The sequence below is a fragment of the Anoplopoma fimbria genome, chromosome 6, assembly GCF_027596085.1.
Source record: "Anoplopoma fimbria isolate UVic2021 breed Golden Eagle Sablefish chromosome 6, Afim_UVic_2022, whole genome shotgun sequence".
In the NCBI taxonomy this organism is placed as follows: domain Eukaryota; kingdom Metazoa; phylum Chordata; class Actinopteri; order Perciformes; family Anoplopomatidae; genus Anoplopoma; species Anoplopoma fimbria.
The window spans coordinates 22,917,973-23,059,441 of NC_072454.1; the positions used below are offsets into that span (position 1 = coordinate 22,917,973).

A 141,469-nucleotide genomic window follows, 5' to 3' on the forward strand; every position below is an offset into this window, starting at 1 on the left:
TAGCCTGCGCTGGTTCCAAACGGTAGGTCTGTCCCTCCCCTAGGAGACTACGGAGCTGCAACTGCTCTCCTCCCGGCGAACTAGTCTCCTTCGCAGGGAGTGAAACAGAGCAACCGCGAGTTGCACTGGCTAGCTAGTCATTGTCTCATTTGAGGTCTGATGAACTGTAAATTCATCAAATTCAGTGGTAGAAAACGTGCAAATAGACTGGTGTCGAATCGTGTTCACACCAGAAAAGAACCGCTCCAGAATTAACTTGACAGCCGTCCAAGACTACCCCTCCAAGGCGGACTAGAGAGCGGTTAATTGGTCCGCACCAGAGTTCGAGTCCAGCGTTCACACCAACCCAAGGGGGTGACCGCTTGGTTCAACAAAGGCTGGTGTGTACCTGAACACTTGATACCAGTTGCTCCCCCTTGCTCATATCACACACACACACACACACACACACACACACACACACACACACACACACACACACACACACACTAACACAGACAGTCTTGTGATGCTCAGGCGTAACCAGAGCGACACGCCTGGGTGCTCTGACATCACGGTGACGCAGACGCCCATACACAATAAGATCTGCTCATTAATCCCAGGTGTACATACTGCATATTTTTTCGTGTGTGGGGTGACACTCGGTCCAGTGAATAGAGAGTTTATTTTGCCCGTCGTCATTCTCAGAGGCTTTACAGCAGGCCGCTTCCTCTATTAATCTGTCTACTTTTACCAGAGCTGTCAAGGCCCTGGCATATGAGTGTGCATGTTCATAAGCATGTGTAGTGTACCACACAATGTGTTCATGGTGCCCCTTGTTGCCAGTGTTTGTGTGTATGCGTGCATGTGCGAGCACACCATGTAATACTTCACTCTTTACCCACAGGGATTAGACCATTCATCTCCCGAAGCCCCTGTGTAGGTGTCACACAGCGCTAATGAGGAGAGGATGGAACAAGGGAGAGCCGGCGAGCGAGGAGGGGAAAAGTAAAAATAGATTTTCTTTTTCTCTGGGCGGCAGAAAAGAGGCCACAGTGATCAATAAATTCCTACGCTGAAATCAAAGTATTGATGAATGGGGGATTTTATTGCCGGAAGCGACGGGAGCGTGGGCGATTGTGGAGTTCTAAGACAAGACAGAGAAGGCAGGGATTTGTGCTTGTAGCCCTGCAGGGAGGGAGAGGGTTAAGAAATGGGGATTGGGGGGGTTGCTGAGAGCAAAGGCAGTGACTCTTCCCATAACACAAATCAATTTACACCATCCTGAGACATTGATTATAGCTGGCTCATACCTCACATGGTAAACAGTAGACATCAAACAGACACTGTCAAGCCTGTAAAACCACACAACGGGTGCATTATCTGCCTCTCACTGTGTGTGTGTGTGTGTGTGTGTGTGTGTGTTGTTCAGCAGACCAGATATCGCTCCGCTTCCCCAGTTACTCAAACAAGGGGATGGCTGCTAGGCAACCAAGCCACATCACATCACATCAGGCGAGCCGGAGGAGAGCGAGAGACACAGAGAGATAGAGGAGGAGAGAGAGAGAGATAAGAGGGGGAGGAGGAGGAGGAGGAGGCAGAAAACTGTGCTGGCAGTATTACATAAGCCGGCAGCCTGGTCCCACTGCTCACATTAATGTGGTTAGGCACTCGGAAGTGATGTCCATTAGTCACAAGTGACAAGGCAGGTGAAGACGCGGCATTCAGCAGTGATTTTCAAAAGCCTTTGTTGTTTTATAATGGAGAGCATTACAAACAGATGAGTAAAAGAAAAAGAAAAAAACAACAAGAAAAACAACACACGTTATGAGCGGTTGAGTCGCCTACTGTACCGTACAGACAGAACAAACAGAACAGCGTCCGATAACACCCCAGAGGGACGGTTTTGAAAACAAACGTTGCATGCTTGCATGAAGATACATAATATAAAGACAAACTGCATTGAAACACATATCCTTGCACACACACATAGTAAAGACATATGGAATGATACGCGAAAATGGATGAGCTCTCATGAGCTCTCATTTGAGGATGACAGGGTGGGGGGTGGTGGTGGTGGTGGTGGTGGGGGGGGGGTTTGTGTGTACATGAAAAGCTGCGTCAATCAACGTGATCATCAAAAATACATCAAAGGCTACGATGAAGATGAGCTGCTGGTGTTCCTGACAGCCTGTACTCAACAACATACATTCTATCTTAAAGATGTAACCGGCACACCTTCGCGGTTTATGGACCATTAAATAAACACCCAATGATTCAGATTATTAAGAATGTTACTCACTTGTCACTAATTGCAAAAGAGCTATGACTTCTGTACATATAACTCCATAGGAGATGTACATTGTTACAAAAAACTACATTATAACGTTATTCTCTCTGTATATACTGCTCTGTTGTGTTGCAAACATTTGAAACGACTCTGTTGTTGTGTTTTCTTCACATGAACAGCATTGATATCTGATATTAACGTAAATGTTTTCATGTAATAATGCATTTTTTTAGCTGATAACTTATAAAGAACATAGGAATGTTCATATTTCAAGGGCAATTAGCTTAATATTTGAGAGGTTGAAAATGAAAGTCATTTGGACTATTTAGGGGAATACTTTGGATTTTGGGAAATACATTTACAGCTTTAGATTTCTTGCTGGACGTTTGATAAGAAGATAAATACCGCAATCATATTTGCTAGTTAGATATAAAGCTACATCCTGGAGTTAGCTGGTTTAGCCTAGCATATAAAGGGAAAACAGGGAGAAACAGCTAGCCTCGCTCTGTCCAAGGGTTGCAAAATATCTGCTTACTGAAACCTAATTTACTTCACTAATCACATTGTTATTTGATTAATTGGTTCACGGTAAAAAAATGTGGGTTGTGGTTTTATAGGGGTTTATGCAAAGCTAACTGTCTCCTGGCTGTAGTTTCATATTCAACTGACAGACATGTGTGTCATCAATCTTCTCATCAAGCAAACAGGCCTATTTTCTAAAAGAATTGTTACTTTTCATTTAAGGAACATGTTTTCCACCCAGCACGGCTTCTTCACTGTATCTGCATCACAGTATATTATAACCCAAACCTCCAACCCCAGCCCAGGCCCCCTTAAAGTTCCCTGGAGATGATCGTGAAGGGCCGGATTGGGCAGGAGGCCTCCAGCTCCAGGGCTGTCAGGAAGCAGTCGGGGGCCTGGCTGGAGCCCCGAGACTGCAGGGCCTCTCCCAGACCACTCCACGCCTCGTGAGAGGTGCTGTGGACCTGGACTGCATCACGCAGGACCTTCTCCCCTAGGTGGGTGCGCTCAGTTTTCACCAGCAGACGGCCCTGGATGGACAGATGGTTAAAAGAGAGGAGACATTTAGGTTTGCATATAGAATCAATAGGTCATGAAAAGTATTCATAAAGAAAAGTTTTTTGTAGTTCTTCAAAAGTAATAACACAGAGAGAGGTTTAAATGGAACAAAGTGTTATTTAATTGTTTCTTAAAAGAAATTCACTTGTAGGGTAAGTGGCATGCTCTCATTCTCACAACATAGAACGGGGAAATTACATGTAACCTCACGGCTCGTCCCTCAATTTTCTCCCTAAATATCTAACATTAAATCATTTGTCATGACATGATAAGATAAGTAAGCAGATGGTGGCTTTTTACAACCAAAACAAAATCCAAATCTTGGATTATAATGCCTGCTGTCCCGTGGACTGGTTAAGAAAAAAAAGAAAAGAGAAATAAAGAACAGCAACAACAACAAATTGTACTACACTTTACTGGAGTCAACTGGGGTTGTGCAACTGAAGCAGCAGTCATCTGCAGAAAAATGATGCAGTATGTTGGGAGTCGCACACACAGTAATGAAAGTTGATGCTGTGTTTAACCTGCTCGGGTCGGAGGTGAGACTATTGGTTAAATGGGCTACATTAGTGCAATCAAGTTGTTCCTACCTTCTTTTGTCAAAGTTACTTTATTGTTGCACTGTAATATTGTTGGGCAATACAAATTCGAGACCCAGCTGAAAAAAAAGCAATGCATTTACGAGCTATGGTACCAGGAAATCCAACCCGGAAGACAAGTAAGCAATCATGGACCTCCTGGGAAAGACATGTAGCTTCCTGCAGTTTGGGTGGTTATTATACTGTTGATCTTCAATTTGGGGTTCCATAGAAATTTTGCTAAAACGGAGGATTCTTTTTTTAATCTTTATGATTGTTTGACTGTTCAGGCTTGCTGCTCTGTTGGATCTATTTTTTAAGCAATGTTGGCGTGTTCCCAGATCTCAGCATTTACCTTGGTGAGTACAATGTTATCAAAACGGATTGACCTCATGCTTAAAAAAAAAAAGCAAAGGTTAACATTAAAACACATTTCCCATAAAATTTAGGAGAAGAAAGTGACTAAAACCAGTTTTGGGCCAGCTACTTGAAAGATTAATCAATTGCTTATAGATAGGGTTGATAATCTGCTTCAAAAATAATTGTTTTATATTGTTAAAATTCTCAATGATTACTAACAATAGCCATGTTTGTTGTTTACATTCATTATAAAATGAAGAATGAGAATTTTGGGGGAGTGGCTTTGGAGGTCGGCCTAAAGGGATGGGCTGTCTTTGTAGCCAGCTTGGCGAGTCTTTTGCTTGATTTAGCAACTCTTTGAGCTAATGCTGCTAGCTACATTCATTTGAGAAGAGTAGGCAACACACGGCTGGCTTTTTCATTTGAATAATTTTTTTAAAGCATACTCCCGCTAGTTTCTCAAGAATACCAACCTTCGCTTTAATAATTAAAAAGTAACACCAAAGGTGCCTTTTCAGCAACTCTAAAGCCTCTACACACACTTGTCACATATTGTGTGTTAAAAAATTGAAAACACAACTTTGTGTTGTAACAAGCAGCCAGCCGATTTGATGACCATCAGCAGTTAGCTTAACATTAGCCACAAAGCCCTCTAGAAGTCTAAGCTAATGTTAGCAAGCTAGCTAAGACAACATCTAAATAAAGCAACTTTGGAGTCACATTTCTCCTCTATAGTAGAGGCTAGCTGCCCACCCCCAAACTCCAGATGCTGCACCAGGCTAACAAGTAGCTAACTGACATCTGTCCAACGCACAAAGACCAAACAAATTTTACTGGTTCATAAAACCAGTAGTGAGCAGGCTGATGCCCAGATTGTTACTTGGATTACTATATGTAAAGTAATTATTGAATTTCAAATGGTAATCCCTAACACAAATTATTTGTTACGGAAAAAGGTATCCATCTCGGGCAAGTTTCAAAACTCTGAAAAAGCATTTTCTTACATACTGAAAATAAATTAGCCCTATTGGAAGCAGAAAAACCTACAAAAAAGATGATTGGTAGCCTACTAACAAGTTTACCCGGTTTGTGAAAAATTGCCCCAAACATTCAAAGACATTGGTATGTTCCTTTACAGAACATGTTAGTCCAAAGTCCTCATTTGCAGTGGCGTGCTGGATGGCTACTGCCCAGGGCTCTGCCAGGAAGAGTGGTGGGAAAGCATGCAATCTCTACACTCACTGGCTTCACACTGTATGAACGTATATATACTGTAGATGTATGTGTCTGTGTGTGGAATAAAAAGCTGAGGGGAAAAGGAACGAGAAGTGTGTAACCGGCATTTCATAAAAACTGTATAAATTGAATAAATGGTCATTTGAGCTGATGTGTGGGGGAAAATGAGTGCACACTGTCAGGCTGCGATTTTTTGCAAAAAGTAGGCTATGTATGGAGACGGAGAAGGATATTATGGATGATATCTGTCGTCACCATGTTAAAGGGCAGGCAGAACTCTGTATGAGCGTGTGTGTGTGTCTCTTTTTCGGAGGTCAGCTCAGTTGGGGGTACGGTGCGTTCGAGAGCCCAGGCAGAAAGGGCTGTCATGCAACTGACCAACAGCATGGAGTCAAATACTGTATGTCTCATACCCAAATACACACACACACAAGCCACAGTGTCACATGCACACTCAAGGTGACAACAGGCAGCCTCTCTCGCACAATATCATCCTCTCCCTTACTTTGACTATCTGTTACAGACACACACACACACACACACACACACACACACACACACACACACACACACACACACACACACACACACACACACACACACACACACACGTCGAGTTGGCCTGAGGTCAGACAGACGAGTCTTGTTATGCAGTCTCTGCTCACAAGCTCCAGATTAATTGGGCTGAAATTCACATAGCTGTCTAGGGGCTCTGATGCAACTTTCAATAAAAGCACACACACATACACACACTCTTCCTCCCTTCCTCCCTTCTGACACAGAGGAAGATCGAAAACTCTTGGGTACGGAGAAAACCTGTCACAGGATGTGCAAACGGGGCTTGTGTGTGTGTGTGTGTGTGTGTGTGTGTGTGTGTGTGTGTGTGCATGTGTGTCTTTATGAGTGTGTGCATGCATGCATGTGAGTGTGTGGGAGTGTATGCTTGAGGTGTATGATGTATTCCTTGCCGCTAGTTTGGCCACAAGCATCCACATCTTACTGTCTGTGCTCTTGTCTCCTGACTCACAGTGGTTACATTGTTCCAACGTTTCTAGCATAAACAAGTCGGCTTACCGGGATAACACACACACACACACACACTTACACACACACACACCAACAATCACACCCTTCCATCCGTGCCACGTGTCAGTTATGCTGGTAACCATGGAACTTGTTGATCCTTCTATGGCCAGCTGCTCAATCAATTGAACACTAGCCCGCTGTTTATGCTGTGGCCTGATACAAACAAGGGATAGGCCGAACAGGACGAGCTGACAGGAAAGAACACACACCACAATACACACAAGCTTGCCAATGGTTGACTAAACTTACTGGAAAGAAAAAGGTCAGTTTTTTTCTTTTTTAAGAGCGAGGGAAGAACAATAGCAATTTGACGTGTGACCATTGAGCACAGATGGTTACGGGACTTGGTCAGCATAGCTTAGCACGGGGAAACTGCTAGCCTGCCTCTTAACTACGCAATGTTATTTTGTTTGTTTCATCTTTACATGAATATAGCTTAGACATTAGTGATTTAGGGGGACTTATGTGTTGAAGCTATTTCTTGCCAAACACTTTATCCATCTGCCCAAAAGACTGATCTTGTGCAGTGGTCCTGGCTATAGTGTGTTGCCATTCAGTATTTTTTTCAGTATGTACGTTGAGGAAGATGAGGTTTTGGTGTAAGTCTCTGTGGGCTTGATGGTACCAAACCTAACAACCCATAAGGCCCGGTCACACCAGCATTTACAACGGCTACAATTTGCATCAACATAATTCCAATGGAACCGAGCACTGTAGTGTCCAAAATGAAGGAAGCTATCGTATCTTACTAGCTGAGTTGCAACCATCCAGTTTTATTTAACCTCCTTTGTCATATACTTCACAAAAGAGAACAGACAGTTACCCAACAGGTGTTGATGGTACAAATATGTCTTTTGACCAAACTGTGTTAACTTAATGTCCCTGTAGAGATTGAGCTAATGAGCAAGCAGTTAGCATGTTAGCAGATAGCTCACCTGCTAAAATAGTTCAACAACTAGCACTGCGAGTGGTTACTATGTTGCCAAGCTTCCAGATCCACATAAATAATGACTTAGTATCTCAAAATCCCAAGAAAATCTTTTTCAGATACCAAGTCATTCTTTTGAGATACTACAGATATACAAAATCATTATGCTCAGCTAGGCTAACAGCATCCTTATTTATGCTTGGCACCTAGTCCACTAACATGAGCTAGACATCAATCTTCTTGTCTCAATCCAAAGGCCATATTTGCCAAAAAAGTTAAACAAGACAGTAGGCTAATATGAGAAATATTTTCAATTGATATGAGAACAGAGAATTAGTAACAGTAACACAATACTGAGCAAAATGTATAAAGGAGTAGAAGAGTGAGCAGAAAGGAAAGGACTGATAGCTCACGAACATTTAGTTTGGATCAGAGGTTTTCCGGCATTACACTGATAAAACGGGTATCTGTTGGTTTCTCTTGAATTACTCCAAGCCATCTTTCTCCAGTTTTACCTCAGCTGATCCCATAGTGCTTTGCAGTGCAGATTTGTTTCTTGTCGGGCCATTAAAGCACAACTGAACTGAGCCAAGCCAAACCGAGTTTCATCCATCTTTCAAGCTAAATTCAAGCAAACTTTTCTGATACGCCTCAAACAGTACACAACGTTTAATTAAGCGTATTTCCATCAGCTAGATTGAAGAGGATGAGAGAAGCTAAATGTCACAAACAAACACACCCAACAGAGATTTGATTGTGGAATTGATTTGGGGAAATTAGTTTTTGTTCTTCAGTGTCAGCTGATGTTATTCACATTTCAGACTGTGCAACGACAAAAAGACTGCTTTGTAATATTCTAACGTACCAACTACAGCCAAGCAGTCACCACTGAGATGTATTTATGTGATTAATATTTATTGGATAACTTCTTTATTACCAAAAACTTTTTCCCCCTCAAGTGAAGCATAGTTTGCATATAAATACTAGAATGCAAATCCATCCTAGTGTGTAAAGCCACACTCTGATTTAAGCTACTGTATAGACCTTAAACAACTAACCAGACTGCCAGTTATTTTAACCAGAAATCAATCAGTGACAAAATGCTCTTATGGATCAGATCCCAGAAATGAATGTCTTCTAGACAGTGTAGAGACAGCTGAACTCTAAATTTAGACTTGCAATCTGCTGTTGTCAGCCATGCTGCCTACAGAGCTGAAGAGCTGCAAGTGACCATCCATCCATCTTCCATAACCGCTTATCCAGTTAAGGGTCGCGGGGGTGCTGGAGCCGATCCCAGCTGTCAATGGGCGAAGTGACCAGACAAACCATAAATAAGAATAAAGTTGTAAATAGTTACATTTGAATTGTTTTAGTACAAAGGTCGTTAAGTGTGTGCATGGCAAGCATGGTTTGGATCCATAAGGTCGGTAAACATGCAATATGGCAGCTAAAGGGCGTGTTGCGTCATCCATGAGCCGTCTGTTGAACCCCTGTAGACTAACATCTACTGCCCAATGCCCCACCACTGAACCAGGAAGAGAGCATTTACCTGAACCTTTAATCCCATCAGTGGTAAGTCTGAGCTGGCTGGCAGAGGTGAGTCAAGGCTGCTGTATTTACTTTGGCCATATTGGCTTGAACTTTTCGTACCTATTAACCCCTTATAATGCATTTCCCCTTTTTAATTTCCCCTTTAAAATAATAGTTTGACATTTTAGGAAGTATGCTTATTACCGTCGTTGCCAAGATATAAGAAGATTGACACCACTGACATGTGTTTGGGTAAAGTATCTACAGTCAGCAGCTAATTAGCTTAGCTTAGCATAAAAACTGGAAACGGGGGAACCAGATGGTCCGGCACAAGATAGAAGGTGATGATTTGAGATCTTTAGAGGTGAGCTGGACAAAGTCAAGCTAGCTCTCCCCCCCTTACTTTCTGGTCTTAATGCTAAGCTAATCTAGCTGTCTCCCGGCTGTAGTTTTACATTCATCTCAGCTAGCACTCTGTAAGAAAGAGATGGAGCAAATTCTACCAAATGTCAAATTATTGTTGTCTGTTTTAACTTAACCCAACTCTTCATTGGAGCTACATGGATGTCTAAACTGATCAAAGCATTCAAACCCCAGACTCTTTTTCATAGCCGCATTGTTCCATCAAATGGAAATATTGTGGATGCCCTGTGCGTTTATAACATACCCCTTGAAATTGAGCCTGACATATTTAGAAAACTCCATGAAAACTCAAAATTAAGTCGTCCAGGTTAGAACAATGTTTGTCTGCACATCATGAGAGTGTGATGACAGACGCTCATGTCATGGTGAGAATTAAGGAGGTCAAACCTCTTAGCACTTTCCCTGAGCCAACTGTGTACTACATTATGTTTTGTTTTTGTCAGCACAATATATTGACCACGCTGACCTTTACATGTTGAGCATCTCCAGCGCTGTAGTGCACCTAGATAGAATGGCAAAGAAACCTACCGCGTATAGTGTGTATCTACAATAAATTCCTGCATTGCAAAGATAATTCTCACCTCTCTGCAGATTAAAGCAGATATATTAATTCATAACAATATAAAGTCAGCGTGGCACACACACACAAGCACTTGCATGTGCACACTGGGAATACGGCAACAGGAGAGGGAGAAGGAATGGAAGAAAGGGGTGATACAGGAACCACAGAGGAAATTGGAAAAGGAAAAAGAGCAAGGAAGGAAGGAGGGAGAGAGTGTGAGCGAGCGAGCGAGAAAGAGCTAAACTGGGAACAATGAATAGAGAGAGAAAGAGGGGGATGGAGAGAGCGAAAAAAAGAGAGAGGTGTCAAAGAAAACGGAAAAAATAAGTGAGCCCAGATGAGCCATACATAGCAACGGAGGCACCAGCCAACTCCCAATCGTCTCTCTGTTTGCCTGCCCGATTTTATTCTTCCTCTCTCTCTCACATACACACACACACACACACACACACACACACACACACACACACACTCTCTCTCTCTCTCTCCTCTCTCTGTGGTTATCAGAGGTCTTGCTCAATAGAATATATTTCCCTGGTTGCTAGGCAATCCCATAAAGCGGCGCAAACGTGCAAAGTGTTATAAATAATGTATTTGCATTATCTAATCAGCTGACAACCACCCCCATCCACAGAGAGAGAGAGAGAGAGATGGGGGGCATTTGATAATTGGAACGCGATTAATTCAATGAGCACCAATCCTCGTCCTTGAGAGTATACGTGCATATGTGAAGCAGTGTATGAATATTCTCTCGGAGAGGAGGAAAACGTAAAGAGTGTGTGTGTTAACTGTGTGTGTGTGTGTGTGTGTGTGTGTCCGTGTGTGTGGCTGACTCAGAGCAGGCTCCGCTTCCGAACAGGAGGGATGAGATGTGGAGGATGTTGGGAGTGGGTCAGATTCATTTCATACCACCGCCGGAAGCAAGGCTGGGCCGCGTTTCAGGATAAGCCACCCAACGGAACACACACACACACACACATGCACCACATGCCACACATACACACACGTCAACCAAACACTTACCATAATGAGGTGAACAGCACAGACAGACAAATGTGTAAAGGCTGACACTGCTAATGCCGTGATAGATGAAGGAAATAGTCGCTCGGATTTTAGCCTGTGGACTGTAACAGCCGAGGCAATAAACTATAAATCTGTAGCTAACCGTTAGTACACATAGATGCTTACACACACGCAGCATGCCAAAGTACTACAGTGTACTGGTTTCCCTCACTACCACACCCTCCTCCATCCAAAAATACTCTGAAACCAGCAGCTGACCAGAGCTGTGAGTCACTGTCTGATCACTGCTTCCCTTATACACACACACCCACACCCACACACACACACACACACACACACACACACACACACACACACACACACACACACATACACTCAGAAACCATGTGGACACTGTTGAAGCTAATAAGTAGAGGTGGAGTGAGTAAAGTGTAGGCGATGTAAAAGGGAAGATGGTGGCGCACAGCAGGGGCTGCTGGGCCTCTGTACTGTACGGCATCTCGTTATGGGTTTCCCTAACTCACATTTCCCTTTCCTCATCGGTTGCGGCTGCTGTGGAGAGAATTACTACTTCACTCCACTCCAGTTGGCTTGGGCGAAGCTATGCAATGCTGTCTTGAACCTCGAAAAATTGCCTGTTCTGCTTTTATAAGAGTAAATTAAATTGTCAATGTCAGTCAAAATGCTCAAAAGTCTACAAGAAAGGAAGTATTAACACAGTATTAAAAGATTGAAGCTAGCGCCAGCAGGAGATGACGTTAGCTTAGCATGAATGGGAGCAAGGGAAAAAAGCTAGCATGGTCATTTTCAAAGTTCAAAACCCCACCTGCTAACACCTCATAGGCTCACACATTTTTTATCATTTTATTTTGTTGGTTTGATAAGTGTACAAATGTTAAAACGATAGAGCCCCGTGGTCTGTCTATTGCTCAAATGACACTTTAATCTCCAAGAACTTCTTTGAAGAACTTCTTTGCAGCTTGGTAGATGGTGGCCTTGCATGGTAGCCTGTCATCAGTGTGTGAATGGGTGAATGATATGTAATATACTACTCGCGGCTGTTGTTTGCCAATATTTAGTTACAATACAACAAACTGCCCCGCCAGCTGTTTCCCACTACTTTCAAGCTAAGCTCAGCGGCTCCCGTCGCTAGTTTAGTGCACGGACATGCGTGGCATGGATCTTTTCTTCCAACTCTTAGCTAGTGAGCTAATAGGCATGTTTCCCCAAAAATGTCAAACTATTCCTTTAAGAGAAAATTCAAATTTTCAAGTGGAAATTATCTCATGCAAAGAAGGCTTTTTTTTAAAAAAAATCAGTGTTGTAACGATGTGCTTTAATGGACAGGCACCTCTGACTTATTTAGCTAAATGTAATGCCTTTACAATGGCTTAAAAAATAGAGAAAGAGAAAGAAAAACTTTGATAGAAAAGTAAGAGTACAAAAATTTAGCATAATGCGTTTGAGTTGATAATCGTTGCATTCAGATTCCTGTAAAAATTGCAGTGGCGTAGTGGTTAAGACTCATACCAAATGACCGCAATGACCTTAATTTTATTCTCCCTACACAATAAACTGTCCAATAAAGGCAAAATGTCTCCATATCATAATGGTACTATTTGTCGATAACAAAATAAAAAGATCTGCCTCCATTCCATTGTGGAGCCACAGTTGGAGTACATCTTCTTTTATGTGTAGCCCTAACAACTTCAAATAAAGATCTTAGGGACATTCATGGAAAGTACAGTATGTACTTTTGCAGAATAATAGCTCAAGTGCAAGACTATCAACTAAGAATATCATCAGAATTCCCCCTGAAGGCATAGCTCAATAAATGGGCCACTGGCACACAAAGTGTACGACAGATACAGTGCAAAAATAAATGCATGAATCCAGAGAGCCACAGAGTAGCAGCAACTGTAGGTTGTATTCTTGCAGGCTGATGCACGCCAGAAACATGGGTAGCGCTCCATATAAAATGTCCCACACACTGTCCCACTTAGGCTCGATCACAATGCAAAGATGCAAGTGTTTTACCACAACCCCCCATTAGCACGTCTTATATATAATTCACCACATATAGTGCTCCAGAGAGCAGCGTTTTGGGGATTTGGGTCTATTAGTGCCTACTACAACATGTGCCTTTAATCCATGTACATGCGAACACACAAAAATTGGTACAAATAGTACACATGTGCGCCAAATCCATGGAGGAAGGCACAAACAAAAACACATGCACACACACGCTCACACTTTCAGACTGGGAACACATCTGCCCTGTAAGAGACCCAGAGTAGGACACTGCCAGCTGGCTTTGTTTCAGCTTTACACCCCCTGGGATTGGTTCTCCCACAGGCCAAATATGGAAGAGACAGTACCTCTGTCTACTCCAATGGGACTGCACTGCTACACACACACATATACCCCTCTATACACACATATTCACATATACACACATACACACACACACACACACACACACACACACACACACACACACACACACACACACACCAACACTAATGTGCACAGTAGGAGCAAAAGCCTTATGTGGTCACAAGGTAGCCAGTATTTAAGTCAAAAGCGATATCAACCAGCACATCATTAGTCACTATGGAGACCACGGACATATTGTGTGTGTAGGTGTGTGTGTATGTGTGTGTGTGTGTTTGTGTGCGTGTGTGGGTAGGTGTGTATGTGAGCGCGTGTCTGGCAGTGCGAGTCTTGGATTCAGGAATATCCCTTTCTGGTCCTTTCACCATGACAACAGAGAAAGTTCAAAGGTCAGAGCAGCCGTGGTTAATCCAGTGGATCATCTGGAACCAGGAAGCTTGTAGAGAGACTGAGCGAGGGAGTGGGTGGAAGTGGGCGAGAGAGGATCTTTCTACTGCGCGAGTGAGAGGGAGAGATAGAAAGGATCGGCTCAGATGAAAGAAATGTGGGGGAGTGATCAGGAGAGAGGGAGCGAGTCTTTGAGCAGTATTTGTCATTTGTTGGTTATGGACCAAAGTTTTGTTTGTTTCTATTTTCTGAAATAGATTTGTTTGCCCTGCAACAAATCAACACATCTCAGTATATGACTAAGCCATTATGTGACAATTAACCATAATGACCACGATTGTGACAGTGACACAGTACAACACTGCACAGGGGAGGAAAAAAGACTAATGAAAATAAGAAGCTGCCATTGCTACCGCCAACTAATATTAGAAGCTAATAGCAAGCTAGCCTTATCATTTCTGCTGAATTAAATATTTTTTTAGCTAACGTTTCTGTTTCTTCTCAAAGTGGAACCACACTTAGCCTTCTACATTAGTATCTGTATAGATAGTCAAGTTGAATACAGGAGGCTAAAATTGTCTTTTCTTTAGCCTTTTGAAAAAAAACGTAGGAGAGTTGTTACGTTCCAAAAGAGTGATGTATTCAGCTGCTATTGCCACTGCCAGGAAGCGAGCTAATATTAGCAGCTAATAGCAAGCTAGTCTAATAATTTCTGCTGAATTACATATTTCATTAGCTAACATTTGTTTTTCTTCTCAGAGATAACTAAACTTAGCCTTCTACATTAGTATCTGTATAGATAGCATGTTGTATGTAAGGCTAAAATTGCCTTTTCTCTAGCCTTTTAAAAACACAATAGAGCATTGTTAAGTACCAAAATAGTTTTATATTTAACTGCTATTGTTACTGCCAGGTAGGGAACTAATATTAGTAGCTAATAGCCACCACGCCTCAGAATATCTGTTCAATTACACAACAAAAACACAAAGCTCATCAGCTAACGTTCTCGGAACTTACATACAACTTCATACAGGATAGTTGAATTATGAGGCAAACCTAGTGCACAGGCTCTACCAGCACACCTGATTTAGCCTAATGAGCTATTGATTAGAAATTGATTAAACATGCTAGGATTACATAAATGCTGTGATAAAGAAACAAAGATATTCCACCTGATATTGATTGTTGAATCCTTTAAAAGCACAGACATTGTTATCTGCATGATTTATTCATGAACTTGTTTAGTTTGTATTACTCCATTGAAAATGGGACGAGTATTTTGGTATTCTCAAGAACTGCAAATTAATATTCTGACAGAATATTTGTTATTCAAATTAGTAAACTAAACTCAGATGAAACCCTCTTTCTTTCTCTTCCCTCTAAAGGAAAACTAGTGCAGTAGACCAATTGTGTTTTTCTGTAATTGTGCAACTTTATAGATGTTATTACCAGTGGGAGGTCATCGATTTCTTATAACGCCAGAATTTGAACCTGTTGAAATGCAATAACTTCACATGAAAAGACAAAGATGAATAATTACATGTTCTTATCCAACTGGATGTGTGTGTGTACTCTTTGTGTAGTTGTTACTGTGTACGGTTACAGAGAGCAGACAACATTAGATTTTTTTTCTAATTTAGTGAATTTAAGAAAAACATTTAAATTTGTTTGTGACTGCTTGCCTCTGCCAAGGTTGATTCTGAAATTCTTGTGTCACATAAAGTGTAATGTAACTCAGTGAACTCAAGCAAAGCATTTAGAATGTGTGAATGGAGATGTGTGTGTCGTACGCTAGGGTGCATACGTGTGTGTGGGTGCACATGCTCATCTTGCATCTGATTTAATAAGTAAAAGGAATAAAAATGTATTAGTGTTTCCACGCATGTTCCGCGTGTGTGTCTGCCTACTGACCACTGAACAGTACATCACATTAATTCCAATTTAGCAGCCTCTTAAGCTTTCGCTGACGCTCACCATGTGCACCAGTGTGCCCTCTCCTGTGGGATGGATGGCCAGGGCCTCGTCGTACAGGCCCTTGGCGTCGTCCAGTTGGCACCGGAGCTCGGCCAGGCGGCCACGCTGCAGCAGCACCGAGTACGAGTTGGGGGAGAGCGCGCTGGCCTCGGCTATGCAGAACTGGGCCTCCTTCAGCCGGCCGTCCGCCATGAACAACTCCCCTGAGGAGGGAGATGGAGAAAGAGGTAGAAGGGTGAGGAAGGTGATACAAGAGGAGGAGGGTGGTGGGAGTTATAACAGAGGAAAAGATAGTAAAAGAGATGGAGGAAAGATTAAGAAAGGATAATCAGAGAGAGAGAAAGGAGAGGAATTTATTAATCCCATGTGAGAGTGACAGAGATGACTTAACTTTGAGTTCAGCAGCATTACGTCAAAATGTAAACTATCAAATACAAACACAAAACACTGCTCTTGGATGGACCCCCCACCCCCAACCAAAAACACACACACATAAACACACACACACACACACACACGCGCACACACAAAGACCATGAAAGTGAGAGTGGGAGCAACAAAGTGCCTGGGAAGTCATGAAAGTCTTGCCTAAATATGGCCATAGCAAACTAAAGCTGCCTGCCTCCTTTCTTTGCTGCTGCTGGGAAGATGAGGACAAACCCCAGACACACACACACACACGCACACACACACAGCATCACGCCTACAAGCACGTCATTGTCCTATAAGACTTGGACACAGAGCTGACCAGAGGACCCGCCCCTGGGACCGGAGAGGACCAATATCTGAACGGGATCCTGATGCAGCGTTGCTGTCAATCACTCTCATGAGTGGACACCGGGTCAACACCCAGAGCAACCCCTGAGAAAGAAACTCTTCAGCTCCAAACGCTGACCGCACCGTGCCCGTTACGGGAAAAGTGAGAGAGGGAGTATGTGGTACACACCGTCTGCTCCTGAGCGCCGGGTGAACCCATGTGTGTGTTTGGTAGCGGATGTTTTGTTTTGTTTACCTGTGTCTCATAGATGCACAGATGGGAAATACTTAGTGCATGCATGCTGCCTCTGCGAGATGAAAAAGAGTAATTTCCCAGCCTCCGGGTTTCTTTTTTTTTTTTTTTATGGCTTCACTTCGGGGAAAAAACGGATTCAGTGAATGCTCTCTGGTTATGTAAGGCTTTTTCCTGCTCCTCACCTGAGCTCTTGGCAAAATAAATAAATAAATCACATCAGCATACGTATACGCATGTATACAGTCCTTTTATATGTTTGCAGGTATGCATGTGTGTTTATGTCCAGCTAACTGTGCCCTCTGTGTTAATTTTTTTGTGCCGACGAGGATGTGAGATTGAGACAGGAAGTGACCGATAAGGAGAGGAATGCTGGGAAGGAGAGAGGGGGATCATTGGGTGCAACATGGCTCAGCCTTGAGCTAAAAGACACACCCCTACACTCACACACACACTTTCCGACGGAAATTCTATTTTGCCCGTTGTCAGCAGAGGAATATCAGAGGTCAAAGGTCAGACATAGAAAATAACCTTCCAATTACAGTAGGCCACAGGGGACGCGACCCCACGGCCCCTCCACCACATCCCATCCCGAACTGTAACGCACTGGTATGCCGGTTGCATCACTTGCTTCGCTTGGCCGCTGTATGGATTAACATTCCCGTTCTCATGCCTCATCCACTCCAGCTGAGAGGACGCATGGAGTGTTGTTTGTGCGAGGCATCTCCGCACTCCTCTCCCTTCATTTCCTGCTAATGCTCCGCTCTCCTGTGAACTTTCCACGGGCAGACTGCGGCTAAAGGGGTGGAAGTAATAGCGGCATGCATCACTGCCGTTCTGCCCTTAATAGAACAGTGGCCACATGTATGCAGGTACAGAGCGCACTCGCATAAGATATGCAGTCTGTTAAATTGTTAAAATGTCCACTTATACTGTTGTTTCTAGAAAATGGCTGCAGTAATCACATTAGATGATGTCATTTTATGGTAACAAGGTTACAAACATGTTGTCTCCGGAGGAAATTATTTTGTTTTATATCTACATCCCTTGTGTTATCACACAGGGTTTTCCAGCACATATAGAATAGAATTTCTGTGACTGCAATGTGCTCACGTTGTACCGAGTGCATAAACGATATCTCACTCCCCAGAGAGTTTGAAATTCAACCGAGCTTGTAAGCAGGTCAGTACGCTGCGTAATAAGACAGCACAGCTTTCACAGCAGCATCTACACAGCACACAGTGTCTGTGTTGAGAAGATTCTCACTTAAAAGCTGCCATCTGATATTCTAAATTATATTATAGTTTCATATAAATTAGTTTAAAGGTGCAAAATTCAGAGCGTTATTGTACCCTAAAACACAACTATTTGCTATTTTAAGATATAGTATAGTAATGGCTTCCTGAGCAGAGAATAAAGACGCTCTTTCTCTGTGTTTTGTAATCCGAACTTCTCTGTGATTTGTTCTGCAAATAAGTGTTTGTGAGTGTCTGTGCCCCAATGACTAGCTAATCGCCACCGCTATGCACTGCACTGATACAGTGCTTACAGTTGATAACGCCATCCCCACCCACGGAAGCGTAGCGTTCACCCTATGGGTCCCCCTCAGACTTTGAGCTCTGCCAGAACTGTTGCCGTAGTTTGCAATGCTCATACTGTTAGCAACGTTAACTGCTGGCTGCTGGCTCAGTCGTCAACGAGTTGAGTGTTATGTGGAGGCAATGTGTCAATCACAGGTATGCTCTGAATTTAGAATTTATAACCTTTATTGAGATCATTCCTAACACGGAGGATCGATCTATCCATCTTGCTTAACCATAAGTGGTCTCAGAATTGATCCATGAGGTACACCACAGTTTCCTCTCTAGTTGATGAGATGAAGTCACAGCTTTCCTGTTTGTCAAAGGTCAGACTAGACTCTTAGCCACTGTTTAGCTCACGCAGCTCACGCGATTAGCATTAATTCGTCGTTTTTGATGTGAGCCTGATTTGTGCTATCAAGTCAACGCGCAGTGATGGAGTTCATAGGACTTTTCGGTACGGACCAAGCCATCATTTGGCCATCAGCCGGCCGTCGTGTTCAACCCTGACGACCGAGAGACTGGTAAAAGCTTCAGTCAGGACTCAGAACTCTTTACGAGGGTACCGCACTTTTATGTTATTGCTCTTTGGGTGAAACGGACAACTCATATGGAACTTCTACGCTCCTAAGCGTCACATCAGGATTTGCAACAATGGTTTTCTTTGTTTTATACCGGCTTATGTGTATGTGTGTGCCTGATGCGTGTGGGTCCACTGAGTTCAACCTGATAAAAAGGTGATCATTGTGATTCTATCTGAAAGGAATTATTGTTGCAACTCACCCTAATAAAAGAGAATGATACATTTTTTGTTATTTTAAAAGTCTCAGAGTAAATAATTGATATCCATTATTTCTATGACTTGATTACAGTGTGAAGTTTGGTTATATCCTTTGATAGAGGTCATTTAGGGTTAAAGTATTCAAAGTAGATAATTGTTGAGGAAAAACTGTGTTTTTAAAGTCTCTTTAGCCTATTTGGAATAAAGTAGTACAGATTTGACTAGTCCAAGTATAGTGTTTTTTGAGCTGGACCTGATCCAGTGTGACCTAGATCTGAAAAAACGTAAACCTCCCCTTTGTAGCATTTTCACAAATAGAATAAAGCTTTTACAAATCTGAAACTGAGTCTTAAAGAGTCTCTGGCTTCTCTGGGACAATAGCAGTAAAGCCTCAAGACTTTACTTAGAGGGTCTAAGAGGCGCAAAAAGCGGTAGATCTTTCGCTCGAAGATTGATGTTCACTATCCCTTAACTTTCCCAATAAATGATGAATCAGAAGCTGTGTAGTAGAAGTAACAGTAGCTGCGTTGTGAGTATGGCTGCAAACTCTTGAGTCTTGGAGAACTAGAAAGCTTTAATTGCCTGAAATCAATGTCCATTTTGCCTTTGCAGATAGGATTATTATTCATAAAGCTTAATAACACTGAGAAACACAAAACCATGGAATCTGATTACCGTCAATCACAACTTTTCAAAACAAACCTTCCTTCACAGTCAGCTTTTTGCATGGTGTCTGGCTGACATGAACCCCAAACGAGAAAAAATAAACTCCAACCCCACAATTTGGAACATTGCTTGGCATAGTAGCGTGCGCTGTTGACATACCAGCCTGCAGCCAAATGCGTTCGAGGGTGTTCCAGATGTAAGTGGGTCCTTGGCGACGCACGGAGCTGAGGTCCGACACCTCAGAGAGCGCCGCCTCCAGACGAGACACTGCAACCGACGAAGGGCTCAGCGAACCTGTGAAGAGTTAAGAAATGATAAGCGTTAGAGCTGTTTAAGTGTCAGTAACCCTGGTGTGCAAATGAAGTACACTTTAACACCATGAATGTTACAAGTAAAAAAAATGCTTAAAAAACTCAATCATACTCAATTGAAACCATTCAATACCATTCAATATGACAGAAGAGCCATTCTAAGAAAAACAAATATTCATTCCACGTTCATTTCCTGAACATCGATTGATTTCCTGTGACCACATGGCCCTGACCCCTGACCCTGCTAGAAACACAGGTGTGGAGGAAGTAATTTCATTCATATTTAACGTTTCAGGCAAACATAGGTTTCATCAAGGTCAAATGCCAGGAGATTGGGACTGACCCACACGTTCACCTTTCTCCTGAGTATTTACCCAACAACAGAGAAAAAGGTGGAAGTGTTTAAAGAAAAAAAAATCAACCAGAGAAAGAGAGAGAGAGAGAGAGAGAGAGCAGACCAGTGGAGGCGTCCTGGAAGTCGGGCAGGGTGAGGTGGATGGAGGGTTTCCTGGGTCCAGGGCTGACCTCCGCCCGCTCGGCCATCGGTATGCTGCTGCTGTCATCTGTCTCACTGCAACGTGTAAAAGCACAGTACAAACATAATGAGCAATCGCAACGGAGACATGCACTACGTGTTCTGACATTTAGAGTTAAATGGTTCTGTAAATACTTCACGTGAAACGATTCATTGACAAGTTATTACCTTTAGTTTTAGACTTCAATTGCCATATAAATTGAAAAAAAGTTATTTCCTCTATTCTGTGAGTTTAAAGAGGAATAGCAATTTAAATTAAATCCCAATTTAGTCATTCATTTATATATATTTTTTCAAGTGTACATATTCACATTCTTGATGGTGTATTATGTTAATACTGATGTTTTTACCTCAATAAGCATCTTTTTCTGCCTAAAACCATCTTGTATGCATCACCATAGAGGCTTATAGAGACAAATTGATTCTGAATACTTCAGTGGTGCGATGCTAACTCTCCCACCATGCTGCTAACTGGGTTTGTGTCTGCGATGCTGGTAACTTGTAGATTTCAGCAATCGTACAATGTTGATAGTGACTAAATAGTAGAAGCACATTTTGTGCATAAAAGAAGAACATTAGACAGAAGAACAATGTTGAATATGAAGTGAAAGAGACAGAATCTGCAGAAACTGACATGGAAGCATTTCTATAATCTGTTGCATTGTTTCTAATTTGATTGATAAAATCTTTTTCCGAGTATAAATTCCAAAACAGTCTGATTGTGTGCCCACACATATACTGTATATATAAAATACCACTCCAGTGATTAATACATTGATTTAGTGTATTGTGACAAAAAAGAGTGTAAACAGTCTGCACTTTTGAAAAAAATTAATTTAAAAGATGGAACCTGATCATTCACGTCACGATATTGTAGCTGTTTTCTGCAAAGCGTCTGCTCTAGAAACAATGTACATGTTATAGGATGTTGATATTATATATTTAGAGTACATTTAGGGTTCCCTATGTGATGACGAACAATAAATAATTTTACTCCATATCATTTTGACTGTCTAAGATGTGACAACTTTGATGCTCAATATCTCAAAACCACTCAGATTGCAGACGGAACCTCACATAGTCATGACATATCGGAAATGCTTGAGTTCATGAATACACACACACACACACACACACACACACACACACACACACACACACACACACACACACACACACACACACACATTATGGGTAATCAATACTGCAGCGGAAAACAACCCCCTTTCCAGCTTCATCATGCATAGCAGTAAAAAAAAAAAATGGCACCACATTCATGCAATACACAAGCTCAAAACGCTAATCCGGCATGCGCACACTCACGTGGAGCGGCTGACGTCGTAGCGGCTCAGCCACTGTTGCAGCATCTCTTCACAGGTCTGCAGGGCTGCGGCCGGGCCAAAGAGGGCCTCTTCCAGCTTCACCTTTGTGAACAGCAGGCTGGACCAAAATGAAAAAAACCCACACACACATTACTCATCTCTGTTTAATCTTATGCCGCTTGTTCACGTTTTTATTACCACATCACAAACTTGTTTTTGCACCCGTACGTATATTAAACTGTAAACCAGTTAGCCCTTATGAGGGCCCAAACCTATTCTTATTATTACTGATCACATTGGCGACAGTGTGAACACACAACATGGTATTCAGTGAAAAGAAGAATTGTACCGCAGGTTTACAATTAACTTTTAATACTTGTCAATGTCTACAACTAAAAACTCCAATGACCTTCCTCGCAGTTGTTCGCTTCAGTTTCAGTTTACATCCATGTCTGCGTAAAATGTCATCCGTTCATAATCTTATCTTATAAGACATTTGTGTGAAATCATCATAATCAGCAAATCAGTCCGACTTTTTATGTTTAAACTGGACTGTCTTACATCTTTTGTTCGTTTTTTCCTTGTTTCATGTTTTTCTTGCTTTTATTTTGAAGCTCACTCCTCAGGTGTCTTGTCTTGTTTGACTTCCTGCCTTTGTGATCGTCTGTCCCGCCTTCATTATTTTCACCTTTCTCTCGTCAGCCCTGTAGTTCCTGTTTAGTCCTTATCTATACCTTTGTTCTTCGTCGGTTTCTCTCCTGTTATGTTGGGAGTTCTGTTCCACTCTGCCTTACTCCTTGCCTGTTGTTTCCTGTCTGATATGTTCGACTGGAGTTTGTCAGTTTATTTGAATTAAATCATTGAATAGTTTCTGCTGCCTCCTCATCCTTGTCTGCATTTTGCCCCCCCTTGTTGCCTACTCTCCAACCCTAACAAATCTTGAGTTTTGCCATGTGAGGTCACAGCGACCTTGACCTTTGACCACCAACTTCTAGCTGTTCATCCTTGAGTCCAGGGGGACGTTTGAGCCAAATTCTCTCAAGGCATATTCCCGAGATATTACGAGAATGGCACTGACGTGAAGTTATTTCATCGTTGCGTTCAAGTTGACCTTTGTGACAAATTTGAAGAAATACCCCTCCAGGCGTTTCTAAGATTTTACACAAATGGGACGAACGTGAAGTCAGAGTAACCTTGACCCTTGATCTTTGACCACCAAACTCTGCTCAGTTTATCCAAGAGTCCAGGTGGACACCTGTAGCATATTTGAAATAATTCCCTCCAGGCGATCCTGAGATATTGCATCCACAGGAACGGGCTGGATGGACAGACGGACAACCCAAAAACATAATGCCTCGGGTCACGGCTGTTGCCGGCCTGCTGCACCTGGAAACAGGCCGATATTATCCCTTGTTGCTGATTTGATTGAAAAAGCGAAGGAAGCATATACATGTGCATTTAAATGTACACAGTCATGTCCACATGTATGTGTTTGAGCTTCTCCAGTAGCTCCAGTAGCTGTGTTAAGTGCTCAGGACCCGTCAACATCATACTGAGGCACACGTGGATCAATACAAACATGTGAGTGGGTAAAGATAGTTATCAACAACGAGCTCTAAGAGTCCATGTACACGTGTGTGTGTGTGTGTGTGTGTGTGTGTGTGTGTGTGTGTGTGTGTGTGTGTGTGTGTGTGTGTGTGTGTGTGTGTGTGAGTGTGTGTGTGTTGAGAGGTTGATGAGGAGAGGACATAGAGTGTTTCCGCTCGGAACCTTTTTAGTTGAAGACAACTGGTTAAGTGATATGGGAGTCTCTGATGTGAGTGTGTGTGTGTGTGTGTATGTATGTTTGTGTGTGTAGTAATTGCCAGAAGGGGCTCTCGGAGGATGCAGCCTGTCATGGGCATCACTCATCCATGAGAGAGAGGCAGAGAGATCACGGTGTCGGCCACATCTGAGGCCCACCTGACTCGCTGTGCTGTCCACTGCCTCCCTGTTGATGAAGGCTCCTCCGCTTCCAGGAGGAATATAAGGAAGGACGGGGGGGGGGGGGGAGAAATGAATGTGGGGCTGTGGGTGGAAGGAAAGGGTGAGGATCAATAGCGAAGCGAGATGAGCTTTTGTCAGAGGGGGGAAAACTTGGTGGCCGGTTGGGGGGGAAGGGTGTATATGCGTGTGTGGAGGGTGTGAGGAGAAGATGGAGGGGTGTTGGAAGAGGAACAATTTGAAAATGTACCTGTGTGTGTGTGGGAGGATGGGGGTGGGGTTTTCTGACGCGCAAATGACAAGCGTCGCCGAGGGACGCTGTGTTAAGGATACGCCTGCCAGTAGGGGTCCACCCGAGTGTGTGATTGTGTGCGTCTCCAGGCTACCCATTACCAGTGTAGCGGAGCATTTAGAAGCAGTGCGATGGTGTAAACCCATCCCAGTGTTGAAATGTGACAAGGTGTGTGCGTGTGTGTGTGTGGGTGGGTGTATATCATGCGTGACTTCCATTACTGTGTATCCAGGATGTAAAACATAAAGACCCACATTAATTTAGTTAACTTTAAACTCCGATATACAAACAAATATTATTTTTTACACAAATAGTGGTCTCATTCACAAATTAATTCTAATCGAATCAGTTTTCTTTGATAAAAAAGTAGAAGGTACAAGCTTGTGTACATAGAAAATTTGGGGAAGAAGTTAACTACGACTCACATGGTGCATTTTGGCAAGAGATATCCAAGCTAAAGAGTATGCTGTTGAGAAAACTCAGTGATCAGCTGAAATTGGTTCAGTTATAATATACTAGATTGGTTTTCACAGCAACAGCTCATGGGTAATATAGTATCTAGAGCCAGAAATAGCTGAAACACCTAACATAAGCCCATATGATTATAGGAGAAAGTCTTGTGTTTCTATGTTAAAGGTACAGTGTGTAGCATTTAGGGGGATCTATTGGCAGACATGGAATTTTATATTAATAACTATGTTTTCTTTAGTGTATAATTACCTGAAAATAAGAGTCATTGTGTTTTAGTAAGCTTAGATTTAGCAGTTTATATCTTAATACGGAGCCTTCTGCCGTGTTACTACAGTGGCCCAAACTGGACAAACTAAACACTGGCTCAAGAGAGGGACAATCACGTTTTTTTGTGTTTTTGCTTCGGCCTCTGTAGGGAGAAGCTTCAGTGAAATCTGAAACCTTACAACTAGAAGCCCCAAATCCTACATGCTTTACCTCTTAATGTAACATTCAGGATTTTGTTGAAGGAAAAAAATCTAAATTGTAATAGATGAAACATGGAGGAAATGAACAGTATTCTCAGGTGGCAAATCAGAAAACGGAGTAAGTTTTTCTAACATAGATATGATGATATTTCTATAAAACTGTCAAAATCTCAATAGAAGCAATAAAACTCTAATAGTAATTTAAAGCTGTTTCAACTAAAGCCCATTTTCTCAGCGCAACTGAGGCCACTATTTGAGAATTAAATCACATATTCATACCACAGTCTTTACAAATTGGTTTCACTCTGTACATTATAGTATGCAATATCAAACTGATCTAGCTCATCCAAGTACTGAATGTTTTCCACCTTGTTATTCAGCGCACACAGTCAGTGTTTCCCCTCGCAGCTTCACAAACGCTGGATTTCATCAAGATTACAGCACTCCAAAACTACACGTCAGATCACAAAAAGATGTCATTTCCAGGCTACTGTGGAGTGAGCCTGGTGTGTGTGTGTGTGTGTGTGTGTGCACAGTGCTTATGGTGTTTAAGGAGCAGAGTAAAACGCACGGCAGTGGCCAGCTAAGAGCGACGAGCGAGTGCCAGAGTAAAGTCCATGTAAAAATAGCTAATAATGTTCCCTTGAAAAAGTGCTACATCTACAGTACTACTCATCCTGCACTCCCACGGAGCAGAGTGTGGATTCTCTCAGGGCAAACACACACACACACACACACACACACACACACATCATGCTAGAGTTTATTTATATATATGTATATAACTCTCTCTCTTTCTCTCTCTCTCTCTCTTTATATATATATATAGTATATATACGTACAGTTTACACAGTGCATGCATAGAGATTAAAACACACAAGCCTGTGCACACATGCTTGCTTTGTGTAGCAGGGTATAAGCCAGGCATGCATGTGCACGCTAATACTCACACTCGCACAGATGCTCACGCGTGTACGTGCACAAACGCACTGGCTCATGCTGCAACATCCCGTTAGATGAATGCAGAATCAAAGGCCGGGATTAATCATTCTCTTTAGTACAAACTGTTAGACCAAGATCCCTCTCTCTCTCTCTCTCTCTCTCTCTCTCTTTTACACACACGCACACACACATACACAACCCTCCCCTCTCTCTCTCTCTCTCTCTCTCTCTCTCTCTCTCTCTCAATCTGTAGCAGAATCCCATTTCACATTGAAATGCATGCCTGTTTACTGGGTGATTAAAATTTCAAAGAAAAGGGAGAAACGGAGACGGAGAGATACAAAAGATGAGAAGCAAGAGGAGAAAGAGAGGGCGAGAAAGAAAGAGAGTGAGAGGGAAGGAGATGGAGAAGGAGGAGGGAGAGAGAGAGAGAGAGAGAGAGAGAGAGAGAGAGACAGGAGCCGGGGGTAGAGGATGTGGGAGAAAAGGAGGAAGGAGAAATACAGTGAGCTGACAGTTTGCTGTGGTGCAGAGACGCAGCGGCTAACAAGAATCACACACATGCATGCACACACACACACACACACAACCGTGATACACAAACATGTATGTGCCAGATTACAATCTGGCACACACGTACATCCATATCCCCCCTTCTCCACAACACACAAATACACACACACACACACACACACACACACACGAGTATCGCGGCATGCCCAGCACCATGCACGATGCAAGCTTTGATCTGCGATGCTCGCTCACACATCCAGAGCAAATGATATTCAGTGAGCTTGTTACTGAGAAAACCTACTTTCACTACCTCTCTCTCTCGCTGTCCATCTCTCTGTCTTGATCTCTTATGTTTCGACTCTGCAACTAGGCCTTAGCCCGACTATTCCTGAGGGAATTGATATATTCAGGCCGAGTTTGGATTCATATTCACATGCATGTTGTGGGTTTTGGTTGGATAAAGGGCTAAAATATTGTTTGTAATAAAATATTATAATCAAGTAGGCTACTTCTTGTCTTTTTCTCACTGCACTTAAACTGCATTTGCATTTAAAAGTAAGTTTTAAACTTGCCTCCCAACAGGAAGTTGGATCAACCAATGAGGGCCGTACAATATGGCGTAGATAGTTGGGAGATGTGAACATTGGCTTGTACTGGAGCCACCGCAATGTGGTTATTGATCTCTGCTGAGATGAATCCTTGTAACAAAATAGTTCCCACTTTACACAAACACATCACTTTGTGTGAAACCAACGGGTCACAACTTGCTAGCTAGCTAACATTGCGGACTGTGTGTCGTGGAGGGCAGAAAGATTTTTTTTTTATCGACTCCCAACTGAAAAAAGCCAGATATTATACAATATTTGACCTACTTTTGTTCAGTACTACTTTTGTACAGTGTTCTTTTTGCCTCAAGGGAAAGTCACATTTCTGTTTGGCCTTATAAAAGCTGCATTAATTGCTAATGGCTAATGTGTAAGCAAACATTTGCCCATTAACACAAGCAGCAGACCTGTCGCAAGCTACATTAACACTAATTAGAGTTTTGCTTCTTGTCACCTAAGGGATGTAAGTCAAATATTTACTCCACTTATTGCTATGTTTTGGTCTCCACCAACTCCTGAGGGAATATCTAGCTCTTTAGCTGATAAATGCTCCTCTGTACTCGCTAACTAGTTGCTAACTTTGTCCGTTTGGTTCTTGGTGCTGGGCACGTGGTCAAAAATGGGTTAATTCCCGTCTGCTCCACCTCTAAACGTGGCTGATGAGACTGAACAAAGATATTTAGGTAAAAGATAAGATAAGAGGAAAACTGCGAAGTCCAATTATTATTTTGTGTCGGTTTGTCACTCCAAGTGTCACCTTTCATATTACAGTCATTTAATCCATTGTTAATATAAAAAAGTATTTTTTAGTGTAGTCGTTATGATTGACTTCTGGGTATACTTACAAATGTATCTGTGAGGAGAGATGTTAATGAGAGCCGATTGATATTAACTACTACAATATGACGTTTCCAGTAATATTCACAGTTAGTTGCTCACTCATTATGGGCAGATTGTCAAAGCAGTAGACTAGACTGCGTTTCACTCAAACCAGTACTTTGAGAGAGAGATGAGGCGGTATGAAAAAGTGTGTTAGCTGTCGGTCCCAGGCCAGTTGGCCCCAAATGAATTGGGCCAGGTCAGGCTAAGGCTAACATTTCAGGCCTGTGCAGAACTCCCATGTGTGCCTCTCTTCAGCTTTCACTTGGCTCAGGTCAGATATGTTTTACTGGCATGACAGAGCAGTAAATTTAGAAACAAAGATCAATGAAGCTTAGAGGTAATACAGTTAATGGACATTCAGTTCAGAATTCATTTGAATTAAGCTGTTCCCGCTCAGTGAACAACCGGTTTACAGATCTGTATCTCTCTCTCTTTCTCTCTGACTCAATGTCTCTCAACCGCACCATAACAACAGTTTGGGAACAACAACTGATGCTGCCTGCTCTACCCATATGACCTCATGGTTACCGGGGCGATGGGGGATTCCTGGCGCAGAGAACGACGTGATTGGCCGAGCCCAGAAAAGTGCTCTTAAATGGGTCAAAGCAGTCAAGTGTCTCCATGGAGGAGGTGTGTGTGTGTGTGTGTCTAAGTGTGTGATTTGAACAGAGACAGCACAAATTTCATCTTCCAATTTTCATTACAGCGCTGATCAGCAAAGCTTGTGTAATTATAAAGCCATTGTCTTCTTTCCTGTACCCACCCAATCTGTCTCTGTGTTTTCTTCTCCTTCCTGTCGGCTCTTACATTCTTCCTTCCCTTCGTTGTTTCATCACTGTTCTTGTTTTTCTGCATTTCCTCTCTCTTCCTCTCCCTCCTGATGTATGGATGCAACCCCATCTGTCTGCACTGGGACCGTGGAGGCCAACACTGACCCCAAATGGCTGTGTTATGAAATGCCTTGCTGGGCTTTGAGAGAAAATACATCAGAGAGATGATGCAACACGCTTCCATATTATGGTGAGCGTGAAATAATTGGCCTGGATAGACACCGTTAACCATGTACTAACCATGTACGATACAACCAAGCTTCCTCCACAGCTGATGAATGTTTGTTTGTTCAGAATGAACATCCTGTAAACTTCTTTGAGTCTTTTCAGCTGAGATGAGAATAAAATTTTGGGGAAAAAAATACAATATTTTTTGTTGAGAAATTAAATAAAATTGGTCTATAATAAAACAAACAAAAAAAAAAATGTTAATGTAGATATTTGGTTCAAAAGCATTTTGTAAATTAAAAAACACATGTATATATACTCATGTATATGTACATACATATGTACATACATATAATTAAATCTTTTTTTTAGTCATTCTTATATACTTATGTGAAAGAAATTTCCATTTTAAGTATATTTATATTGAAGCATAACACACTATGAAAATGTTGGTGAAAATGGTGGATGCATGGTAAGAGAACCCAGTACCCCTGCCCAAAACTGCATCCCTATCTGCCTTAAATGAATTTGAGTGCAAATGTCCAGGTCAGTTTTCTTCTGTCTTAGTGCAGCAGACCGGTGGGTTTATGTGTCGGGACAACTCTGTTTTGTCAGGAAAGCAGCACTCAGGCTCGGGGTCGGGTCAGAGCTGCCGTGTTCAAAGGGCAACGGTGTACGAGGGGCATAGGTACCGCAATGCAGGCCTCCTCTAAATAAGGCGTTGAGTGTGTGCTTGTGTGCCCGGCCTCCAGCACACTCAGGCTGAGACACCCTATCCCAACGGAGCAGGCTAGTGATAGGACATGGTGCTACTCCTACACATACACAAGCATAAAAAAACAAAAAAAAACACAAAGTCTAAAAAGAAATCAGCGACCGATTCGATCCTCAATTCACCAACACTGCCACCAACATTTTCTGTTGCCTGCGTGAGTGGGACGGTACAGTGGGGTTTTTACTTGAAGTTGCCGGGGTGCTGGCTGAGGGCCAAGCCCAGGGTATCCAGGGCGTGACGGTGGTGTTTCTGGGCGCTCAGCAGCAGAGTCAGCAGGTGGAGGGAGTGCAAGTCGTCCCCACGGAGAGATAAAGCCTCCTGCAGAGGCTCTATGGCTGCCGATACCTGCCAGACACATAGCCATCCTCAGGTATGACTTACAATCTGCATTGGTTTCTGATAGCTAATGTCTGTTGTTTAATGCATATAATAAATACCTGGCGTACAAGTGCCAGCTGCAGAGCCAGATACATAGCAATCTGAGCATCCTGGGGGTCTAATGAATGAGCCCTGAGGAGGAGAGAGAGAGAGAGAGAGAGTGAAAAAACCCTGAATAGTTCACAATGTGTTAGCAGTGTATTTTTTTAAATTGGCATATGAAACAAACCTATCTTAGTGGGGTAAGATTAACCACAAAACTACAACAGCTGATGAACAAGCGAAAGACATGTGATGGAGAATAGAAGAACAGGAACCTACTTGCTCAAAGCTCGCAGTGCTTTTTTGTTGAATTCATCACGATCAGCTTTTAGAGTCGCTGTAGAGAGAGGGCAGAACTACAAGTTTACTTGGCACAGTTTCAGCTTTGCTTTAATTCAGCAGTAAAAGCATATGTGATATGAAATATGTGAAATGCAAGCAAAGTGGGCTCAACTAGTCCTCACACCTAAACAGAAAAAGTGTGTTTGTCATGCCCTCACAGAATGATTTTGTCTAACTATCTGCAAGAAACCAAAATAATATTTCCCAAAATATCGAACATTTCCCTTAAAGGTGCATTATACGAGATTGGGAGTTTTTCTATTGCCTCTCAACGGCTCTCAACATGGCGACCACTGAGCCAGTTGCTCGCAGCTTCAATGCTAACAGTGCAAACTGCGGCAACAGTGCTGACAGCGCGAACAGCGTTTATCTGAGGGGGAAGCCGAGGATGGATCTGCATCTGTAATCGCCATATGAGTGCAGTGCAGAGCAGTGCAGGGCAGAGCAGTGCAGAACGGCGGTGAGCTAGCTCAAGGGGCACGCTCACATACACAAATAACCTGTGTACTGCACCTTTAAGGTCTGGTTAATTTTAGCCTATTGCAATAAGGTTAACATCAGGGAAAGATTGTGATCACAACATGTTGACTGGTAGAGGAGTCAGGATGTGAACACATGGTGAAACCAAGAGGTTGGGTGTACACTAATCATCAGAAAAACACCTGTTGTTTCATGAACCCATGAACAATACTGTTGTTTCCCTGGAGAACAAAGTATACTTGTCTAATTGTTGGCTTGTGTGTGTGTCCTTACCATCAGAGGCCTGTAAACTGCAGCAGAGTCCCAGGGACAGGTAGGCCCTAGGTAGAAGTTCTCCGGCTCCTTCCCCCAGAGACACCACACTCTGTGACAGAGCCTCAGCCTCCTCGAACTGCACACACAAACATGCACTCAATCAGCCACTGAAGAATGCTGGTTTCACTGTGTAAACTTCAACTGCGCAGGTGAAACACAGAATTATTCCGCTCACGGAAACCAATAACCTATAAGACTAAACATGCAAATGTGGCTGAGTAGCAAGCAGGGAAGTATTGATGGCTGAGCCTTGGTGTGATTTTAGAGTGAGGACGGTCCAGAGCAGACTCAAGGACGACGCAGAGTTTGCTGAAGGACACACACACACACCTACACTCTGGCCCACACACGCAGCAGCAGACTGCAGGCGGTGCGTGGCTGAGCCGAGATGAGGGGAAAAGTGTGTCACACTGTGTGAGGTAATGCGGGCGGGTCAGGTGGGCGTGGGGGGTAATGCCTTTGAACGGCACGCCAGCGCAACAGCGAGCTAACTGCTCTTACTCCCTCCCCCTCCCTGCTCCTCCTCTTTTTCTTCTTCCTCCCTTCATCCTCTTCCTCTTTCTCTCTTTCTCTGAATCCGGCCCTCGCAAGTTCAAAGCCCGTACACAATAGCACATAGTCATTCAAACACACAGCCCGTCCATGCACGTCTTAGGAGGATTAAGTTGTTGGGTTTTTTTCTCTCTCTCTTTCTCCCCTGAAAGAAGAACATGTCGCTGTTGTCGGGTGAAAACCTTGCATCTGCAGAACTGCTCTTCAGGAATTTTTACTTTTTTGAGTGCTCTGGAATAACTGAAAAAAGAGTGAAGGAATTGTAGTTTTGGTCTTGTCCGTGGGCCACAAAAAAAATAAAATAAAACTGTTCCTGGCTAGATAATAGTCCAGACTAGTTCAGTGGAGCTGATGGTGGATAATGGTGGCCCATTTATGTAATGCCCCACTGCACTATGGCCACAGTGTCCCATTGTGATTAAGGCTGTAAGCTCCTTAGTGTCTCCGGCCCGCCATGATCTCCAGCCCCCGACAGATGTGCTCTCTCCATTCGCCCCTGTTAGCTCCTCTCTTCTAATCTCTGACCCCTTTCTCTCTCTCTCTCTCTCTCTCTCTTTCTCTCTCTCTTTCTCTCCCACCCTCAACACCACTGTAAATGTTGACTTTCTCACTCCTGCCTAGATCATGAAACAGCAGGTCGATATCCAACCTGGCCGGGCTTTACAGCAACGGGTATCTGCCTGAGTGACCCCAGCGTAAACCCCGAAAAACATAAGCGCTGCTGTGTTACGGCTCTGTACATACATACCGAACATTCAGTATGGGCATCTGTCCGTGTGGCGCACAATTCCATGACCCATCCTCACCTTTCACCTTATCATCTCATGAGTGTCCGGCAGCTCATTGGTTACAGATGCAGAATGAATCCTTGCTGCTCCGTCTGTAATCCTGTGCATTTTGAGCCTTTACATATATTTCTTTGGCTTTGTTACAGATCAACAAGCGTTGTGACTTCTTAAAAGGACAGTTCAACCCCGAAATCAAAAATATGCCTTTATCTTCTTACCTTTTCTGCTATTTATCAATCTTGATTGTGTTATTGGTGTGAGTTGCTTAGTTTTGGCAGTAGAGATGTCTGCCAAAAATAATACATTTGGAAAACTCAACTGCAAAGTCTCTTTTCAGAAATCATGCTAGCAGCTCTGTGAGACTGTACATTAGCACAGCAGTGCTTTGAGCTTAGCGCTAATGCCAACACACTAACATGCTCGCGATGACAATGCGAACACGCTGATGTTTAGCAGGCTTAATGTTGAAATCTTAGTTTAGCATGCTAGCATGCTAATATTTGCTAATTAGCATGAAACACAGTGTACAGCTGAAGCTGATGGGAATGTCATTAGTTCTGCGGGTATTAGGTCATTACATTTTGGCCTGATGATTGCACTTGATGAAAAGTGAAAGGATGAATGGTGCATCAAATTCCATTATAATTGTTTGAGATATTTCAGTCTGGGTCCAACATTGCCATCCATAGAGCCCTACAGTATGGTTAAGAAATAACCAAATACGAAATAAAAAATAAACATAACATTTTCTGTCATAGAATTTTGTTTGGCACCACAGTCATCATCTCATGAGCTCTTGTTGGGATCCTGATCCCCGGGTTTGGAACCACTGCTTCAAGGGTTGATGACTTGTGAGCAGTTTAAACTGTTTTTTTTAAGAGGGATGAAGAGTTGAAAGATACAAGATTTCACAAGTGAAAAAATGATCATGTCGGATATATATATATTTTGCAATAATTATTTTCAGTTTTATCATTTTGATCATCTCATGACCCACTCAGAATGATCCAGGGTCCCCCTTTATGGCATTATGGAATTTGAATTTATTGACAATTTCAAATATATCATTGCAACATCATCTCTGGGAAATGTAGAGCAAAAACATCAAAGCCAGAGCAAGAGGTCATCATCTCAATCTTAATGTCTGTAGAAGGCTCAGGCTGACGAACCTGACTCAACTGCATGTGTGTGTATTTGAGTCCAAGCATGTGTAAGGTGTGTGTGTGTGTGTGTGTGTGTGTGTGTGTGTGTGTGTGTGTGTGTGTGTGTGTGTGTGTGTGTGTGTGTGTGTGTGCAATGTGTGTGTCCTGCATACAAGTGTATGTGAATGTTTTGTGCGTATTCACCCAGTGCAGTTGACCAATGCAGACTTTAGCAGCCAATAGGGGCAATGAGGGGTCCTCCGGTCTCATCCTGGCACACTCCTTTAATACAGACACAGCACCAACCCACTGGAAGGAACACACACACACACACACACACACACACACACACACACACACACACACACACACACACACACACACACACACACACACAAATGTCAGTGACAAATCATGATTCATGTGCACGCAGCAGCAAGTTTATCATGCAGCCACAGATGACATGGATCGCTTTTAAACGAGCGCATCAAACGCACATCAACCTTCCTTACACAGTCCTAATAGACCCATTTAGACACACAGTCACTTAATACATGTAGGTCAATCATTAATGAACCACGCGCACATGTGTTCGCACGCACGCGCACACACACACGCACGTGCACGTGCACCCCGGCTGGCCCTAAATAGAAGCGGATCTGACGACACTGAGGCAGGCCCCTTCTCCTTCTAGGGAGCAGCCTATTTCTAGAGCTCTCCATTGATCTGCAGTGTCACTTCATCCTGCAACCTAGATCAATTTTTTTTATGTCACACACATGGCAGCGCGCACACACGCTGAAGTAGGAGGAAAGAGAGAAAGGGTTGTAAGCTATTCCAGCTCCTTTAGAGGAATCCCATTTGAAGAATGTCCTTTTTAAGCATTTCAACAATTATTAAGCAGCAAATAGATCCAATAGTATTTCCTAAATCTTTTTTTTTGTGCAAAAGCAGGTGGTGGTTGCCATAAAGGACGATGCATTCTGTAACAGATGGTTTAGACTAATAAGGTAGTTGAATGCCCACTAGTGTACTTTGTTTCGCAATTAATCTACTTGGCAATTGTCAAACCCATCTGCATCTCCGAGCAGACTGCTCCGTGAGTGCTATTTGTTGCACACGAGGGCGAGGAAGGAGCGCAGCAGTGTACAGGACAGAGGTATGGCAGGAGATGGATGTCGCCTTCGGGTGTGGCGTGGCGCGGCGTGTGGGAAGGGGGCTGTCGCTGGTGTATAAGGAGCAATGAGCTCACCTTCCCGGCCGCCATGAGTGACAGGCCCAGCTGGTGCCAGAGGTGGAACTCGTTGAATGAAAACTTCATGGCTCGCTCCAGACACTGCGAGGAGAAATGCAGACACACAAGCACCTCTTAGTGGTTTAATTCATGAAAAATGGACATGCACATGCAGAGGCTTAAGGAGTCTGGCCAGGTTAATCCAGACGGAGCCAAAGAGTAAAGCCAAGGTTAAGAACTTAAAATGTATTCCCTCATTATTTACATAACTCTAAACTGAATGGCCCCTCTTCTTGACCACATTTCTAGCTTGGAATGACTGTCAGTCACCACTCGCCACCCACTCAGCGCTGTTTCAGCACATAATGATGTGATTGATGTGTGTGTGGAATAGTAGAGCATGGCGTGGAGCACCGCTCAGTCAGGTGTTGTCAGTCATGCAGAACCAGGAAAAAAGGTCTGGCTAATATTCTGATTAAATAATGTGCACTTATTAAAAAGGCAGCTGAGCGTTTAACATGCATCCAAACATAGCTGTATAAAGCTCAGCGTGGCTAATTGTTTCACTGAAAATACTGTAGGAATTTCTTCAACGATACAATGAACGAACCAAGCTGAAGATCAGTTAAACATGCAGGAATACTTGTATAGTGAGGTCAAGTCAAGGGACTGTCATTGCTGCTACTACATATGTAATGGTGCTGACCCTTGTTAACCCCGCTAAATCAGGCCCCACCACATAACAAATCCCAATTTAGCCCTGTTTAGGGGGTTAATAGGTAGAGGTATAGCTAGGGTTCGGACAAATTAGGATGCAGGAAACAGAAAACTGTCAAAGCACATGGGCGGATTATGAGACATGCAAAAGGCCCAACTCACCTATGAGCAAGATACACAGACTTTTTAGTTGTTTAGCCTCTTTAAGTTGTTCTTTTGTGTCTCTTTGTGTCTTTTTGTAGTCATTTTGTGGTCATTTTGTGTCTCTTTGAAGTTTTGCATCACGTTGTAATTGTTTTGGTGTTTTTGCAGTCATCTGTCTTGGAAGTTGTTTTGTGTCTCTTTGTGGTCCATTTTCTATCTTTTTAGTCATTTTGATTGTCTTTGTAGTTGTTTTGTTTCACTTTGTAGTCATTTTGAATGTCTTCATGGCTGTTTTGTGTCTCTTTGTAGTTTTGAGTCACTTTCTAATTGCAGTTGTAATGCAGTTATATTGTGTACCTTTGTATTCATTTGGTCTCTTTTTAGTCATTCCGAGCGTCTCTGTAGTTGATTTGTGTCTATTTGTAGTCATGTTGAGTCTCTTGATAGCTACTTTGTCTATTTGTAGTCATTCTGTGTCTGTCTGAGGTTATTTTGCCCCTTTTATAAGAAAGGTCGAGTCTCTTTGTGGTCTCTTGCACCTGTTTTGCATCTCTTTGTAGTTGTCTTGGCCTCTTTTAGTCATTCTGGGTCGCTTTGTGGTTGTTTTGTGTCTCTTTGTAGTGCTTTTGAGTCTCTTCATAGTTGCTTTTGTCTATTTGTAGTCATTCTGTGTCTCTGGTTATTTTGCCCCTTTTTATAGTCTTTTTCAGTCTCTTTGTTGTCTCTTTGCAGGTGTTTTGCATATCTTTCTAGTTGTCTTGGTGTCTTTGTAGTCTTTTGTGTCTCTATGTAGGCATTACATGTTTCTTTGTGGTCATTTTGAGTCTCTTCCTAGTTGGCACTTGTCTCCTTATAGGACATTTTGTAGGTGTGGGAAACATGAATGTGTGTACCAAATTTCATGGCAATCCATCCAATAATTGTCAAGATATTTTTACGCTATGGCTAAATCCAACTTCAAGGTGGCGCTTGATGAAAAGTCAGGGATCATCAAAGTCATTAGGCGTCAGTCAGTCACTGGGGACCTTGAATGTCATCAACAAATTTTATGGCAATCCATCCAATGGACCAAAGTGCCGGACATACCGAATGACGCTGCGATCCCTGGAGCCTTGCTGCCAGCATTGCTTACACATTAATGCAACCGTAATATGAATCCAAATTTCAACAGATATAATAATACATGTCTCTGAAAGTAGGAATAGAATTTACTTTTATTAAAATATATTTTTTTAAACGAGACTTTTACTCGTAACTAAATATCTTTGCTTTCACTTCATTGCAGGGTTTAAATACTTCTTTCTTATTGCCATTAGTAAATATAATTCTGCAAATATGCCAAATCACTGATTTTTTTCATCTGCATTATCCAACATAATAATACTGCCTTTGTGTCCTCCAACTGAATTGATTTTAGAACCAGACCTTGCTGCAGACACCTCATGGATTGATTGATGCTTTCAGTAAGTCTGTAATCAATCACATTCATCCCATCAGAGATGGATGGCACTGACCGGCTGACATCTGATTCTTAATAAATGGCCCATACTGGCCTCATATATCAGCAAACTGATCCACTGGTCTAAGTGGAACTACCTCATTGTGTATGAATGTGTGTGTGGGCCTTCTTGTAAGATGACTGATGCTATCTATGAATCAGTCAGACAGGTGCACAAACCTAATTTTAGCAGACCCCTCTAGCCTCCGCCTCCCTAACTTCCTACATCTGGGTAGAGGTCGCATTTGGGGAGGGGGGGGGGGGTGAACAAATGGAGGTGGAATTAGGAGTGAGATACTGGAAGAAAAAAAATGGAGCAAGAAGCAGAAAAAGACATCTAATCCCATTGCTCAAAGTGTTAAGGACATTCATTAAAAAGTTTGGCAAAGGCAAAGCTCTCGCTAACACGTCTCATCTCTGGCGCTTTTTCTCTCCTTCCCCTCAGACCTCCTGCATGGAGTGTGTGTGTGTCTCTGTTTTTCTGTTGTGTGTGTGTGTGTGTGTGTGTGTGTGTGTGTGTGTGTGTGTGTGTGTGTGTGTGTGTGTCAGCTCACCTCAGAAAGCATGCCGTACTGCCCCCTCCTGGCCATGCCGATGGTGAGCAGGTCATAGACAGAGGTGGCATCCTGCAGGCTGGCCTTGCGAGCCTCGGCCTGGTCTGGAAGACGACTGATCACCGCCTCGCCGCTGGCCTGGGTGGACAGAGAAGCCCAGTGAGGAAGAGTAGGAGGAAGGGGTAGTAGGCGAAGGGAAACTAAGGTAAAGAAGCAGGTGATACTGGTGCTCTTAAGAGTGTGGAGGGTAAGGGAAATGCTAGAGAAGGCAGATGGAGTGTATGTGTGTGTCTCACCATGGACTCTGTGATGAGCAGCAGTAACACAGCCTCCTCCACCACGTCCTGAGGACAGAAGCAACTGCCAGGACACAAGAAACAGGAAATAGAACCAATAACAGGAAGTCTATCCCACACACACACACACACACACACACACACACACACACACACACACACACACACACACACACACACACACACACACACACACACACACACACACACACACACACACGGCTTGTCCACAGGTAGATTTCCAGATTGCTGGGAGTGTCCAGTTTCTGTCTCACTTGTGGTGCTGTAACACTACACGGACCACACTGGGTGTATCGCTACACAGCATTATCTCAGATGTCACACACACACACACACACACACACACACACACACACACACACACACACACACACACACACACACACACACACACACACACATGAACACACACAGGCTCCTTCATTTCTTCCATCTCTACCTCTCCCACCCCTCTCACTCATCACTTTCGTTGCTTCTGCTCCCTCTCTGGGCGGCTCTGTGTCCTATTAAAGGACACATTTACCAGACACTGGTGTGGCCTTTTAAAAAGAGGAAACTGATGACAAAAGCCATGAACAATGCTCAAGTACAGCCATTCCTCAGGGTGAAGTCTCCTGTTCCTCCTCTCCACCTAATCTCAGACATGGATTTAGATCTTCACTTATGATAGTGTGGGCAGGATTAGTCATGTGGCGGTGACTAAGTATGGCTCGCAGGGCCTGAGCAACCAGCGCAGGATCCCTGCAAAGAGGGAAATGCAGAAACGAGGCAACAAAACATTGATACAATTTAGTGTGCCGATGAAGATAACCAGTTTGTCATGTCAGGACTGTGCCATGCCTTTTTTGCCCTTCATGTCATGTTATGTTACAGTATGTCACTTTAATATCTTGGTACGATATTTTTTGTTATGTTGTCGTGTCATATCGAATTGTGCTACATATAGCATATGCGTATGTATGTATGTATGTATGTATGTATGTATGTATGTATGTATGTATGTATGTATGTATGTATGTATGTATGCTGTTGCGTTATTTAATGTTTTGTTAAGTTATGCTGGCATATTAAGTCATGTTACATCTTGTCAATTAATCTTAACTTGTTATGTTATGTCATGTTATCTTCTTATGTCATGTTAATTTGTAATGTCATGTTATATCGTCATGTCATGTTATCTCATTATGTCATGTTATCTTGTCATGTAATGTTATCCTGCTATGTTATCTTGTCATGTCATGTTATCCTGTAATGTTATGTTATCTTATTATGTCACGTTATATTGTCATGTCATGTTATCTTATTATGTTATGTTATATTGTCATGTCACGTTATATTGTCATGTTATGTTATATTGTCATGTTATGTTATATTGTCAAGTCATGTTATCTTGTTGTGTGTTTCTGTTTTCCAAGTTGTTTCCAACTGCTGCGGAAATAATTTAAGAAAACCACAAAAAAAAATCAGTGCATGTTTCATCATTCTTAGTCTAGTTGCACAAAAACATTTTTTGCAGTCAATAAGTTTTTCTAATTTAGTATAGTGCATGGTGTTCTTGTCGAAGTGGCACTTTAAGTAAATATGAAAGATATGCTATGATAATATCAGGTCATGTTCAACCCAAATACATATTTTTCTTTTTCTCTACCATATTTGTCATTGTCAATAACTGTACTTGTAAGTGCACTGTGTATTTGTTATAATAATCTAAAACTGAACCGTAATGAATCGGATTTCATTGCCCTGTGCATATTCACAGGTATAATAGGTGTGAGGCATTTGTTTTATTCAGCTCTAAACTACACTGATAAGAGGAGGAGAGGTGTGTGAGCTAATTTGGGTGAGCTGGGATTCCTCACCTTGAATAACCCAGCGTAAACTGGTAGCCTGTGAGCACCCTCCGGGAAACTCTCTTACCTGACTTTCCACGTGAAAGGGCGTACTTTTACTTTGTGGAGACGTGACTCAAATTCACGCCTCCCTGATGATGACTCATAGTCTTTAGTAAAATAAATCACTTGGACAAAGAGAATTGGCGGCGAACTGCCAAGTGCTACAGTTGTTGGGAGGATAGCATCTCGGACAAAACTGATACCACATTACCTGAAAGTGCAACATCGACAAAAGGAACTTGACTCCTAGAGATAACAGCTGTGGGCACAATGGTGAGTTGACACAAAGGAGTAACAAAACACAATCCCAGGAGGCATCACCCTTCTTAAATTTAGAGCTTGGGTAAAGCAGTTGCACTTAGTATACTGACAGTTGGATCTCATGGATAATTAAGAGGATAAAGACTGGTAGAATGAAACACAAGAGCAAAAAAACCCAACAGGTTGTGACAAAGAAATGAAACAAACAAACAAACCAGTCACTGCTGTAACGTTGTGGTGGTTTAACAGTGGGGTAGACGGCGTCTTTGGAGGCAGCGGCCCCCTCTCTGTGGAGCCAGGCTGAGGGTGGGGGGCCCAGCGGGGGCCAGTAGCTGTCGTCACTCACGGAACTCAGCAGCACCTCTGCTAGCTTCCTCGCTGCAGACTAAGAGGAAACCACAATGTATTAATACTGTACATCCTGGTGATGCGCGTACAGACGACCGTACTAATTAAAGGTGCTCAATTAAAAAATTAAAACAGTGTTAATACAGCAGCAAGCTATAATTTGCTGTGTAAAAATATATTGGGGTAATGTCTCCCTGAGCAGGGAATGAGAACATTCTCCCTCTTGCATGCATACATGTTAATGCAGTGTTGCAGTTGTTTGCACTTTCGCACTGTTAGCACCGTTAGCTTCTAGCACCGTTAGCTTCTAGCCACCCGCTTAGCAGTCCCCACACTGAGAGCCGTTTGGAGGCAATCCCTCAATCAGCGATATGCTCTGACTTTCGAAATGAGCAACTTTAAATTATAATATTTTCTTTCTCAGTGTTCAAAGCTGTGTATTTGTTTCCCAGCATAGTTTTCGTGGATTTTTTAAAATATGCTGTATTGAATTTCCTGCTGGCTTAGCTTGTCTAATGTGTTAGCATATAGCTACGGATCTGCAAGTGAATGTGCTGATACACTATCGAATAATGAATGCTTGGCAGCTAGCAATGCAAACTGAAGCAGCTATTTGTGTGTGTGTGTGTGTGTGTGTGTGTGTGTGTGTGTGTGTGTGTGTGTGTGTGTGTGTGTGTGTGTGTGTGTGTTTGTTTGTGTGTGAGAGACACTCACCTTCCTGAAGCTCTGAGACCCTCGTGACTCCACCACCCTGAGCACCCTACGCAGCTGGTGAGCACCCTGCGCCAGATGACTAACACAAAACACACACACGCACACACACACACACACACACACACACACACACACACACACACACACACACACACACACACACACACACAGTAGGCGTACATCCGTGTGATGTATAGGTTGTGAAGGTGCAACATTGAGGCTGTGAGCAATAGCTCTGACATTCTGACTGGAAACAGCTTCAGGGCCTCAGCTTGCAAGAGAACTTCTACAACGACTGGAGCAATATACCAAGTTGCTAGTGTTTCCAAAGTTTTGTCCACCCTATTTATGTCAGTGATGGTAGAAGTATTTTAAAAACCAGCAGTTACAACAGTTTCAAGAAAAACTGATCATTACAACCTTTATTCAGGACTGTTGTATCACACTGCATTAGTTTTAGCTGTGTGTACCTAGCAATCTGGAAACTGACTACCACGCTATTTAGTATGCCAGAAAAAGATGAAGTGTGTCCCAAATATAGGTCCCAATACATAGTATGTCAAATGCATCATGCCAAAAATGTTCATTGTTCCTCATCATCCTGTCACAATTTGAAGTATGCAAGCCAGCATGCTTTTCTGTCTATTCTGACCCAGTCCTTTTGCACAAAAGATATATGAGAAATAGGGTAAACATTTAAAGCACAATGCTATGTAAGAAAGTAAGTAATGTATATGTTTGTCCCAGTTGAATTCATTCTGCATGCATCATACCTCCTTTGTAAGAGAAGCTGCAGTATGAAATTAAAGTAAGAAAGAAAAACTATGCCATTTTGTGTATGACAGGCCAGGCTTTGCTTTTTGGAGTCCTGGAGCAACACTGACACCTGCTGGTTGCCAGTTACAATGCATCCGTGCTGCACTGAGGTCAAGTGGTGCTTAAAGGCTATTCTCTGACTTCTTCTACCCCTCTCTTTTCTTTCTAAAACAAGGTTTCCTCCATTACAGTCAAGGTGGAATAAGCTAAGACTGCAGCTATTAATCATAGCACAACACTGGTGATGTAATGTAAACACAGGCAGATAAATTATGACTTCCATTTGGTAATTATATAAGGCCAACAACCTACTATAAAACAAAATTCTATTTGAAGAGATGTTTTCTTTTACTGCCCTTTACCCATATTAAAGACGTATACTTTGTTAGACCTTTCACTTGGTATTTAATCATCAAGTGGTTGTATGGTGGGTGGACTCACCCCCTCTGCAGCAGACAAAGGTAAGCACTCTGTAAGGAAGCCTGCAGGAAGTAGCCCAGGTCCACATCAGCGGGTGGAGGAAGCAGACTGGCTTTGGCTGTCTTGGTGTGAGGTGTTGTTACTGTCTGTAAATACACACACAGAAAAGTTTTTATTCACTATCTCTTAAACTTAAGGTAGATTTAAATGTTTGTAATTAGTTTTATCCTGTTTTTAATCTTTTATGTGTGTGCGTGTGTGCGTGTGTGCGTGTATGCGCTTGCACATGCATGTCTGTGTGTGTACATAAGTATTTGCAGCAAAAAGTATAGACGCATAATGCATACAAAGATACACATTATGCAAAATTATTACACAAGTGGATTATTATTGTTATGCTTTAAAATGTAAGCAGTACTCTCGTGTTTATCTTGGTTGAGGTGGAGCTAATAAGTACTTGTATAGTATAAAGTTGCCTAAAGTGGGAAATAGTAAAGTTCAAGTACCTTTAATGTACTAAGTTACTTTACACCACTGACATACAGAACCACTAAATATTACTGTCGGAAAAATGTTAAAGATCTCAAATAAACCAAACTATAAACTAAAATAAAGATATGCTTAACTAACCAGTGCAGTGATTAGAAATGTTAAACTAAAAATAACAAAGGATAAATAAAAGTTGAACAAAGACAATCTCCTCTGACAAAAGCCTGTACATCATTAACGTGGACACGATAACACATTTCTATCGTCAGTGTCACATAAACATAAACATATCTGTCGTGCATGCTCTTAATGTTTGCTAACCCACCTTATCGAGCTCCTGTAGGTAGGACAGAGAAGCGTCACAGGCCCTGAGGTAGCAGGACAGACTCTCCTCCTCCCTCTCTGACAGACGGACACGGGACACGGTAGAGACTGTCTGGTGGTCCAGAGACAGACCTGAGACACAAGGACAGACGGTGGGTCATTACACCACTCAACCAAAAAACGTGGAACAGCTCCCAAGAAGATAATGCATGATATACAGAACATTATATATAAAAACTATTATAGTTAGTCGAAGTTTATGTGAGTGTAAATGTTTCTTATATGTGACAATGTTAGGCTTAAATGACAATGTGATTTGCAAACAGAAAATGTGAAAGAGATCATTTGGTCTTAAATAATTTAACATCTTAAGTAATTTAAAAAAATATTTAAACTTTCATTATTTGTTATTATTTTAGGGGGTGTTTTTTTCCATATTTGCCTGGGCTATGACTCTCTACCTTTGTTTTGGAAATCTGTTATTGATATTTTATCCTTGTATCCTCCTAAGTGATAAATATATATCTCAGTAATTGCATTGCTACTCACTGGAGATCCACTAGCAAAAGATCAGCTCCAAATATTCGGTGAAATATGGTGGTTTTATTTACTTTATTTTATTTAACCTTTTTGTTTTTCCAGTGAGATTTAGAATCTTTTTTAATATGAGGGTCCTGGCCAAGATGGGAATGTAAAAGTTTCACACAAGCACAACAAATAAAAGATTTTGAAAAAACAACAAAAAGTTAAATACAACATATTAACTAAAATAAATCCCTTTTAAGAGATGACAAAAAAAAGAAAAAATTTGCAGCAAAAGAAAACAGCATTTGTTTCTATAGTAGACATCTACAGTTGTTTGGTAATACACTTGAGATGTCTGTTTTCTAAGAAAAAAAACAAGGTTTTGATAAGTGACACTGCCTGTAGTGAAATTATTATATGAATTTAAGTTTCTAAATGATTTTTATTTTAAAATCCCTTCACATGTTTTTATACCAATTGACAGTGGGGAGGGCACTCCTGGTCCAGATGCCGGGTCTGATGTCCTTAAGTGGACTCATTGGCACAAATAAACAGAGCAAGCAGGAAAGTTTCTAGACCGCAGGAGGCCTGTGACGGACAGCAGGTCTCGGGACCAGACGCCAGGCCTAATCAAATAAGCAGAGAGCTGCCGATGGACAGGACATCATCGTCCAAATATTCACATCGGACTTCATTCCCACCATAATACGCACACACACACACACACACACACACACACACACACACACACACACACACACACACACACACACACACACACACACACACACACACACACACACACACACACACACACACACAAATAAAAAAAAAACCTGGGAAGGAGCTAAGCAACCCCCAAAGGATCTGATCTGTTTTCTCTTGCATCATGTGAGAGTCAAACACGATCCACTGTCAATATCATTTAGTGGCTTTCAACAACAATGACAGGAAATCAAAATCTCACAGTTACCATCATGAAATTCTACTCAGTTTTTAAGAGAATGAGGTCACGTCCGCTCATCAGGAAACAGGGAGTATAATGACATGATGATGATGAGGAACGTAACGAGATTACCCCGAGCTCAAAGGGCCACAGACAGTGTAATGTTGTGTGGATGTGACGTTTAATAATGCTGCTATTCAATGTGTCAAAATAGGCTTAAATACTTAGGATTTATATCTGACGGGGGAAAAAAACACATTCTTAAAGTGACCCCAAAATAATCTGCTTTAACCAGACTACATTTTTGGACTTCAGACAGCTTGTGTGCATGTGTGACTGTGAGTAACAGTGAATGTTTCCTCAACGCATGACTCACAATCATCAGGTTTTTAAAGTAGCATCCGTACTGAAATCTGCCAGTTGCATTCACGTTGTTACTTTGCTCTTAATATGTACCATTTTTTAGACGTTAGGTATTATTGTACTTAAAGGCACAATGACTAGAACATTCCTAAAAAACTATATACAGACTCAAACAATCATAATCCCTCTCAATCTGTGGTGGTGTTATATTTTTTTGTGTGTTTTGGACGTTTCTGGGCGTCAACCTCTACTAAAAACTTAGCATCCAGGTGCCAGATTCATTCTCAGGCACCTGAGAGGAAGCTACATTAAATTGGCGGACACGAGGCCGAAAAGACGCAAACATATTGAGGCCAAACGGCAAGCGGACAAAGCTCTTTCCAAAATGAGACTTAACCAGTGGTGGCATTTCGCCTGCTGAGGTTACGACTAAATAACGGTTTGCTGGGGGTTAATGACATCTGTCCATTCAAGCTGACGTTTTCCAGCCTTGTTACATTCATTTCCTCAGATTGGATTTCATCAGTCCGTCCTCCTCCATCTCCACTTCCATTTCCAGACCCCATACAAGGTCATTGTGGTTTTAGGGCTGTGATAACTTGTAGGATTAGGAATGGGATCATCGAGGAAATGCATGTAGGGAGCTGTTCGGTCTTGCCTGTGGTGTTTTTCAGGGAAACATGCCGGTCCTCAGCTGACTTGGAGCTCAGGCTGACAGGTAGGAGATCTGCTGTAAATGGAAACTGTGCAGTACTATAGTGGATGTCCAAATAGTCTGAAACCCCAGTGACAGGTAACACAAGGCTCCAGCTTATTATTATATTCAGTGTTTCTCATAAGAATGCATTTCTTATGCCCAACAAACATTATCCTCCTCGAAAAAAAATGAGCAAAGCCGATGTTTGAAATCTGCATTGCATTGATGCTGTTGTTAATTCTAGTATTAAAACCCTATTTCTGATTAAAACCCCATTTCCGATGATATGGAGTTTTAATTAATGATTTTTGAGACAATGATCTGCTGTTTCCTGTCATATGTACTTTGCCCCCTTTCTTTTCCTGGCATTGGTGGATGTCAAACGTCTGAGCCCAGTTTCTCCTGGAGAAAAACACCCTCTTATATGTTGTAAAAAACGTTCATTTAAAGTAATAGTGACGTAGCAGGTAGTTGAAATGATTCATGCTTCTTCAGACCTGTATTTACAGATTTTTTTGGGTCAGTTGGGGCAAGTGATAACAAGCTGTAAACACAACACTGACACTGATCACTTTCATTATGTTACACAATCGAGCACAATGACGTAACTCTAGTATTAATATTCATTTAATTTCATTCATGTTCCTCCACACCAGAGAGTGATAAGTTCAATATTCACTCATCTTTTAGCTCTGTTTTTGGTCTCCTCCAATTCCTGATGGAAATATCTGGCTTTTAAGTTGCTAAATGCTCCACTATGTTCACCAGCTAGTCTCTCACTCTGTCTGTCTGCTGTCTGGTGCTGAACAGCTAGCATACGGTCTATTTTCTTTGGTTTGGTCATTCCTGTGGGTTCGAAGTTTAAAAATACAGATTAGAGCAGCTTTAAAGCTCTCTAGGGTTTTTTGCCCCGTCTGACTTGTTTTTGTGACCATGTTTGCAGATCTCGGCAACTACCTGAGGAGTACAATGTCTTTATTATCAATTATAATAATGAAAAAATGGCTATGAAAATACAACCCAAGTAGGAAAAGAAATGGAATTTCTCTTAAACTCTCCAGAGGAGTCAGGTACCTTTAATGACAAACGCCTCGGCCAGCAGTCGGAGGTGGTAGGTCGGCTGCTCATCCCGCGTCAGCTCCTCCAGTCCCACCCTGGCACACATTCCCTGGGCGTCCCGGTAGCGACCCTGCACATAGTGCACTTTGGCCATCAGCAGCAGAGCCTCGTTCAAGTACCTGGGCTGGAGGACGAGAGGAAATAAAATGGTTTGGCAATTACGGACTTAAAGGACAATATCTGTCTTAAAAGCTTCCTGTGCTCAGTGTCATAACACTTTCAGTACTGTATTTATTTGGTTTTATAAAGAAACCCGAGGGAAACCAGGTCATACTGACCGAGAGGCGGCCTCGGCTGAGGATGGTGTTGAGGTGGCCCTTGGCCCGGCTCAGTCTGGGCTGGGTCTTCTCCATCAGAGGCGTGGAGCTCCGTAATAGGTCCATGTTGTCCTGCAGGCAGTCCTCCAGCAGGGCCTCCGCCATCAGCAGCGTCCCGTAGTCATCTAGTGGGTGGTATTGAAAATGTAGTTGTTTTTAGAGTGTAGGTCTGAGCTCCAGGTCAAAGGTCATATGTATCTGTAGCCAAAGCAAACCTCACTCGGGTCCATTAAAAACAGCATTTCCCACCGGATCAGGCAGAGGAGTTGCCCAGAAAGTCTATTTAGAAGCTAAAGTTTCCATTTCCCTCATACTTTCCTTAAATAGCTTTAACATTGCAATCATATGATAAGCACTCCACGTCCACCTCCACTGGAGATATTAAAGTTTAGTCTTACAGTAAACCATTCTGTTCAGACGGGGCCTTCAGAGTCCAGGAGTAAACCTTGTTTTTTGTGTACAAACACAGGAGTAAACCTCGTTTTTAGTGTACACACACACTCGATTAAAGCCTTCCTGTTTAGCTTTTTCATTCTGTGTATGTGTGTGTGTCTGTGTGTAATCTGATGCCAGCTCTGCAGCAGTGTTTATGTCCTGATAGACTTGACATATTTGCCGGTTAGTTTTATCAGCACAGCCGAGGCTCGACCTATCAGCGAGGGGAAAGTGAGGGATAAACAGCAGGACGCGTCCCAGCCCCTAAGAGCTATTTAATGATTTCACACAAGTTGGAGCAAAGACTACGGGAAGAGTCGGTGTTGCAATGAGTAACCGAGAGGTAAAAACATTGTTGGACTGTTTGGGATCAAACATTCCTTTTTCAAAGCAAGAAGACAGATGAAGTATTAAAATAAAAATCAGTTTTCTCAAACTTTATTTCATCTTTGATGCTGATTTCCAGCAGTCATTTTGTGACGCATCTTTGTAGCTAGCACCAAACAGCAGACAGACAAAAGTTAGAGACTAGCTTGTGAACACAGCGGAGCAATTGACAGCTGAAGAGTCTGATATTTCCCTCAGGAGTTGGTGGAGACCAAAACAAAGCTAAAACATTCAGGCAGACGGGAACAGTTGAAGGCTAAGAATGAATGCCCTTTAACTGCTGGGTGTGTAAATTAGCAACCGTTTGCTAACACGTTAGCTGTATGAAAGTTAAATAATGATGATATGTCAGAGCTGTGTTTGCCCTGAAGTGGTCAAAAGGGGAGTCCTCTTCACAGAGCCGGACCCCATGTTTCTACAGTAGCCCAGAAAGGACAAACCACACTCCAGCACTAAATAGGGGCATCTGCGTTTTAGCGTTTTTGCGTCTGCCACTGTAGATCTACAAGCAAGGCACATGGGATCATTTTCAGTTGGTTGCAATCTGCAATCTCATTACCAGATGCCGCCAGATCCTACACACTAGATCTTTAAACCAAAATGCCCACATTGCATTTTGGTTTATAGTTGAATGCAGGTGGAGAAAAAATTGGTGCAACGCTGTGACCAGGATCTTGAAATACTTATGTCAGGAATCCGCTCCATCAACACCCCTATCCCCAGAGTATTTTGAAAAACGAAAGCTACAATTATTTTATTGAGTTAATTCTTCAATTCATTTGTCTGCAGATTTAAAAGTGGTGGAGTTACAGTCTGTCGGCAATGCGCGAAGAAACGCACTGTCCGTACGAAAAAGAAGACTGTTAGCTAGCAAACCTGGAAGTCATACTTAAATCAGGCTATAAATAAAAAAATAGCCACCAAGTGTTTTACCCCATATTACCAGAACAAATACAGAGTATTTGACACGTATCCTTGATGGTAGCGACTGTTGTGAATCGGTGTCTTTGCCATCACTACATTTGATTTTATCCCATGGAGATTGTTGACAAGCGGTGCACCAACATCAGCTTTTGATAGCACACCTTGCTCTTTGAGTTGGACCGAAATCAAATTAGATTATAACATTTTACATCACCTAACTTTAAATCATCCAGAGGGAAATACTTCAAACAGCGAGAGACCGAAGAACGCAGAGTTCTCCACCTATGGCCTCTTTTTTACTGTTTTACAGTCGGGTGGATTTTACCACTGACTTGAATTCCTCATTACTTATTACACTGCTGGGATGTTCCTCTATCTACTAATCTAAAACAACCTCTCCCTGTGCACCATGCCTTCTATGCACACTCACTTTATCAGCTAATGTGAGCCATGCATGCACACAGTAATACCACATTGATTTTCACACTTCAGTGCATGTGCAGGCGGGGGAGAAAAAAAGAAAAGAAAGGTCTGCACTATCAGCCAGTTATGGGCACAATAACAGCGGACTTGCAGGCGAGTCACCTGAACCCATATTTACTCTGCCGAGATGAGAAGGTGGAGGCAGGTGCATTAGCGACTTAGCAATGCTTCATGGGGCACACAATGATAAGTGTGTTTGCATTTCTTTGAGCACATGTACCGTGTGGAATGATTTCAAGGGTAAAGGCAGCCAACCTTGTTTTGTATGAGATACTGTATATAGCATGGAGGGGTGGAGGGGGCCATACAATACCTTGTCTCTTTGTATTATGTGCACTGTAAACTTCCAGGCTGTGACATTTTTATTGTTGGAGCAATCTGGTTAACCGCTCTCTAACCTCTCGTCCTACCCATTTAATACAGATAAAAGCAACTTCTTCTTTTAATAAACGTGCTGGGGAAACCTTTAACCACTCTATCGTGTCCAAAGTCCAGCTTGTGTACAGTGCCAACAAAGCATATCCATCCTTGACTAACACCTTTTAGTATTTGAGCATTAAAACCCAGATTTTTTTACAAATCAGTTGAAGAAATCTGCATCTAGATTGAGACACAGAAAATCCTAGTTGGTCAACTCATTTCAAAATAAGAGACACTTACTCTGAAAACAACTTCCTGAAACTTCAAAAACAACTTTGTGCACTTATTATAGGATAAGATAAGATAATTTGCAAAACCAGTAGTATGGAACCCCTTTACTTTACTTATTTTTTTTGCAGAGTGCAGTTATTGGTTGTTTTTTTGCAGAGTGCACATGAGTGAGTGGTTCAAAAATAAATAAACCAGCCAGGAAGCGACAGTTGACAACCTTACAGCGTCAGAAACCCTCCTCCAGGTGCGGACCACTCACCGTCCTCATGGATCCGCGCCACCTTCATCTGGTCGATGATCATCGGTAACTTGTCCCACTGGCACTCGGCCCGGTAGCGCTCCAGCTCCGCTTCCAGGCGCACTTGGGTGAAGGAGATCCGGGATGCCATCGGCGGTCTGTCCCGGTGGTGGCTGTACTCCCCGGACACGATGGGAGTGACTGCGGACTGCCGGGAGAAATCAATGTATGATCTTTGAGTGTGATGAGGAGGAGGAGGAGGAGGAGGAGGAGGAGGAGGGGTGGGGGTGTGGGTTACTGTAATGTTGTTATTATAGGAACTTATTAATTAGTTTGTAAAAAAAAAAGATTTATATAGTAGACCTCAGTCTTCATTTAACAAGGACATCTCTGCAATATTCAGAAACTTTTGCAAAGTGAACCCACTTGACTGTCACCTTGCAGCACTTTACAATGCATACTTATTACAATGCCTGCTATTATGCATACATTATGAATGCATTAGTGACTGCCCTTAGTTAAAGGTGTATTTCTCTAAATGAGCGTGGCATTTGGAGAGGGCATGATCTGCAGCTGTTGGAAGTAAAAGGAATGGTGTCCTCCTCCAAACAGCCACGTCCTTAATCCTTTCCGTTAACACTTTAACTGGATCAGGTAGGGCTTAAGAAGTTGTAATGCTTCAGCTTCCAAAGTGCGGAACACAGAAGAGTCAGGGCATATAAGGTGCTGTTTTTCTTTTTTCTTTTAATAGTGTTCATTAAATAAAGGAGATCATTGGAGAAAAAAAAATAATAATTTGTAATAGCTTGGCTTGCTCCCTGATCTGGGTTCAGCAACATTGGCAGGCTGACGCTGGCTGGCTCAGTTACAACATAATACATCTGTCAGCTATTGCACTGTGACATGTAATTGCACTGTATCAAGGTTGAACAAACAGAAAAATGTTGTTGCTTCAGGTCAAACCAACCAGCGATCTTAAATGGAAGGGAAAGTTGTGAACAAGTTCAGGGATAAAGGGGAAAGATCCACACTTTTTGAACAACAATTAACATTTGTCTTATTGTCCACAGCACAGGTTGTAATGTACGGGGGGAGACAAGGGTCACTGCCTACTGAGGGGTTTAAATGGGAGTCTATAATCAGCTACTTTATGACATGAACAACAAAAAAAAACCTCAAGCCTTCTGAACAGAGATTTAGCGTCATTTTCTCTCTGGAAACTTGACATTTGCTTGACACAAATCGACGCTTTTCCTTCCTCTCAGTGAGCTACAACACGCAGCGCGTTCCCGTGCAGCGCGTTCCCGTGCTCTGTGCATCTGACAGCTGAGCGCCTGTCAGTGGGCTATCCAGAGATTTAATGTCAGTCAAGATAGGCACCACACTTTAAACTACCGAGTCCCGTGTGTAAAATGCTCACACATTACATCGTGAGAATTAAAATATATAAATATTTATATAAATAAATAACCAAAACGTTAGCTTGTATGACTGATTTACTCAAGAAATGTTGCAACCCTGCGTACGGCCATCCTATGAAACAGGAAGCACACATTTGTAACCTTATTTAAGCATTTTCTAGGTGGTATAGCTGTATAATTATCTCACTGTTAACTTAACAATAATACAGGAACATGTACTGAGTAAAATGCAATTTTAATTCCGTCGTGGACAACTAAAATAAGAACGTAGTCTGTTCAGCGAGATATCAGGGAACGGGTGAATACCGCAGACCAACTGTTGGTGGAGTGAGTCCTCTTGCTTCAGTTGTATATGCTTTGATAACTTTAACCAATCACAATGAGCTGTCGTGTCGAAGTGGAGCTACGGAAAGCCTCTAGGTCCTGAAAGGCTGCGTCTCATCATTGTTGTCTGCAGCCAACGACTAAATCAACATAACTGTTCACGGAGTCAAGTGAAGATACAGATTATTTTTCAGGTAAGCATTTAAATGACCATTCAAGTTATTATGTCATTGAATGTCTTGGTTTGTGCATTAAAGAGTTCATGGTATTTTTTTAAAGCAGTCCTGAAATTAAGCTTCGTGCTAGCACGTCTTATTACAGCCAGCCTTGTTTTATAACGTTAACTTTTGGTGTTTCTTAGGAGAATGTTAGTTTTGTAACCTTATGGTACATACAATATGTTGCTTCATGAACTATTAATCAGACATTAAATATCAATATTGAGCCCGTTGTTTTACAGAGGTGGACAACGTTTGCATATGGCTGAATGTGTTCACAATTTTGATTTACAAACTTGACTTTACTAATTGTGTCTCCTCTGTTGACTATATAGATAAAAGATATAGGCCGCTTTCTAAATCTGTATAGTGTATTTCTAACATGGTGTTAAAAGGAGAAACCAGCTGTTTTTAAATGGGGGATATTTAGATGCATCACTGGGACATATGAATGAAAAGTGTGAGGGAAGACTGAATTACAAAAGGTTGAAGAGTAGAAACAAATGTGATATTCACCAAAGAATATATCAGTAATTAACTTGTCTGTCTGTCTCTTTGTCTGTCTGTCTGTCTGTCTGTCTGTCTGTCTGTCTGTGTATCCAGCAAAATGAGGATTGGTAGGTGTGGTGTGCAGTGGGGGGGTCTGCTGGTCCTCCTGTCCTGCTGTCTGCTGTGTGTCCTCTCTCAGGTGGATCAACACCAGGAGCCAGTTGTGGCGAGTGCAGCTCAGTTAACCGGTCACGGTCGCCTGGACAGAAACATGATCCAGGACAAAGAGTGAGTGTCACCTCCACATTCAAACAGGTTCTCTCCCAGTACTGTGGATGCTCAATTCAGGATTTATTTGCACAGAGTGGTGAACTTTGAACATAGACAGCAGCAGCGTTCACACACACACACACACACACACACACACACACACACACACACACACACACACACACACACACACACACACACTCTGTGTAATCTGTGGGTTTTTGACTTCTCTCTTTGTCTCCCAGTCACATCATGGAGCATCTAGAGGGAGTGATCGAACAGCCAGAGAAAGACATGACACCCCAGGAGCTCCAGCTGCACTATTTCAAGATGCACGACTACGATGGCAACAACCTGCTGGATGGGCTGGAGCTCGCCACAGCCATCACACATGTACACAAAGAGGTAGGTTTATATCTATACATGTAGATATATTTATTTTTGGTTTTCTTAGGTTTTCATATTTTTGTTAAAATCTAAAATTGTTTAAATGCTTTTACTACCCTGGTTACAAATTTTAGTGATTTATTTTATTGCAAAATATATGTTTAAAAATCCCTCATTGCCGCTTCCATCATCAGCGGCTGGAATTTATTTTGTTTAGTGGAGTCTCCAAATTGCAAAAGTAAAGTTGTTGCCTTTTTTTTTTTTACCTTCTCCTTTCTTTCACCCCAAAAGGAACATTTAATCACAGCAGTACCTTATTTAATTAAGAGTGGCCTTGAGTTCTTTAAGCTAAAGAAAGCTGAAAAAGAAGCACCAAAGCCAACAAGGATTAATTTAGTCTAAGATGAGCTTTAAATTTAACAATTCTAGGTTAAAAACAAGTAAATCAAGATTTTAAATTAGGCAGAGCTCTGTTGTATAAACCGAAATGTAATAGAGTTCAATAACTATGATGCTTACTCACCCAAATGTATATAAATAAATACATTTGCATGCCGTCAGTATCTATTAAGTAGGCTTCACTTTTGGCTGCTCTGTATTTTGACAAACCCTGAAAAAACAAAAAAAAGACTGTTGCTCATGATGACTCAGAAGAGAAGCTGAAATTTCTCCTCCTTTGACAAAAAAACTTGTTGGCTGAATTAATGAAGCAATATTGACAAATGATAGAAGATGAGAAATGTACAACATCAATTTAAGGAAAGAATAGATCTTCTTGTCCATCCCAGAACAGTTTACTTGCTGAACCGCTGTCTTTAGAGAATTTCAACAGCAACATCATAAAACTCAATTTAATTGAATCTGTCCATTATCTTTATTTAAGGAATCTGATTATTTTGCTTAGTCCATCCGAAAATCTCAAGATTTTTTTTATCATCTTGCTTTCTTCCTCAGGAGAGAGGAGAGAACAGCCAGCCGATGAAAGAGGAGGACCTTATCACTCTCATCGACGACGTCCTGAAGGACGATGACAAAAACAACGACGGTTACATAGATTATGCAGAGTTTGCCAAATCGCTGGAGTAACATGTCGCCTGAGCGCTGACATCCTCTGTGTTCACAACAACAACAACTACAACAAATCTGCAGATGAGTAGGCGATGAGGAGGCGAACTGAAAAGCTGCCGCCAAGCGATCTAGAAAACCATTGTTTAATTTTTGCTTTCCCTCTCACAGGCGATCAATCAGGGTTATAGGTCATATTTTTCTGAGCTTGTGATACTTTTTTTTTTTTTGTCATTAGATGTCCAAGCTGTGAGCAGAAAAACTGGTTATGCCAGTAATTTACTATGTAACAAAAAAGGGAGGAAAACAATATTGTGGTTTTTTTCGGTTTTTTTCTTAGTTTGACTGTGATGTTTGCTAGCACTTGCAATGACATTATGAACCTTCTGTTTCGGTAGGTTCCTTGAAATCATGCCTTTTTTAAAAAAAAATTTTTAAAGGGTCAGTTCGCCCAATATCACTGTCGTCAAAACACAGTCGTCTACTTAACCCCTCAAGGTTTCTAACCATGGATATATACTTTTCATTCTGTTTGGTGAGCTTTTAGAGATCCCTGCGGCGATTTAGACCAAAAGGCCTATACGATAAAAACCCAACACTTTCTTTGGGAACCACTACTACTCTGTGACGTGGTAGCAGAGGTTTTTTTTGGCGGGTATTGCGAAACCGCCACAAATGAAAAACAAAACATTCTGCATGGTCCTTCAAACGTACAGGAGCTCTATAGTGTGTATTAATTCACACTGGTAGCCCGATAGCATCTAACCAGAATGCCACTATCCCTTTTTAAATGGTCAACAGTTTCCATTTGAAACTGGTGCAGCCTTCACACACTGGACTTATTTACACCAGCTGACACACTAATACTCAACTTAATGGACCAAACGATTCCCTCTGTGAATCCATTTCATTTGCTGTTTGTGATGTAGGAGGAGGCGAACTAATCTTTCTCGACATTTTTGGAAAAGTGGCCTTGACTTGCTCAGACGCACAGTAGCCTGTAGGTTTGTGTGTATGTGTGTGTGTGTGTATAGAGGGGTAAAAAAAAACAAAGTTTATTTTTGAAGTTGGAGGCAAATCAACACACCATTGAATGTCGCCAGCAGAGACTCCGTGTTTCTGAAGATTACCACAACTATTCGAGCCAATCACCATCGTTGTCGCTGTTGTCTGTGAGCCAGCTGACCCTTGACATGAATGTGATGTCATAGAGTGAATGTAAAGCAGCGCTGTGCCGCCGACTCTTGATCACTGGATAAGCTTGACTTAAAGCACACTGGTTGACGCTGCTGCCACTGCAGTTGTTTAATAAGCTGACGTAGCTTCATGTTACCGACCACTCGTTATGACCTCGACACATGTTTGCTTCAAATCATTAGCTGCCTTTAAAACAGATAAAACGTGTCTGGTCTCTTCTGTGTTTGTTGAATCCACCTGTGTATAATGGATTGATGGATTCCATATTTTTGCCATCCAGTATTGATTCTTTAATCAGTTCAGGTTGATGATTATATAAAAAAAAAAAAATTGAAAGCATAACAGATGCAACTGAGTTGTTTCTTGAATGTGAAATATTAAAAACTGTCATCTAAAGATGTTTTTGTTGTTTTTTTTTAAATGGATTGTAGTGTGTGTGTGTGTGTGTGATGTTCTCCCATGTTGCATTCATGAAATCACATTTAAAGACATTGGGGGTAAAACATTTTTTAATATTTATTTGTTAGATGAACTGAAAAAGTTTTTGGATAATCCCGTTTTCATGTACAGTAGTAAAAATTGCCCAAGAAATTGCGTAAATTGACATTACCCCATAAGCGTGTAGGATGTTGCTCATGCAGCAGATAAGAGACAAAACAACTTTAAATTCCACTCGAGAAAACAGTGCACTCTATTAGTGTTGGTGGATGTAGGAGAACAATATGTAAAATATATTTATAAAAAAACTTCATTAGAGGATCAAATGTGAATCAGAATCAACACATTTTGATGATATTCAGCACCAATATAGGCACCTGTGAGAAAGCTTGACATTTGAGTAAAGATTTTAAACTTAATGTTCCCACACTGTGTTACACTGAAGTTACTTTCACAGCCCAAATCAGAGCAAGAACTTGGGCTTGTTACCTAAATGTGTGTCTACATGTTTAACCACAGTGTGGTAACAGGTTTTTTTTGTTTAAATCTGTACTCAGATATTCACAAGAGCACATCTGTTTTCTTGGACTCTTTGTAGACTCGCCACAAGTTAGATTATAATAATTTTCTGCCCATTCACAAAATTTAATTTCTTCTAGGGTTCTTTTGTTTTACTAGCAAAAGCTGATATGCAACCACAGGCTGTGCGTTTGAAACTTTCAAGTATTTGGGGAATTGTAGGTTGAAAATGAAAACGAGTTAACGCTAAAATGAGTAAGAAAGTGTGTGAATGTTAAACAAATGGTGCATGATAATGCGATTTTCTTTTTGAACTGGCCTCTGTTACTTCTTAGCTCCAGTGCGAGGCGGGATCCAGAGGCTGCATTGGGGCCAGCGAGAACATGGGCGAGGTGAGGCTGCTCCTCAGCGGGCTGTACCAGTCCTCGTGCTGCCGCTGGGCGGCTGGCTGTGGTGGGACGCTGGGGCAGGGGCAGGGGCCCACCGGGCCCGGGTGGCGGGAGTACGCACCAGAGGGCAGCATGGGGGGGAGGCGGGGGATGTGAGCCAGGGGCTGGGTGTAGTACTGCCGAGCCATGGCGGGCGGCTGGACGTGCATGCCGCCCAGCAGCGCCCTGTGGCCCGGAATCACACCCACTGGGAGAACTTTCTGGGAGGCCCGCTCCTGCTTCCTCTGTTTGGCTCTTCTGTTCTGAAACCAAACCTGCTGCGACAAGGACAGGTAAGAGACAATGAGAGGTTAGAGACATGGACAGGTTAGAGACAAGGACAGGTTAGAGACAAGGACAGGTAAGAGACAAGGACAGGTTAGAGACATGGACAGGTTAGAGACATGGACAGGTTAGAGACATGGAGGTTAGAGACAAGGACAGGTTAGAGACAAGGACAGGTTAGAGACATGGACAGGTTAGAGACATGGAGAGGTTAGAGACAAGGACAGGTTAGAGACATGGAGGAGGTAGAGAGACATGGAGAGGTTAGAGACTATTGTGTGGGTTTAGCAAAAGTGGAACATTTAAATCATTGATCATTAATAGACAATTAAATGAAGTGACAAGGGGTTTTGGTATCATTCCCTCTGACTATCAGCGTGACTTTGACCCTTAATTTGAAGGCATTTAAATCATTGATCCAATTAAATGAAGTGAGGGGTTTTGGTATCATTCCCTCTGACTATCAGCGTGACTTTGACCCTTAATTTGAAGGCCGTCCCACCTGTATGCGGGCCTCGTTGAGCTTGGTGATGCGAGCCAGCTCCTCTCTGTAGTAGATGTCGGGATACTGGTTTTGTCCAAAGGCCACCTCCAGCTGCTCCAGCTGCTTGTGGCTGAAGGTGGTGCGGTGCCGTCTCCTGGCCGGGGAAGGGTAGGCCCGGCTCCGCCTGCTGAGGCTGACGCCCATGGAGGTCTCACACAACGACCCCTTCCTCGCCGACCCTCCTATATCTATTTTCAGGAGGAAGTTAAGACTTTGGGGCTTTGCGTGGATGCTGAAAAGAGTTTTTGGAGACAATTCTCCGGCTCCTGTTTCCTGAATTACTTGGCATGATTCACACAAATAAAGTGGCCCTAAAAAACTTGTCAGAGCCCATTTCACCAAATGAGAAAAAGAGGGATTACACTGACTTTATGGTTCCCATTGCCACCAGGCAACCTGAGAGCCACGGAGCTTTAGCTGCCAAAGACAAAACTCGTGAGAAAAAGATACCAGAAACTGGGGGATTTGACCGAGATTATTACCACAAAGTGACTAATCTGACAAATTGGTGCTCTGAGTTGACCTTGTCCGTTCACATCACGTCGTTTAGAGAAGAGACAGAGGAGGCTGATTTGATAATGGGTATTAAACGTTTACTCTCGCTCCCAAACATGCTTTCTTTTACCAAACCTGGTTACATATTCATACAGTTTAACTGGATCACAGTAAAAAACTAGACTAATACTTTGATTACTGTTATAAAAATAAACATTTTTGTTTCATTCTAAAGAAGCCACAAGACAATATTTAATGCTGATATTCAATGTAAAAACCCACGTTGTTAAATTTAACAATTTTTGTCTTAAACAAATAAATAAATAAAATAAAAACATCATAATTAGCTTTTAGACCACCATGCATCATTATAACTCTTTATTGTTTGAACTGTAGGAGACACTGCATCAAAGTTACTTTAATAATTTAAGATAAATATTGATGAAAACATGCAAATTATGGCAAGAAATAATCATCCTATTGCAGCTCTCTCTCTGTCGCTGTGTTGTAGAAGAAACTCCATCATAATATTCAACAAACTAGTATTTCTTTTTAGACACAAACTCACCTGCACTGGAGCTGACAGTAGCCATATCAGAGTAAACCTCTGCACAGTCCTCGTGGCTCCTCACTGCGTCTCCTGCTACCTTTACCTGGGCCATCACTGCAGCTCTGCTCACTGACGGGACAGTCTGCACCGTCTGAACCCCCACAGGGACACGACTGACCATAATGTCACATGTCGGGCCCATGTCCCACCCACCTCGTTTCACCTTTACCTGTGTGAGAGTCTGCGTCACAAACCACTGGGGCTACCTCCATTTTCCTCCATTTTGCAGAATGCCTTTTCAAGATAACCATGCCAGTGGTATATTTATGGAAATACATCAGTCTAGATAAGTTTATGAAACATTGATATTCCTCCTGTAAGATTGTTCAACATCTGTACAAAGTGACAAAACTTTGCTCTTTCACCCTGACAGACTTCATTTGGACGATTCCGATATCTAGGTTTCCCCAGGAGCTCTGTTGTATCCATGTTCTATATGAAATAGATAATGTCAAAGCAGCAAAGTAGAACAAGTCTTGATCAATAGCTGCTATTCTTTAAAAATATTTTAGGGTAGATAATCACTTTGAGGTATAGATATACTAAATTGTATTTATTATATTTATGTTGTTGTTTGCAGCACCTGTCCCTGGTTTGAAATTCAGCCTGAAATAAATTAATTAATAAAAAAGATTTAGTCCAAAACACACAACAAAACAAAAACTGAAAAAACTAAACAGCCTGTGAATTCATCTGCATGTGTCTATGTGTTAATGTACTGCACATAAGTGCCTTAGTTATAATCAAACAACAGCCGAATATATAATAATATATATAAAAGTTTTTAATATTGAGTACTTTTTGATGCTTTAAGTTCGTTTTACTTTTGTATTTTTTCTTGAGGACTTTTAGTTGTAATGGAGTATTTTCGCAATGTGTTATTACAACTTTACCTTAGGGATGGTACTTTAAGGGACAGTTCACCCCATAATCTCTTTCACGTTTATCAAACTAGATTGTTATGATGTGAGTTGCTTAGTTTTGGAGATATTGCCTTCTCTCCAATATAATGGGACTATATGTCATTCGGCCTGTGATGCTCAATGAGCCAAAAAATATATACATTTGAAAAACTCAACAGCAAAGACTCTTTCCAGAAATCAGGACACAGTTACTCAAAACAATCCACAGACCTTGTTGTGAGCAGATTCATGTAGGAACTATTTTCTTCATACATGAAACTGCTGACAACTAGATGAGTTCGTATGCAACTTTCGCCTACATAAATATCTTCAATTTCAATTTCAATTGTCATTGTGTTATCAATGTAAGGCAGTCTTTGAGTCCTTTTTACAGCAAATGATAACCAGGGAAAATTGTTCTCTGCATTGGTACTCATAAGTCGCTGCTTTTGCAGGTATATTTTTTGTTCAATAAATTGTTTCTGGTGAGATGCAACTGCCTTTGTGACCACCAGGTGGCTCTGTTATATCAGGTTGCGTTTCAGGAAACTGAAAGCTGAGTGACAATACCTTGCACACACAAAAGGCAGAATCCTTATCCCGTCTATATTTTGACACTGGGGGGCTGAGTTTGGAGACCACCCAGCTAAGCACACTCCCCGGTCTTCCGCAAACACAACCCCCTCTCAGGACAGCCCCCTGCGTCTGCTTGGCCCTGCCTTGACTGACAGGGCACCCTGTCGGCCGGATTAACTCAGCTGAACTCCAGCGTGACCTCTGGGGACCCCGGCTGCTATCGGCAGTTCCAATGATTCCTAACTCTGTCCAGAGCCAATGCAGACAGGAATGGCCCTCTCGCACTGCGCCGGCTACTGGGAAGAGACCTGCTAATGTCCCACTCAGCACTGAGTCATGACAGGACAGCAGGGGGAAGCGGCTCACGTGGTCGGAGAGCAGCAGCTGGCTTTTTATCAGGGCTCAAACAAGACAATAATTCATCACGGACTATATTTGTTGAACAATGCTATTTGCTTGCGTGTGCTTGTATATAACCTATATTTATATCCATAAAGGGGCCCTAATTTGCACTTGAAATCTCTTGACATGCCAAGAGGCTAGTTACCAGATCAGATTTCAAATTTGATATAATTTCTGACAGTAGTGCGTGATTTTATTCGGAGGAGCCCCTCGGCTTCTTGTGTGATATATCTGTCATGTCATGAGCCATTTGAGCCTGACTTTTGACTTCCAAGAACCAGTAAATCAGGAGTTCAGACGCAGACTGGAGACTGTGTAGTGATTGAATGACCCACTAAAGGAACTGTAGGAGCGCCCTTTACATAAGAATACTCAGGTTGAATTGAGAAAAGGTCCTTGGGTTTTAATCCCTTTGTGTGTGTGTGTGTGTGTGTGTGTGTGTGTGTGTGTGTGTGTGTGTGTGTGTGTGTGTGTGTGTGTGTGTGTGTGTGTGTGTGTGTGTGTGTGCACTGCCAAGTCCTCTGGGGATCCCATATTCAGCTCCCATGTTTCATGCACACACACACACAAATCGGTATCGCGGCACACAGAACCTGTCTGCGTGTTATGGCTGTACCTCCACTTTTGTTTGTCTCCCTATATGATATACAGTAAAAGTCTGTCTTAAAACATGTTACCTTCTTATTCATTTCCAGTATAAAGTGAAACAAGGGAAGTTACCTCACCTCACTGTGAGGTTGGTTAAATGTATAGAATTTGTATACCTCAAAATCAAGCCCACATTTTGCAGAAAAACCCCAGACTTCCTGTCTCAAACAGGACGTTACCATATGTCCTGCTCCTCGCCCCAGATGTGGGTCCGCACGAATTTGGTTGAGGCACAAAAAGCATAAGATGAACGTTTGTCATCAGAGTTGTGCAACTGAGGTCACATTACGATTGGTAGCTGGGTAAAATAAGTTCATGTTTATTGCCATAAAGCGATTCTTCTTTGTGCTGTAAAGCAGAACAGCCGTTTTTACTGCAAAAACCTGGCGGCACAATAGAATGCAATGATAAAGCTATTGTCTTCAAATGATCAGCTCATGTTTACAGCAACTCTCTTGTCTCAAGATATACCTATTTCTTTACTCTACATTTCCCCTCAGCCAAATGTAATGTTTAAGCTCCTTTTTTGCTGTTTTGATTCACTCTAACTGCTCTCATCAGCCATGTAGAAACAGAACTGTAGTCAGCAAAATAAAAACATGAGCATTTAGCAGCAAAAAGGCCTAAGATTTCCCTTAGGAGCTGGTGGAGACCAAAAACAGAGCTAAAAGTCCAGTGAATACTGGACTTTCATCCATCAGGTGATCAGAAACACGACTTTAAAAAAATACTGAGTTGCCCCGAACCTGATGGATGTGGAAATAAGCAACTGTCTGCTAACAAGTTTGACATGTCATCATAAAAAAGTACATCGCAGCTTGTCTCTGCTGCCCAAAAGAATGCACTTGATGCAGGTTTAGCTAACGTGTCAAGAATACAATTTAGCACTGCAACTGCCCATTTACAATGTATTTATTTACCCTCCTTATACCTATCCTTAAAAATACAAGCACATGGAAGTAATGTGAACTTATTGTACAAAAAGCCAGTTGATGACTTTAATCCAAAGTTCCTTCAAAAAAGAGGCTAACCGTGTTTCCAGTTGAAATGATTTGCCTAAAGGAGATCATGTACTTACAACAAAGACAAACTAGCTTAGCATGAACCACAAACTCATTGTTGTATTTCATTCAGGAATATTTTCTCCAGCTTTGTATCGTTCATTTGCTGACAGGTTCATATCTGAGAGGCGGACATTTCAAGACAACTAACAAATGGGTGAACCTAGGAAAAAATACTACTAGGCACAGAGATGCTTTGACCTCTGTGTTAACTTGTGCTAATATGGTAGCAATTCTAAACTGCTGATGTTTTGAAAGTATGTTTACCACAATCAGCGTATTAGCTTAGCGTGTTAGCATGCAAAACTTGACATTGATGAGAATTGGCATTAGTTCCGCAGTTAGTCGGTAGAACAGTCAAACTGTTGACTGCACTGAGTTTTACTCACATAGGCATATATTGAAGAAAAAAGAAAAAGTGATGGCACTCAAGTAATCCCAGTCATGCTGCATTATACAGCAGGTGCAAATAATCAGGAATGACATGTTTTGGCATGTTTTTGCAATGGTTTGTCTGTTTCAGTTAGAATGCAGTACACACTTTTGGGGCTAAAGCGCTCGGTTCATCCGCAAACGCGCCTTTCTAGTTTGAGCACACCCACATGATACATGAGCACACAGAAAACATGCTACCATCTGATCCCTACCAGTATACACACTGAGCCATACCCAGCGACCCATACAACATGTGTGTCATGCAGCACAAACCAACAGCAGAATGAAGAATAAACTTCTGCCCTTTTCTGTTCTTGCACGTTTATCTTTCCATCTTTCTATTATTAGGCTGCAGCGAGGGCCAGAGGACATGGAATCTTCTGGAAGCATCCGTCATCTGCGTGTGTAAGTAAGTGGTGAACAGAACAGGAGATGCAGAGACGTCTGGACGGGAGGGAAGCCAACGCTTTGCTCTCCAGTATGTGGAACTGATTTCTTTTCATAGGAAAGTACAATAAATGTACGCCAAATTTATCTTGGTTTCATCAGTGACAATGAAACCACGTCTTTACAGAGATCATTAAAGGTCACCACTTTGATAAATGGAGCACCCGGTATGCTCAATTGAATTGCCATCGAGCTGTGAGTTGATATCTTTGTGCACATTGCAATTCAATAGGCATGAGAGACTGTAAAATGTGAAAACTATTGTAGATACGATACTTTGGAGGGAAGAACTTTCTTATCTCTCCCTCACATTTTCACTTTCTGTCTTACACACAGACACATGCCTTAGACTACACACACTCCTACACACCTTGACACAGTACACACACAACTCCAGTCCTCTCCTAAAGTGTCCTCGTAAGAAAATAACATGCAAGTCATATTAACACTTGGGGCTCAGTTTCAAGAATCATACATATATAAACGCACACACTAACACAAACACACACACACACACACACACACACACACACACACACACACACACACACACACACACACACACACACACACACACACACACACACACACACACACACGTGTGCCTCGGCTGCACACAGGCCTCTGTGTGGTTGCGGCTGTGTCCACTATGGACACATAGAGGAAATTCTTCCCTCCCAATTTCCCGGGACTGAACTGGGAGTGACCTGGTTGGCAGACACACAGCCCCGATGGAAGGAATGTAACTCAACTCCCCCCTCATCCATCCAGCAGTCTGCTGGCCCAGCTGTGTGAGGACACGGAGAGAGAAACATAAGGCACTGTAGGGTGAGAAGGATGTCTTTTTATCTCTTACCAGCCCATGAAACTACTCTCTATACTGATATATTCATCTTTGTGGAATCCTTCCATTGTGTACAAAGATTTATTCCATGTTCGTCATCAGGTCTCTGGGCGTCACTGACCGACAGTCCAATGCATCATTCTTTTTCTTTTTCTCATGCAACTCAGACAATACTTCCAGCCCCAGCAAACAACCAAAAGTAAGTCAAAAATCGATAACAAGGGCTGAAGACGCAAAAAAAACCTCCAAAATAAGAGCAGCGAACACAAAGAGAAAGCAGCCACATAATTATTCCCAACTCCCAACACCAATGAACAACAATAACAACAGTAACAGAAATAGCAAGTTAAGTTTAGCGCTAAGCTAAAAACAAAGCCACTGCTAATGTCCTGCTCATATCAGATGAGTGTTAAAAGCCATTTGACTTGTAAATACAGCTCACATCATCCTCCAGTGGTAAACATGCATGGAAATATAGCTTGAATAAGTGCTGAATGAGATACCAATACCTTCATTTTAGGCTATTTTGGGAAATGGACACTATTTTTACTAGAACATGGCTGACTCTGGCTGTCATAAGTGAATGCTTTTCATGAAGTGCGTTACCCTCTAAGTCCACCGTATGTGGCTGCGTCATGTTCATAGATGATCCATTGCCAGTCGACCTGCTGGTCTAGACTTGTTGTGTGAGCAGAGGTTGTCAGGCTGCTCACGGTCCAGCTCATGTCTCCGAGCCTGCAATTTTGATATGAAATGACTATATATGATATTACAGTTGTCACTTGTAGTGACAGACTCACAAAGAACAATCAGTGCAGTGATTCTTCAGTGCACCAATCATAGTTCACAGTCTGGCATCACTTGAAGTTGACAGTTGGTGAGTTGTTCAGTCATAGAGTCATGAGTCCTAAAATCTGGGAATGAATCAGCGTCGTTTGCACTTCCGGTTCCCTCATCTCAAAGTCAATGGTTTTTTTTAATGGGTTTGTGATTAGATGCCTGAAATAAGGTCTGTGGTGAACACAGCCTTAAGAGATTTTAACTCTTTGTTCTACCTTATAAAACACGTCAATTAATACCCCTTTTGTGAGGCAGTGGCTAACAAGTGCCTAAATGAGACTAGTCCGCCATTACAGTCTCTTTGTGTATACTCATGCGACAGAAGTGTAGTTAATTAAAAGCCTTACATTCCCTTTTTACTCCTGCAGATTGCATCCACACTTAAACAATCATAAAACAAGGTCAGTGTGGGAAATACGGCTGGTCTCGATGGGGTTCAAGAACCAAAGATGGACACTTCAGGCCCCCTGAAGGCCTCAATGGCAAAATTTTGCGGGGTCCTAAAAGACCACTGTTTGTCACTTGCAATTGTCACTAAAATGTATTTTAAATGCTTACCAATGCCCAGCAGTTTTTTATTTTATGACATCCAGCCAGAGTTGCAACAGGTTGTGCAAAGCAAGCCTATCTTCTCGTCTGTTTGTGGACCTAATTGGAACATCCTTTAGACAAGTTTGATCCAGTGCATTTGTGATAACCTGAATTAAAGAAAGGACGTTCTCTTTCCTCTTCTTGGGTTAGAACGGCAAGTAGAAAAAGTGGACACAAGGTTGGGTTCAATCTTTTCTGTTGCAGGGTGTAGTTGTTGTATTGTGTGAGTGGAAAAGGAAAACTTCCATTGGATTTCTCAACCAGTGCAATGCTAACTTCTGGAGTTGGCCTCATAGACTCTATATAAGAAGGTTGGCCTACAAAAATACTCATCACTACATCACTCTATTGTCAGTCAAATGTCATTAAATTACATCCACACAGTTGTCATAAAGCTGATAAGAGTTTTTTTTCACTCTAAAAAAAGATACAGATTGGTTTATTTATGTTTTTAACCTTGACATTTTCTCAATATTCACAACTATTTAATATTATAGATAACATTTTCAAAGACTTTAACATTACTTGGTTCACGTGTAAACAGGCATCTATTTGCTAACTTACTAGCCCAAAATTCAATGAATTTAGGTTCAAATGCACATTTTTACATGTCACAATGATAGATAAGCGAACGTTTAAAATGTCGCAAAGAAAGAAATGCGAACTAACCGCGTTTCCATCGACTGTTTTGGAACGACTCGGCTCCAGCGTAGTTTGGTCAGAGGGTGGCACTACATGCTACACATGACTGTTGTCCACCAGTAAACAGAGTAGAAGAAGAAAAAGTTCTGAACCGGAAACGACAAAGGCAAAAACCACCTCAAGCGAGCGTAAAACAACTTTTTGACCGCAATTGGGGAAGTTTGTATCAACTTTTGCTGATTACTTGCAGCTTGACTAATGCGATACTTAAAAAAATATGTGATTGGAAACACGACTATTGAGTTTGATGCTCTTTTGGAACACAGGCCACCCTGAGGTGTCTAGTGGAACGAATACTTTCCATTAAGAGACCTTCTCATCATTACCTTACTTCCAACATTACATAAATGCAGCATAAGTACCATGAGGCTGTCAAATGCAGCTTTTTGATATTTAGGTAATTACTGTACATGGCCTTTCTGTTGATGGTGCCACAATTACACCAACATTCACATGTGTTTGCCCTTCGGTTGAATCTGTGAATAGAAAAGAAGTATCTCAGCTTTTTTTCCTGATTATTAAAGTCTAATTAGTTTGGGCTTTTTAGTACTTGTAGTGTTGTTCTTTGAAAGTTTTCCATTTTATTCAGACAGATTATACACTTGGACAGTACACATGGTTTCTGCAGCAAAGTATCATCCCATTCCCCCCAATACAGTTACCACCAGGAACATTCTGGCCATCAGTCTGCAGGGAGAAGTGAGAACCACTGCGCCCATTATGACTCGGCAGACGGTGCGGTATGCAGCACCACCCTCTCCGTGCCCATGTGTCAGCAGCAGCAGGCCTACTCTGTATTCTCCACTTACATAAAACTCATCTAGGCCGTCATATTACCCTGCGCCGTGGGAATCTCATCTTTCCTAGCTACAGATATAAAGCCAAGCATGGCGGGTTTGAACTGGACAGGTTGTCCTGGGCACTGCAAAGACGTTCCATTCAGCAAGTTACACAAATCCAGCTTTGAGTTGAGAGACCTTTTGGACTGTAGCTTTAAATTTTTAGTTCTACAAGTATTTATTTTTTTGTTGCTGTTTCTGTCACACATCCATGAAAATGTCAGCTTTATTGTAGAGTGATTGAGATAAGGGTGGCGTGTGGCAGCTTGCCCTGCTTGAGGTTTTCGAGGTTCAGCTGTTTGGCAGTGAGTGTAGGTGGATTGGCAGAGCTGTTGTCTGGATGCCTCTCTCTGCTCTTGGTGGGGTATTTTATATTGGTTGTATTGCCCCTTTAAAGCTATTTCAACAGGTAAAAATGTCTGGGTGGGCTGTGATCTGTCTAATACTAATACTCTTATGGATGATAAAAAGTCACTCTTAGACATAAATAACCCTTCAGTGGACACAGTAGTAGCTGTTATCACTATTGGGCAAGTGGAAAACTGCATTTTTCAGACTGTAGTAATTACTGCTTTAAAGACATCTCAACTAGTAATGAATACTTGTGTTTGTAGGACACAGAGCAGGTAAAGTATTGCATAGTCATATTGCAAAAGAGATATTATTTTTTAACCCATCCATAAATCATTATAATTGCAGTCTAGTTTCCAAACATACACAAGAATATTAGACATACCAAACATATTATCGGAAACAATAGTATTTCCTTTATCATGTCAAAGTCATGCCTTATTACTAACCTGCAAACATTTGTTTGGCCACAGTTGTAAAAGAAACATTTCACAAAGACATACCTTTGCTTTTACCACGGACATAAAGTGATTTATATTTGCATGTCCTGACTGATCCAGATAAAAGCAGCTGTATACTATAGACTTGGCGATAGAACTTTAACAGACTGCACTTGCTCCAGCGAACAGCAATCAGTTTAGGGCCAACAATCACTTTTTGACACCACAATAGCCACATATCAGTTGCTGTGTAGCCTACAGCTGGCTAATGTCTGTATAATTCTACATTGCCTTTTTGGGGGCGAAAAGACAAACGATCCAGTGGTCATATTCACCCGAGTGATGCGAGGCTAAAGTTTGGGATTACTTTGAGAATTTTGAAAAGTGATAAGCTAACAGGCTAGCAAATGACATCAACGAATAACAAAGAAAAAGATAGTGGCGGATCAGTAGGAGGGCAAAAGCTGAAAGTAAACGTAATAATTATATTTTGTGGAAGATTGTAGAGTTTGATAAATACATTTATTTAAATACAAAGCTGCTTGCAGTTAAATGGCTATGTGTCGTTGCTTATTTCCCTTGCTGAGAAATAATGTAAATCACTGCACATAGTTAATCCCTTCTGATTTTGTGGATGTATTTTCGCTTGGTTAAATATGGTTTGTTGAAGTAATTCATTTCTGCATGTTGTAACGTGTTCAGCAGCAGTTTTATTATTTCTGTCATTGCCTCACAATACCTACTGCTTAAACACTGGAACGTTGATTTACGCTTATTTTAGTTTACGCAGATATTTAAAGGTTTGTGGATGTATATTGATAGTTTCTACAGTGGCTAGTAAACCCCTGTTTGGTCTGTAACATCATCAGAGCATTGTGGTCCTGGAATAATTCTTGACCATATTAGACACAACATGCTATATCAGCAGACATAAATGATTAGTGAAAGTATCAATGCTGTGCCAGCAGTGCGTAAATCATGCATATTGGAGTGGTCTGAGTGAGTGCCAGTGCAAAAGACTTTAAAAACACAATCCAAACAAAGTTACATCCACTCCTCTTCAATAAGGTTTTCTACCACCGCCACAACGTATTTCGTGACTGACATTTATAGACATTTAATGGCTGATTGATGCATTATTCCAACACTATAACTAGCAGGAGCAAAGATACAAGAGGTGTGTGTGGGACTTTCTTCTTGAAGCAATTCATAGACTACAACTATTGCCAGGATATGGTTTTTTTTTATGTGATACAAGTGGCAACAACGTCTGAATATTATAACAATAATTGTTGGCAGATGCCAGATCCCAATGTCACAGAAATTGGTCATTTAGTGTATCTTAAAAACACACTTTCATAAAAGCTTAGAATTGTTGATAATCAAACATGAAATAAATGGAAATAACATGAAATGAAAGGTAATTAATCAATGCAAATAATCCATTTTCACTCTATACCAAGGTTAAGTTATATTTTGTTATGTTTTATTATCCATTTATCTATCCAGCATCATATTTTAATTGAAATCTTCACCTTGAACATATGTTAAATTTAAGTTGAGTGTTCTGATAGTGCCTCTCTTTCACTCTTCACTTAGGTTCAGTGCAGCATTTTACTGTTTGCTAATATAGTGAATAGTTGTACTTTAGATAAAAAAAGTTTGGAGTAGGCCTACTTCTTTTAATACTGTCAAGGCCTACATTCCCAGTTGCAGAAAGGGTGAATAGTACAGCAAGTGAGTGTAGGTGGATTGGCAGAGCTGTTGTCTGGATGCCTCTCTCTGCTCTTGGTGGGGTATTTTATATTGGTTGTATTGCCCCTTTAAAGCTATTTCAACAGGTAAAAATTTACTTAAAATCTACTTCTTTTAATACTGCCAAGGCCTACATTCCCAGTTGCAGAAAGGGTGAATAGTAAAGCAAGATAGCATTTGCCTGGGGCCTGAAATATACAAAAACTTTTTACAACATCCTACACTATGAATTATTATCATTGCTGCATTGAACAAGCAGGGAAATCGAAAACTTATATCCCAAATAACATTCCTCCACAACCCTCTGGTGATGTATTTCTTGCTTGTGCAACCTTGTTTATGTGCATCTATTTGCACTGATGTTAAGCACTTCCTGTTGCGCAACAACTTGCTTTTCATAGGCGGGGTGTGTCCACATCTTGGTGGTCGTAACCGTGGTGATTGCAGCTGGTCTAAGAGAGCCTCTTGCTGCCTCTCCTACATGCCTGTACTACACTCTTACCAGTTGTATCATGGTCATCTGTTCTAAGTCACACTCTGACCCCCTGCACGCTACACTAACCTCACTGAGCAGATGCCAGTTCGTCACCAGCCAATCATACACTGTACGGCCACGCATGCACATACTTATACTCATGTAGACATGCATGCTTCCCGCCTTAACATACATGTAGACTACATTTTACCTCGCAAACTCATGTGTGCTCTCTTAACTCAGATCAGCACATGCATTCACACTGCATGACCTCTTGACTGGTATAGGATTTCTGCTGCTATTACAGCTCATATTGTAGTCTAGTCTGCAGGCTATTCTGAGCACCGCTATGAGTGCAAACATGAGGAAGAAAGCTGGAAGGTTTTCAAAGGCTTTCTATATGCTGCATATTTTCACTAATCATCAACTTAAATACCTGATGCATCAAAACAGATACGGCCTCTTTTAGGCTGTCTTGATCCGTTTCCGCTTATTTTTGTCAAAGACACAGTGGGTTTGCAGCTGACTGAAGTAATTCCAGCTCCAAGGCAGATATAACTTTGTTTCCAACAATGCATACTACCCTCCTTTATTGTCATTACAGTACCGGGGGCTATATATGTCAAACTAGCTACATCACTGACATAAAACCACAATTAAAAACACCCAGATGTTGGCATCCAGGAATCAAAAAACTAGTGGCCGTGGAAGAGAGGATTGTTAGTTTGCAGTATGAAGGGAATTGGCCAATTCCAAGCTGGGACGCGTAGGGGGAAATCCAGAAATAAAAAAAGCTCACCGTGAAAAAAAGAGCCCCCATTAATGCCATTTATCTGACCCTGTCTCAAACCTCACTGCAACTTTTACTCTGCCAAAGCAGAATCATATAAAACTGAATGAGCTGGATAGCATCTAGCCTTTTGGATTCAATTTGACTCACAATTTGACCACCCATTATGTGGTTGACAAAGCAGCTTCGGTATCGGTCAACAGTGTGCATATGCATGTTTATTTAAAGTTGAACTTGACGTGAAATGAATGCTACTGTGACATTGGAAATATTGCTGTCATAAATGCTGGTAAGACATGTCCTGTATATATATAGATATACACGATGTCCCCATGTTGCCCTGCAGCTATACTGCTACTGCTAAGTTTAGCATTCATGGGTGTACAATGATTTTCAATCACTTACAAGACATAAGTAGGGCTGGGTATTGAACTTGGTTATACTTTTTGGTTGCAAATCATTTGAAATTATCATTTTGCTCATTTGACACTATTTCATTTTGGCAAGTCGAACAATGATGCCTTTTAGAAGTTCTTTTTAGCTGAAATAAAAATGGGTTTTGTGCTAACACAAATTAGCAGTTGCCTAACAGTTGCCTAAAAATACATCCAGCGGGAACAGCAACACGAGCATTCATTCCGAGTCAAGTTTGTGTCCAACCAGTCTAATATAACATCTCCTTAAAGCGTACTTCCAGGAGGAGTGAGAAAAAGCTCTCTCTTTCGGCTGTTAAATGCATCACCACAGAATGTTCACCAGCTAGTTAGTCGCTATTTTTTTCTGTCTGCTGGGCACTTAAGCGCAGGATTCGTTTAAAGCTGAAAACAGCTGCCTGGTTCTGGGAACAATGTAAATGAGAACGCTGAGCGTGAGCCAGAAATGTAAAGTTGTGGGCTGCAAAGTCAAAAGAATTAGCTAAAAGATGCTAAAATTGCTCCGATGAGCTGAGGGGAACTGCAGAGTTGGGCGATAATGTTCAGTCAGTTAGTTGTTAATTAGTCAACAACTATTTTCACATTACACATATTCGACCCGAATAAATACATTTTCAGCAGTTTGATACATGGCTTTTGAATTAGTTGGTGCTGATCGAAATTCTCGTATGTTATCGCCGTCTACCATGAAGCAGTAGATTACAATCTAAAGCACAAACAAGTTCCCTGACTAAATCATTGTGTTAACATACACACAATAACACAGACATCTGCCTGTACGTCTATCTTGCGGCTTCGTCTCCAGCAGTCAATTAATGAGCACAACTTCCCCCCCGAGTTTGTGGAGGTTTCTCTTGGTGCCAGCAGCAGCCACACCCGAAACAGCTGGAACCGGGACAGAAGCACACAGCTGGGGAGGAGAGAGAGAGAGAGAGAGAGAGAGAGAGAGAGGGCAGTGTCAATGCAGCTCAGTGCTGCTAACACTAACAGCAGTGAGAGAGAGAGAGACAGGGAGAGGTGCTAGAAAACATACAGTACACAGGTTGGGTAGCTAAAATGCACCGCTAATGCCCCGTGGTGAGCGAGGGTGCACTTTTAACAGCAGATTTGAGGGCACATTACGAGCGATTCAGAATAGTTATGCCGTAAAAAGCCCCGGCCTATGCAAGTGTGTGTGTGTGTGTGTGTGTGTGTGTGAGAACGGGAACAATGAGGCCATTTATGAGGTGAATACCGCAGCCGTTAACAAGGGCCCTTAACATATTAACCATGTGACCCGCTTGAGCACAGAAAATGTCTTGAGATCCCCAGCTCTCTTCATACACCCCTTACACCCAAAAAGATACAACTCTAAAGTACAGTTAATACAATCCTGCATGTTGCAGCACTTTTTCACTGAAAGATATTCTTCCCTGAAATCAAGTTCTTAACCTTAGCTGACTTCATCCAAGGGGCATACGACCAATTTAAATATACCATGCAAAAGTGTTTCATAAAATTACATCAGGTTCACACGTAATGCTACGAGCGAACAGGGATTAAGTATGTGTGAAGGAGTGGGAGCAGCCGCGACCTCTGACCCACAGAGTACGAGCTAGGCCAGCCTTTGCCCCATTGAGGCTGTGATGTCACCCCGAGCACAGAACAGGCAGTGCTGGAAAAGGAGGCCTGAAAAAAGAAGCGATGAACACGGTCCAGCAGAATAATTATATGAGTGAGGGAGTGAATCAGGAAATAGCTTTTGGTTTGGGAAACTCAAGAGTTTGAGGGAGCGCTGCCATGTGCTAAATGAAAACAGGATTTTGAAAAAAACTTTTGGAGAAAGAGAGGAGCGCGAGAGAACACAAAATAAGCCAGAATGTGCTTTTTTTCTTGCAGAGGGGTTGTAGGGTATCCAGTGATCAGCAAGGAGAATATCCCTCAACCTCCCCGCCTGAATCCTTCTCTTCGTCTAACTTTTCTCCACAAAACTCCCCCCCTCCACCGACCCCCACAGCCCTCCCCTCCTCCTTTTCTTTGCTTTCTCACTCTTCGCTGGCTTGCAGGCGCTCGCCTCTTTCCTCTCTCCTCACACATTTTTTAATGGGTATCTTCCCAATCACGTTTTTATTGCAGGAAATTTCAGCACACCACATTGCGTGAGTCGAAGGAGTGCTCCATTCTTAGCTCGGCACCGCCGAGTGCCAGGGTGTGTTAAGCTTGCCAGTGTGCATGTGTATGTGTGAGTGTGTGAGTGGGGTTAGGAAAAGGGGGAGGTGAACCAGAGTGGCGTTAGTGTCAAGTTCGATGCCAACGTTGCAGCCCTCGATGCCCCCTCATCCCTCCTCCTCCCTCTCTTGGGAACAATAGTGAAGTCAGGGAAGGCGGTGCTGGAAGTCATTGCGAAAAGACTCCAAGAAAATAAATGCGTGTTGTCCTCTCTGAGTCAGTGCACTGTGGCATAACTTCACAGGAATTTTTACTCAGAAATCACCCCTCACCCCGCCCTTCACCACCACCATCACCAACACCCAAGCCGTGACTCCTTTTTTGAGAGCTTCAACTCTCACCTCACCCTCTCCTCACTTCATTTTTTTTTTTTTTTTTTTTCCACTGGCAGCCACCTAGGTCATTCTCTGAAAGAAGGCCGCGTTTTTGGGCCTGCGGTTTAATTGCAATAATATTTGGTATACTCCACTGCCTCCCCGGCTCTGTTCTCCCTTAACAACGGGCATTATTTTTAGCCCCTCCGCCGAGTTCTGTCATTTCCTGTTGCAGGGCTCGCTGTGCTTTGGACCACAAGCGGACACTCTAATGCTCTGTGCTTTGCCTCCGCGTTTACACCCTTCCTTGCACACACACAAGCGCAGCAGGTCTCCTAATGAACTGTCTGTGTCTTCACATCCACCGCAGAGATAAACTGTAAGGCACATGGGGTTGTGATTCAGCACGGCATTTAATTTAGGGCTTAAGCCTCAAATTGTCTTGTCAAACCTGCAAAGAAAGCTAGTTAAATAATTGTCAAGTTCCCAAGGCAAATCACTCATTTACTGTGTTCCTCAAAGTATACAAACCATTAAATATTCATTTTAGATTCAGAATCAATGTAATTAATGTACAGAAACCTATCTTGACACTGGTACAGAGATGGTATTTATGGAACAAAATTCTAACCCAGGTGGTGTGAAGATATGAGGACCTCACATGCAGCGCAAGACAAAGTTTGGACAGTAGACTATACAGATCACTCCACAAATATACATTCAACAGGCAGAGAGAGAATGGCTGCGTGCATTCAAGCAGCGCGGCTCACCGAGCGGCAGCAGCTGCAGATGGGAGGTGCAGTGACCGACCTTTGCGCCGATCCATCAGATCAACTGAGTAAAATACACTGTGTTTTGGTAAGTTCACATTTAAGTAATGGGATTCATGTGAAATATGATGTATACATGGTTGTATGATGAGAGCGAACACTGTGAAGAGAGCTGTAGCAGTTTAGCTCATGTTCATCCAAATATATGATCTTCACCCCGACTAAAATGCAACTTAATCAACTGTATCAGGACATTAAAAGCATAAACTGTGTGCTGCGTTGGAAGAATACATAATGTGTAGTTAGCAATGATAAGCCACTAACAAAGAAAGAGCACAAACTACAGAAACTCAAACTAGAACATCCATGGGAATGAAGACAGAACTCTTCACACTGACAGATTGACAAGTGATCACAAAGTAAAGCACAACTGAAAGGACCAATTAAGAAGAGAAAATAAAATGTTATAAAACAAGAATTACCTTTTCTAATGATAAAAAAAGAAATTGGGTCTTGGGTAAATAACTTAATTTGAAGTTAAAACTGAACGTAAGCATGCCTGTAATGTCCGTTATTATCTGGCATTGCACAGGAAGACTGTAAATGTGTGGAAGGTTTGAGCTGAAACACCAAGTCTGTTTAAAATGACAGTTTTGCTAATAATTATATTGTTTGCAAATTTAAGAAATGGCACTTTGTTTAAAGGATAAGGCTGGTGAACTTTTTTTTAACTTTCAACAAATCCTACGAAAAGACCATAAAACAATACTTTTCAACTTTCCCAGCCAGCTTATGTCTCCTCCGCCAAAGACCATTCATTCCTACTAAAGACGCAAATCTTTAAATACACAAATAACACTTATTTAGTTTAAATATATTTTTAAAAAAAAGAGTAATAATAACTCAATAAAACAGCTGGTCACTGTTGTTTTTAGCAAATGTTGCTTAAACAGGAGTAAATAGTGCATTTGTTGGGACTATTTTCAGCTGCAGTATTATTATACATTTGGTGCACTGGTGAGTATTTGGGGCAGCAGGATGGTGTTTGTGGGATTGACTTGAAATAAACTACAGTGTGTATTCATGTTAATAAAGGAACATGTCACAATGTGGATCACTGATATCAACAATGGAGCACATTACCTGGAATGATAAAAATATAATTTTAACAATGGCCAAAACTACAAAAGAAGACCCAAGTTGCCAATTCCCAAAATTATGCTTAATTACTATCCTTTAAAGGCGCTCAATAAGGAATTTAGAGCATAGCTATTGCCTCCACACTGCTCTAGAAATGGAGAACGGCAATCAGCTAATGGTGCGAATAGACAGACGCGCAGTGTTGCCTTCAGAATAAAAGCTTAGAGATACATCAGACGTTAAGTCATTAGAGCAATGTGGAGACTAATTTATTGATAAATTATTTTTATTATTTTTATCTATTAATTTGACATCAAAGCACGCAGATAAACAAAATGCAGCGATTGAATGCAGTCTTCAAATAAAATAAATGTGAGCAAATGAGTATGATGTCCAAATATATAACGGGTTTCCTCTATGTACTATGGCATATAGAGCATGTAAGTAAAAGTCTTTAGTGGATCAGAAACAACGGGAACAGTGGTGACGGAGCTAACTGTGTTTAGCTTAGAGGCTCTTACGCGACGCCATTGTGGGTCAGGAATGTGTTATCAGCAGTAACCGCTGTATGAGAGCAGTGCACGAATAGGCCGTTAGCTAAGACAAACAGCACAAGGCAAATGTTTGTGGCAGATTACCTTGGTAAATTTGGTAGACAGAAAACGTACGAGTTGAGGTCACTGGTTCAGGTCCGCATATGCCCGTGAGCAAGTTACCCAACAAGCAAAAGCTCCAGTAGAGTTGCTCAATGACCTGTGGTTGATTTGGTCAGCTCCCATGCAGGATGTGAAGCCGAGCCTTGCTGAGAAAAGAGCAGAGGGGGCCAAAAACCTTTACCAGGGGAAAGAAGAGATTACAAGGAACAGCTAAAAGCAAAACAAACTGTTAAAATGACTCTGTTCAAATTTCCACTGAAGCTGAAACCATTGTCACGCTTGATAATCAAGGTTCCAACTAAAGCAAAAGTACAGAATATGGTCTGTACAGTGTGGAGTCAAAGTGAAAATATTCACTGAGAGTGGCGTGAAACTAGGCACAGTGCTCGACTAAAAGTAATGTAAACATTCCTTTACAACATTCCTTCAGCATCTATAGTAAGTCAAAGGAGATCATTCAACACCACAGATGCTCATATATAATGTTTCTATCCCTGGAGCAGAGTTACATGTGCCATAGTTGCCAGACAAAATAAAACATGTCAGCGGCATGTAAACAGCGCATCGGGACTTTGGACCATATCTGCCAGAGAAAACATGTCAACACATTCGCAAAACAAGCGAACCATCCACAACCTGGGTGGGTTGCTCGGCGGTGGGGACAACAGCTGTGTGAGTCACTGGGAACTGGAGAGAGAGAGAGGGGTGACAGTGTGACAGTGAAGTGGTGGAGTTTGCTCTCCCAGAGGAAACCTTGGGGCCTGGACGAAGAAGAGCCGCCGGGCTCCTTTGTGGTCTCAGCTGATTCACTGTTCTGGGAAAGCCGGCTTGGGAAGGAAACCGCAAAAAAACAGCCTTGTCCCCCCCCTCCCCCCAATTTTCTTTTGTCTTTTTCTTTCTTGTTGTTTCGCCCCACGCCACCAAGACACCATGACGGCAAAGGCACAGAGCTGCTGACGCATTTCATTGTTCATCCTCTACAGGAATCATTTTGCAGTTCATCACTAGGGTTACAGTTATTACTTTTATATGTGTACCGGGTCAGATGATTGTGAGTAATGTGAAAGGTGATGAACCCAACCACACTCTGTAATTCCTCTCAACTCATTGTTTCGTTTCTTTCGGCCTGTAACTTTATTGTTTTGGTTCAGTATCCTGGTTGTATCACATTCTATTGTATGCCCATGTTGCCGCTGGATTCGCACGGGATCACATGAAAAACCATCCTGTCAGGCGTTTGTGTCTGGACTAATCGCCGTCTTGCGAGGAGCTGCTGAAAGCTACAGGCGGGGTTAAGCGTTTGTGTGATGCAATGCCAAGAGGCAACTGTTCAAAACAACACTGGTTGAATTATTCTGTGTAACAAACCATCATTCACACAGTCCCTCCTCAAAAGCATCCGTGGTGTTGTACACGAAAAAAAGTGATGGAAAAAAATGAACTGGAGCAAACAAACACACCTCATCACACCTGGGACATCGTCCCTTAAAGGGCCAGCGTGCAGGATTGATTTGTTTTCATTGGTGTATAATCACCTGAAACTAAGAATAGTGTTTTCGTTAGCTTAGAATGAGCCCTTCATATCTAGAATACCATCTAACAGCATCTGAATGCACTTTGTTTGTAATTTACGGAGGCTCGTTCTCCTGATTCAAACATTTAGATTTGATTTGACTATTTGATTTGTTTTGCTGCTTCTCAGAAGTCATGTGGCATCTCTGAATCAACCCATTTTTATAAATACTTATGAAATGACCTCAGGCTAAAGGCGAAACTGTCTACTAGCAGGGTTGTTATGGGACTGATTTATAATTATAGCATGTGGTATACCATTATGTGTGGTGACTTTTCTATGCATTTTTATGTTTTACTTTAGCCGCAACGTAGCTTTGATCCTCTGGGTCTAGTTAACACAAAAGCAGGCACAACTCCTGTTATTTTTTTAATATCTGCTGGAGAACCTAACACTCAGTGGATTGGAGCAGTTTATTCGTAATTCAATTAATTTAAGAATGACCAGTATTCCCAATGCCAGTGACCCAGGCAGTGCCCCGCCATAAGAAAATACATCCCCACCACATATCCCATAGCTCTACCACAAGGCCCATCCGAACCCATCGATCTCCTGTCCTGCTGCCTCCGTAATGGTGCACCAGCCACCGCAGAGGCCGAAGCTCCAGCTCCTGGGGCCCACGGCTCCTCCACCACACGGCCTCTGCCCGCATCGGGGGAACGAGGGATTAAATATAATGCTCGCATGTCAAGTCTGCAACTCAAGAGAGGGTAGCGAGGAGGAAGGAATTTGTCAGAACTCCATAAACACGTACACGGATTCGGCACCGATGCCAGCGCTCCGAGTGAAGGGGGGAACTTTTCCTGAGGCTCGCTGAGCGTCAGGGAGAGGCCGAGGGTGAGAGTAAGCAGGGCTGCCGAACCAACCCAGGGTTTATGAAGGGGCCAGCCAAGCAGCAATGATACATTGCACCAGAGGAGAAGGACACAGGGGAATGGGAGAGAAGAAAAGTGGTAGAAATGGGAGCACGGAACCAGAATGAAAAGGGGGGGGAAGAAGAGGACATATTGGACGCACTAAAACCCTGCAATCTGAGCTGGAGAATCAAAACATCCCCCTGATTTGTATGAATGTACTTAAATACATAGAAAAAGACTGAGATGGGATCAAGGAAGGAGACAGTAATGGAGAATGAGAAAGAGTGAAGGAGGCGGGGGGAGGCACAGGAATTAAAAGGACATGCCCACTGAAATTTTCCAGTGTCTCTGCCAGAGAACAACAAAAAAAAGAGAGAGAGGTCAGTCCAGATGCCGTTCCCTGACTGTTCACATGTGGTCCGACTTCTCTGGAGCGGAGGGGGCGGAGACATTGACGAAGAAGGAGGTGGTGTCTAAGAAGGAGGCTGAAGTGTGGTCCAGACGGTGGGTCATAAACGGGGGGGGGGGGGGGGTTGTTGTTTAATCAGATTATGTGAAGCAGAACCTGGACGCCATTTGGCTAGCAGATGTTGGACAGGTGGGGGGGGGAACTTTCCCGGAGGTCTGCAGGGGGCGAGAGGTCAAGAGGTGAAGCTTCCGTGATAGAGATCCAGCTATATCAGAGTTGAGATATTGATCCATAAATTTGACAAGTAGCAAGTCAAAGCTGGGAAATGGACTGATGGATCTTCCTCCATAAGCCTCTGTAGCCGCCTCCAGATGATTGGCCCTGCTGCTCTTGGCTCAGTCAGGGGAAGAGGAGCAGCCTGCAGGCCCGGCCTCTTCACAGCCCGCTCAGCCACTCGGAGGTGAGCTCCGCAGTGGGTGTAAAAAACGCTGTCGGGCGGATATATTTCTGCAATGAAATATGGATGTAAGCCCCGTGTGAGCACGTGCCTGCTTGGTGCGTGCATCCGAGCAAGGTTAACCAGAGGTCATCGCTCACTTTGCCGCCGCAGACTTGGCGGCGCTCCAACGTTGGAAAAGCAGCAAGTGTCTCTGACTCGCACTCCGTCCTGGCCACTCGCTCTTCCTCCTCGTCCTCCTCTTCCATTCTTCTTCTTCTTCTCCAGTGTTACGGCAGTTTGCGTGCAGATAACATGCAGGCAGCCATGTGGTGTGTATCTGCGTTGAGCTCCGGGCTTAGCACTGCGGCGGTGGGGAGAAATGTGGGCTCAGAGCAGGAGAAGTGAAGGAAATGAAAAGCCTAGCTGGTTCACATGTGAGACAGGAGTCAAGAGGATTGCAGGAAAATGTAAGAGGAAATGTTTTCTCACACACTGCCAGGGCTATAAAGCTGTAACGATTTTACTGCTAGGCTTAAAATACAAAATAATGCTGACCTGATTACCAAATATATTGCAACTTAAAGAAACAGTTCAGCATTTTCGGGAAAGCCCTTATTTGCTTACTGAGAGTTAGATGGAAGATCGGTACAACTCTCACATCTTTTTAACGTTTAACATGAAGCTTTAGCCAGCAGCCAGTTAGCTTAGCTTTGCTGGGAATTGCTAGCCTGGCTCTGTCCAAAGCTACTACTAGCACCTCTAAACTCTCACCAAGTCTCAAATCTCACCTTATATATACTTTATTAAATATGTTCAAAATAGTCAGCTAGCTAGCTAGTTTGCCTTGTTTACAGTCTTTGTACTAAGCTAAGCTTACCAGCTTCTGGCTGCAGATCTAAAAACAGAGCTAAAGTAATGATTTCACGCAGGCCATGCCTTCATTCCACTAGCTTCTGTAACTCAATGCAATTTGTTATTGAGCATTTATCTTTTGTATTCTTTTTTTTTCTGTGTTTCCGACCATAAATGTCTCTGCACCGCAAAGCACACATAGGCCACTCTAGGTAATATTGACACATTGATTACATTATAAATATTATACATACACATTTTATTCATGCGCATGCATTAGACATCTTTTAGTAGCATGTGTGGGGGATTTTGCGTGCATCACTAAGATGCGGTGCAGGTAAGCAGATCCAAAGTACCTTTGTATAAAAACCAAGCTAGCTTTTCCCCCCCATCTCCAAATTTTTATGCTAAGCTAAGATAAAACACTGCTGGCTGTGGCTTCATATTAAGCATACAGATGTGATAGTGGTATTGATCTTCTCTTCTAACTCTTGGCACAAAAGCGATCGTGTATTACCAAAAATGTTAAACTACTGCTGAAATGACATTTATTTGACTGATTTCTGAAATATTTTACTGCACCGAAACGTTTTGCACTTTCCCACACGCTAAATTGAAAAACAAAAAAAGCAAGTACACTGCAATGTGAGAGCACTTATGTGGAAACAGGCAAATTTTTAAGTACATTGAATAAATGTGTCTTACCCCGCCAAAAAATACCGCTGTATTTGTGTGTGAACCTCGCATCAAATGGCATAAAAAAACAAACACAAAACAGCATTCTTGGCATTAGAGCAACAGACAAAAAAAGCACTTTTATCTTGATAGCGGTGTGAGAGTTCTCACCATTGCCGTGTCTTTTGATGCCGATGCCAACAAAAACCGCTTGCTGCAGCTCAATGTGCCAACCAGAGATAGAGCAGAGCGAACAGTGGACCGGGCTGATAACGAGGCGTCTCGGTCAGAGCTGACTGGGCCACACGGAGATGAAATCTGGAGGGTAAGGCCTGCTGATAAACTGACGAGAACTTCATCATCATCACTTTTATCCTCCTCCTCGCATCAGTGACCCGCATCCAACTCTAGATTCCACAGCTTATTGCTCTAGTTATGGCTTGGTTTATATTAAGGCGTGCCAGAGGGTTTAACAGGAGACTTGAGGGTATGTTTTCAGAGCACGGATACGAGTGCGCTGTCGAAAGTTTATACTTGTTGTTACTCAGTTTTGTTGCTTTCTTGTCCTCTCTCTGAGCCCACAGAAAGTTTTTACTGCCCCGTATGGCAGCTTACCCTCTCCCTCCTCCTGGGGGAGCGTCAATTATTCATAAGCCTTGGGTAGCTAAGTTGAAACCGATAACCCACATGCTATTTATACATCATTTCAAATGAACAAATACTTAACTGTGAAGTTCCAGGCAGCTTGGACGCGTCTGTCTGCATAGCTGCTGCGCACAGTGAGGGAGGTAAACTGTGGGTGAGGCTGAGCGGGCGGTTTGGGAGGAGAGCGGGGGTCATCTGCCCATTGGGGAGAGAGGCTGAACCAGCAACTGCTCACTATAGGTGGGAACTCAGAAGATGTTTTACAACCTTACTCAAAAACGATTTTCCTTTTCTTGAAAGAATTGCATTGCTCTTGATGAAAGCTGATTGCATACCAACCCCTCTCTTGCTTTATTTATCGTTTACGAGATATGAAATGATCGATATCGAGATAGAAGATTTTGGCCATATCGCCCAGCCCTAACTTGGACCTAAAATATACTTGGCTCAGCACCTTACAGACTGGCAATGAGGGCTTTATCCTATTTACACCGGTGGAGCCATTTTTTGGGCTCCACAGATTGAGCTCCCGTCCTTCCAGGTAAGTTTCCCAGCCGGACCTGCAGTTAGATAAACTTATAGCAATCACTGCAAATGAAGGTAGCTTGCTTTAGTTAAACAGCCTCATAGATTCCAAGACACAACTCAGGCCTGTAGCAGTGTGTTTTGTGTTAAAAGACTGTTCTGTATCCAGCATGAGTGTGTGTTTTAAATGCTTGGAATTTTGGAAAAACATCACATTAATTGGACTTTTAATGAAATTTAGGTTGTATGTATGAAATGGGAATATATGAAAGTTTCTTCACATTCAACATGGGTTGTACGGAGTCATATTTGATTTTATAATCAGAAATTTATGTTATTGCGTCAATGTTTCTCGGCCAGTAGTCAATGAAAATATTATTTAATAATAATAATTAAGCCTTTATTAGTCCCACAATGGGGAAATTATTTCTCTGCATTTAACCCATCCCGGAGGAGCAGTGGGCTGCAATGAAGCGCCCCGGGGAGCAACTTGGGGTTAGGTGTCTTGCTCAAGGACACCTCGGCATGTTGCCGGTAGAGGGGTTTGAACCACCAACCTTGTGGTTACGGGACAAGCGCTCTACCTCATGTGCCACAGCCGCCCATTTGAAGTGCTTAACAACAAATTCAACTTGAATGCAGTGGTTGGAGACGTACCGTTGGGACAAAGATATTTGGTATGTACTAAATGTTGAGCTTCTTGTCTCAGTGATCCCCCATCATTGTCTCTTTAACATTAACTGAACTCAAACATCCACACAGTCGCCCTAAACTCTGACCAAACCACATCCTGACTCACTGCTATAACCCCACAAGGGCTGGATTACCACATGATGGAGAATAAAACAAACAACTCACAATATTATATCATGGGCCAGTGTGGATTACACTTAACAGTTTTATTTGGAATATTAAGACAATGAAGCATAAGCCAAGCACCAAGAGTGACAGCTACAAGTGTCGCATCATACGGCTCTTAAAAATGAACAGGTTATACTGGAAAACAACAGGGTTTTTTTTGTCTCTTTGAATGGTGAAGCAGATACACAGAACAGACAGTGAAATGTGAACATGATTATGCCATTTACACGCTCCAAATCCTACCTGACATCAGAAGAAAAAGAAAAGGAAAAAGAAAAGAAAAAAAAAAGCGAGGAAAAGCAGAAGATAATGGAACAGCGATATTCGTCCGACGACAGCTTGGTGGCTGCTGCCCGGGGCTTAAGAGGGCTCTCTGTGATTGGTCGGAACGAATAAGGCGGTCTGGGAACACGGCGGTGCTGGGGAGTGACGACCATTAGTTCCCATCATTGTCAAGTCCTGTTGCCTCGGCAACCGACATCCACACAGCAACCAATGTGCACGTACAGCATTAAAGTGACAGAGGATTGCAACCATTGTTACACTACACTCCATTGCATATTAGGGAGAAGTAATAATGAAAAATAATAATTCTTTCATACATTTTTTTTTCTGTTTGCATATAGCACTTAACCCAGCTTTCTAAAATATATATGGGAACATGAACAAATGTTTAAAATATCTTTTTTGTTTGTCCTCTAAGAGCTGAAACCATGATTAGTACCGAGGTGGGTGGTGGTGGTGGTGGTGGTGGTGGTGGTGGGGGTAAGGAGTCCTTCATGCAGGGATGTTGCTGTAGTTTAGAAGAACTGCTAGCGGCACAACCAGCCCGACTCTCATCCAGACCGGACCCAGTGGTTTCTTGCCACAGAACGAGACTCTCATAGTGCAGCTAAACGGTGTCATACCAATGACAATGTAAGGTCAAAATAGTTTAATTTGCGGCTTTTTGTTTTTCCTTAAGAACATAGAATATGAATATACACGTAAACACCCATCATGCCCCCCCATGGGGTGCAGGGGGGTGACACAGAAAGGTGGTGCTGGCTAATTGTGGTCCATGTTTACACATCTCTTTGCTTAGGTTGGGGGGTTGGTGGGGATGTGTGTCGATACCTTGGGTAGTGCAGGTGCGAGTGATAGCAAAAGTGTGTGCAAAATGTATGTGTTCCAGACAGTTAAAGCACCACAGAAGAATAAAAACGTCTTTTCCATCAAGCTCCTATTACATAACTAATATCATTCATCATACATACAATGTTTTTTTTTTTTTGTTATTTTATTTCCCCTCTTCTAAATCTACGGGTATGTATGGCAAACATGTGCTACGGTTAATGTCGGATATTTCCCATGGGGAAAAACTGGGTTGAGAGGGTCCCGGGACTCTCCTCGCAAAGGGCCTGCCTGAGATTAAAGGGGGGGAGGGCAAAGAGGCATTGTTCATAGGAGTCGTCGTCGTCGCCCCTCACAGTCCACTCTGCAACCCTCCACTGAAACCCCCCGTGTGGCTCTGTCCATACACTAATACTGAGTCTGCGGTACGGTAGAGAACGCGGCTCCGTCGGCACAACGTGCCATGCCTGAATATATAAGTGAAATGGTTTTTTTCATGACCGCCGGCTTTTTTCTTAACACTCACGCAAGTCTCGCTCCAGTTTTGAGCTAAAAACCACAAAAACAGTGCTGTCAATAAGTATTTGGACAGTAGGACGTCTTCAGTTTGGGCTCTGTGACGCAGCATGTTGGTGCTGAAACACAACTAAAAAGGTTAAAGTTAAACGCTGGAGTTTTAAAGAGTGTTGGGAGCGTTAAAACTCCATATTGGATGTATAGAGGGGGGTAGCTCCTTCCATATGTAATACCCCAAGTTTAGTCAAAGCAGGCCAACAACGATCCTTAACATACAGACAAGACAACCAATGAAGTTCTTGGCTGTCATAGTCACCTGACCTCAAATGAGGGCGTTTTACTTGGTTAAGTCCAGAAAATAGTCCAAAATAAAGAACAAAGGCCTTGCAGGCCATAGAAGTGTCCGCTCATGTATACGCTTGATTAAATTCAGCGGTGATTGATTGCCACAGATGTTCAGCCAAACACTTAATGATGACGTAAGATAGTTAAGTTTCTAAAATAAAAATTCTTAGCATGTTCGCCAAATACGGATGCAAATTAAAGTTGTCACTCAGCCCAACTTCTTATTTCAAATCCAATATGCTGGAGAAAAGAGCCAACGCAATGGAAGAAAAACCTGTCGCTGTCCTAATACTTGCAGACTGCACTGTCGAACACAAATACGCAATTAAAGTGCTTTTTTTTCTCTTTTCTTTTTTTTCTTTAAACTTCAACAAAACCCCAAGCCTTCTCCGCCGCCGCAAACCGGAAGCCACGGCTCTCGGTGAGCCTGCTCCGTCTCTCCTCCTCCTCCTGGCTCCTTAACGTTAACTTTAGCCTGACATCGCCCTGACGGGGTTGGATAGAGAGCAGCGCGGGCTAGGACAAACGGGCCTTAGTTCACTCCACGCCACAGTCACCTCCACATCAGCACAGTGATGTTAGGGATGTGGCCAGATGGGGAGAGAGAGAGAGAGCGAGAGAGAGCAGTTGGATAATAAAAAAAAAAAAGGCCTCCCTCAGCCACACAGCAGCCATGAGGCAACACAGAGTGGCCCTTTTAGTACCCAGTAAATTTATATCCCCAACATGGTAAAATTAGCCTGTGATTAGTGCCTGCAAGTGGGGTGGGGAGCTGAAGGGAGTTGTTTGCTATTGCTAGGCAGTAGCAGGGACAGACAGGTGACAGTGAGCAAGATAGTGTGATGTGTATGGGTTTTTCAAATAGATACGTACTTCTTCTATTTGACAGTGTGGATGCTAAAAACTCCTGAAACACCAAAGTGCAAGCGACTCATATGTCAACCCCTATGTCCCTCCACTCAACACTCACTCCTGACACACATATTTAAGCTTTCCGAGAACAAAGTGCAGGGCGGTGGAAAAGGTTTGAGATGTCCCGTAAAATCTGATTGCAGATATGCAATCAGTAAAGAGGGTAAGAATTGGTTGGTGAGAATTGAGAAAAGTTGACCATCATAGCGACACAAATGATCTTTTAACGCCTGCATAAGAAATTGTCCTGTTTCCTGCCTGATAAATAAGTGAAAATAGGGTAATAGTTTGGCAGAGAGAAGGTTTTCAGCGATACATTTCAGGGTGTCTTTGTGTATTAGTTGACAAAGACGAGCAGTCTTACATACATGGACTTTCCCTGGTTTGTAAATCTGAAATATAATCATAACAACACCGCCGGGCACATTAAAAAGCTTAAGCCTACCGGTTATTACACAGCTGTGTCCGGGAGCTTTGGTCACAGGCTCAGATATTCACGGGCAAAGAAACACTTGACGTTTGTTCGTGATTCATCCTCACAGATGAGAAGGAAAATAACCTTTAACATGTGTGGGGGGGGGGCGAGGCATACACGCAAACTAACAAAATATGAACCGGTTTGAGAACTTTAGTTCAAGCTTTCTGGTGATCTCGTGTGCGTTTCAGCTTAAATATTTTTAATTTGACACATCACCTGCTGCGTCTACATGCTTTCCAGGAAATGATGTTTGATAGAAAACATGCGGTCAGGGAACCGCTCTGCTCGTCTCCACCCATCTAATCCTTCCAAATTCATGTCAAACTTTTTTTTTTCTTTTCTTCTTCTTCTTAAAAAAAAAAACAACCCAGGTAATTCTGTATTATTGTTATTATTACTACTAAGAGTTAGAACTAACACTGTTGCTGATGAATTGATGAACACGGGCAATGTCAAATTGTCTCCCGGTAAAGAGTTAACCTTCCTGCCTTCACATTGGGATCCGCACGTCAGGTCGCAGACACACAACCTGCACGTGTGAGAGCTGGACATCGATTCATCTTTGACTGAAATATGCTACAGTAGGGCTGGCATTGGACCCACTAACAACCTAATACTACCATACAGGCCATAATGTGGCGAGAGACTAACTCATGCATTAGTGAGCGAGAACAGATGCAACTAGTACAACTTATTTCAATAATCTGTCATCGCTGGAACCGATGTAGCACCACTGAAATTGTATCCGTTACAAAAACTTCCAACATGCACCATGTAGGTGAGCTTACAGCTGTTATTATTCTCTACAGTCTCATTTGATGGCATCTGAGTAGACCAAGTTGAAATAACTCCTGCTGCAGGTTTTGGACAATAAAGCAACTAATTAATATGGAACGGGATATTGGTTCTCTGAAAGGCACAGAGGTTACACTTATTTCCTCTTCACACTGAACAAAAAGGAGAAATGACCGACTGTTGTGTTGTTTTTGTCCCGAGTAACACAACTAAAACCATTCAGGTTACATAACTAAAGCTCTCAGAGATATGCCAACCTCTCCAGAGTCGAGTGCTTAGAGCTATAACTAGGGACTATAAATGCAACCGGGCGATGGGGGGGGGGGGGATTTGTTGCGGGTTGAGGATTTATGGCTATAAAGTTGGGGATATCAACTCCAAAGAAAAGGCTACATCACCTCTTTCCTGTTGATGACACAGTGATCTTCATTAAAAAATAAACACATTTTAACATGGTTTCATAAAAGAAATATAAATTAAGGTGGAAGAGGGTACAGCAAACTAATCATGGGAGTTGTAGTTCACTAATTTAACAAGCAGATTCTTGTTCAGTCTTTGAAGTATTATTAGAGGTGAGCGGTCAGCCCATTTCCAAACAGGGCTGAATAGCTCAAGCAGATCACATCACAGTCATGCTTAAAAGGACACTGGGATTTTAGATTCTTTTTGTCTTCACCTACAGCTTGTCACGCGTGCCCTCGGTTCCTCTGAGAAGACTTGTTAGCATTCCTTACTGTAACCAAAGTTCAAAGCAATCAGCACCAATGTCACAAGTGTCTGGTGAAGATAACTGGGACACGCGTGGCAGAAGCTTTCTGTACTCCAGATGCCACCAAAAGATACCAAATGAAGGTCGAGAGGTGCAAAACGCCGTAACGCAATTCCACAAAGACACCGGATTGCTCAAAAGTTTACCCTGGGAGCTAAATTGCATACAGGATGAAATGAACAGTGTGGATATATATATGCACAATGAAAACCTGTCAGTCCGCTGCGACAACTGCAACTATGGCAAGAATTGTTAGGAGGGACAGATTGTAGGAAAATATTCTGTTTTTAAAGCGATGACGCACAGTGGGAATAAAGTTGACACGTTCCGCTTGCTCACTAAATAGGACACAGTAGACGGATTCATCATTCACCATTACTGCTTAAGGAGGAACTACTGGTTTTTTTTTTTGTTTAAAAAAGGACTAATCTATAGTCCTTACAAATCAACTTCATTTTCCTGATGTGCTGTCCTGAACTCTGTGGACCCTCTCAGAATCTGTCCCTGGCTTAGCTGATGCTCGTGCGTGCAAAGAGATGGCAAAGAATGTGCCTTATGGAGCTCCATCCACGGGACAAGCTCTGACTGCAATAAAACAATAGCATCTCCAGATGCCCTCTCAACCCACACACACACACACACACACACGCACACGCACACACGCACGCACGCACGCACACACCGTAAAACCCTCTTGGGAAGGTGCTCAACTAGGTGCTTTAGCTAAGGAAGAAAACAAAAAATAGAGAAAGCACAAAGTGAACTGTACAATGTAGCCATGTGGGCCTAAATAGCAATTTGGGATGAATATGGGGAGGCATGCAGGCAGGTCTACAGGCAGGGTGATGTTGTGGGATCAGGCAGACATTTAGCACAAAGCAGGCGAAAAAAGACACAAAGCACTGATATTTGTGCCTCCCCTCCCTGTCAAAACAACCTGTTCAACACAAAAACATGTGCTTGCCAGACAGCGTTATACTGAATATAATCATATGTATTTTCTGTGATGTAAGTAATAACTAAAACAAAGATTAGAATGAATCTTGTATAGCTTGTTACATTTAAATCCATCCCTCGCCAGAAAGAGGGCCATATCAGTATAGCGTCTAATTGGCTTATGAGGAATTTTTTTTTTTTCAAGTTCTGTAATCCTCCTGCAGTGTGTGTACAGGCAATGGAGAAGCCCACCCTATTTGACCTTGAGTGGCGGTTCCCTCTCCAGCCAGCGAACTCGTACTTTCTGTTTATAGTGATACTCCTTGAGGAAGTCCTGCAGGGCAGGGGGCAGCGGCAGTGAGCCTATACCATCGTAAGTGGTCCAGCGGCAGATGGCGGCTCGTGCCAGGTGCTGCAGGCCAAAGGGAAAGGTCCGATGGAGAGGCGCCGTGAGCAGCGGTTCAAAAAACATGCAGGCGCTGGGGTCCTTGTAGTGCTCCAGCAGTCCTGTGACGGTGGAAGAGTGGAAAACACAAGGGTCGTGGGCGTCAAAGCTGAAGTTGTGGTTCCACTGCTCGATGCGGGCGTGCAGTGAGCGGTTGTAACGGCGGAAGCTAACGGAGAAGAGGTAGTCCTCCTGGGCTGAGTCGCGCAGAAGGAAGGTGCCCTCGGGCCGTCCATCCAGCAGCGCCTCGGCCTCGTAGCGGTCCATCACGCCCCAGTAGCAGGGCAGAGCTGTGATCTGCAGTAGGTCCGGCACCAGGCAGTGGATGTAGTCTATCTGAGTGTGAACCTTCCAGGGCCCAGGCTGCTGCTTGCTCAGGTGACCGTCCCCAGAGGCGTGCCTCTGCTTGGGCCGCCGGGCCTGCAGACAGAGGGTGGTCGAATCCTCCTCAGAGTCACAGTCCTGGGCTGACGCTGCAGCCCCCAACACCGGCCCACAGGCCCCCGATGATCCAGCGGCCACAGAGCTGCTGGCCACTGAGGCCCGGCCTTCCCCGGAGGCCTCTCCTACGCCAGGAGCCATCTTTGGTCCCAGTTTGTAGAGAGAGGAGCCCGGCACTGAGGCCTCCAGGGTGTGGATCTGTGCGTTAGGTGGTGGGTCCACACCTTCCTCGATGCTAAGTCGGCGGCGCTCGCGCAGACGTTCCTCCTCGTCCTCGGGAGATGGGTGGGCAGGGTCAAAGGCGTCCAGCAGGGCAGTGGAGGAATGCGGGCTGACCGGCGCCGTGTGTTGCTTGATCAAGTGCCACTTGTGTGCAAGGTCTGAGCCTGGCGGGAAGGGGCAGGTCTCCAGCATGAGCTCCGTCAGGTGAATCTTCCGTTTGGAGGTGACAGGGTTCTTAGATGAGCGGGTGCGTCTGCGAGCAGGCAGCGGTAAGCACAGCCCCACTGTATCGCTCAGCCGCTGGCGCAGAGACCGAGCGTTCAGACTGCGTCCTCCGGATACAGAGTCGCACATCTCCTGGATGGAGCTGACCCCGTAACGCCTGTCCCTACGATTCCCGCTCCCCCGTAGGCGCCCAGACCGCCTATCTGCCTCCATAGAGCTCTGGGTTTTGGTGGAAAATGAGTGTTTTTTCTTGCCCCCCCATGGGGCATGACGGGAATAGGAGTCTCTCCGGGCCATGGGAACGCCCCCCGATCCCCCCCGCACATCCTCAGTGTCCTTGTCGATTGTAATCTCCACTATCTGAGGGATGTCCGACACACAGTTGTGGTGGCGGCGTCCCACTGTTGCCATCGGCACTGGCAGGAGGCTCCGTGATGGGCTGGAGGCTCTCGATGCCAGTGCCTCACCTGAGCTGCCTCCTTGGCCAAGATCCACCACACAGTGGACCGCATCGGCCTCCGCCCTGCTTTCACTGGGTCCTGAACTGTTGTTGTGGAAGAGAGTCTGGCATTTGCTCTTCAGGTTGCTCCACATGTTGCCCACTTTCTTCATCAACGGGAGCCCCCGGGACCTTAAGATGACAGGAGACAAAAATAAGGAATCTCGCAACAGCAATTGGCGCTTACATTTAACACCAAGGCACAAGCTGCATAAAGAGTGTCCTACATTTAAATTCCCCAGACTACTGTGTATCTAGTAATTTGACATGGCGAGAGTGTAACGGGGCTAAAGTGTCTGAGAGGTGGCTGAGCTTGAGTAGTTGGAACAGCGGAGCTAGGAGTTGCCAGGCAGACGTGCAGGGACACAAGGCCACAGCTATAAATGAACCCAGGATCTGCTCACAGCTGATCTGCTGGTATGTACTGTATTACAGAGCCAGTCTAGACCTGACCAAGAACTTTCCCTGTAACAGCAGCAGATAGGGCAGATGTACATGCACATGCACACTCACATATGCCGCTGATTTATTGCTGTACTGCAATTTGACAAGGCCTTGGAAGTAGTATCATCGAAATGCGTTCAAATGATGCAAATTTTACAGCTAACCAAGCTGCCACAGGTAAGTTGTCTGCTAAACACGAAACTAAGTGCAACGTTTAAATTCAAGTTCAGACACCGTTTATACAGCGATTGTGCCGATAAATCCGATTTTGAATGACTCGCCAATATGCAAAATATCCAAAACCAAATACGTTGCAAGTCTTCACACTTATAATTGAGCTAGTTTTTCCTACAAGTGAATTAAGACCCCGGGTTTGGACATTTATCACTTGAAGTAATTATAACTAGAGATACACGATTGATTAGCCACCGGACGAAACATGTTGCTTTTTTTTCACCTGCCAACCTCTCTTTTAGCCTATTCCATTTTTTGTCGGTAAAATTCACCCTTGTTCCAGAGAGGGTTTTACGTCGCACAAACAGAAACGTCCCAGCCACACACCTAACACGCTGTCGGTGTGGAATAGTTATGTGCAGGTGGAGCAAGTTCGAGCAAGTTCGGGTAAGCTAACAGAAAGATCGCGCGCAATACTCCACCTCTTATCTCCCTTTCTCGGCCATTCTCTCTCTCTCTCAAACACACAGGGCTTGAGGCTTAGTACTCGTCTCAGTCCCAGTGACAATTGAGATACAATAATGCATGAAGTTGGCAGTTTGCAGGCCGGGTCGGGTTCATGTCATTGATTAACGCATATTTTTGCAGGTCGGGCAGAGCGGATTGGCTGACAGGTCGGGTGAGTGTGGGTATTAAAAAACCCTGACCAGCGCATCACATGGAGTGGACGTTTTGATGTAGCCTAAATGACATTAGATAGATATGTTGCACCTGTAAAACATGTTTGACAAAGTGGAATATATTGCATTAAATTTTCAGTTGGATTTTATTTGACCAGTAACCTAAAGCACTTTTGTTTGGGTGAAATTGAGAGAAGGTCCTGTAGGTGCAATTCTGGAGAAAATTAAAAGTTAATATGTTATTATGAAAATACTAATTGAATTTCAAGTTTCAATGACAAAAAAGTTACACAAATGTTTGTCTAAGCTGTCAATTATAGTTCTTTGAAAAAATTGCCATCAGCCAAGAAAATTGCAATTGGTGCAACTGTAACTGATATTATTACGACCATTTCAATGAGTAAAAGTTGGAAGCGGCACACCATACATACATATAAGAACATGCTGAATATTTAAATCCCTAAACCTGTCTGCATTAATTGCATGTGCCATTTACCTAGTTAAGGTCCACAACAAAAGGATGTGGGACCCTCTGTAGCTGCTCTCCCTCATTCACTCACACTTCTTCTCCTTTCCATCGATCTCTGGGCTAAAAGCAGCTATCAAACTACGACCTGCCAATAGAGGGACGTTGGCCTTGTAACGTTCATTAAGATGTTATGGATCTGCACAGTCAGCTACGAGAGACAAGGGTTCTGTGATGCACAGGAAACCAGACTGGTGTTTAAGCACATGACTGATTAAGTTGATTTGCTGAGGGCAGTTCCAAGGCTATCATTAACAAACTCATGATGTCTGTGGCATCCCCTTTTATTGACCTGCTCTGTATTCACAAAAGATGACGTCTCTCCACTTGAAAGACATTCGATGTGTACATTCCACTACCAAAACAGCCTGTAATAAATATATAGTTCCATGAGAAATGATCTTATTCACACAGTTAAGCTAACTCACCAAATGACTCATTTACTGTGGTTTATCTCCTGTTCTGTGCTGCATGTATATTTGCACAATAAGCCTGAGTGTGTGTTTAACCCTCTTTGGATTGTTGGCCTAGCATTAGCAAGTGCTAATAAATAAGCATAGCTAGCTTAGTCTGCCGGGCGTTCCTCTGCTAGAATCTCAACTAGGTCTTAATGTTTCAGAACTGTGTTTAAAAATGTCAACTCTGCTATAAACAATGAAGCCAATGTCATCCCTGCCACACATTTACTCATTTACTCTCTCACACACAACACAACACAACACAACACAACACAAAGACAAACACAAACACACACTACTCTTCAGCTAGGTGTTAAGTGCTGAAAGCTATGGCAAGGAGTTTCTTTGCAACTAGATTTGATCACAAAATTATGATTTCTGATGCATTGGCATTTGATTTTCATCTCCTGGGATAGAAAATATCAGATGAATACCGATACATTTTAAATCTCCCTAATTTAAGAGTGTGAGTCTTGCTGTTGCTATCACTTGTGGTGTCATAGTGACGGTACGCCGAATCTGTTCTCCAAGGTCTGAAACATTAGGCAAAAACCGTCAGAGCTTTAGTCAGAAAACTTGCAAAGACCTATTAATCAAACGTTGGTCATACTACCAATCAATCATTAAAAATGTATTAAGTTATTAAATGTGGGTTTTTTTTAAATATTAAAGCATGAATTAAAATGGCATGGCCTATATTCTTGGTATGCACAATTAAATAATTACATTTCTGATTTTAATACCAGAACAAAAAGCAATTACTTGAAGATTTCAACTGCTCCTTTTACACATGGCCTTACGAAATTCAAAAGTTGTATTATTTATTTTTATGATTATTGTCAATTGGTCATTGATTAATTAATGCATTTGAAGAACTATAGCTTTCACGGTCCCCGAAATCCCGACGACAGGCTTTCTTCTAATTTATATAATTGAGTTGTTAAAATGATTATACTGGGAATAGTAAAATGAGGCCGTCACCATGAACTGGTCAGATAAAGCGCTGCAGGTAGGGGGGCTGACACAATTTCTGGTGAACTCAAACCTGCAACATGTCATCATGGTAAGCAACACCTTTTATTGTGCCATTCCTGTTGTATGGAAAACAACTGGCACTGTGCCCACATCACAGGCTCTGATCATTCCAAACGTAATTGCAAGTATCCACAGTATATGGAGCCTCAGCTGTTCTAGGGATGCGCAAATTATGCCGTGCCAAGTTGCCAAATGAATAAGCTAATGTTATTCAAGCTGTTACTTTAAAAAAGGAACAGTGTGTTGCATTTAGGGGCAACTATTGACAGAAACGGAATATAATAATAATTATGTTTTCTTTAGTGTATAATCACCTGAAATAAAGAATTGTTTGAATGAGCCATTTATATAAACATACGGAACAGGGCCTCTTTAAGGAGCCAGACACCAGGTTTGTACAGTAGCCCAGAATGGACAAAAAACCTAAACACTGGCTCTAAATAAATTTGCATTTACACACTGGCCACCGTAGTTCTCATACACAATTTGCTCTTTTGATAATAGAAAAACAAGCATTTGATGGTTCTCAAATGTACGAATTTTCTAAACACTTATACTTTTATTTTGCCTTTGCACTGTAATATTTGTAAATTAATTTAAAGGTTCAGTTCAAAACTTCTTACCAGCCACTACACGGTCTGAGTGATGATTGAAATTCCTCGAAATAAATTCTTATAAGTAGGAGTTCAATGCACTTCTTAATCATTGTTATTATGAGGGTGTGTAAACCATCTAGAACATATAACTCAAATCTGCTTCAGAAAAAATAACAAGCATAATAACTGTAGTTCTACCTAAGTTATTCAAGTGTGATTTCAGTATAGTGGCTTAATCGCATGATAATAGGTTTGACTTTTCTTCCCTCAAAGATGAACTGGAATTGTGAGGCTAACATTATATCAGTTACATCTTGAGAGGCCGGATTTTCCACCCGGGTTGGTGTGTTTTATCCCTTAGCTAGCTTTTCACCTTAACATACAAACAATGAAAGTTCCAGTGGCCAGGACACACATCTATAAGGGCCCAGGGTCTCTAAAACTTGGTTAATTGTGCCCAAGCAGGCTAAACACAACTTTATTCTTATGACTGTTGCCTCAATTTAATAACTATGTATAAGCAATAATATTTAGGGTCCCTAAACAGAAAAAAACAAACATGCTACCTAACAAGCCGTTACCACACTAGCATTACACAAACATAACATAAACATGTTCTTGTCAGACTGTTTTAGCCATTTCCACTTGTACAGATCTAGATGGCTTTACTTTGAACTAATAATAAATGGCAAGGATTCAAAAGATAAGCAAAGAGACAGAATGCTAGGAGGTGTACCATGATTATATGTATGTGACTTACTACAGATAAGAGGAAAAATCTGCCAGCGTCTTAGTTAGCTAATCTGCCATGTGTCCTCGTTAGCCTGGTTACATTCTTATTAGACGTCAAAAGAAACTCTTGGAGCTATCGAAAACAGACGCCAGTGGTAGAATAGCAGTAATCATATTTGTCCCTACATGGTTACATTTTCTTTTTAAAAGGTGCTTCGCTGCAGCTTCTAATGATTTTTAATTCTTGCTCTAATCACTTCTGCAGCATAATAAACTTATATTAAGTTAAAATGCCACACACTGCTGGGGCATATCATATTGCATATACCCACCTAGAATGAACTCTGCCCAGCTAATTCAAGATTGATTATTTAAAACTATTGTCGCCCTATATAACTCTCTACTACTGTTGCCATTGTTAACACTGGCCACACCAAGAGTGCAATCCAGTCCGTAACCATTCACAGCCGCCCTGAAACAGAACTAGGCTACTTCTGCTCTCCGGCAGCCCAACACACCCATTCTCCTGGGATCATACTCATCTAAGAGAGGGCTGTAGAGAAGACAAGATTAAGGGAGGACGCCTTCTCTGCTCAGACCAGACCAGAGTTAATGAGATATTTGCAGCGTTTTGCATTCTGAAAGATATGTGGGATGGCGGAAAGCCACACAGGGACTGTAAATGACTGATAAATCATACTGATTTTTCCTGCCATTCAAATCTCAGCAAATATTAAAACTTTCATTAGACATGTTATTGGGGTTTTTTTTTTTCCCCTGGGAAGAATTAATTATTTTGGGAAAAACAAAAACGTTTTAAATAGAGGCAGAATATGCACAGCCAAATATATACCTGCAAAAACTATTTTTTGTTCAGCAGTGCAGATAATTATTCTGCCCTTTTCTTAGTAGTTTGCACTCAGTAGTTAATCAAAGAACATTCAAGTACAACAGAAAACTAAGTAACTTACATTAGATATTTAAGAATAACTGGGAAAAGACACATTAACTCGAAGGATAAACTCTTTACTACATTAAGCCATCCCTAAAATAACGTTACCAACACTGCCTTCGTTTGAATGTGATCCTCTCATACAGATTGACGTGGCTAGTAAAGTTTCATTATACTGACGTTTAACGTTATTATCTTGGCATATTATAGATACCAGCAACTTCATGCCAATAGAAAACACACAGCAGTCGAGCTGTACCGTTATTATAGCTGGTATATAGAAATGGTTGGAAGGCCTTTATGTTTCTGGAGGCCCCACTTCTCCTGATCCCAGCCCGGTGAGCGGACCTGCTAACACGGCCGCGGAGGCAACGCTAGCTGGGCTCAAATGTGGCAATGTGGTGCTTTCATTTAGAAGTACATTTGTCACAAACATATCTGAAACTGCCCTCTATTGGTTGTCAGCAGCTATAAGCTACCTTAACGCTAAACGCAGACTGCTTCGCTAACTTGCAGGCTTACGAGCTGTCAAAAAAAATGCTAACTGTTAGCATTTCCTAGAATGGGAGTTTCAAGCGTTTTGGGTTAGCTTTGGGTTAGCTAGCGCTGTTAGCATGTTAGCTTGTGAAAACAGCGACTCGCAAAATCACACAAATAAATACATAAAGCGGTGCTGGGTCGCTTGGAGATGTTTAGCAGAAACACGTTACATGAATGACAGCTGGCGGTGTGTTTGTGTGATCCATGTCTTACCCGTCCGCCTCCTGAAGCCTATTCAACAGCTCTCTTTGTCTGCAGAAAATGGCTATTAAGAGAAGTCAGGCATACATCCCCTTTGCGGACCACGGTGTTGGATGAAAGCACTAAAGGTACGCGGACACTTGATGGTATCATCCCGATTCTGTTGAATGTAATGAGTTAAATACGGATCAAACATATTTAAAAAGCTAACTCATTCGTTGAGCCGTTCTCCGTCATGGGGGTCTTCTTTTCTGCCGTGGTCGCTGCTGCTTCTAGCAGCCAATATGACGGCGCTCTCAGCGGACAGAGAGCCGGAGAGGCGGACGGTGTCGAGCTTGAGGGGAGCCGACTGACAGCGGCTCAGTCCAATGGAGGAGGGGGAAAACACGGCCATTTCCGACGGAGCACACGGATAGGGAATGCCCCGGAGCTGGATCCGCATGACGGGCGTCTCGTCTCACCAATGAACGGGAGAGGAGGACGGGGCTCTCCGCTGGCAGCTACTTGGAAACGTGGAGAGGTGACCTGATGCTGGTGGTGATCACTGGCTCACCGACTGATGTCATCCAGGTAAGAGAGCCCGGAGCAAGGCCCGGTGATGGGAGTGAGGGGAACTCCAGAACGAAGTAAAAGCTGGTTAAATTCAAAATGATTTCATTTTGTTGAGATACAAAAGTCAAAAAATATTACAATAATCACACTATTTTCACCAAATTCCCCCCAACCCTCCTATTATTATCATACCAAAGGTTGGGTTTACCAATTGACCAAGACGAGGCCCCTTATTTAGGAAGGACCTTAGTTATTTCAGTTTTGTGCTTCAATATTTCATATTCAAAAAATATTACAATAATCACACTATTTTCACCAAATTATTATCATACCAAAGGTAGGGTTTACCAAGACGAGGCCCCTTATTTAGGAAGGACCTTAGTTATTTCAGTTTTGTGCTTCAATATTTCATATCAATATTTTGTATTTAATCAAATTCCCACACAGCAAACCTGGGACAGGTAATATTTTGGCATTGAAAAACTGTACATATTGCACAGTCAGTGAGATAAAAGGGACCCAATAGCTAATTATACTCACTCGGGGTCCAATACAATTATAGAGCACAGAACAAAGCCGTTTATCTATGAAGAAAAAGCAAACAGGTTTGCCTATTAAATGCATGTATTTGTAGAAATGGTAGGATGGGTAAAAACCAGTACCCCCTCTATATTAAACAAAGCCAAACACTTAATGCAGACACCCTCGTGGGCCTCGGGTGCTGCAGAATTAAATGTAGCCTAGACCAGTGACTATGTGTCATAGTTTGCTCCAAAGTAAATCTCAGAACAAGGAAACTGACCCAAAGCGGTGTTAAATAGTCGCTCGCACCCACACATGAGGTCATCTCCTTGAGCCGGATCATTCGCAAGCACATGACACGAGGCGTAATGGGAAGTGGAAGTGGTGTGAGTAATGCAAGTAGTTAGCCGGAGCCCAGGGTGAGTTCAGGATGGAAATCACCAGCAGTCTGAACACATTAGCTTTTACATCTCTGAGCTGCTGATCCAATTTGTGCTCATGAGAGGAAATGCAAGAGAATTGCATTAGCACCGATTCTTCTGGGCCCCAGGAGTGATTCACACTATTTTAGTCAACACGGACCTCTCCTGCCAGGTCGCTGCTGTGTCGTCTGCCAAACCATCCGCATAACTTACTCTGTCCAGGATGCTGAGATTCACTATGATTCTAGGACAATGCATTGATGACAAAGCCACAGTATCACATCTGCTCTGCTATGAATGAGAAACATGTCTTTAACCAAAGAGACTTAAGTGTCCCGGCCTTCATGCCTGACTATTTATATTAAGGATTGTTTTATACAATTCAACTTCTTAGAATACTACTTTGCGAATGGTGGTGTGTATATCGGGATCATTTCATCAAACGCAGAGAAGGATATGTGTACAGTAAACTTTAATTTATTGCAGCAAGCTACTAGTCTGATATCCAAGAAAGGGCGACAGATCACACCTATCAGTCGAGATGTTGAATAGATGGATAGATGCAGATGCTTAGATGGATAGGTAGGATTCTTTCCATGGTGTGCAGATCAGATTTCATAGTCTTTTTCAAATTTATTATTCACCTTAAGTACTCTTACATAAGATATGTACAAAGATGTACTTATACAGTGCATTGGATTTTTTGGCGATAAGAAATGATGAAACTTCAACCCTTGAGCAAATTATGGTGGACAACATTTGGATAATGGTGTGGTTTGTCCAGCTTCTCTCTTTGAAGCCCAATGAAACTGCAGGTGTAAACAAGCAGAGATATTGACAGTTTTTTAATCATGTCAGATTTGAATTCTTATTAACCTTTGTGTTTTGATCTGACCTTATTCTGAGTTATTGTGAGTCTAATTGTATTGCTTTGTTTTGAAATTAGAAGCACATTTGAGCCTAAAAATATAAATTCAAACAAATTCAAGACCAAGCTGATGCACAGTTTGTGCATTGTATTGTATGAATCTAGATGTACAGCATCTAGAAGTTATTTGTGTTGTGACGAAGACATGGTTGCCATCTTGTGGCTGCAGGGTGGAAACATCCAAAGATCACATTTACTGATCACTGTAAATCTGCTGTTTAATTTCAGCTTTTTGCTCCGCTAAGGAGGTTATGTTTTCAGTTTTGTTTGTTTGTGTGTCGGTCAGGATTACAGAAAACACTACCTGGTGGAAGGGTGCAGCATGGGCACAAGAAGAACTTTAAATGTTTGAGCAGATCTGAATCACAGGGTAAATACACTCATTATTTTTCATTTGAAAAGTGAAATAAAGCCTTTGTGGAGGTCTGTGCTCTCTGAGTACCTTTAAATTATTAGTATTATTATTACAAATATTACAACAGTATATTATTTTTTTTTAATTATTATTATTACAATAATTATGATTTTTATACTTTAAGAGTGATATTCGCTAAGGTATAATTTTAAAGCTCAATAAAATATATATTTTTTTATATGCTATTTTATGAATAGCTCAGTCATCAATTGAAGTCTAATTCTGAAATATCTTCAGTTAAATAAAGAATAGACTTATAGCAACACGGTCAAGCCTCCCAAGATACAAAACCATGTCAATTTAGAGAAGTTGCTCTACTTTTTTTTTAACAGTCAAGTTTGTATTTAGAGGTTGGTTTTCGCTGAATGTACTGGAAGTGAACCCAGGCGTGATGTGACTGGTAGATACAGGCTTCCCTTTAAAGCACAAGACAGTCAGCAGGGTGAGGTTTGATCTTGTGCTGAATAAAATGCATAATCTCAATTTGATACACTGGTTTTTCATTCCCCGAGGGTGACGACTGGAAAAGCCCAAGACGCGCTCAGTACAGCAAGTAAAATTATGTTTAACCAGGTAAACAAAACCACAACAGGCAGCATGTACAGTGTGTCAGCATGTCTTTTGCTCTATGTCAACTTTCCAGTTTGCCACTGCAAACTGTTTTACTTCATACCTTCCAGTGTAATGTACGTTGTGATAAGCGCTAACACTTGTTGATTTAACTGTCCAAAAGACATGCATGTTGAGCTGACATTTTAAAATATACTCTGCTCAGATTAAGTCTAAATTTAATTTACATTTGTCTTCAGCGAGCACAATGTTTTACCAGCAACTATAAAGAGTAAAATGACAAACATGCATAAGACATGCAGACATGAATGCAGCAGTCACCATTGCAGGCCAACATGCGAGATCGCCACGGTGTTGTTCGTCAAAGTGACACTTTACACCAATTGAATTTCACATTGAAACTCCACTTGCATTAACTCATTTGAAATAGTTTTCTTGTAAAAAGAGACATTTTGTACAGTGCCAAATGTCTTAATCACCATGTTAACAAGCATATTGGTGGTCAAGGGCCTGCAATTGTGTAAAATATGCCTGAGCATTGATCTCAGCCAAGCTTCAATGGAAGTGATTAAAAACAATCCTGACTTGTTCAATTTTTCAAAGTCAATTCTTAAGAACAAATTCAATGTCACCTAAAAAATCCGACTTACATCATGGTTTCTTGCATGTTAAAACTCCTGTGTGTCATTTATATTGTATATTACATGGATATATGTGATTTACACACCTGTTCTGCCGGAGCCAATGGGCGTCTGTGTGTATTCAATGTCTCCCAGAGGCATTTATATCAAATGATATAGGACCATGTATCTCAACAAATAGCAGTAGGCGCTTTTATTTAGCAGAATCAACTCTGCTCCTAAGGCTTCTTCCCAGTATATCTAGAGGGAGTGAAAAATTCAGAACATAATAAACCCAGCAGGGCTTGAGAGCCATACAGACACATATATAACTAGTTGCTAGTTTCAAATCTTTTTCAATTCAGCATGATGTTCATTTAGTAAATTATGGTCCATTTAAAGTAAAATTAACCTTAAAACGGAGTATACTTTAGGTTGGGCTTACTGTGATTGACAGGTTGTTGCCAGAGCCATATATGAAGTCAATACCTCACTCCTCTGCATTCCAATAATGCTCAATTCAGTTTATTGGTTGCAATAAGACAACATGGTGACAGCAATAATCCAAGATGGCGACTGCAAAATCGCTGATGTCGAGGCTTCAAAACGTCAGTCCCCAAACCAATGGGTGACCTCACGATCACTACGTCCACTTCCTATACCTCTCTGTCACTCCCCTCCAGCTCTCGGACCACTACTTCATGTCCTACTCCCTCTCCCTCTCCTCCCCCCCCTTACTTCCTCCACCTACCCACATGGTTTCTACCCGTAGTCATCTCCGCTCCCTCTCCCCCGCTGATCTTTCCTCTTCCGTTACCTCTGCCCTCCCTGACCCTGAATCCTTCTCTCTCCTATCCCCCGATACTGCTACTGATCTTCTCCTCTCCACCCTTTCCTCCTCTTTGGACAACCTCTGTCCCTTCACCTCCAGGCCTGCACGGCCAACTCCTCCCGCCCCGTGGCTGTGCGTACTGATAGACGGAGCCTAAGAGCGGCTGAGCGTAAATGGAGAACAGGCAAACTCCAGGAGGACCTTCTTAACTTCCAATCTCTCCTTTCCACTTTTTCCTCCTCTCTATCTACTGCTAAAGCGGCTTTTTTCCACTCTAAAATCCTAACCTCTGCTTCCAATCCTAAAAACTCTTTGAAACTTTCTCTTCACTCCTCCAACCCCCACCCCCTCCTCCTACTTCCTCCCTTCTCCCTGATGATTTCGCCAACTTCTTTGACAAGAAGGTAAACGATATCAGATCCTCCTTCTCTCAGCGCCCCTCTCCCTGTCCACCCTCTCCCTCTCTACCCTCTCCAGCTCTTCCCCCTCAGCTCCCCCTTCCCTCTCCACACCCCATCTTACCCTATTTTGCTCCCCTCTCCCCTAACGAGGTCCTCGACCTTGTTACATCTAACCGCCCCACCACGTGCTCCCTTGACCCTATCCCCTCCCCTCTTCTTCAGTCTATTGCGACTGAACTCCTTCCTTTCCTTACCCACCTCATCAACACATCTCTTGTATCGGGATGCTTTCCCTCGGCTTTCAAGACTGCCAGAGTCACCCCCCCTTCTGAAAAAACCATCACTTGACCCCTCTGATGTCAAGAACTTCAGACCGGTTTCTCTTCTACCCTTTCTATCCAAAACACTTGAACGCGCTGTCTCTAAACAACTGTCTTCCTACCTCCACCAGAACAACCTCTTGGACCCCCACCAGTCCGGGTTCAAGGTGGGTCACTCGTCAGAGACAGCCCTCCTTGCGGTGACAGAGTCGCTTCATGCGGCGAGAGCGAATTCTCTCTCCTCTGTCCTGATTCTCCTGGACCTGTCAGCGGCGTTTGACACGGTGAACCACCAGATCCTCCTCTCCACCCTCGAGGGGATGGGCGTCTCAGGCTCTGCACTCTCCCTGTTTGCATCCTACCTGACAGGTCGATCCTACCAGGTGACATGGAGGGGGCCGTGTCGGAACCACGCATGCTGACTACGGGGGTTCCACAAGGTTCAGTTCTGGGCCCCCTTCTCTTCTCGCTCTACACAACATCTCTGGGTTCTGTTATTCGCTCGCATGACTTCTCTTACCATTGTTATGCCGATGACACCCAGCTGGTCTTGTCATTTCCCCCCGGTGACACCCAAGTGGAGGCACGCATTGCTGCGTGCTTGGCTGACATCTCGAAGTGGATGGCGACACACCACCTGAAGCTCAACCTGGACAAAACCGAGCTACTGTTCCTCCCGGGGAAGGGCTGCCCGCACCGAGACCTGTCCATCACTATTGATGATGCCGTGGTGACGCCAACTCGGTCTGTGAGGAATCTGGGTGTGACCCTGGACGACCAACTGTCGTGCTCAGCAAACATCGCATCGGTCACACGCTCCTGCAGATTCCTCCTCTACAACATCAGGAGGATTCGCCCCTTCCTCACTGACGAGACGGCGCAGGTGCTCATCCAGGCTCTTGTCATCTCCCGCCTGGACTACTGCAACTCACTACTTGCCGGAGCCCCGGCGTCGGCCATCAGACCTCTGGAGCTTGTCCAGAAAGCTGCAGCTCGTCTGGTGTTCAATCGCCCCAAGTTCTCCCACACAACTTCCCTTCTCCGTTCTCTACACTGGCTCCCTGTAAGAGCTCGCACCCAGTTTAAGACTCTGGTGCTAGCCTACAGGGCAGTGAAAGGAACAGCTCCTTCCTATCTCCAGGCCATGGTCAAGCCCTACACCCCCGCCCGACCACTTCGCTCTGCTGCCTCGGGGCGACTGGTTGCCCTGTCGCTCAGAGGTCCCTGCGGCCGATCGACCCGGTCACAGCTTTTTTCTGTCCTGGCCCCACAGTGGTGGAATGAACTCCCCACTGACGTCAGGACAGCAGAGTCGCTGCCCATCTTTCGGCGTAGGCTGAAAACTCACCTCTTCAAGAAGTACTACCCTGAGCCTTCCTCGTAGCACTTATTGCATTCGTATTAGTTTGTTGCACTTATTGTATTCGTATCAGTTCGTTGCACTTATTGTATTCGTATTAGTTTATTGCACTTATTCTATTCGTATTAGTTTGTTGCACTTATTGCATTCGTATTAGTTTGTTGCAATTATTGTTTTCGTAGTAATTTGCTTCTGCACTATACTTTTGCTCTGGTTTATGCTTTTAGATGCTTGTTTAAGAAAGGAGATGCACTTATGACTTCTGGTGACTAGTAGTTCTCTTGAATACCTATGTTGAATACACTTATTGTAAGTCGCTTTGGATAAAAGCATCTGCTAAATGACTGTAATGTAATGTAATGTATATACAGTCTATGGTTGCAACCTGCAACCACACCACTAGATGCCACCAAATCCTACACACTGTCCCTTGGATTTCACTTTAGGAAGCACATTGCTCCCCCCCTACTTTGAAGATATCCTGATACTGTTCTGATAGTGGCTCTGTCGTATATGAAGAGTTCCAGTAGGTGTCTTAACAGTGGAGGCGGCAACAAGTTAGCTGAAGAATATTGTTTTAATTTTGCAATGGACCTCTTACACAGTTCCAGCACTAACATGACATGAACAAGTAACTCACATTGTTTATCCTCTCTAAGCCAAAATTGGATTCAGCTCAAAGGGTAATGTTGGATCCGATGCCTCATCCATCATCCTTCCAAATGCACAGGACTTTCCTAGCTACTCAGGCCTAGAATCGTGGGATGCGTGGTAGGACACATGTTGCTCATCTTCCTGCTTGTACAACATGAGAATGATATCCAAATAAACAAAAATAACTTTTTTCAGCATATCCCGGAGCATGTTATGCAGGGCTTCCACATATCTTTTTACTGAATGCATACTCCATACTGTAGTCAGGTAGTTCTACAGATGGTAATGTCCACTCTGTATCTGCCAGTATGGTTTTTCAGGGTTAATGCTGTTTCCTCTGTCTCCTTTTGAGGATAGTTGTGGTCTTACTTCAGCTGATACCCCTTTTTTTTACCTTTCTTTTGTTTTCTTGATTTAATAAAAAAATTCTTCCAGAATGTGCTTTCTTATTGTCTTCTGGTATACATAATCATGTATTTCAACATGAATCTAATTTCATAACATGCATAAGAAATGTTTTAAAAAATTGTTCATACTGAAAATACATTTAGAAGCTGCCTGTTATTGATTTATTGACATTATGAATTATGACATGCAGTTTCTCCATACACAATTGTTCATTAACTGCCTTTACTAATAAAAGTATTGATATGGGTAATTCTGGCCCTGGTATTACTTTGGCTAAAACCAAATTCATTAAAATTTTCCATCCCTAATGCAAGTTAGATAAGTGAATTTGTCTCAAATTTTGTTATCCTTCTACTCTCTCTTTATGAGCCATAACTCACCTTGAAAAAAGAGAGCAAGTTAAAGTACCCTCTAATATCCGAATAAAAAGCAGAAATGTGATGTACATTATAAAAGTTGCCAGCAGGTAGTGCTCGTGCTCCAGAGATCAACACAGAACACCCTTGTACAGACTGTCAAAAAGAGTAAATTGATGAAATGTCACCAACTTTAAGAGATTGACAAGAAAAAGGAACCTTTTTAAACAAACAGCATAAAAAGATGAAAATAGTATTTTTGTGTATTAATTCGCCTCTGTGTTTAATTCAGCTTATCTGCTTATCAAGTCAACCCATTGGTGTCTGACCCATAATGAGCATGAATGCACTTAGTTCCAGGAATAAACATCGGCAGAAGTTAATTTCACAAATGCTTTTTCCCCACAGCACATTTGACACTGTCCGAGTTAAACCCTCCAAAGCCGACTTGTTAACACAGTAAACACATTTATTTAGAAGAGAGGAGAATCAACGGGAGAATGCATTGGTGGCTGCGGCACTTAGGTCCTGGATCCTGAGGGGTGGGGACCTTCACACAACGTAAGCAAGCGAAACACTGTCTGAGTGAGACGGCGGTTCACCCCCGCAGTCCACTCTGCTGCTCATGAAGACAGTTGTAACAACGCAGGCTGGGACAGAGAGGAGGAGCACCATTTACATTAAAGCTTTAATCAATCAGCATAATCTGACTCATGACACAAAAAGAACAGAAGTCATTTAGCAAGAGTTGGCACCTTTGATTAATATATTTTTAAACCAAAAGAAAAAAAGTTAGAAAAAGCCAGTAACTAATGCATAATAATAAGAGCTTGCAAGAAAAGTTCTGTCAAAACCTCAAGTTATTATAGACATGTAGGCTTGAAACCTTTGTTGCATACAGTTGTTTTGGGAGCTCGTAGATATTTAAGCTGTTCTCTAAATCCCGTTATACCTCAAATATTACCTCAATTTATATTTTGAAATGGCGTAGAATGTGAGTTTATTACACCGCTCAATGAATTCTTATGGGATAACCTGTTTCTACAGTGTTGCTTAAAAGACAGGATTGGTACATGGGCCGGTGGTCACAGTAATGTTTATATTCTTTTTAAAAACCCACACCTGTCACCTTTGAATTTGGTAATTTTTATTTGAAGGATTGACTTCAACGGACAGGGTTGCACCAGTTGTTCATACATACATCACTTTTGTTTGGGTATAAAGTTATTTATACGTTCTCAGGGAAGCTAGTCTGAAATGTGTTATTTACATTAGATTGCATTATTAAAACTTAAGAAATATCTTTGATAGATAAGTCGACAGAGACTTTTTTTCATTATCCACGGAGGGAAATTTGCAAAGTCATTGTAGCATCAAGGGCTGTAAAATAACTGCCAAAAGGAACAGTTTTAGGTGGCCTCGTGATACATTAGACTTAGTTATTAAACTGTAAATGTAGCTAAGACTTTGTTTTATTCATTTATGCAAAAAGGGAGGGAAACATCAGCCAATGTTTTTTAACGTTAGCTAGTCATTTGGCTAACATTGTTGACATAACATGTTGTAATTCAAGGTATATTGTGTTGTTATGGTCAACTAGACTTTTTAATGGACACTTAACACATTATTAAAACTATTTTTTTAAGTGGAAGGTTAGTTGTTTCGACCATGCTCCATTGTTATCTCTTTTACTTGTCATTTCAAACCAGTAACATCTTTGCAGGCTAACGTAAGATGGCTAACGCTACGCAAACGCTACGCAAACGCTACGCCTGACAGTTACTGGGTGTAAATGGTTATTAGCAACTCATCTCAAAGTAAGAACTAGTCTGTTTCGTGCACATGTTCTGATTTGGTGATGTGTCAATCACTGTCATTAAAACTAGGTCACCTTTGTATGTACGAACAGCTGCTGCAACCCCTCCTTGTACCCTTCGAAAACATGAATCAGTTTCTATTCGGTATTTCCTGAAAAGCTGATACCTATAAGTATTTTAGAGACAATGATTGTGCGTGGTAAAATAGTGTGCTATGCTAATACTTGTGCCTGATGGAACATTTTGTGCATCTTCTGTGCTTCAATCAGCCTTCTCTGGGAGAGGGACTGTGTTTAAAAGCAGAGGAATGTGCTTTGATGTGTCTGGAAATGACATGGCGCCGACTGTGCTTCATGTTGTACATTACAGTATTGGGTCACCAATGGATTTTGATGAAAGTGTGCAGTTGATTCTTTGGACGTTGGATTTGAATCAGAGTTTCATTTCTGAAATGAGATCACTCTTCTTCTATTAAACCTTCTTGAAGGTGATAAAAGGCTAACACATTATTGCAGGACTGCAAAAATTCAAACAAAAAAAGTAATCAGCTGAAAAAATAATATTGGCACAAACTATATAATCTCTATTTAGAGATATAGAATAATAAACTATTGATAATTAATATTTTGAAAATGGATAATAAACCTCTTCAGTTCCTTATGAAGACCTCAGCCCGTAACAGTACCTAACAGTACCTTTTGGCATGCCATACTATAAATTAGGTTTTTCATGAGGCTCAAACTTTAAAATAATACAGTTCTAGGTCCAATGTGTTCCCTGAACACCATTGCACTCACTGTTGACTTGTGTTATCTTCCACACAATGCAGTACACTTTATGTGGTTTCATTTGCAGGTCCTCAATTGGCAAATAACCGGAAACAGACTTTGTGGGCCAACAGACTCTTCACAGCATAAATCTTAAATTGGGGGGAAAAAACTGGGCCCTTATAGAGCGCTGCAGGAATGAGTCCTAAAACCTATAAATGAGTCAGCATTTTTGCACTTCAGGTTCTTTCGTCTCAAAATCAATTGTTTTTTTGAATGGGTTTTTGGGCCTGTAGTTAACGTTTTGATCTACGATCTAGAACACGTCAATAAATGGCCCACTGAAGCTTTTACGTTTCTTATAAAAGGCGGTTGCTAACAAGTGGCTAAATGAGACTTCAAAATTAAATAAAGCCAAAGACCTGTCCGCCTTTAGCCTTGTTATGCGACCGTGTAGTTTGTTACATTATCTTTTTTACTTCTGTCGATTGCATTCACACTTTAAAAATCATAACAGTGGTGTTCAATTGTGAAGAGTATCTTGCTAAACTTTTGTTTGCCACAGAGACTTATTTTCTAGAATAATCCAAAATCCAAATAGGAAAATCCTGTTGGCTTTTTGTTAGCTAACAAAAATACGTCATCCCTGCAGCGCTCTTTGTCCAGAAATTCCTCCTGGCTACTGTCACAGTGTCACTAAAGTCAGCCTCTCATTATTTATCAACTGCAGGCTTTCTCCGATCTGCTCTTATATAGACAATAGCAAAAATCAATATCCTAGCTTTCAAAACCATGGACATGATATGAACTTGAAATGTCATTTTGTGTTGTTTTTTTTGCATGAAAGCTGGCAACAATTTTGTACAGGAAATAAAATGATTAAAAATGGTTATAAAAGAAGGTACTTTAGAGGCAAAAAGTCTTTCAGAAGAAGAAACTGACTTGGTTTTGTGCTCCTTTGGTTGTAAACTGCATCCTCAACCTGTGTTGGACAGCAGAAGAGAGTTACGGCCTTTCAAGAGCCCTGCAGCTTAAAAGTGGCTCTTGTTTTGTCCTTTTCAGTCTTTTGTCTCACTCTGCTGTCTGTGCATTTCTCTCTCGCTTGTCTTTTGCCTCCAGTCCAGGTTTGGTTTATGGTTGGTTGCCCAATGATCTCTGGGTTTATGTATCACGTGATCAGACAGCAGTTGATGCAGCGGGGTCCAAGTCTTCTCTTCAGAGCTCCCTTCTTTTTCTTGGGAGTCAGGATTGCGATGATGGCCTCGTCGAACACCGTCTTCAGGCCCTTCTGCGTCAAGGCTGAACATTCCACATAGCAACATGCGCCAATCTGATGAGAAGAAAAGAAAGGACGGACCATCAGTCCAAAAATTCCAGTACAATACGCCGGTCAACCAGCAGTCATTATAGGTAAAGGTAAAGGAACAGATTGTCTTTTTTGCTCAGAGTTCTATGAGAAAATTCATCTTTGTATAGTAAATAAGAAGCTAAAGCCAGCAGCTGGTTAGCTTAGCTTAGCACAAAGACTGGAAATAGGAGAAAACAGCTAGTCTGGTTCTGTCATTAACAGAAACCTAACAGCACCTGTGAAGCACACTTATTAACGTTTTATATTTATATAAGCCGGACTATTTCACATAACCCCCCTGTAAAATGGGGAACCACCGTTTTTACACTTGAAACAAACGATAGATGTTTATATATGTGTTCATTTATGAGCTTTAGACTACCTGCCAATGTATTCTATTTAGCAGCCTAGACCTTGTTAGGTTGTTTGACCTGAAATGCCTCTTGGTATCTGCAGCCAGTAAGTATTGACCTTATGTATGCCTAAAGCCCCTCTCAGACATGCACCTCATTACGTAAGCGCAATGGCAATTTTATCTGATCTCATGTTTGTCACGACTTCGTAACATTTCTTTAACACTACCATTATGGCACAAGTCTGGAGTGAATAAAAAAAAAACCTCATATAACTATAATCATCAGTCTCCCTGCAAAAAGAGCGGAAACAGGGGGACTATTTCTTGGCCAGGAGCAATGACTTTGCCGGGATAGTTGTTTCCCCTGTTCACAAGCCTTTATGCTACACTAAGCTAACTGGCTCTAGCTATTCCTTAAAAAAATGTTTTTATCATGCAGCAAATCTCTTCTTTTATCCAAATTGTTTGAACTGTCTTTAAGGGTTCTGTTAATACATTCAGTTAGCATTGTTAAACAACCTTGTTCAGAAACAACCTTTTTCAAAGATTGCCAGGAATTCATGTTTAATAAAACTGGATGCTTAGGTCTATGTTTCCAATATATCGGTGGTACACAAGAGGCTAAAAACTGGGGATAGTCACATTTCATGATCTATCAAATATAGGACATGTAACGAAAACCGGTTCTATCCATTTGGAGCATTTTTTAAAGTATTTTGAATCTTGACATGGATTTCAAGGAAGACATTCCATCTAAAACTAATACATAGAGTAGTCGGTAATAGGTAATGTCAAATTTCAGTGATTTTCAAATATTTTACATGGACCCTTTATGACCTTCATGCCAAAAAAAATATTTAAATGAGCCTACATTGTCATTTTAGAACGTTTGACTTGCTTTTGGTGTTTCTGCCTGACGGGGGCGATTAATCACAGACCACATTTGTTATCTATGTCCTACAGCCTGGCTCTCTTCTGGACATTCACATCCACCCAGAATGTATTCCTGGATTCACTTCGAGGCAAGGAATGAACAGATGTCTGATTCCAGGCATTTCACTGAGGAAATTACATTCCTACAGAGACATTCATGGGTCAAATCATCACACAGGAATCTAACTGGCCCTGACAGCTGACTCCTACAGCACTGAAAATTATAATGTAAGCTTCTAGTCTCTTTCGCCAGCTACTATTTACTTGTCTTCTTCAGTATAGGACAAACATACAAACCTCCTTCGCTAGTTTCTGTCCTTGCTCAGTGGGTATGGGCTTCTCTTTCATGTCATTCAGTTTGGCAATGGTCTTGGGGTCATCACGAAGGTCAATCTGAAAGAGATGAGGGACATTTCCTCTAAGCTTAGTCACCGTTATAGCCTGTACATAAGAAGTGGATCGAGTCACCATGATGTCTCCCATTGGTTTGTGGACTGCTGTTTATATATCTAGAGGTCAGAATTTTGCCTGATGCCGTCTTGGATTTTGGCTGTCACCATCTTAGTTTTCGGCCATTGCAATCTTGTTTTTTTGCAACGAGAAGTGACACAAGAGGCTGGAAATAAGTACAACCAAAACGCTTAGTAGCTCAATTAAAACCTAAAGCATTCCCTGCTTTATTGTGTATTTTACTCTAAATCGGACCATAATACTTATTAGTGTCATGCTGTATTGAAGAGGACGATAAACTAGAAGTAGGGTAATTTTCTCTTAGACTTCAACAATTGGACTTCTATTTTCCACCAGAGGAGTTGCCCCCTGCTGGCTATTTGAAAGATTACAAGTTTTTGGCTCTTCCGCATTGGCTTTACTCTTCATAAATAGAGGATGCTGCCTATTTATAATATGGATATTAATTAAATAGTTTTCTCATTGATGCCTGATTTCACAACATTGAATCAAGTATTACAGAACTTTTCTCCACACTTCTAAACATAGCCATTAGAGCTGAACTGTATAACTGACTCTCATTTTGAAACATAGCCATGTAGGCCCACACTTCCTGCTCTTGTGCAAAGTGATTTCACAGCAAACCACAAGGTTCCTCACTCTTCTTTTATTCATTGCAAAGCTCAGCACACACAACTCATCCCTATCTCTGTAATAACCAGTTAATGATAAACGCATCCACCTGCACAATCTCACTGGGAGCGACCTTCATCAACCCTTTTCTCTACTGGTGTGATTTGTGGCAGCGTGGCTCACTGTTCGTGTGTACATATCAGCATCGAGCCAAAAAGCAGCGAGCGAGTTATGACGGGAACTGATAAAAGGGCAGTAAACATCAGCTGACACACGATAAATCAGACACCCACTCCGTCCTCCTCATCACTGCTGGGCCTTGGCTGCACTGGCATTTGGTTGCCAGGGAACAGAGACCAAAAACCACCCACAAGTGAGCTCTCATTTTTTGGACATATGGTATTGGCAGTGGGTTTAAAAGCTTAAGAAATTAAAAATTCTTAAGGATTAGTGTCATCTCGTAACATATTCATGAGTTTAGTGATGCTTCTATTCAAGATCACAGGGCATGCCCAGCTTTTGTATGTTTGCATACTTAAATTGCTGGTTTAAACATTTATGTTTAAATGACCTTTAAGGCAATGGTGACTGCTGTATCAAGCCACAGACCTCTTAGGCCATGTCCACACCCGTTTTCAAATGAAAACGGGGTTTTAAAACAAAAACGATCTCCATCCACACATGCATTTCAGCATCGTTTTCGAAATGATTTGCGTCCAGACTTGCTTACCTGAAAACTAATATCACGTGACTATTCACGTACACTGGGCATGCGCGTGCCGGTTTAAACTGGAAGTACATTGGTTGCTTGGTTACAGATAATACGATTACACTACTCTTGATACTTGTCGTGCTTGATACTCAAGAACTTCCTCTAAAATCTTCCTCCATAAACTCAAACAGACACATTTCGTGGAAGTTTTTAGAAGTTTTATTTTTCAAGCTTAGTTACAACACTGCAGGTCTAACTCTAGCTCATGGTTTTCGGACTGCTTCCTTTTCCGTCATCCACACTATCAGGAAAACGCGGCGTTTTCAAATTTATCCGTCCTCCGGAGTGTTTTCCAACTCCTACGTTTTCGGTGCCCTAAAACGCTGTATAGTGTGGACGCTCGTTGCTAACGCAGCAAAAGATATTCAGATTCATTTGAAAATGGGTTAGTGTGGATGTGGCCTTAAACATGTATGAGCCAGATCCCAAGCCATGGGTCTACCGGCTGTTCCAAATGTTTGGATTGAATAAATTAACCCTTCTTTGCCATGGCTGAGTTTCAGGGTTCCATGGCTGAATAAGAGGTGGCTAAATGTTTTATTAATTACTTCTACTTCACTTATGAACATTTGTATAATAAAAAATATTTTTCTTGTATGTATCCTCAGAAAATATTCACCCATCTCTGTAGTTACCATCAGCTCTATGAAACATTTTAGCATCTTTCAGCTCATTGTTTAGATTTTTAAGTGCCAGAACTCTCAACAACATCATTTCCAGCCACAGAGCAGAACAACTCTAATAAACCCAACATATGCTACCTGCACAGCATAAAATAACAGACTAAGTTAGCTACTAGCTGCCGAACACTGTTGAGCATTTAGCAGCTGAAAAGCCAGACATTTCTTTTAGGATTTGGTAGAGACCAAAGCAGAGCTAAAAGAAGATTGAATGTCAAATTTACATCATCAGGTGGCACGGAACACCACATGGAACCGTTCTATAGCTGTTTGCTAACACTCATCAGGCATATCTAGGGTCATCTATGAGAAGATGACCCTAATTCTCACTTGATTTATTACCTCAGTAAACAATTTAAACATGAGTTTATGGTCTCAACTGTAAGTTTCAAGTCTGTTTCAATAGAGCATGATGTTCATTTATAAATGATGGTCCCATTTAAAGTCAAATAGACCATAAAGCAGGGTATGCTTTAGGGCATGGCTACCTTGTGATTGACAGGTTGCTACCACGGCTTTGTACAGTTACTTGCAGAACACAATGCTAACGTCTAAGGTGGTGGTGTGACTATACTTGGAAGACCGTCGGCAAGACACTTCATCCCCGTTTACAGAAAGTGCAGTACTTGGTGCCCATCTTTTTGTTCTCTCTTAAAATGACCTGAGATTGCTGATTTCAGGTCGGTTTGCGTGTGTAGAGCAGAAATCATATTTAGCTTTGTCTATCTTGCTCCAAAGGCTCAATCAAATTACATTTTGCCGGAGTTCAAGGGGGCCTTTTTTAAATGTCTTGTTTTGTCTGCCCAACAGTCCAAGACCCAAAGATATTCTGTTTAAAACAAATTATTTTAAAAGCTAGTGCCAGCAATGGTTTGGCATTATTTATTGAAAAAGGACTGAAACAATTAAGAGGATCTGACGAAATTGCTCTCAAAAAACATTTCTTGTGTGGTTTTGTGATACTCAATGCATTATGCAAACTTCCTTCAGGGTTTGGGAACATGCCCATGGCAACAGAACTAAGGTGCACATTTGTCTCAGAATTTAACAAATTGCTCTTTTGGCATCGGTGGCCTCTTGAGGTTAAATTCACATTGTAGCTGACTGTGATAGGATCACAGCTTGTGTGATCCTTAACAGTAACGACAGCAAAAAGCCAAAGGAGTCTAATTATTGTAGACAGTTGATATCATATCATTTTGATACACTGTAGATAGAGATGTGACAGATTTTGATATTGTATATTGTATTGTATACAGGCATATATAAGAGTATAAAATCACATATAAGCATTCATTTGAATCTGAGCGTAAAGGAAGGGTGTCTTCTGAACTCACCTGGGTGCCAATAAGCAGGTAGGGGACGCTGGGCGCATACTCCTGCAACTCGGGCACCCATTCCTCGCGCACGTTCTGGAAACTGGCAGGGTTTACCACCGAGAAGCAGATGAGGAAGACATCGGTCATCGGGTAGGACAGCGGCCTCAGGCGGTCGTAGTCCTCCTGGAAGAGGACGGGAAAGGAATAGTTACCATTCGGGGTCAGGTGAGGATGGAGAGGTGAGCAGACGTGATTCATTTCCGTTTCTCAACATCTGAAAATTACTGCTCATGAATTATTAAATCGTGAGAAAAACGAGCTCCGAAAACACAAGACAGACTTTTACTCCTGAGCTCAGCTAGCTCCTTGGCTGTTTTATGGGAATGATGTGGAATATTATGACAGGAAAGATACGCCTGAAGAACCACAATTTGGAATTGAGTTATGAAGAGAAAAGACTGTGAAGAGGATGATCTTTACGCGCAAGTTGAGAGAGATGTTAACGGGTTACTTTCTGTCCTTTAGCACAAAGGCATCGCCACGGGACACCGAGAACCAGACACACTGCAATCTCCCATATTTGTGCGGCTGATTCACAGACTGCCCTTCGTGCGTCGGATCAAGCGCCCTCTTGTCCTCACCAAAGATAAACCTTCTTGACAGAGTGTCCGACTTGCACACACATATGAATATTCACAACCCCTCAAACTTCTTCTTCTCATGGCACAAATCTGGATGCTCCTCTGCCTGCTAGCTTAAAGACGAGGGCGATCAATGCATCTCCAGTAATTTGATATGACTCAACCAGACCAGATCGGACCAAGTATATCAATCTCACTCTCTCGTCTGGGAAACTTTATTGCCTACATCACTGAAATCAAAGCAAATTGGATCCTGCTTTGCCAGAGACGGTTGCAACGGGACAACGGAGCGCTGGCATGACAGCCTTTCATTCCGATGCCTTCAGCGAGTCCCTTTCGCTGCCAAACACACGCAAAATGGTCCAATACGATCACACTGCTATAACCCAAGAAACAAATCCTCGTCATGCAAATTCATTGAGGGGAACGGTTATGTGAAGGAGCTAAGGATTCTCCAAACAGCAGTAGATCAGCCAGACGGGATGTGTCATCTTTTGTTGCCCGTGTAATGGATTCAGGATATACCGACTTTATATTTGATCGGAGTAAATTGAAAACGGCCAACAAATCTTCACGCCTGTGCTCGTATTGTAGATGACTCAACTGCTCTCAAGTGGATATGATTAAAAATATTTATGAGTTGTTCATTCTCTTACTTGCAAATGACTAGAATATTTCACAGCTCGGCTCATGCAGGAAATTTCAAATCATCCTTTTGAACTTCTTTGAGTGCCAGCAGGTTGGTGATCGCCACATGAGATGATTGAGTTTTTTGACAGTCACAGTCATTCGAGTAGACCAACTGTGACCGACAGCTTACCTTACACTGTGTGAATTCCCTTATGTGATGAATCAGTAATGAATGCAAACCATCTGGAGCTCTGTGCAGGCTGAGGCAAAGGATAAGGATGATTCGCAAACACTATGTGACACGTCTGGTTTTGAAATATGGTGAAAGAACAACATTAAGACCAAGATTTGTATTAAATTGACTGATACGCATGCTGCGTGATGCAGATCAAATTTGGCAATATGACGACATACAGTACCAGTCAAAAGTTTGGACACACCTTCTCATTCAACTACTTTGAGGAATCTAAAATATAAAACATATTCTGGTTTGTTGAGCATTTGTTTGTTTACCACATAATTCCATATGTGTTCCTTCATAGTTTGGATGTCTTCAATATTAATCTACAATGTAGAAAAAAATAAAGAAAAACCATTGAATGAGAAGTGTGTCCAAACTTTTGACTGGTACTGTATACAATGACAAGATATAAATTTACCTCATGGTGTGTATACCTTTTAATATGGGGGGTGTGTTTCACTGATCAATGAGCCAGACTGTTTTACTGAGAGACTGGATTGTTACCAGATTTTTAAATCAATGTAAATAAGGCATTAAATTCCCTGAATTTGGCAAAAACAGACATTCTTATCTTGTCATTATATCCATTAACAATTACTCAATAGAAAATAGATTTTCCCGAAAATGTACTATATATATATATATATATATATATATATATATATTGACATTATGATAATTTTTTTACATGTACTGTGATGATTATCCTGATATAGTTTATTTATTTTTGCCGTGCGAGCAGCGTGGCGAAAACATTTTTGATCTTTAATGAAATGTCTTAACAACTATTGGATAGATTGCCACAAAATTTGGCACACTAGCATTGGTTAAGGCTCTTTTTCTGTCTAATCAATTTTTTTGCTCAAACAACTGCTTCTGAGGTCAAGAATGAACTTTCACCATCACTGGAGACGTTTTCCAGATAAAATAACTAGATAGGAGAGTATGTTTGGTGCTAATCAAGCTAAGGATATACCTGAAAGGTTTTTCACGCTGATGCAACAATCCTGTAAATATTTTAAATATTTCCTAAAATGGTCTAATATAACCTAAAAAATCAAAGGGATAGTACGTTGGTATAAACAGTAGAGCTAAATCTGTTACAGTCATCACATTTATATTATAACAATCCTAGACGCTAATGATATGCAGCTCGTTTTAACCTCTTGGGGAGTACATGTAACAGCGCGTACTGTTTTGCATTTATACATTATGTGCTTTCATCCGCCCCCAAAGATACACTTTATCTGCCACATGGGATCAAATACGCTGTCTGTGTGTTTCTGTGTGTGTGTGTGTGTGTGACCTTTGCTTGCACAAGTGAACTCTCCGATCCCCCTGGAGAGCCACAGACATAAAGGAACACGGTGTAAGCCACTCAGCAGTTTACTGTAAACAGGCCCGGAGCTTCTCGGAGACCCATCTCTGCCTCTCACGCTGTTTCCTCAGCACCCCCCCGACACACTACCAAAGACAGCGTGTCCCGCTAGCCACTCAGGAGTGTATATAAGGATACACAGACAGGAGTGTGTACTCCTACGTAGCTACCGGCGCTCAATCTCATGTTTGATCAGCACTCGGTCCAGAAATGTTTACACCAGAAAATAAAGCTGCTAGAATGGCTCAGCCAATCACCTGACTTGAATCCAATAGAAAATCTATGGAAAGAACTAAAGATCAGAGTTCATAGAAGAGGCCCACGGAACCTTCAAGATTTGAAGACTGTTTGTGTGGAAGAATGGGCCAAAATCACACCTGAGCAATGCATGCGACTAGTTTCTCCATACAGGAGGCGTCTTGAAGCTGTCATTACCAACAAAGGCTTTTGTACCAAGTATTAAATACATTTCAGTAAGCGTGTTCAATACTTTTTCCCTGTGTCATTCCATTTTATTACACATAACTTAATTTCTGAACTTATTTGTTTGGTTTCCGTTGTATGTATGGATTACCTGGGTTGTTACCGACATCTGGTGAAAATGTCATGTCAATAGCACCTTTAGAAATATATTTACTGAGAAAAATGGTGACGTGTTCAATACTTATTTTACCCGCTGTATATGTCATACATATTTATTAGTACAATTCATGAGTTCTTCACTGAGACATTGCATGGCAGCTTTTCCAAGTTGGAGCAAAATATATTATGATGGGAGGAAAGAAATGAAAGAAAGAAAACAACAGCGCCATCTCTATTAAACGCTAACTTCTCTCCATCCATTTCCATCAGGGCAGCGTCTTCATTCGGGTCGCCGTGTGACTGCGCTCTGTTGACTCAGTGACATATGAGTGCAATGATATCAGTGAGTCATTCCCTCCTCCCGTCGCACCCTCTTTTCTCTCTCCATCCTACGCCAACAGCGTCCTCGGGGCTCCATAAACAAGAGTCGGAGACGCCTGCTCTCACATGGCCGCTGGGCTGGAACGCAAGCCCAGACACAAGCTTTCTATTCACAAAGTTCTGCCTCTGATCTGCAAATATGCATATTTCTGGAAACTGTATTTAACCTTGAGGATTAAAAAAAAAATCTATTTATGCTCGTTTTCATTTTACTGGCCCTTTAATGGTGATTAATGATCATTAATAATAGCTTTGGGCGCTGATGCATTCATGCCTGTGCAGTGAGGGCACATCCTGCAATGCTCCATTCAAAGATCTGACAGCTTAATGTTGCCTTTATGGCACTTAATGGCAGGGGCACACAAACTGTGCATGGCACGACATAAACTAAGATCTCTTTATGAATCATCATTTGAGGGAACTCTTTTCATGTACATCCTTTTCACACTATTCCCTAAAATGTTACGAAATATATTACTTTAGTTGGGAAAATATGATATGATAGAATATTTTTTAAAGATGTTGGTTTTTAGTATAACCATAGCAGTCAGGGCTCAAAAGTATTTGGAGATGGAGGAACATATTGTTGGTTTGGTTCTTTCTCATAGTCTCCGTTTCCAATGAGAAACATACAACTTCTGTAAAACTTGTGTGACAAACTTGGATGAGCTGTTTGAAAAATGTTCAGTTGCCAAGCAGGAAATTGTGCTATTGGTTGCATCATGGTAAGTGTAGGATCCGGTGCTTTTGGAGCTCCACCCATACTAGGGATTAAAAGTCTGGATATTTCTGCCTTTGCTGTGTAAATTCTGAACAATTCTTTTTCAAACTGTCTGTTTTGAGTTTGGTGACTATATAGAAGTGCCATGCTAAATTGCTGGAATTGTCTGATTCATTTATCAAAAGAAATAGGACAGTCCTTGGCAGGAAAGGATTAGAAACCCTGCCTAGTTTGAATAACTGTTGGGAATTGGATAGTCAGACGACTCTATTAATTTACAACTTATTGATGAATAGAAACAGTTGTCGCCCTAATCGTTTCTCTAAGAAGAGTGAATGGTAAATGGTAAATGGACTGTACTTGTATAGCGCTTTTCTAGTCTTCCGACCACTCAAAGCGCTTTTACATTACTAATCATTCACCCTTTCATACCCATTCATACACTGATGACAGGGGCTACCATGCAAGGTGCCACCTGCCCATCAGGGTCTCTCTAATCATTCACACCCATTCAAACACCGATGGCACAGCCTTCGGGAGCAACTCAGGGTTAAGTGTCTTGCCCAAGGACACATCGACATGGACTGCCGGAGCCAGGGATCGAACCGCCGATCCTCTGATTGGAGGACGACCCTGCTCTCCACTGAGCCACAGCCGCCCATAGTGGAGGTTCCTTCCCTACAGGAGAATAAAGGGCTACGCTAAAGTGTAAAATCTAAAGTTGAAAGTGTGAGGTGAAGCATACAGTCTCTAGTATTCCGGTTTCACTGTGTCCAAGCAGCAGAGTGGTGACTGGCTCCCCTGCTGTGTAAAATCATTTCCAGTCACCCACTTCCAACCCATACCGTCATCCCCACCTTCCACCCTCCCACCCCCACTGGGACGTCTGGGTGTCACGGTGCCACTTTGGTGTGCTGAGTCAAAAAGGACTCATCGGACTGTACCAAACAGTAACGAGGGAGGGTGGAGTGGAGTGGTAAAAGTAATCAAAGGATGTGCAGTTGAGTGTGAAAGCAGTTGAAGGGCTGAGCTTTGGGTTATTGGAGCATCAGGGCCACGGATCCTATCCCAACTCCTGGATCCCTCTACCTAAAGCGTCTCCATGGCTACCACGGCACTTAGCATCCACTTCCTGTTTCCTCCTGCTCCTCCTCGGGCAGCGGTGCTAGATTTGCTCAAGTGCAGCAGCAGCAGCAGCAGAGGCAGCAGCAAGAGGAGAATAAGTAAAAGCTTTCTCCTTTGTTCCCTCGTCACATTCAGCGGAAAAACAGACTCTGCAGATCTCCATATGGAATAATTCAACAGGCAGCGGCTGGAGGGAGTGACGTGGCGAGCGCGCAGACAATAGCGGTCAGGGCAGCGATATCAATATAAGGGCAGACAGAGCAGAGCGGCAATCGTGATTGTGTGGCCCTGACATGTAAGGGGCTTGCTTCTGTAATGCTGCCAATACCCTCATGGAAACAGCAAAGCATTGTGGGAGCTCCAGCCGTGCGAGAAATATCATTATTACCGGGAGATTGAAGCCAATTGAACATGTGTCGCCCAGGCCAGATAGTGGAGATGATGATGAGGTCGGGGGAGTTTGACATGAAAGAGTCATAGGGAAAGGAAAATGAAACTGAGAGGACTGATTTAACCAATTTCTGGGCAATTCCACCCCCTCCTCCCCCACCCGTCTCTCTCCCCCTCTCTTCCTCTTTTTCTGTCTTCCTTTCACCGTCTCCCCTCTCTCTCTCCTTGGGGCGCCGGCCCGGGTCTTTGATCAGATGCCGCGGCTATAAACATTACCAGCTGGCCTTGTGCTCGGCATGAAGAGGTCAGCGGAGTCTGGGGAGAGAGGGGGGTGGGGGGGCATTTTCAAGGAGCAGTAACTCTACTCTCGGTGGCCGGCAGCACCGCCGGCAGACATCTGGGAGAACTTCTCCATTTCAGAGATACTCTGAATCAGCTAAAAACAAAACCCTGCTCTGACATACAAACACACCATATCAAACACGCCAGAATAGACAATGTTGGGTTGTGTTCCTCTTCTTTGCAAGCCAGTAGTAACACCTCCAACCATCTGTTTTTCCCCCCGAGAACAGAAATACAACGCAGCCACAGGTAGCTGCTTTGGGGGGTGGGGGGGGGGAGGCTGTGATTTGCTATTCATGGACTTGTGCATTTAGGGATTGTGAATGAACGGAGCAGAGAGGACGGCTGAATATTCCCCCAGTTGACCTTTTAAGCGCCTCGTTTTTGTTTCTTTCCGATGAACGGATCGGATTGCAGATTGTGACTCGTTCTGACTTCACACAGTTAAATCCGGCCTGGAGGAAAGCGTTAACTATTCAACATTTGTCATGTGCACCGTTTTAGGTCGCTGGAAAGACGGAGGCTAAATGTCTTGGGGCAGAGAATGGGGACAAGTCTTACAGCGGAGCTCAAGGGAGTCTTGTAATTCCTGCGTTTTTATACAGTGTTGCTCACCAAAATGCATCGTATGTATGTGTACTGCTGCAACATATCCTCATACAGCGATCTGTGTGATTTCTTGCTAAAAGTTACTCCTCATTTTTCGTCTGTTTTCCTACAAAAGCCAGCAACTCAGGTCAATTTCCGCTCGTTACATGCATACGATCTTTTTAAAATAAACTTCCCTCTTAACAGGAAACTACTCAGTTGGGTTTAGGAAAAATAAATACTTGGTTAGGTTTAGGAACAGATTGTTGGTTGGGTTTAAATAACCACGGAAGTGCTGTAACCACATTATGCAAGTTATGTGACAAATAAATCAACATTGACTTCGTTTTACACGTGGAACAAACAGCGGTCAGGTTTGTTTCACCCCTTCACCTCCCTTCCCACTCGTTCCGTGTGCGGTTTTGCAGTATTTATACTTCCTCGATTAAGTGGATAAGATACTAAATATTTTAGTGGGAAAATTACGGTGCAATAATTTTCATATTTATAGCTATGAATGCTGGAAGAGCTGTTGCCAGTGTTGCATACAGGCCCCCACTTCAAGTATGTGCACAATACAGACCCACTCATCAAAACGTTGCTCCACAGCGCTTCTAGTGGTCAAAAACTTTTATGCTATAAACATCAAATACCTGGATTCATGTGCCCTCAAAAAGGTGTGTATTAATGATCTACGTCTGCAACCAAAATCATTTTCAATTAATCTTAAACATTTTTTAACAACAATTTATGGATTATCAAAATAGTTTCTGATGAATTGGTGTTGATTACTTGACTAATCAGTTTAGCTATAGCCTTATTATCTAATACCCTCGTTGTTATTGCCAGTAGACAAGTCTGCCTTTCTGTTTTGTTTTCTTTTTCTGGTGTATCATGTTAGACTTCACTGACAGGAAGCAGGATTAGTAAACAGTGAAAATGTTATGTTGGTTACTTCTTCTTTTTTATATATATGCATATCTGATACTTATTCAGTCTCTCAAACTCTCAAACCAGAGTTTGAGATTTTTGGAACAGTGGGAAACCAACAAAGATGGTTTTGATAAGTTTTACTTTGTTTCTGTTGAGTTTGAATGAAGTGCTTCTTCACGATGATCAGCGAGGTAAAATGACTGTTGTCTGACTGGAGTCTTGTGGCTTTGAGGAGAGCATATTAAGTTATGTTTTGTATGTTAATAAATCATAAGAATTTTCCAAATACCTGTTATTTTTACTACTATATATTCACTTCAACCCGCCTTACATTGCATCGCAACAAAAAACAGGGGGAAATTATAGTTTTATGAATAAACTATTATATATATATATTATATAACTTATATATGATGTCATGTTTCCATCACCGCCGATCGGAGCTGGAACCGATTCATATTTGGGACTACTGCAGGGAAATTTGTCCCGGGAATGAATGCCGACTGTGACCTTTACCACTGAAGACAAAAGCCAGATGTTAGTGGGTGTGAGTGGGGCTTTTTTTGCCCAGTGGGAAAGAGGCTTACGTTATCGCAAAGACCAAGACTGATCATTATTTACCCTGAAACTTAAGTCAGGAAGTTCTGGTGGCGAATAACCAACCGCGTCTTGTGCCGATTGCCCTCAATGAGCCTGTGTCTGTCGTGTGTTAGCATAACTTCCTCTGTCTTTGTGTGTTTACACTCGCACTTCTGCTGAGCGGAAACATTATTGTGTGTGTGTGTGTCTATGTGTGTGTGTGGGCCATTGGCTTTTCAGTACAGTTTTAACTCTTGCCCGCTGAATGGCACATTGTGAAGAAAAAGCCTGTGCATTAGGGCAGCACTGTTTGACAAACCTGTGACATCACTACTGCACATAGGAGGCCTGTTCTCCACATAATAGAACTATTGAACCCCACCCCCTTCACTAGCCATCACTGTCCACGGCCCACCACACTCTGGCAGTCAACCCATGTGCAAAAAAAAAAAAAAAAAAAAAACATCACCTGTTGCAGCTTAGTGTCTGGCCTGAATATGACGCCTGTTGGAGGCACCGTCGGGAAGTTATTGGTCCCAGGAGCACATGTGGGGGACCGAGATAGAGTGAGAGACAGAGTGTGTGTGTGTGTGTGTGTGTGTGTGTGTGTGTGTGTGTGTGTGTGTGTGTGTGTCCTTGACCTGGCCAGAGGAGAAGAGAGAAAAATCTACTGTACCTGTCCAGCTGTGTCATACAGTCCCAGCAAGTACTGCTTTCCTCCAACGTTGACACTCACTGCAAAAGGAAACGACAAAAGAGCATGTTGAGTGGAAGGAGGGGAGATGGGGGGGGGGCAGAAAGGGAGGGGTCCCCCCAACCCCAACCCCTCTCTGCTATGAAGGAGGCAAACAAGTGGTTTTGATTATAGCAACAGATGCAGGCCAATGCAGTTGGGGGGGAGGAAGAGGAAATGGGGAATTCACTCACTCTTATAGATTAGAATTCTCATAGGCTACACAAAATACAGATAATAAGCAGATCAATATGACGTGATGTTATTGCTGAACGCCCATAGAAAACAAAATTCCTACCTGCATAATGATCAAAGACTGTGGGCACATACTCCTCTGGAAAGGCGTCGTTGGCATAGCTCATCAGGAGACACGTTTTGCCGACCGCACCGTCTCCCACCACGACGCATTTTAACATGATAGTACCGGTTCCGTTAGCCATGATCCCGACCTTACCATCATCACCACCGGACCCCCGACGCACTGTTGTCCTGACCCCCACTTCCTCCTCCTGCTGCCGCTGCTGCTGGGCGGTGATCCCCGGGCATCACCAGCGTCGGAGGCGGACAGAGTCGGACTTGAACTGCATCTTCTAACCCCCCCTCACCACCTCTACCTCCGGTCACAGTTGTAGCCTTAAGAGTTAAGTTTCCACAGCAGACAAAATGAACCCCTCAGTCCACAGAGGTGTTTCCCCTCTAGCCGCCTTTCTCTCCCCGAGAAGCACCGCCGCTCCGTGCTGCTGCGCTGCCGCTCCTGCCGCTGCCGCTGCCGCTGCCGCTGCTGCCGCTGCTGCCGCTCCGTCGTGTCCCGCTGTCTCTCCTCCACCGCTGTACCGCCGGCTCTGCTCTCTGTCGCTGCCTGTGCGCACTGTGCTGCTCGGGGGACAAGCTGGGTGAGTTTGATGGAGAGGCGGAGCTTGGGTTTGAAAAGCAAGGGGCTCTGGATAAAGTGCAAATGTGTGGACCACTGTGAGAAATTACATCATACATTTAAGAAAGCTTAAATACAAAACATAGCCCTAAATTATTTTAGTCCTTATTACATTACATTACAGTCATTTAGCAGACGCTTTTATCCAAAGCGACTTACAGTCAGTAGTATGTTACATATCATTCACCCATTCACACACTGATGACAGGCTACCATGCAAGGTGCCACCATCAGATAACTAACATTCATTTACATCCAGTCCACACCGATGGCAAGCCTTCAGGAGCAACTTGGGGTTAAGTGTCTTGCCCAAGGACACATCGACTGCCGAAGCCGGGTATCGAACCACCGACCCTCTGATTGGAGAACTACCTTGCTCTCCACTATGCCACAGCCGCCTTATATATTAGTCTTCCCACAGGGAATAAAACAGTATACTTAAGATACTAATGAGTAGGACTACCACACATCATAGGGATCTGTTAGACTATTACATTACATTACATTACATTACATTACATTACAGTCATTTAGCAGACGCTTTTATCCAAAGCGACTTACAATAAGTGTATTCAACATAGGTATTCAAGAGAACTACTAGTCACCAGAAGTCATAAGTGCATCTCCTTTCTTAAACAAGCATCTTAAAGCATAAACCAGAGCAAAAGTATAGTGCAGAGGCAAGCCTTCTAGCCTATTAGCCTTCAGGCTACTGATACTGGTACAATATTTAACAGATTATAGTCTAGAAACGAGTCATATTTAAACCCAGCTTTAACATCACCCTAAACCCACTATAAGTAACCTAAAACTCCATCCCGAAATACACACATTAGTGATTTTATATTGAGTTATATTGATTAGTACCAGACAGTTAGCTGCAGCCCGCCTGCAGTGTCGAAACATTTCTAAATTTAGGGAAGTCTCTGTGTGCATTTCACATGACTATGTGGTGTGAGGAGATGAATTGATATAGAGATAGACACATACTGAGCTAGTGTGTGTGTGTGTGTGTGTGTGTGTGTGTGTGTGTGTGTGTGTGTGTGTGTGTGTGTGTGTGTTTGTGTGTGTTTTCAGGATGAATGGGATACGTGAGTTGAGACCCGGGAAGCTGCAGATGGAGACGCCACAGGAGGAGGTGTGTGTTTGGGAGAGAAGGAGGTAGAGACACAGAGATTTGTCCTCTGCGGTGCAGTCAGCCAGGTGTGGGCTGTCTCCTCAAATTAGTGCACTTATATATATATATATACCTTCCTAAAACATGTGTCTCTACAAGCACACACACAAACACGTGCATGTCATTATTCCTCATTAATCTCTCTGCTCTTTAGGCCAAGTGTTCCTAAAGCGAGGCCCTGGAATCCAGGTGGGGGGCGGATAAGAAATGTGCAAAGTAAGTTAACAAATGACGACATTTCACAGGAATGAGTCAACTACTTAATACCCATCTCTTGTTGTGCCCTTTAAAATGTACAAAACTGTGCAAAGCCTGTTCAACTGACTCCTACACACATCTGCCAGCCTGTTCTGAATATTTTGGCTTGTTATAACTTGAAATTAGGGCCGGAAATGATTGTCTTCTTTGCCATCTTAATCACTGTATCTAAGAGTTTGTGAAGAGTTTTTAGCTTCCGCTTTGCCTTTTTGAAATCACAAAAATTGAACCACAAAAAAAGAAACACAAACGACTTGATAATCAAGTCAGTTGACGGGGCTTCTTCTGGTCACTGATGAAAATAAGAAGAAAGCAGTATCTGTAAATAAGGGCAGCAATTGGACTTAAATACGGGGCGGCTGTGGCGTAGTGGAGAGCAAGGTAGTTCTCCAATCAGAGGGTCGGTGGTTCGATACCCGGCTTCAGCAGTCGATGTGTCCTTGGGCAAGACACTTAACCCCAAGTTGCTCCTGAAGGCTTGCCATCGGTGTGGACTGGATGATGAATGTTAGTTAGAGTCTGATGGTGGCACCTTGCATGGTAGCCTGTCATCAGTGTGTGAATGGGTGAATGATATGTAATATACTACTGATTGTAAGTCGCTTTGGATAAAAGCGTCTGCTAAATGACTGTAATGTAATGTAAAATACAATCAAAATTTAAGTGCCAAGATTTTTAAAGTTCAATAAAGTATAATAAAATACTTAAAAACACATTTTATACATTAGACATGCTGAATATGGTTTAATACTATTATATCTTCATTTTTTTCTTGTTTAAACAGCAGTTTGCTGTCAGAAAGAAAAAAAATCAGCCGAGTCACAGTACTGCTTCCTTCTCTTTTTATCCTCTTTTCTCTGTTTCCTGGTTGAAACTAAACTCCGAGTCTGTCTATAGGCGGATCTCTTGGCTAACGGTCCCTAGACTACCGGGAGCTGGCCAATCAGCTGACAGGGGGGCGTGGCCGAGGATTCTCCTGCTATCATCACATTTGACAGCTGCTGCAGCGGCCCACATGACCAAACAACAATTACCTCATACATGTAGGACTCCTGCCGAAGGTGTTGCATTAGAGACTGGGTGGGGGGTTGTCAGCTGGAGTGACAAAAGTCAGCCCGCATGGGAGGATCTCTGATGGAGGCACCTTACATTACATTACAATACATTACAGTCATTTAGCAGATGCTTTTATCCACAATTACAATCAGTAGTATATTACATATCATTCACCCATTCACACACTGATGACAGGCTACCATCAAGGTGCCACCATCAGACTCTAACTAACATTCATTCACATCCAGTCCACACCGATGGCAAGCCTTCAGGAGCAACTTGGGGTTAAGTGTCTTGCCCAAGGACACATCGACTGCCGAAGCCGGGTATCGAACCACCGACCCTCTAATTGGAGAACTACCTTGCTCTCCACTACACCACAGCAGCCACAACCTTACAGTGATAGTCCACTATGAGACAACTAACATCAATCACTGTGATATTACTCCATTCCCATACTGTAACTAGTGGTGTGCCCATCATAATATAAGTTTATACTCTCACTCTGATCAATTATGAATCTGTATCAGTGCTTGCAACAATATTTAGTGTTTGACACCTCTGCACTGATTAAAAATAACTTAATTTTAAATTCTAGATCTATCAAATAATAATTCAATAAAAACATTTTCCAGTGGAAAGATGTTTTTATAATGATAAGACATCCATTAAAAGTGCATCTAGGATAGGACGAAGCATTTCACCAACTTGACACAGAATATGTGTGTGTTGTAAAACAACACCGAAAAATACCTCTTGAGCTTATTAACGATATTATTAAAAGGACTATTAGGATTTAAAAAGGGGTGTACATTATGAAAATAAAAAGAAGAATATGTTAAGTTTGGAAGGGTTTGGCTTCTTCTAAAGTTTTTGTGTTTGTTATTGTCCGTTGGATGAATTACCACGTACTTTGATACCAACATTCATGTTCTTTGTGAACTTAAAAAAACTCTTGACCTTTCATCCTAGCATCATCATTGGGTCAAAATTGTAACCGTAGGTATTGTCTTATCGATAGAGCCTCACAGATCTGTTTGTAGGGCTGTTAACTGTTAGTGTCGTTTATGAAGAACATTAAAAAAAAAAGGTATAGCCCTAAATGCATTAAATAGTGAGCAATAAAGCATGAAATTTACTTTGCCTTCAATCTTAATCACATATTAAGAAAATAAACCTTTTCTCTTCAGGGAGACCATTGAACTAGACTGTCCTCAACCGAAATAATTCTTCGTCTACGAACACTGCCGAGATTCTGTTGACCAATTGGTTTATTTAAAAACTGAGTTTTTCCACAAAGAATTAAAAGCACAAATCTCTTGTGTTCATAAGTTTTGTGGAAATAAATCATTCATCTTGAAAAGAGCATACAAAACAACTAATCAACTATGAATTAAGACCAAAACGACCGTTTAACTACTACTTGATGAGCAGATTTAATCGACAGATCTGTGAAACTGAGTTTCTCAAATAAAATCACACAAAAGCACCGCTTTAAATCTCATGTTTATAAGATTCTTGGAAATAGATATTCAGCATGAAAAAAATTATAAATATCACTAATTGACTATTGACTAAAACCAAAATGACAGATTATTTGACTAATCGTTTATTAAATTTAATCTACAGATCTGCAAAACTGAGTTACTCTTCGAAGAATTACACAGACGCACAACTTTAAATCTGTCATGTTTTTTATTTTCTTGGAAATAGATATTCAGCATGGTAAAAGCATAAAAAAACGACTAATCAACTATGGACCAAGACAAAACAACCGATTAGTCAACTATGAGGGGGCGGCCCTACATTGAACCCACCTGTTTCGTGCTTTTTAACCTTGAATTCTTCTTCACATAAGGCTCTATACTGTAGTTGTTTTAATGAGATAATATGGCTTTACTAGTGATCTTTTTTTTTTATCTCCTAGTGTTAAGTTTGACATGGTGTATCTATGGTCCTTAATAATGAATTTCAGATGTCACCTTACCCATCCACATGGCCATCCCAACAACATTCCTATTATGTTCCTGCAGGGGGTTATCCATGCAGTGCTTTAATCATCTATAAGGACATTATTTGAAGGTCACACATTGTGTTCACGCGGTATGTCCGGTTGATTAAGGTTGCTACGGTGTAGGTCAGCGCCGGCAGGACCTAGAAGATGTTGCTGCCCAGCAGTTGGTTAGTGAGCTGCTGACCTTATTTCCCGTGTGGATGATATCTAATATCAACGGTCTATTTCGGTGTGGGGCCAAATTTAAAGGCGGAGGCTTCTGTGAAATATATTGGTCTGCAGCATTCTGCATCTCAGCATATTCGCCTGTAAACAAACTTGAGCACAAGTCACGCCTTCTCACTTTGTGTATATTCTCAACACAGACTGTGATGTTGTGAATGGAAAGGAAATGCTTGTGTTTATGTATTTCATGCACATATGAATTAAAACAAAAATATTCAATGGTATAGTGTTACATCAGTCTATTTGCAGAGGACTGCAGTCTGGCTAGCAAATGGCTTGCCTTTCTATTTTAGGAAAGGCAAACAAATGCAAGAGCTCTTCACTCCCACGTCTCCTCTTCAGTTTCCAGACACTATCCTCTAGATCGTATAGTACGCACGTATGAGCATAGACACACACACACACACACACACACACACACAGACTTCCTCCCTGTCACTGTCTAACATCAATCACAGCGAGGACGTGCACAAACCGAGGACGTAAACGGGTGAGAGTGGCGCAGTGCAATCACAAAGCGCTCAGACGAGCTCCTAAATTAGAGCGCGTGGCCCCAGCTTGGACTCCCTGGGAGGGTCTGTTGAATTACAGGCCGTATTTTTAGTGAAGGCTACAGGCTTCATCCCCGGAACCGCCGGCAGCTGAGGACCATCACTCACAAGCCTGTCTGCCCTCAGTTTGTTCAACGCCAGAGCTGTTAACACATGTATGTGTGTGTGTGCGTATTTGGTTGAGCCGGAGTAATATGAGAGACTTTCTTAGAATAGGTTTACTGTTTTATTGCTTTGTGTCGTTAAAAATGATAATGTGTTCTGGCTAAGGAATTGGAGAATCATCTTTTGGATTGTGTGTGTGTATATGTGTGAGACCGAGACAGGCAAGCTGATAGGCCGATGTGTGTTGGTCATGTCAGACATGTTGGTCATGCCAAAACGTCATAAAGTTGCCTCAAACCCCACACACACACACACACACACACACACACACACACACACACACACACACACACACACACACACCACACACACACACCCTCATCACATGAAATCCTCACATGATTCCAACTTGACGACAACATGTCGCATGATGTTACGCACTACATGTTGAATGTTTATTATTGGAGTGAAGTTTCAGAGGAAAGGTTACTGTTGTGCAACCGCTGCTCACCGTAACAAGGTCAAGATGAGGAGACATAAATGTTTATTTCAAAGCATGTATAATGGGAAATGCTAGAACCATCATCTGAAGGGCCGATGGGTGGATCATCAACAGTAATTCTCACCTGAGCATAATAACAGCCGATACATATTACCAATTCTGGGAAATTGTTGACAGAAGACATTATTTCATGTTGTTGACAGTTTTAAGAGGAATTATGAATCAGATCACAGTCGCCCCCGTTGACTCCGAGTCATCTGCTTCGGTTTTAATCGTGTGTGTGTGTGTGTGTGTGTGTGTGTGTGTGTGTGTGTGTGTGTGTGTGTGTGTGTGTGTGTGTGTGTGTGTGTGTGTGTGGCTTTTTCCGGGAAATTAAAGCCTGTTTTCCACTGTCTTTAAGCTAAACCACTCCAAAGTACCTGAATGGGAAAACATACTAGAAATGGTGACCAGTACAGTGACACAATGGGAATAAGAAATTTGGGAAGCTAACGCATCAGATGGTTTGTTACACAAAACCAACTGAGAAGCCATCATTGGAAACTGTTCGGAAAGGGGCAGGCCAATTTTTGAAAAAGTGCTTGGAAGGTGATTTGATGAACCATCTGTCAATCAAACTCTTGTCGAAGCCCATCGGTAAAAGAGCGAAAACATCCTCTCCATTGAGAAAAGCCTTGAGTGATGTTTTGTGCTCTTCTTTCTGTGACCAGGTGATACTCAATGCACAAGACCCAGAATAAACTGGAGCCAGAAGCTTCAGAACAAAATAAATAGATTTTGTTAAAGGCGGGGTCGGTAATCTTCAAAAAACATTTTTTAATTTTTGTTGAAATTCTTATTACATCCTGACAGCAATAAATTAATGAAATACTCTGACAAAAAGAAGAAGAAACAAAAACTGTATCTGTGGGTGTTGCAGGACTGTACTTAGCCCGTTCAATCATAACATTCAGGCCAAATGAAATGATTGGACTACCTGCATGTCTTCTTACCTGCCTACCTGCCTGCGCGCATTCTGCTCCCGCACTCATTGCTCGTCAGTGTTCCAGAAGCTGATATCCTGACAGCTGTGAGTACTAAAATTAGTTATGCTCATTGTTTATGTTCATTATGATATGTTTACTTTTATAATGATAACTTGGGGGGAGTGGCTTTTGGGGAGGCCTGAAGGGAGGGGCTGTAAGTGAGGCTGATTGGTGACTTTCTTGATAAATTTAGAAACTTTTGGAGCTAGTGTCGTTAGCTTCTTTCATTGGAAAAGAGTTGGCAACACTGGTCTGGGTTTTTAGGTTGGATGATTTTCAATATCTAGCGTATTCTTGCTCGGTTCTCAAGACTACCAACCCTGCCTGTTGCAATGCATGATATAAAAGACTTCTCTCCATTCAAGTTTCAACAAGAGGCCTGAATGCAGACCATATTAAAGGGGGTTGGAGTAAATTATTCAGTTAATACATAAACCAAATCAATAAGTGAACAGGCAAAGAAATTAAACAAGCTGGGGCTAGAAGGCACTGTCAGTGAAGGGTTATCCTATGCGTGCAAATAGAAAATTGTAACAATACATGTAGACAAATTATGAATAACCCACCACTACATACAAAACAATTTAAACCAAAATGGTTCTACAACACCCAAACTTACCTACTCACAGGACACTAACGTGACTCAGACTACACAAGAAAGCACACATCCAAAGTGGCTACTCTACCAACCCCAATACTTTGGTTTATGACCAAATACTTGCAAAACTAATGACACTGAGCTGTACTTTACTATTTTTAGCATGATAGCGTGCTTACCTAAGATGGTACATATGGAAAACATTTTATTGAAACATCAGCATGTTAGCATTGTCATTATAAGCATGTTTGCATGCTGATGTAAGCATTTAGCTCCAATCCCATGTTTAGATATGTTTACATGTATGTATATATGTAACAGAGCAGCTAGCATGTGCTGCCAGTAACTGAATGTTTGGCTACTACTTGTTTTGCCGACATCTCCAGCAGACATTGAGCAACATAAGCGTTCATTTGGAGTTGTGTTTGTGCCCACCTGAAGAATAAAAGTCCAATATTCACTCTCTTTAACTCTAGATTCTGAGGGAAATAGCTTGTTTAGCTGCTAAATGCTACACTATGTTCTACAGCAGGTTGTTAACTTTGTCTGTTTTAGATGTTTTCCTTATCATTTTGCCATCATTGGAATGAACAGTTGCTTTCTTTCTTTATATGTCAGAGAGGATGGTATGGACTTGGGCCTAAAAGTTTTACAGTTAATTTTAGAGCATTCCCACACTGTTGGAAGTTTTTTTTTTTAAATAACTACATGTCAGCCAATGACAGCTTTAGTTAAAATTAGTGATATCAGTAAGCTTGCAGGGATGACAATTCTGTGTGATATCAAAGATTTTCAACCAAAAAATTCTGAATCAATGAAATTTTGCTTTGGTTTACTGCCACCATTCTTTACACTCAGCTGTCGGCATCTGGTTTATTGAGCATCACACGCTGGCGAACACCTGCCCGACACAAGTCAGACATTTCCTCTGCTGATCTATCTTTAGCAAGTACAGCAGGCCTAAACTTTACGTTCTCTTCCACGTCCCGGCCCGTTGTGTGTTTTTCTTTCTGGGGACAGGAACTCACGGCAGACACGAACAAAAGGACAACACCCTTCATATCTTGAGGATGAAGGCAGGAGGCCAAAACAGTGTAAACAACATAAGCACATTTTGCTGTTGCAGGGAACTGTGTGGAGCCTCATGCCTAACATCCTGTGTACTGTCTTGGGCTTTTTCCATTGAACATTTTATAAAGAAATATGGTTGCCAGGTCAGAGGAAAACACCTGGGCTGATGCACAAAGGGGGACCAGATTTCTTTCATCTTGACACAAAAACTGTTTCTTCCCATGTTGATCACACACTGATTTACATTTAACAGTCTATATTCTTTACAGTGCACAGTTGTTGTTTTTTTTACATATGAGTCCTGTTTATTCTTTACCTGTGTTTATGCAACGCTGATGTGGGCAGCTTGATCAGACAAGTCAAAAGAAAAGCTGAATAATTAGTAAAACGTGTAAGAAGAAATGTGCATTATACGTTTCCTTTAACATCTAATCAATTGACAAAACAAACTGTTAAATTAATAGTAAAATCAATTAAACCTTCATTGATTTTACTGCTCAATTTGTCCTCTACCATAGGTCATTTTATTTTTAAAACATCTTCATTTTCTATTTTTTGAGGGTCTTAACACACATTAAGGGATATCTTTCCAATTTTCAAATGTGAATCCTCCGTTTATATAAACTTAGCTAAAAAGTAGCTAAATAATTTTACTCGGTGAGCTAATGCAAAAAAAGTTAGCTAGCTAAAAGTAGACTATTTGGAAGTTCCAAGAACCATAATATATATTTGTTTTGCTAGTTTTGTTTTGACTTGTATAAAAACCCTTTACACTAGCTTCCTACATTTCGTCAGGGTGTTGCCTGATATCAAATCTCATCTGAAAGCCCTAAAATGCTTTTGCTCTTAGAGGAAAAAAATACATTCAGATTTAAAGATGTACTTTAGACGTTTCTGTTTATATGAAAAGAGATACGAGCTATAACTTGAAGTGCCATGGTTATCATGTGTTTATCATTTTATCCAGTTAAAAGAAAAGAAGAATTTTCTTTTTAAATGTCAAAAAAGATATGTATTTTTTTTATTCTTTAACTTGAAACAAAAAACCTTCATTTTGGGCCTTGTATTCCCACAGAAGAGGTTTAGGTCAGAAAGTTATCTGTGTCCCTCTCATCCTTCTCCTAACTCACAGGCGCCATCTGCTGGTCATAGTGCATGACCTACTTTATCTCCCAGCTAAATTGTGAATCTGTCACATCTGGATTCCAGAAGAATTCATCTCATGGTTTGACTAAATCGTATTAGTTGTAAATTTACCGAAAGCAAATTCTTGGATTAAAAACAAACAACAAAGAAAAATATTTCATGGTTTATTACTACTGATTTATTTGTATAAAAGTGCAGAAAAATAATAAATAGAGGTCATAAATAAAGGCGAATGAAAGAATAAATACATTAACCAAAATACATTGTAGCCTGGGCTGCACGGTGGTGTAGTGGTTACCACTGTCGCCTCACAGCAAGAGGGGCCCGGGTTCAATTCCCGGGCTGGACAACCTTCTGTGTGGAGTTTGCATGTTCTCCCTGTGTCAGCGTGGGTTCTCTCCGGGTTCTCCGGCTTCCTCCCACAGTCCAAAGACATGCAGCTTAGGTTAATTGATGACTCTGAAATTGCCCGTAGGTGTGAATGTGAGTGTGAGTGGTTGTCTGTCTCTATATGTCTGCCCTGTGATAGGCTGGTGACCTGTCCAGGGTGAACCCTGCCTTCGCCCATTGACAGCTGGGATCGGCTCCAGCACCCCCGCGACCCTTAACTGGATAAGCGGTTACGGAAGATGGATGGATGGAGATGGACATTGTAGCCTTTGTTGGATAAATAAAAATCCTGTAGGATTTTGAAAATTCGGCAGAGGATTTGAACTTCTTAAATGTTCACATCACAGAGGCAATACACAAATTACTTGAATCAAAATAATACACATGGTTTCTAATTGTCCATTGTAAATCCTTATGACAGAGCTATTAGCATAAAGTATTTTTCTCCCCAGTGGCATGGAGGTCCAGTCCCCCTCCGCCCAACCAGTCCTCATGCAGCTCCCCCATAATCTCCTGCAGGGACAGCTCGGGCAGGGGGGCGTACCGGACCAGTGCCGGGTGCCCGGACTCCCCGCAGCCTTCCAGAGTGGCCCCACTCCATGAATCCTCCAGCTGTGAGTACTGACTTTCCACTGGTGGGCTGCTCTCCAGACTGGCATCCCAGTATCCAGAATCCGGGGTGTCTGGAGTAGACGCGTGGGAGGTGGAGCAGGGCATGTACACCTGCTGCTCAGCAGATCCAGGATACACGATTGCTGCCTTACTGGAGCTGGAGCCGTAGCTTCTCATCTCCAGGGGAGAGTGGCACCACTGGGGTTGGACGGGGGAGGTTTGGCTCCCTGGCTGGGACCAGAAGCCACTCAAGGGCGGGCTGGAGCTGCATCCCAGCGGTCTGCCCTGCTGAAGTCCGTACATGGAGCCGTAGTGTCCGTGCACCTCCATGGTGGAGTAGGCTGGGGGGCGCTGTGTGTAGTAGCAGGCCTCCTCCATCTCCTCCTTCACCTGGGCCGGGTAGGCCGGTGGAGGGCCCTGAAGAGGCAGATGGACGGAGCCGACCTGTGGGCCCCTAACGGCTACAGCATGGGGTGGAGGCAGGGCGTCACGCGCTGGGCTATCAGACTGCCACAGAGCTTTCTTGGCTCCTTTGCACTTCAGGGTGCGAGCTCTTCTGTTCTGAAACCACACCTGGACAGGAAAGAAAGAAAACATAAAAGCTTAGATTCAGATCAGGACAGCTAAACAAAACTATCTGCCTTGTTAATCATTTTCTGGGCACACAGGCACCAGTGAAGCAAAGGGACAGCAGATATAGTATAGCTGTCAGCTGTCAGAGCCTTGTTGTACGGTCTATCTGCAAGCTCAAACAAGGGCCTGATAAAAACGGCTCTTGTCATCTTTAAAGATAAGAAGAAATGAAGCGATAGAGTGATAGCAGTATCTTCAATTCTATGCAGGATACATTTGAAAACAGAGCCTTTTTTATGATAAGAAAGGCCTTACAACACAAGTTACAAATCTCTCTGTGTGTCCGGGCCTCCTGTATGTGCTTATGTGAACAGCACGCAAAAGTGTGTTTAATCTTGGAACAACACCAGTTTCCAATAAATAAAGATAATTCCTAAACTTATCTGAACTGACAATTTCACTGACTCTAAGCAGCTCAGTTTCATTCATTGCATCTTCATCACATCTGCACCCTCCAGATACAAGGGGCTCTGCTGTATTATAAGGTAAACTGGGCGACTGTGTACCTGGATGCGTGACTCGGGCAGGCCCGTGGTCTGGGACAGGCTCTCTCTGAGGCTGATGCCGGGGTACGGGTCGGTCTCGAAGGTGACGCGCAGGAGCTCCACGTGTTCCTTGGAGAAGCTGGTTCTCTTCCTGCGACTGGCGCTGCGAGAGGAGCCGCCGCTGGAGGACACGGGCCGGGCATCATCTGTGAGGAGAGGGACAGGTTCCAGGTCAGACAGGATCCCTAGATATCCATATTGTTTCTTATGTCTTTTCTCTAAGTTCTGCATCCTTGTTTTTGCTCTTAACCAAGGGCTGTTTAGTTACTCAATAGGCTTCTTTCTAACGCTGTTACTAAACATTAATGCATTAATTAAATGCACAGTTTGAGAATGTTTAGTATGCAGTGATACATATAATTAACTGCATTTTCTTTTCTGGTTAGAAAATTTTGTAGTTTTTGAATGGAGAAAAAACAAGGATTGCTTTTTCCAGCCAATGACCCGTAATTGGTTTCTTTCTAAATTTATGCTGTATTCTACCTTACACAAAAAGGTTATAATTTCTGGTTATCTATCAGTTCTACTGCCACTGTGTTTAACTTTCACTGGTTATACCAAACATGGTTCTAAAAATGGCTAATTCTTAAAGAAGTTTTAGATTTGCCTTCCAGAACATGTAATGGGTGCCAAAGTGTTTCTACAAATCTGAAATAATTTGAGGAGGCTTTTTGGCACACTGTCTGTCATCCATGGTGCAGTTAAAACAAATTCGCCTGGCACTGCTAACTAGGGCTATATGTCAGAAAAGCCTACAAGACATAAAGCAAAGCACAAAGACTGGTCTTGATATAAAGATCACAAAGCATTTCTTACCATTGCTGGAGTCCTTCCACATGGCAGCAGTTAAATGAATGAAGCTCTGGAGATAAATGGATTTCTGGTGGACTTCTGATGTGACAGAGTTCAGTATGACACTGTGTTCCTCCACAGAGTGTCTGTGACTGTCTCTCCTGCTCATGACAGGGTACCTTTTATATGGATCACCTGAGACCCCACAAGGCCATGGTAGAGCCAGAAGAGTGTTTGGGGTGGGGTGTAGCTTTACTTTGAGGATGGGTGCTTAAGAGAAGTACTCTGGAAGAAGTAGTCCCCTGTTATCACCTCATCCCTATCAAAGTGCTGGCAAGGTCAATGGCAAATATAACACACTGCAGAATGATCTCTGGAGAGACAAAAGGAAGTCTCTCTGTGATTGTCAGCCTCGTCGATACCACTTAACTCCAGGACGACTTACATGTGATTGTTTGTGTTTTTGTGCTGCTGAATATGTGACATATTGAAAGTATACAAGGCCCAGAGACAGATGTTCTTTTTTGTTTCTTTCTCATTTATGATTTTTTTGCTACTATTTTTTTGTTTGATTGCATAAAAAACATTTGAATGTGTGTTAGGGTTTTCTGGTATATATATATAGATATCAATATATATATCTTAAGTATAACACGTTTATTTTCTAATATTCTATCAGATTTTTATCGTGCCTTCACATAATCTAATTATTATTATCTATTATTAAACTCACCAAATGTCATGCATAATGGCAGAGTTATTCTTTGTTTCTTAAAATTTGATTTAAATAAATGTTATTATATATATATATTTTAACATTTCTATTTATGAATATTTATGATGTATATTTATATATATGATTATTTTTAACATTTCTATTTATGAATATTTATGAATACTTATATATTTTTTACCAAGCACCAATGTTAAAGTACAAGTTTTAATTAAAAGAAGGATATCAAACATATCCTTCTTAATATTCCATGACTGACATTTAATTCAAATGTGGCTGCTGGGAGTCATCTGATTGGTGTTAAGCACAAACATCGGCAGCTTTGCACACTGTTGACCGCTGATCAACCAACAACAGTTTTAAAGAAATGTTTAACTCACAGGCCTTAGCAAAATACAAAACGGCATCCTGAGCCAAAGCTCACTTAATGTTTTCTTCTTTTCATATGCAGAGCAGCTCCATGTTATCTCAAGAGGGGAAACAAAAGGGGGGTAATTATTCACTGATGAATTGGACTGTTACACAGCAGCCTCAGTACGCTGAATAGATGCATCAAGCCAGTGGCAAGACTGTCAAATGGTTAAACATGTCCAGGCCTCGACCGGAGCTGTATGCAGAGGCTATAATATCAGTATGTCAAGCTTGTCTTCTATGCTCTGACGTGCTGCGAGAAAGCAATGCAATTACGTGGATGGAATATATAAATTAACTTTCTATGTATATATATATTCCTCCCAATGCTTCTTCACCTCTAGTCTTGACCTTTGACTTCTTCCCTGTTGGTTGAATTTAATGATTCCTGAACTGCATGTCAAATTTGTCCAAAATGTAAAAACGCTAACATACTGAATCTAAAGTCAAACAGTACAAAAGGGCAAAGTTCAGACGCAGATTTGAAGTATTTGTAGGTGTATTAGAAAACAATGCAGCTTGAAGTCTATCCGGGTTATCTAACGCAGCAGAACAAACTAAGGCCATCTCTTTTTCATCTTTATCTGGATAACTCGCTGAATCAATGTCTCTATGTTTGGAGACGGCTCCTGAAAGTCCCACCAACTCTCTTTGTGCTCGCTCCAAATCCTATCAGACTCTATACCACACACTGCCAACGCTGGAAGCTGCCAAACTTACTACTTTTGAAATAATGTTTTACATGAATTCTGGATAGCCATATTAAAAAACTGACCACATATTTCATTATCTACAATTAGTCTGATAAATTAATAAAAACGGGGAAGAGTCTTATCAATAAACCATTTCAGCAGAGTTAATGCTTGATATAACCCAGTTTACATACAATGATTGATTGATTAAAGATAACTAAGCTCTGGTCAAGCATATAGGCTATTCAGCTAATGCAAAATCACTATAAAGAGCTTTGTTAGTTTGGAGATCTGCATATTTTTAAAAGCAAAAGGTCATCTGATCAGGTTATCTCTTCATGTTAATTGCGAAGCATGATCCTCCACAGGAAAACTGCCGAGCTGCAGGAACGTGGCTGTGAATCAGAGAATGGCATAAACAGCTTATGCATTACCGTTTGGTAGGAGTCCTGTAATTTGATTAAGATGCATTTAGTTTGATTTTCATATTTCGTGTTTAGAGTACAAACTTTATATAATAATTTATGACTTTTTAAATTTGGTAGTTGTGGACAAGCTTGCAAAACTATAAGGTGAGAGGAAGGTATGTCCTTTTTTTTAAACACATTATACAAAACAAAATATTATTCTGCCATTATATATTTACATACATTTGGTGATTTTATTAATAGATAATATTAGTTGGATTTTGTGTAAGCATGAATAAATGTGTTATGGTTAATATACGTACATAGTAAGGCCCCTGGGTAAAAGATATGCAGATTATTATAGAATTTATTGAATTTGTTAGGTGTATTTTTTAAAAATTGAAATACTGCTGAATACCTCCTTATCTAAAATGACATTCATGTCATTATTTGTTTGGGAGTAGTTGAAAAAGTCTTAAATATATAGTGGTTGAAAGTCTGCTGTCTCATTATTATATTTCTAATAAATACATGAAGCATTGGACACTGCCCCAATATAGTTTCTGATTTTGATCATAGGCTATCTGACAATGAATGGCTTTCCAGGGGCAATGGAACAAAGTCTTAAAAGACAGGGATTGTTACTTAATGCATCTCCTCACAATATATATTAAATATTGTAGTATGTTACAAATTAAAGTATTCTGAGATGTTAGTATTTATGATATAATCACCTTGTGCAAAATACTGTATTATTTCCTACAGTATGGGATATTAAATTTGGTCTCTACCCCCTACCTTAACAGTATACCTGAGAATGACTGAAAATACTGAATATTTCGTGGTAACTGAAAATATTAGCACATTCTACTGGAAATCTGATCTCTCAAAGTATTAGTAACT

At 42.1% G+C, this 141,469-nt stretch overlaps 5 protein-coding genes across 6 annotated transcripts; 1 reads left to right on the top strand and 4 right to left on the bottom strand.

The window, feature by feature from the left end:
- Positions 1 to 1,710: 1,710 nt before the first annotated feature.
- ttc7a (tetratricopeptide repeat domain 7A) lies at positions 1,711 to 52,186 on the bottom strand. Of its 2 annotated transcripts, XM_054600083.1 has the most exons (21): positions 51,989 to 52,186; positions 50,836 to 51,022; positions 47,658 to 47,821; positions 47,335 to 47,503; positions 43,731 to 43,861; positions 42,938 to 43,062; positions 41,681 to 41,759; positions 40,834 to 41,003; positions 38,445 to 38,508; positions 38,149 to 38,286; positions 35,254 to 35,337; positions 34,206 to 34,310; positions 31,478 to 31,595; positions 30,662 to 30,719; positions 30,400 to 30,472; positions 30,147 to 30,307; positions 22,036 to 22,152; positions 20,636 to 20,748; positions 20,026 to 20,160; positions 15,831 to 16,033; positions 1,711 to 3,321 (listed from the first exon to the last, which is right to left on the bottom strand). In XM_054600083.1, the coding sequence occupies exons 1-21, from the start codon at positions 52,040 to 52,042 to the stop codon at positions 3,103 to 3,105; spliced, it is 2,667 nt and encodes an 888-aa protein (XP_054456058.1). In that variant the 5' UTR covers positions 52,043 to 52,186; the 3' UTR covers positions 1,711 to 3,102. The 2 variants fall into 2 exon arrangements, with proteins under 2 accessions (XP_054456058.1, XP_054456057.1); XM_054600082.1 differs by lacking the exon at positions 51,989 to 52,186 and having other exon boundaries at positions 30,409 to 30,472; positions 50,836 to 50,981.
- Positions 52,187 to 52,603: 417 nt separating this feature from the next.
- mcfd2 (multiple coagulation factor deficiency 2, ER cargo receptor complex subunit) lies at positions 52,604 to 56,573 on the top strand. Its single transcript, XM_054600343.1, has 4 exons — positions 52,604 to 52,753; positions 53,381 to 53,554; positions 53,782 to 53,941; positions 54,878 to 56,573. Exons 2-4 carry the CDS (start codon positions 53,385 to 53,387, stop codon positions 55,007 to 55,009), a joined length of 462 nt encoding a protein of 153 aa, XP_054456318.1. The 5' UTR covers positions 52,604 to 52,753; positions 53,381 to 53,384; the 3' UTR covers positions 55,010 to 56,573.
- Positions 56,574 to 56,837: 264 nt separating this feature from the next.
- On the bottom strand, positions 56,838 to 59,606 carry prop1 (PROP paired-like homeobox 1). The gene is made up of 3 exons (XM_054600681.1): positions 59,463 to 59,606; positions 58,358 to 58,587; positions 56,838 to 57,845 (listed from the first exon to the last, which is right to left on the bottom strand). The coding sequence occupies exons 1-3, from the start codon at positions 59,554 to 59,556 to the stop codon at positions 57,474 to 57,476; spliced, it is 696 nt and encodes a 231-aa protein (XP_054456656.1). The 5' UTR covers positions 59,557 to 59,606; the 3' UTR covers positions 56,838 to 57,473.
- A 24,369-nt stretch (positions 59,607 to 83,975) lies between these two features.
- socs5b (suppressor of cytokine signaling 5b) lies at positions 83,976 to 98,486 on the bottom strand. The gene is made up of 2 exons (XM_054599984.1): positions 98,007 to 98,486; positions 83,976 to 91,788 (listed from the first exon to the last, which is right to left on the bottom strand). Exon 2 carries the CDS (start codon positions 91,767 to 91,769, stop codon positions 90,078 to 90,080), a length of 1,692 nt encoding a protein of 563 aa, XP_054455959.1. The 5' UTR covers positions 91,770 to 91,788; positions 98,007 to 98,486; the 3' UTR covers positions 83,976 to 90,077.
- Positions 98,487 to 109,252: 10,766 nt separating this feature from the next.
- Positions 109,253 to 125,228, bottom strand: LOC129091949 (rho-related GTP-binding protein RhoQ). Its single transcript, XM_054599659.1, has 5 exons — positions 124,991 to 125,228; positions 124,636 to 124,694; positions 115,447 to 115,611; positions 111,872 to 111,967; positions 109,253 to 110,268 (listed from the first exon to the last, which is right to left on the bottom strand). The coding sequence occupies exons 1-5, from the start codon at positions 125,130 to 125,132 to the stop codon at positions 110,107 to 110,109; spliced, it is 624 nt and encodes a 207-aa protein (XP_054455634.1). The 5' UTR covers positions 125,133 to 125,228; the 3' UTR covers positions 109,253 to 110,106.
- Between the last annotated feature and the right edge of the window lie 16,241 nt (positions 125,229 to 141,469).

Bases quoted from the DNA above. Each gene is read 5' to 3' on its own strand.
- mcfd2 (XM_054600343.1), top strand. From the start codon at position 53,385: ATGAGGATTGGTAGGTGTGGTGTGCAGTGGGGGGGTCTGCTGGTCCTC. The intron at 53,555-53,781 runs GTGAGTGTCACC...TTTGTCTCCCAG, and splicing joins AACATGATCCAGGACAAAGA to TCACATCATGGAGCATCTAG. The intron at 53,942-54,877 runs GTAGGTTTATAT...TTTCTTCCTCAG, and splicing joins TCACACATGTACACAAAGAG to GAGAGAGGAGAGAACAGCCA.
- ttc7a (XM_054600083.1), bottom strand. From the start codon at position 52,042: ATGTCAAGTTTCCAGAGAGAAAATGACGCTAAATCTCTGTTCAGAAGG. The intron at 41,004-41,680 runs GTGAGTGTCTCT...GTTTCCTCTTAG, and splicing joins GGTCTCAGAGCTTCAGGAAG to TCTGCAGCGAGGAAGCTAGC. The intron at 16,034-20,025 runs GTATGTCAACAG...CTCCCTCCTCAG, and splicing joins ACGCATTTGGCTGCAGGCTG to GGGAGTTGTTCATGGCGGAC.
- LOC129091949 (XM_054599659.1), bottom strand. From the start codon at position 125,132: ATGGCTAACGGAACCGGTACTATCATGTTAAAATGCGTCGTGGTGGGA. The intron at 115,612-124,635 runs GTACAGTAGATT...GTCCTCTTCCAG, and splicing joins TGTATGACACAGCTGGACAG to GAGGACTACGACCGCCTGAG. The intron at 110,269-111,871 runs GTTTGTATGTTT...TCTTCTCATCAG, and splicing joins GACAGAAACTAGCGAAGGAG to ATTGGCGCATGTTGCTATGT.
- prop1 (XM_054600681.1), bottom strand. From the start codon at position 59,556: ATGGCCCAGGTAAAGGTAGCAGGAGACGCAGTGAGGAGCCACGAGGAC. The intron at 58,588-59,462 runs GTGAGTTTGTGT...TCCTGAAAATAG, and splicing joins TACTGTCAGCTCCAGTGCAG to ATATAGGAGGGTCGGCGAGG. The intron at 57,846-58,357 runs GTGGGACGGCCT...TTGTCGCAGCAG, and splicing joins TCAACGAGGCCCGCATACAG to GTTTGGTTTCAGAACAGAAG.
- socs5b (XM_054599984.1), bottom strand. From the start codon at position 91,769: ATGAAGAAAGTGGGCAACATGTGGAGCAACCTGAAGAGCAAATGCCAG.